Source organism: Eumetopias jubatus, unplaced genomic scaffold (assembly GCF_037043125.1).
Source record: "Eumetopias jubatus isolate StellerSeaLion01/CBP00866 unplaced genomic scaffold, mEumJub1_p1.0 scaffold_5, whole genome shotgun sequence".
Taxonomy (NCBI): Eukaryota; Metazoa; Chordata; class Mammalia; order Carnivora; family Otariidae; genus Eumetopias; species Eumetopias jubatus.
In genome coordinates this window covers 74484251-74628429 of record NW_028274811.1, presented here as the reverse complement: position 1 = coordinate 74628429, position 144179 = coordinate 74484251, and the positions used below count along the sequence as shown (strand labels likewise).

At 39.4% G+C, this 144179-nt stretch overlaps 1 protein-coding gene across 1 annotated transcript; it reads left to right on the top strand.

The window, feature by feature from the left end:
- Window positions 1-53899: 53899 nt before the first annotated feature.
- On the top strand, window positions 53900-93371 carry PCSK1 (proprotein convertase subtilisin/kexin type 1). The gene is made up of 14 exons (XM_028092040.2): window positions 53900-54079; window positions 56894-56998; window positions 60452-60562; window positions 62971-63117; window positions 64436-64512; window positions 69785-69873; window positions 72783-72955; window positions 74036-74248; window positions 76745-76845; window positions 84762-84995; window positions 87467-87624; window positions 89296-89429; window positions 91167-91328; window positions 92994-93371. Exons 1-14 carry the CDS (start codon window positions 53900-53902, stop codon window positions 93369-93371), a joined length of 2262 nt encoding a protein of 753 aa, XP_027947841.1.
- The last annotated feature ends 50808 nt before the right edge of the window (window positions 93372-144179 follow it).

Below are 144179 nucleotides of genomic sequence, written 5' to 3'. Positions count from 1 at the left end.
ATTTTGTATTTCAATCCTATAATTTGGCCAATATGCATTTTGTATCAAATAGGCTTCATTTCAACTGAGGTGTAATATTTAAGATAAACAAATTTAGTAAGGTAAAATGAGGCATAAAGTGTACTTTTTTTTATTCTAGTAGTTTTTCACAGCAAAGAATCAAATAAATATTTATACTATTGGTTCCTATTAGGATGTTTTTATGATGGATAATATACTCATTTATTCATGGATAAGAGGATGAGAGGGGAATTAATGACTTTTATTTTGATAAGGCAAATTGCAGTAAAAGTCATAAAAATGGTGAACTTTTAGAAAATACTAATGATTTAACTTTATTAAGAAAAAAGAAAGAGGGGCACCTGGGTGGCTCAGAGGGTTAAGCATTGGCCTTCGGCTCAGGTCATGATCCTGGAGTCCTGGGATCGAGTCCCACATGGGGCTCCCTGCTCAGCAGGGGGTCTGCTTCTCCCTCTGCCTCTGCTCCTTCCCCTGCTTGTGCTCTCTCTCTCTCTCAAATAAATAAATAAATAAATAATCTTTTTTTTTTTTTAAAGGAAAAAAGTGAGATATCTGACTGCCTAAAGTAATCAGTTATCTGGAAAATACACTTCTATCACTGCTTAAAAAGAAATGCTTAACAGAGCAGGGTGAATCAGGGGCATGGAAATAGGCATTTAAACATTTGGCTTGTGTCCCTGGGGAGCACGAGTTCTGGGGATCCTACTGCCTTCTAGCCTAGTTATTACCTCCAATTTCATGTCTAACAATGCCACCGTACGAGATTTGCTTGATGAGGAAAATCAACAAGACTTTCTCCCCTCCCACTATCTCATCTTCTCTGATGCCCTTCTCCTCATTTTAGAACCCTTGATTATATATTCCATTCTGGTACTTGCAACCCGGATAAGTGAATCAAACTGGTGAGAGAAAATGAATATCCTCTCCTACAAGAGAAACGATCGGATAATGTTGACTCGGATAAAAGGACATGCAGATTTTTGTGCGAACGTCTCTTAAAATAGCCCAGAAGTTGCACTGAGAGTATACACAGCCTGTACCACAGTCTAGGAACACGAAATACCATCACTGGATGTTTAAGCACTATGGATTAAAATATAATGGTGACTATTGTGGGAATAATTGCTGATAATAATGTCTGTGAAAGCAAATTGTGAAAGTGGTTGTTGAGTTATCCCAACAAGTAACTATATTATAAAAGAGGCACTACTTAATCTTGGTTGGTTAATCAATTAGGAAAGTAAAAAGAGGAAATGAACGGGCTACACACACACACAGAGCAGAGTCTAGAGGTCCTCAAATTGTGTCTCTGTGTGCCTACCTCTATCTTTATCCCTACCTCTACCTCTATCTCTATTACCTGATGTAAGCTAAAAAAAAATCTCATTAAACTGATAAAATAAGTATCCCACCTAGATTAAAGAAGTCTGCATATTACCATCAGACTTTGTGCATGTTTGCTTTTAAACATAAAAAGTAGTCTTTTGAGTTTGCTAAGACTGAAAACTTCTGGTCTTTTGACACATTGATCTTCCAGTTACTAGATCAACAGCTGTGAAGGAAATAGAAAACTGTAGTCTAGCTGAGCTCTTTGGACATAATTAAAAGGACCCTGAGAATAGACCTTTTTTAGCTGTCCACATCACGACTGCCATCAAAAATGTTCCTATCTACATTAAGACAAGTGCTGTCTAATTATTTTGAGACAACTGTGAAGCATATAGGCAGGAGGATGTGTTGTCAGAGTGTGTGCGTATGTGCTTGACAGAATAAGAAAGGAAAGAAAGGTATCAAATTGCATAATTATCTTCTTGTCTATTGGAAGTTGGACTAATTTGCTACGGATATGAAGACTGTCTCAAGGGATACCCATATGGGTAGTCTTTCAAACTAAGTATAGAAAAGGGGCGAGCCAAGGAAATGATATTTTTGAAATGTGTTTATAATTTTCCTTGGAGCTTCCATTTAAAACTGTTTCAAGTGTTTGGGAACAATGGTGAAGAATAAGAAATGAGGAGGCAAAGAGTGATACTGTCCTGTCTCTGGCTTTAGGAAATTCCTGACCATGGCTTTGGCTAAAATACCTTTCTGGATATTCGCTAGCATCACTTTAGAAACATTGCTAGGAGTGATGATAAATGGTCAGCTTGGCATCATATAACTGATACTTTCTCAAGTTAACATTGTTAAGAGACAAGTCACACAAATGAGCATAAACATGGGGAAAAATAAATTTGGTGCCATCTACAAATAAAACCCAAAAGCATTAGGCATGAAATAAATCAGCAAAAATAATTTTTAATGCAAAATTTATTTGCATCTTAAATTTACTCACTCTAAATGTGCACCAAAAAGCAGTCTCTTTATTTCCTATGGCTGAATTGATTTTCCTTATGAGGTCCCCACCACCTGGGAAAAGACTTGCTAGTCCTTAGTGTCTTAGTTTCTTTCAGTTTAAAAGGTCTCTTTTCTTAATGTTCAATAACAAAGAAAGAAAGTTTAAAAAATGGCCTCTTCTGGACGACCAGATTTTCGCACCTAAGATGAAGCAATGGAGTTCTGGTATCTGAAGGGAAACAGTGTCTCTATGGCAGGGGTAGCTGGAGTCTTAGATCCGCTGGCTCTCCACTGGATCCTCCCTTCTCTCTGCTGTGGCACCCGTTCTGCTTTTTCCCTGCAACCGTGACCCTTGGGCTGCAACTGGTTCAGCTTAGCCATTCAGGAAGGTGAGCTACCCCAGCCTACTCTTGGAGTCATAGTCCTAGGCCCATGCCTTCTGTTTCACAATCCCTTTTTTTTTTTTTTTTTTTTTGCAGCAACCTCTTATTTTAGCCCCAAACCTTTGCCAGTCCATCTGCCTCTCCCGGAAGGGGCAGGAACTTTCAGGCCTCCTGTGTGTCACACAGGGGCCACATGAATACACCAAGGCAATCTGTGTGGTCAAATGGGCAACCCCTTGAACTCTTCTGCAGGTGCTCCTCCACCTGGCAACCCTGGAGCACTGGACCCCTCTGACCTGCTTTGTAGCAATTGCTTACTGTTAAGCAGGAAAAGCTGTTGGGCCTGAAAGTTAATACCCGGGTCACTTGCTTGTGATTTGGTGGAAGATGGAAAGGAGAAGATCTAGAGATTTTCATTATTTATGTCTTCCTGCAACTAGAGCTGGGGCTAATCTTGGTGGGATTTAGAGACTTCAGTTCCTTAGGGGCAGAGGGAGGAACGTACCATGGTAATAAATCCTCATGAACTCATGTGAGATACAGATGCTGCTCTGAGAGAAAAGCTGGGGAGGTGTGATCTGGGTTATGTCCCAGCTACTCGTGCAGCCCTGCTGCTTCATTTCCCCACTGGCCAGTTGTATTTGTGACAACTCTGGAGACAAGGACAGAGATGGAGTACTGACCATTTGTCCTGCCACGGGGAGTAAAGGTCTGCTGCTTTTAGCCCAGCAGCACCAGCCAAAGGATGGAGAACAGGTGAAGAATTATTCCTGGTCTCTTCTTCTCACCAACAAAACAGGTTTTCTGCTTGTTGTTTGTTAATCAGGCACAGAAAGACGAAGTAGCATAGTCACTTGTCTCATTCCATGAGGCAGTCTGGCATCATCCAGAACACCCAGTTTCTGGTCTAGGAGATGGTAGTATTGACACCATCTCCTTGTCCAAAGGCATTCCCTGAGAACAAGACCCTAGCCATACCTCCGGACCGGTTTTGTTCCTCATCCTTAAATTCAAACGTCCCCCTTCTGGACCACAGTCTTCTTCCTTTCTCTCACACACTCCCTGCACTTTCTGTTACCTCATAGTCCCTTGGCCATTTTAGTTGCCCAGCATCAGAAGCTTCTTCCCACATTTGGGGAGTTTCTTGGTGAGAGAAAGAGGTACTTCTTGTGTCCAAGGTAAAACATGCCAAGCATTTAGCTTCCTTGCAAGCTATAATTTAGGCACATGACAGCCTCATCCATCAAGACCTCTTTCAAAGAGTTGGAGTTGAGAGGTGACACAGTTGTGGATAACAAGGAAGTTCCGGGAGGGGAGGATTCTCAGGCCCCAGAAGTAGGGGTTTTGTTGACAGTATCCTGAGTCCACTGGGGTCAATGCTTAGCAGTGGTGGCAGTGGCTGCATCAACGATCAGTTCTGCATCACAATTTGGACTTTCTCCCTGACAGTGCAGCACTCTATGGTCCTTTAGGTCTGGAAAATTCTGTGAGCTACCCAAAAACACTTTAATTCCTTCATTTTCTGCTGAAAACTTTTGCCAAAGTTGGTTTTTAATTGTATCCAGAGGCCCTACATGATACATATGGGTTACAAGACCTTTTATGATTTGACCACTACTTTCCTCCCTAGACTTACCTCTTAGTGTGACTTCCTACCTCACTTCCTGCAATTCAGACATATTTAAAGCCTTTCATCTTTTCTTTCTTGGCATTTCTCGCTTCCAGATCTGTATAAATACTCCCTGCCCACTGTCTGGAAAACCCTTCCCAGTCCTTGGCCCTGAGAGACCCTTATTTATCCTTTGAGTCTCAGTTTGGGATTTCTCTATCATCGGGACAGTTTCTTTGGCAGAACCTACTAGTTGCCCTCCTCACTTGTACATCGTTAATAGAACTCCAATTTTGCAAGGACCAGTGTAGACCCAGTTAGTAATACTCACTTCCTTAGTCTCTCTGAAAGTATGAATGGCTATGTGACTCAGTCCTGGCCAATAAGTTATAAGTAGAAGTCTACCAGGTGCTGCCTCTAGGATGTAAAGGGTCAGACTCAGCCCACCAGAGCTTCTTCCCCTTCTCCTTCCCTTTTTACTTCTCATGCAGATCTGATGTCTGGCATTGAAGCCAACATTATGAGGTTATGAGAACAAAAGCCACAATGGAAGGAAAGGAAACCAGAGGGAACCTGGGTTCTCAATGACTTCCTGAACAATGGCACTAGATGTGAATTGCCTATTTCCAATTTCTGGCTGTATAATATGAATCAGTTTCTATTTAGTTAAGCCACTGCTATCAGATTTCTGTTATATGCTATTGTGTGCAATTCGGAACCCCTTAGGCAATCTGGCCAGGCACTTCTTTTAGTTGCCCTCATAACGTCCTTTACTTCCTTTATAAAAACACATCACCTAGTTGTTATTTCCTGCCTACTTATCTGTAACTTTACTATCAATTGTGAGCTCCATGAACACAGTGACTGGAGTGGGTTGACCTGTGTTCCCCAAAAGTTATGTTCTACTCATAACCCCTGGTCCCCAAGAATGTGACCTTATTTGGAAATACAGTTTTTGTAGACACAATCAAGTTAAGATGAAGTCTTATTGGATTTGGGCAGGCCCTAAGTCCAATGACTGGTGTCTGTAGAAGAGAAAGAAAAGGGAGACTTGAACACAAAGACACAAGCAGGGAAGGAGGCTGTAATGACGGAAGCAGAGATTGGAGTTCTGCTGTCACAAGCCAAGGAATACCTGGTACCCCTAGAAGCTGAAAGAGGCGAGGCAGCATTCTCTCTTAGAGCCTTCACAGATAGAATGGTACTGCACACATCTTGATTTCAGATACCTAATCTCCAGATATGACAGTATACATTTCTATTTTTTTAAGCCATCTGCAGTTGGTGGAAACTTGTTATGGCAGTCCCAGGAATCTGACATAGTGACCACGCCTGCCTTGTTTGATTTGCAAAATGCTGTCTTATGTTAGAGTCACCAACCTTAGTATTTCCCTAGAGCTATAATATGGGATAGATTGGAGCCCCAAGAGGTACTAGAGATACCTGCTTTGTGAGCTAACAATTGCTGATTCCATATTTTGTTCCCGGCATATTCACAAGGAAATTGGTATAGCAAGAACCCAGGATTCAAGGATGGCAGGCAGATTTCATTTTGACTGTCTAGAGTACTGTGTTGCATAAGATTCTGAAGATGCATCTGAGCCACTCATGCCATTTATTCAACAATTATTTATAGAATGCATATTATGTGAACACATCAGGTAACATTCTGGGTCCTAGAAATCCACTACACACAAAAGAGCAAAATTAATCAATCCATCCCTGTCTCCATAGAGCTGGCAGTGGAAAGGGAGCTGTGATGCATTAAAGATGTCATCCATAAACACGGGAGGGAGGAATTGAGGCAGGCTCCCTTATATCTGCTATCCTTCCAGATTGGATCTGGTCATAGCATTGGGTTTTCTGGCAGTTGTACAATTGTATGTATCTCTTCTTTGGAACTCATATAAACAACTCATTCCACTCATGTCTATTGGCAGCTCTTTCTTATTACAATGTTGAAAGAACACAGTAGTGCCAGACCCATTTGATGAGGGGGGCTGAATAAGTTTCATTGGTTAGACCAAACAGTCTGCTAAAGCCCAGGGGAAGAGTTAAAGACATTCTGCTGCCTGAATCAGAGCCTCAAGAAATTCTGAGTGCACATCAGAAAGGAAAGAATTTTATTCTTCATTAGACAGTAAAGCTAGAGGTTAGGAGGTGTTACAGACAAGAAATATAATAGCTGAGGATATTTTGTCCAGAATAAAGCTGGTATAGGGTTGAAAGTATCTTTAGCTAAACTTCTGAGAGATAGTAGAAAAAAAAAGTAAGCCAAATTTAGAGACTTAAATACTCCAATATGCAAATACAAATTACACACACACACACACACACACTCAATTTGAAAGGTTAACTTAAAGTACTCCCTTGATCCCAATCAAGCCAGTTCTAAAATTTGGTGAGAGTCAGGAATGGGACTGGAAACAGATGCTGTGTAGCCAATCTGTTTTCCAGATTAATAAAATTCCATTGTCTATGACAATCCTAAATGCTCCAGGCTGTGTAGAGCTGGCATTTTTATATCGACATGCCAGACATCTCAGTTCATGTTACATCACCTCCTCTGGCCATACCTGACGTCTCTTTTCAGCTACTTAAAGCAAAATTATTTTCTTCATTGCAACTCAATTGCAAAAAGAGGAAATGGATCATAATTTTGGCTGGAGACTGAGGAAATCTGGGGGATATTATGGTAGTCTTAGCGGGACACTTAGGTTCAAGGTAAGGTATGGCTTCAGTGTGAATTTCCTGATAAATATTTTGGCAAACATTCTATTCTCTGTCAGCTGGTAATCTGAGGAATATGACTCTGGGAGTTACTGATTCGATATTTGGAAATTACAGGACTGTGCAAATAAATTTGACCTGTCTGGCTTGTGACATCAGTCAAGTCATTTAGAGCTACTGTAACCCCCAGGTCCTAAGACAATTACAATGACTCACAGATGTGTTTAATCCAGCTGCAGAGTTACTGGGAGGAAAGTTGCCCCTAGCTGACCTGAAAGCCCTTCTCAACTTCGTAATGTGTTTTTGTGTGAACAGGTCCTGAAGTCAGCCTAACCAGTGACACTGGGCACTGAATCTCATTAAGATCTTACAATGTGAAACTATCCAATCAAACAATTTGTGACATCTGAAATCACTAATTTATGGCTATTAAAAAAAAAAGTATGTACTTTCCCTTTGGCCATGAAACCAATGACTCTTAAAGGAAACTCCAAGGCCATAAGCAGGCCACCAACGTACTTCCCAACTCTCTCAAAATGCAAGTCCCTTCTTGGTTCTTATATGAAGGGAAATGCAAAGCCACAGATTCTTATTTTCACTTAGGACTTCAAGTTATTTATGAGTAAATTACTAGGTGAGCTATTAGAGGTACTTAAGTTTGGTATTTGCAGGATAAGTTAGTGTTAACTGGGCATACTGAGCGATTAAATTCAGTATCCTACTCTGAGGACCAGCTGACGTACTATGCTGTCAAATGTGGTAGATTTTGACTATTTCATTCATACACATAATTTGAAGGCCTGAGCTCAGGAATTGATATAATGCTGTGTTAAAATAGACTTCATTTTTAGATGTTGTTCATTTTGTCTTTCCATTCTAACTTATTATTATTTTAGCTACACTATTATCTGTCTATTTATTGTGGTAGTGTGGTAAATGCTATATATAGTACATGCGGATGCTTATGGGCATCAATAGTATTTTTGGCCTATGACCCACAATTTCTGTAATGACTAAACTGTATGTGCCTATGTTATGTGGTTTCAGTATGAAGCATTCATTCTACCATTTCTAAAATCAGAGTGTCCCCCTCTCTCTCTCCATGTGTCTGTGTTTTGTGCGTGTGTGTGTGTGTGTATCTGTGTACTTATTTATATAGTAGTACTTCCTTGTCTTCACCTAGTTCTTTTCTCCTTTGGGGAGTGGGAAATGGGTGGGATGCTGTGCATGGTATGGGATTTTGGGTCCGGCCAAAGAAGGACACACTGAAGAAGCCTGAGATATAATGATACGGACTTGGATATAATGAAAAAGAACAAGGTAGATAGAATGTAGATTCATAAAAAAATGATACTCATGTTTACATTTTAATTCACACCATCTTTATAATAATGTTAAAATCACTTAAACATTATCTTCCTTTGGAAAATTTCTGCAAACATAAAATACATATATTTGTTTACCCCCTTCTCCCCTTCTATTATGTGAGATATGCTCCTTTACAGAGAGATTTTTCAAGAGACCATGGTACGATTACCAAATGAGAAAACTGTACCTGATATAAATCATATGTATATACATAAATGTATTAGTTGTACAGAATCTTGAGTTATTTTCAATGCATCCTATTTGCTCCATTAGAATGAGACAAGGGGAATCCTCATCTCAAGTATATTTGACTCCTCAAAATCACCTACCTGAGAAATCATCCAAACTGGAAAAAAATGGCCAGGTTTCCTACATATGCAAAGTTGGTACCTAATCTTTAAAAATTCCTTGATAATAGAAAAAAGTCCCTTTGGCAGTTGAATCCTTATTGGGGGAAGGAGGCCACTTCATATTTTACTTTTCAGTCAAGAGACTCAGCTTGTCACACATCATCCCACCACACAAAACATAATCATGCACAATGTACTGTGACAGGTGTTTTTGAACACCTAGACTCTCAAATTAGAGTTGTACAGGCTACATGATGATATTGAGAACAAACACTTGTTCTTGTGGGAGTGTGTTTAATCATGCTGATGTACTTTACCATCTATTTAGAAATCTGAAATCACTCAGTGGTTGAGCTGCGAAAAAAATTACTTTTAGACACAATACTCGTAAATGAATCATAGCTCTGGTCTCCCTGTCACCTGCTACATATATCAGTAATGGAGTAAGAGACGCAGAGACAGCATTCTGCCGTAATGGGTTCTAAACAGTAAATGCACTTTTAGCATCAATCTATTTATTGAAGTAAGTAGCTGGGGAGAGATTTTTCTGGCATGAAATATAAGTTCATGCGTAAGACAAGCACACCTTATTTTTAGTTTAACTGGGACTAAAAAAAGATATCTGCTCTAGAGGAGATTCCCTTTATCTTTTATTTTCTCTAATTAGCTTTGAAACGCCAATACAAAAATACATCTTTCCATCTTTTTCCTCCATGTTGTCAGATTCTAAGGGAGGATGTTTCAATGCGGATAGCATACTAACATACCAAGAGTCACTAAACACACAATGCACCTGCTCCCTTTATATCTGCATTCCTAATTTTCTTAGTGATCTGTCTCAAAAAATTACCTATTTGTTTATTTATTTCTATTTTTAAAGATTTTATTTATTTATTTGACAGAGAGAGACGCAGGGGGAGTGGGAGAGGGAGAAGCAGGCTTCCCGCAGAGCAGGGAGCCCGATGCGGGGCTCGATCCCAGGACCCTGGGATCATGACCTGAGCCGAAGGCAGATGCTTAACGACTGAGCCACCAAAAATTACCTGTTTTAAATGAACTAAAATCAACTCTAATCACACTTTTACTTTTGAAATCTTCAGTATTTTTACCACACATTGCTCTGTAACTGATATAAAATGGTTTTACGAATATGGGGATTTATTACCCTGGCTGGTTTATAAATTTTGCATATTTGTAATCATTACCATGGGGTTGGATGAGATCAGCACATCCCTCAAGCTAATGATTCTCAGGGTTTGGTCTCAAAATCACACATGGGTCTGGTTATAATGCAGATTCCTGAGCCACACCAGACCCACTGAGTTAGAATATCTAAAGGACAGGGCCAGGTCCTGCGCATTTTAGCCAGCGTCCCAAATGCTTTTTATGACCATTACTCTTTGAGAACTGCTGCTCTAGAGAGATGCAGCTCCCATCCTGATACACTAAATCAACAGATAGTAAGTTGTGTAATAGGAAGGCAACCAGCACCTACTGTCGTCTTCCATAGAGTGTAGGTTATGTCACTTAAGTTGCACACCAGTATTTGCAAGAGATATTATCCACATTTTACCAAAGAAGACATGGAGCCTCAGACACTAATGCATTTAGAAAGATGGACTTATTAATAAATGGTGCTGAGAAAAATGAGCAGCCATTTGGAAAAATATAGAATTTGATCCACACACGAGTGAACTCTAAGAAAATTAAAGACCTAATGTAGAAAATGAAGCTACACAAATACAAGAAGAAAAACGTAAGTGAATTTCCCTTTAATCTTATCATAGAAGTCTTTCTAACTATGCCTTAAAATAACAAAGGAATAAAAGAAACAATTAATGAATTTGTCAACAACAACAAATACTTGTGCAGAGCAAAAAATACCACATCATAATCAGTCAAAAGACAACTGATACACAAAGAGAAAATATTTTCAACAAATATCACAGACCAAGGACTAATATCTGTAATGTACAAAGAACTCTTAAAAAGTGAAGGGCAAAAAAATGAAAAATCAGCAGGAAAATGGAAAAAAGATATAAAAGACAGTTTACAGGGGAAAAAAGGATATAAAATGGTCCTTAAGCATATCAAAAGATGTTCAAAATTACTAACAATTAGATAAATGAAAATTAAAATACTGAGAAACTATTTCTTACCTATCAGATCAGCAACTATTAGAACATACGACAATACACTCATTTGGCAAGGCCGGGGGGAAAAGCCTCATACACTGCTGATGCAAATGTAAACTGGTACAACTATTCTAGAAGAAATTGGCAATTTCTAACAAAGTTACACATGCATTTGCCTTTAACCAAGTGATCCTACATCTAGGAACTGACACCACTAACAACACAAAAATACACATGTACAAAGTGAGTCACTGTTGCATTGTTGCACTGCAACATGTTGGAGACATTATAAATCTCTACATAAAGGAGAGTGGTTAAATAAATCATTGGGTACCACGCAGCAGTAATAAAAAGGCTGAGAGAGTTATTTATGAACTGAAATGGAATCCTTTCTAGGATATAACATTAAATATAAAAAAGCGAAATGCAAGAGTATCTATGCTATACTACCTTGTATGAGAAATGGGGTATGAGATAAAATATATTTATCTGTTTATCTATGCAAAAAAAGATACAGGAAGGATAAAACAAAAACTAATGAGATAGGTTACCTACAAAGGGTGGGTGGGGACAGGGTGGAAAGAATGGGAGAAGTGAAAGAGGAAAGAGGAAAGAGGAATGATCGGAGTGACACGGCTCGGAGTGCACCCGTTCATAAAGTTCTGACTTTTAGAACTACGGTAATGTTTCCTAAACATTAATTTGTTTTAATTTAATTTCAAAATAAAAAAAATAAATTCATCTACATTGTAACAGCAACCCCAAGTGGAATATAAGCAGTAACAAATATACCCAACTGCAATACAAATCAGCAATATAATCACAGTGAAAGGGGTGGGGGAAAAGGGACCTAAGTAACTGTGAAACAATATTTTCACAGTAATTCTAAGGCTAAGGACAAAAGGAACTATACGAATACAGTACTCTAGTTAGGAATTTTTTTCCCACAGGATTATAGGTTAGAAATTCTAAAACTAGGGGCACCTGGGTGACTCAGTTTGTTAAACATCTGACTGTTGATTTTGGCTCAGACCATGACCTCAGGGTCGTGGGATCGAGCCCTGCATTGGGCTCTGTGCAGAGTGTGAAGCTTGCTTGGGATTCTCTCTCTCCCTCTCTTTCTGCCCCTACCTTTTTGCTCCCTCACGTACTCTCTCTCTCTGTTAAAAAAAAAAAAAAAAAAGACAAGAGGGAGAAGAAGACAAAGAAGAAGAAGGAGGAGGAGGTGGAGAAGAGAAGAAAAAAGAGGAAAGAAAGAAATTCTACAACTGTATGTATTCTAGGACTGAGAAAATACATAAATATATAAATATATTCTGGATAATGAAATCTGGGTTTCTCTCCATGGAGAAAGGAACTGCAAAGAAGGAAAGAAGGAAGGCTAGAATTAACCCTGTGGTGTTGGATTGGAGGAGGTATCATTTGTAAACTCATGGGTACACACACACACACACACACACACACACACACACACACACACACACACGGATATCAAGAAACAGATTCATGTATATATGTGATTGTATCCATGCTTATATTTACTAGCTCACTAAAAAGTTCTAGAAGCAATGAGATTCGTGACAATGAGTACCTAGATCTTGACAAAATTCAATATTCATCATGATTAAAAAACAAAATCCCATAGCAAACGGAGCTAAAAATAAGATGTCCTTAACTGGACAAAGATTATCTATAAACACCTGTAACATACATTATGCTTAATGGTTAAAATAATGAAAGTTTCCTTTTCAAGATAGAATGTCTGGCACCAAGACTTCTTTTTCACATTGTACTGGAAGTCCTAGATGGTGTTGTAAAGGTAAGAAAAGTATTATAAGGATTAAAAAGGAAGAGGAAAAATTATTATTTATAAATACATGGTTTTGTAAATTAAAAGATCTAAAGGAACCAACAGACATTAAGGGAGAAATTGATAGTTAATACAATAACAGTAGGGGACTTTGACACCTCACTTACAACAATGGATAAATCATCCAGACAGAAAATCAAGAAGGAAATAGCAGCTTTGAATGAAACATTAGACCAGATGGACCCAACAGATATATACAGAACATTCCATTCAAACCCAACAGAATACACATTCTTTTCAAGTGCACATGAAACATTCTCCAAGATAAATCACGTGTTAGACCACAAAACAAGTCTCAATAAATTTAAGAAGATTGAAATCATACTAAGCATCTTTCCTCACCACAAAGTTATGAAATTAGAAATCAATGAAAAAAAAATAAAACTAAAGAAATCTACAGTTACAGTCTTAGAATTAAAAAGACAGCTGGGCAAGTTTGCAGGATAGAAAGGCAATATATAAAAATTAATTTTCTTTCTAAATGACAAAATATAAAAAGAGTAAAATTTAAATAGAGAAAGCACTTACAATATTATAAATTCAAATACCCAGGGAAAAAATCCATCAGAGTATGTTCAAAACTTCTGCACATATAATTAGAAAATTTTATGAGCTAATCTTTATAAGATCAATACTTAGACATAAATCTGCCAAAGCATATGCCAGCCTTTCATAGAGATGATTATAAAACTTATTTAAAACTTATTTAAAACTTATTTAAAAAATGAGACCAAAATAAATCATTGCTAAATATACTTTGTTCTCCAGATTTATCTAGAAATCCAGTGCAATCCTCATGAAAATCCCAGCAGGATTTTTGTTAGAATGTGAAGATCTATTTCTAAAGTGTAAATGCAACAACAATAGGTGAAGAGCTAAGCCCTTCCTGAAGAACAAGCTGGGAAGACTTGGTCTATTGGATATCATCGTAGGCCCTTTGGGCTGCTGTAACAGAATACCACAGACAGAAGAGCTTCTAAAGAACAGAAATATATTTCTCACAATTCTGGAGACTGAAGTCTAAGAGGAATGTGCCAGCATGGTCGGGTGAGGGCCCTCTTCTTGGTTGCAGACTACTTGTTGTATCCTCATATAGAGCTACAAGGTACAGAGCTGGGGAGCTTTGTGGGATCTTCTATAAGAAGACTATGGACCCCGAGAAATAATCTGGGGGTTTCAGAGGGGAGGAGGGTGCGGGAAGGGGGTAACAGGGTGATGGGTGATGGGTATCGAGGAGGGCATGTGCTGTGATGAGCATTAGGTATTATATTTAACTAATGAATCATTGAACACTGCATCAGGGACTAATTATGTACTATACAGTGGCTAACTGAACATAAAAAAAAAAAAGAATACTGATCTGTTCATGAGGGCTCCATTCTCATGACCTAATCACCTCCCAAAGTCTCAACCTAGTAATACCATCACCTGTGGGGATTAGGATATGAATTTGTGAGTCGGGGGAAGGAGTAGAGAGGCGAGACAGAAACATTCAGACCATACCAAATGTCAAGATTCCTATAAATCTATGGCTCGTTGCATTTCTCGACCTATATAATGAGTACTACATGAGTACTTAAAATATACATTACCCTATTCATTTAGGTTTACTCACTTTATTTTGGAATAATGTCTATTGAGTTACTTTTCACAATAAAAGGGATATCTGAACATGGGGAAAAAAAAAAGGTTCCTACTTTCTGGCAATCTGTCATTCCAACCAAGATTTATTCATGGGTATTAAGTTTTTGGACTGCAAATGTCTCCAAGCCAAGTAATATGTGATTTGTTCAGTGGTATTTTGGCTAAATGCTCCTTGACCTGAGTAAAATTAGCTATAGAAATCTTAAGTATAGTGAAATTATCTTGTAAGAATAGACTATGTAAAAACTAGGACTTTTACTAAAATCTCTCTTTTATATACAGATTGGGCCTGGTCCTTGAATTCAATTAAATAACTACTCTTTATCAGAAAGCCTATTTAAACATGTCAGAGGTAGTAAATACTGTCATTTTTGGCTGAACAAAAGCGTTCCCAAGTAATAATGGGAGGGAAACTATCTAGAAAAATACTTTGTCTGTAACTGTCTATTTTAGAGAGGAAGTGGGTTTATTAAAAAGCCAAATAGCATGATCCTTTTACCAAAACATTTTCTGCAGTTTTTTTTTTCAATGTCAGTAAAAGTGTGTTAATATCTAGCATTGGTACTTTTTCTTTAAACATTTTAGCCCCCAGTCTTCCAGGAAAACATATGCCATATGTTTCTCAAAGTATTTTGGTAGCCTGTCCTCTTTTCATTTTACCTTCCTCCGTCTTAATGCTCTCTGCTTCGACGTTCTCCTCCAGATTTCTCTTTTCAAGACGTCTTCCATGGTTTGCTCCCTATTCTATTGCTTCTTGAGCCCTCAGAAGCCTCAGGGGGTTGGAAAAAGAGTAAGATGGAGGTGAAATAAAAATCAAGTGATAATAGAAAGTAAAACCAAGAAACATAAAAGAGAAGAGACATGGAAAGTTTAGTCTTGGGTAGGGAAGATGCAAGAAGCAAGGAGAAATACAGAGAGCTTGAGGGGAATGGAATTTACCCATGGGGCTTAACTGGGGTACAAATCATCTATACTCCATTCATCCACATAGGATTGACAATGTCAATTAGATAGTCCTTCAACATAAATCAATCTTGGTATAAATGGACTGAATCTGAGTAATAGCCATTTCCCTAACTGGAGGTTTGTTATTTTAAAGAAAATACTATCAGAGGGGCAGGAACTGATACTGTGTTTTCCTCCTGGATAAGATAAGGAATTCAAGGTGGAGTTTCAGAGCATAGTTAGAAAACCAGAAAGGACTAGTGTTTTCCCTATTATGAGGTTTCCCAGAGAAGCAGAGAGCGCCCTTAAAGTTACTTTGGAAGTTTGAAATGGTCCATGATGCTGACCTTTTCTAAATCGAAAAGCAACCAACCCACAGAATTTGATATCACTACAAAGGACACCTGACATTTTCTGAAACTTTTCTGAACCCACCCTAATATTTCCCTGTACATCATCATTGTACAAGAGAAAAATAAAACTGAGTTTCAAACCACAACTGCTTCACAGAAAAATAGCAGTTGTCAAATGTTATTTTGTCTCCATGAATGAAATCAGGAACTTCCATTGTTAACAAGCTCCTATATACACGTCAACACCATATCACCTACTCCAGAAATGGAATATTCATACACACCACGCGAATGGATCATCATGCTAACAAATGTATTACCAGAGTATTGGCAATGGGAGACATGTTAAGGAGATTCTCATTCAACCCGTTTTAAGTTTTGAGAAAATGATAGTGGGGGGTGAAAATCAAAATTATGATACTGATGCATATTTATTGATCGTTTACTGTGTGCCACCAATTTAAGTGTCTTAATTTATATTTAATTTGTTCCTCATAACAACACAATGAGGTAGGCACTACTAATACTCCCAGTTTATCTTTTACAAATAAGAAACTGTAGAGGGAGGTACTATTTAGGTACACAACACTCTATACTAATGTCAAGTTGAAGTTGTAGTTCATTGCGTGTAGAAGATCCTCACAATATTTAATATCCAGCTACTTTATGTCAGGCCCTGGGCTAAAGCACTGAAAATGAAACGGAAAACAAAACACAAGGGATTCCCTGACCTCGTAGAGCTTACAGTCGAGGGGCCGAAGGCAGTCAATAAGGGAAGTAATAACGTAAAAACTTTTGAGTGCACTCCGCAGAAGTACGGGGAGACTATAGTAAGCAAATAGCAGTCATATGTAACCTGGTAGGAAAGAGTCAGTGCTGGGGAGCAAGGTTGGGTACAGTTCATTCGCAGAACTGAAATCCAAATCCCTGATTGCTAGGCCAGGCCTCTTTTCAGTACCTTAGACTGTATGTACTGCCTCAATGTACATCCATTAGGAAAAGGCCTGATCAGCCATTGCTTAGGTTGTCTACCTGTGCTATTCTGTTTGGTTAGCAGGCAGTTACAGCCAACGTTGGGCACGTCCCAGCAAATAGTGCTTATCTACTTCAATGTGGGTAATAGCTTCATTGCTTGATGTACACCATCAGCACTTAACCCAAAACTTGACTTTGCAAATAAAAGCACGTGTATATTATGCCCATGATAATTACTAAAACATGACCCAAATTAAGTGATATCTACTGACAGAGCGTAAAATCAACCCCGAAATTAGTATAAAATGTACATTCTTAATTTAATTAATTTGGTTTACAGCTCCCAAATAATACGGATCAGATGGTAAAACCCAGTGAAAGACCCAGACCTATTTCCCCTGTGGTAGGGCATTTTGGAGGACTACCCAGAATCATTATAAATGACCAATTAGTAAAGAGGTTATACTCAAAAAGATGGATAATAGCAAGCATTGGAGAGGATGCAAAGAAATTGGAACCCTCATTCATTCCTGGAGGGAACAGAAAATCAGGCAGTCGCTTTGGATTTTATTTATTTCCTTGAGAGAGAGAGAGAGAGAGAGAGAAAGGGAGCACAAGAGGGGTTGGGTCAGAGGGAGAAGCAGACTCCCCACTGAGCAGGGAGCCCAAAGCAGGACTCGATCCTGGGACCCTGGGATCATGACCTGAGCTGAAGGCAGATGCTTAACTGACTGAACCACCCAGGCGCCCCTGGGTAGTTGCTTTGGAAAACAATTCTGGGTAGTTTGTCAAAAAGCGAAATATACAGTTATCATATGATCTAGCAATTCCACTCCTACGTACCCAAGATAATGGAAAATGTACATCCATACAAAAACTTGAACATGAGTATCCATGGTAGCATTATGCATAAGTGCCCCAAATGGAAACAATCCAAGTGTCTATCAACTGATGAATGGATAAACAAAACGTGAGATACCCACACAGTGGGATATTAGTTAGGGATAACAAGGAATTAAGTAATGTTGTATGCTACAACATGGATGCATCTTGAAAACATCCTATTGAGCAAAAGAAGCTACTCACAAAAGGCCACATATTGTATGGTTCCTTGTATATGAAATGTCCACCATAGGTAAAGCCATAGAGATGGAGGGCAGATTAGGAGTTGAAGGGGCTGGGGAGGGGAGGAATGGAGGGTGACTGCTAAGGGGCATAGACTTTTCGAGGAAGGCAGTGACGGAATATTCTAAAACTAGGGGCCCCACTCTGGCAATATGTGAAAAGAGCCCCACTAAATTGTACACTTAAAAGGGGTAAATTTTACAGTATATGAATTATACCTCAAGAAAACTACTATCTAAACAATTATGTCTAAAGACACAATTTATAGAGAAGTCATGACTATTAATATTTTCCTATATGTCTACCCACCCAAAACAAAGTATAAATTTGAGGAAAATGTGAGATAATTCAAGCCTAAAATACTCTTAGCATAAATAGGCATCGACTTTTTGCAAGCATGACTTTTTCCATTCCGCTGACCCTATTCTCCACCTCATTTCCATCATGTATATAAACAAAGCGACTGAATGCCACTTGTCATTCTGACCTGGTTCTTTGGACTTTGGAATCTCCTCTATCCATGTTCTCCTTGCAATTCTTCTCCCTGTCTCTATGTTCTCAAACAGCTCTTCCCATTCTTTTGTGACTCTCAGAACATCCTTCTTCTGGGTTTGGTCACGAGAACACTCATCAAAGCGCAGCTACTATGCACAATATTGAAACTCCAAACACTTGAAGCATATCCTCCCACTGAGCTGCTTCTACTTCTCTGACAACAGGGCTACTCGTCAGCACTTACCACTGTCTGGCTGTTGACCTGCATATTTTCCACTCTTTTTGGTTGGATGGGCCTGGAGTTGTTAACCAAACAAAAGAAACCTGGTTGCTAAGCCTGGAAAGACCAAAGCTGTTCACCAACTGCTTCCTGTTTGCCCTGCACAGTGTGGGCAGAGGGTAGGGCAGGGCCTCATTCTGCTTACGTCTGTTTGTACAGAAGATGAGGTGAGGAAGGCTTTTTGTGTCTTGTTTACCCAGACACACTCACTCAGAACTGCTTTCAGGATCCATCTGTGGTAAAATCTGAAAATGTGCTATGCACAATTACACAAGCAAACACAATGTCCCAAGACAAATATGCCCTATTAGTAAGCAGGCCAGAATTGAAGTAAAAACAGGTGTTTTCTATATTGGGTCTGATTGCCTACATGTGTGGCTACTATGGAATTATTTCTTAATTACTTTAAAGGGTTAGCTTTGGCAGAGAGGCAGAGAGGAAACTCCATAGGAGTCCTGAGGGCTCTTTGGTCCTATGCCGAATCAAAGCTTAAGCAGCTGAATCCTGTAATTACCTAATTTTTTTTTAAGAGCCATCATGGCCCATTTTTTTTGAAGCCAGAAAATTATATATTTCAACTACTATATTAAGTTCCCTCTTGATATTATCTCTAGATAGTCACAGGCTTTTAAACTCAGTTACCCATTTTGATAGGGACCCTACCTGACTTTGTGCCCCGGGGATAATATGCAAAATGCTCTTGAACTCGTGATCTATATCAGATTATATGACCATAAGAGAAACGAATTATATAAAAGAGATTATAAGGAAGCATTCTGCCATGTTTGTATTGCCAACCCTGGACCATCCTAATCAGCCCTCAAAAAGCAACCATTTATGTCTGATATGTAGAAAAGACTGATGATTTTATTTGTTTCTCCACTTCAGTATTTTCTATGGATAAAGCAGAAGAGACAATGTGGGACCCAGGAGAACTCTCCATCAGGGGGACTAATTCTATATATAGTACAGGAGCACTAACTATATTCTTGATATCACAGTAGATGCTAAAATGGTGAAAAACAATTACAAATTATAGTCTCTGCCTTCAAGGGTATTAAAAATAATTTGGTAATTGGGATGCATAAATAAAGGTGATGAATAATAAAAGCCAAAAAAAGTGAGATGCATTCCCATATAAGAGGCTTTCTTAGTAGGGTGAGATCCAGGAGTGTGGGCTGGGTAAAGAAAAAAAATGGGAAAATGGGATGATCTAGAAACTTGTTAGTTTATTAAAACAATGCCAAAAAAGGATTAATCTGAACATTTTCATGACAGATAAAAATGGATCCTGTACTCAAACTAGTTAAGGTTAACTCTAAGGCCCCACGCTCTTACATGTACATTTCCCCCTTTATTCTGAGAGTATGTCCATTCTTTTTTTTTTTTTTTAAAGATTTTATTTATTTGAGAGAGAGACACAGCGAGAGAGGGAACACAAGCAGGGGGAGTGGGAGAGGGAGAAGCAGGCTCCCCGCCGAGCAAGGAGCCTGATGTGGGGCTCGATCCCAGGACCCCGGGATCATGACCTGAGCCGAAGGCAGACGCTTAACGACTGAGCCACCCAGGCGCCCCAGTATGTCCATTCTTATTTCTTTGTGCTATAGTATACTTTCTTTTATTAAATTCTGGTGATGAAAACAACATTTATTTAAGTGTTTTTACTGGCAGTAAACTAAAAGTTGGCAGCTCAGTGTTTGTTTACTCTCCTCTCCACCTCTTTAATTTTACTGATCCATGAAATCCCAAAGTCTAGTAATTACTTCTCTAGATCTAAATTTCTGTAAAGGGACAACGATAAATATTTTAGGCTTTGTAGACCATATGGTATATTTTGCAACTACTCTACTCTGCTACTGCAGTGCAAAACAGCTAACGACAGCACATTAAAAATGAGTGTGACTGCATTCCAATACAATTTATAGACACTAAATTTTGATTTCATAAAATTTGTGTATGTCACAAAATATTATTATTCTTTCAATGCTCCAGCCACGTAAAAATGTAATGACCATTCTTAGCTCTCAGGCTGTACGGAAATAGGTGACTGAGAAGATTTGGCCTTTGGTGCACAGTTTACTGACAGCAGATTTGGACAAGCCATTAACCCTATGAAAATAAGGAATAAGACTTATTCTGACGTTTCCTTTCATGTAAATATGTTTATCATTTAAAATCAATTTTCCAGAGCAAAATCAGTAACATAAGGAGGACAAAATGCATTGTTTTCAAATACAACTGTAAGCTGCACAAATAAGGTATAAACCCAAAGAGGAAAATTATAGCCACCTGTCTAGGCACTCAACACTCTGATGACTGAGTTAGGTATATTAAAGAGATATTTTACAACCAAGATGAATTTGGAAGACAAAACTCAGGACAATGGTCTTGAATGTCTTGGAAAAGTTGGATTTTAAGCCACCTAGATTTCCAAGTGATGGGAGTGAGTTTTGGGGAGTTATCACATACCACTACATACTTTTAAGAGTTTTTCCCTTTAGGAAACCTATAAAGGGAATGAAAATCTTTGTGAGACTGGCAGTCTAGATAGGTGTGTTTGGCTCACTAGACACTGGCCCCCACAAAGTTTTAAGATTTCCACTTTAGTTACCAGCATTAAAATCAGCAGAATTCACATGAAATTTTACATTTCTAGCTTCTTTTGAAAAAATCAAGCTCTGACTTTATTGGCCTTTTATTCCTTCATGGCAGGTATTGAATGAGCTAAGTCCCATCCACCATCTTCAATGGGACTAAGTCATCTTTTCCCAAGTCATCAGTTGCCCCACTACTCCCTGGTGTCCTCCAAACACCGAGAATGAGGGGAACTTCCCTTCTGTCATCTCATTCCAGCCCTCTTCACCCATTTATACTTTCTGTTTTGGACCCAGAGGGAATTTGTTTTGTCAAGTGGGTCTTCAGAGTGAGCTCTTTCTGTCTATGCAGTGTTTTTTCCCCACAAAGTCTCCCTTTCCTCAGCCTTCAGGAGCCCAGTGGCCCATCCTTCCTTCCTTCCTTCCTTCCTTCCTTCCTTCCTTCCTTCCTTCCTTCCTTCTATGAATATTTGTTTAAGGCCTACTGTGCCAGATGATGGCCTTACGATGGTCTCTAAATAGTCAAAGGTTTTGCCATCACAGACCCTGAAGCACAAGGGAAGAGAGGGAAAAAATGAACAAATTGACAAATAAATAATTACAAGTATGGTAAAAGCTATGGAGCAAAAGAATTTTCAGTAAGAGGATAATATGGAGGGAAGATCTAATTTAAGTAAGACGTTCAAAGAAGGCTTCTTGGAAGAGGTGACAGCTTAGCTATGCGAAAAGGCAGGGAGCAGATGGTTGTGAGCTAAGGGAGCATCAAAACAGTTGTCCTGAGGTGCAAAGGAGTTTGGCGCTTTTGAGGTACTAGTAAAATGGGGCCAAGGGGGCCAGGAGATTCTGAATCAGAGGAAAGAGCATGGGAAGATGAAAAGAGAGACAGCAAGTCGAATCTCGCAGGATGTTGTAGGGTATGGGAAGAGTTTCTGTTTTATTTTCAGTGCCATGTGAAGGCCCCTCTGACATGTAATAGGTCCATAATAATCATCAAACCTTGGTTTTGGGAAAGGATCCAGAATGTTTCAGGTTAAACTGAACTCACCAATGGGAGTTACCATGTTACCTCTCTTGGTAGAGATGGATTTTTATGTTAATAGGAATCAAAACTTTTAATTGAAAGAACTAACATGGCAAAATGAAATAAATCAATAGAACTCATGGAAATTAGAACATGAAGACCCCATTATCTCTGCAATGATATAGTTGGGTAAAACAGATTCTACCTTAAAAAAATACCTTGACAGAGGATTAAATTCAAACTATGGAAAATGAATGATCTTTAAGATATTATTAGCTGGGGGCACTTGAGTGGCTCAGTCGGTTAAGCATCTGCCTTTGGCTCAGGTCATGATCTCAGGGTCCTGGGATCGAGCCCCACCTGGACTCCCTGCTCGGCAGGGAGTCTGCACCTGCCTCTCCCTCAGCTCATGCTCTCTCTCACTCTCTCTCTCTCTCAAATAAATAAATAAAATCTTTTTTAAAAGCTATTATTAGGCTGTATTTATTATTTACACCAGCACCCTATTTATTCAGAGATTATTTATCTGGAAACTTCGACTAGATTGATCTCTACTTGGAATAGAAAGGTAAACAAAATGGTTCTCAGCAGCTAAAACAGATATCACAAAGTCCCTGTATTGAGCTTATGTGTAGCATTCTACTAATCACACCATGGAAAAGCTTCCCTTTGCCTCTCTAGAACACTCAATTCCAACCAGAAACAATATCTTGATATATGTATATATTTCTTTATAAAATATATTTGTATACTTCTATATAAACATTTTTGCAAAATTTTATAAAATATTTGTTTATTTTATGAAATATATATTTTTATACATATATTTATAGATTTATTTATACATATATATCTTACATACACTTGTATATGTATATACATATCCCAGAATTCTAATAAGCCTGACGATCTAGAAGCAGCCATCCCAGAATTTTTATTTACTTTTTATTTTTATTTTTTTAAAGATTTTATTTATTTATTTGACAGAGATAGAGAGAAATAGCAAGAAAGAGAGCACAAGCAGGGGGAGCTGCAGGCAGAGGGAGAGGGAGAAGCAGGCTCCCCGCTGGGCAAGGAGCCCGATGCGATGCGGGACTCGATCCCAGGCCCCCGGGATCATGACTCGAGCCAAAGGCAGCCGCCTGACTGACTGAGCCACCCGGGCGCCCCATCCCAGAATTTTTAAAGGAAGCTGCAAAACTCAGGTACTTTGACAACGCACAGCAATGAAAGCCGACAGTCCTGCAACAATGGTAGGTAAGGAAAATGTAAAAAGCAGTGGCAAGAGTTTGGAAGTTTTGGAACACCTGAGGGGGTCAGGTGCTTTCTAACTATTCTGTTTTTATTTAATTTCCATACTGACAACACTGACACGCGGAGGTAATGTTGAATCACGCTATAGAGAGAGTGGGGGAAGAGTGAAAAACATTACAGAAGGATTTCTTTCTGGAATGATTATATAAAATCAGGAGCTGAAGTGGCAGTCTTCATGAATCCAATCAGCAAATATGCAGGACAGCTTACCACATGTCCCAGCAAAGAGACAAAAGTCCCAACCTCGGGGCGCCTGGGTGGCTCAGTTGGTTAAGCGACTGCCTTCGGCTCGGGTCATGATCCTGGAGTCCCGGGATCGAGTCCCGCATCGGGCTCCCTGCTCAGCAGGGAGTCTGCTTCTCCCTCTGACTCTCCTCCCTCTCATGCTCTCTCTCATTCGCTCTCTCTCAAATAAATAAATAAAATCTTTAAAAAAAAAAAAAAACTTGAATGTTTAAAAAAAAAAAAAAAAAGTCCCAACCTCGTAGAGCTCACATAGGAGTGTTAGCACATAGAGGGTGTTTAAAGCCAGATAATGGGACAAAATCACTAAGCTTTGCATCTGGGATGTTTGCTTTATGTGAGGTATATATTCTTGGCTGATGTTGGGCAGGAAGGCCCTCATTAGGTAGCCTGGATCTGCATCCTAAGGGGAAAGTTTGTACAGAAGGCAAGACACTCTTTAGTTGTTACAACCAAGTAGTAGATAAATTACATACTTATTTTGGTTATATTTCCTCAAATGAAGCTCTTTTAATTGCTAGAACCATGATGTCAAGGTTTATTATCTGTATCTTTTTATAAACAGCTTGATCTTATTTCCGGAGATTATTTCTACTTTGCCTACAATGAAAGTCACTTATTTAGGTCACTCTATTTAGGATAGCACCTAATTAATGAGAACAAGGCTTATATGAGTAATTGTTTAAATGTACAATTTCTTTTCTATAAAAAATAATTTCCTCCTCTGTTTATTCTTTACAGAAGAAGTTAGAGACAGCTTTTCCCTGAGCTGAGGCAGAGCCTCGTCCAAGGCATGCTGCAGGATGACCTGCCTAGGACCCTGCCTAGCCTCTTTTGATTTCCAGAGTTAGCTCTCTTGCCATATCCTTGTATTATTATTTAACATGTATTATTGACATATGCCTGTATTATTATATTTTTATTACCTTTATTTCAATGACTCAGTTTTTAGCCTCAGTTCATTAGAGAGGACAATTTATATCACTATGGTAAATGGAAGGTTAGCATCAATTGTCATAAATAGAGGATACCAATAAAAGAAATGCTCTCTTAGTTGCCAAAGTCTCTGAGCCAAATGCCTGCTTTCACTGTATTGGCAAAAGAGATTAGCAAGGGGGCGCCTGGGTGGCTCAGTCGTTGAGCGTTTGCCTTCGGCTCAGGTCATGATCCCAGGGTCCCGGGATGGAGCCCCGCGTCGGGCTCCCTGCTCCTTGGGAACCTGCTTCTCCCTCTCCGATTCCCCCTGCTTGTGTTCCCTCTCTTGCTGTCTCTCTCTGTCAAATAAATGAATAAAATCTTAAAAAAAAGAGAGAGAGAGAGAGATTAGCAGGAGTTTTAAAAGCATACTAGCACCAAACCGAGCCATTCTTCTTGATGGTCATTAAAGGATAGAAAAGGGAATACATCTCTCTTCGAGATTCTGTATTACCTAATTCAGGGGTTGGTGAACCACCTCAAATCATTTTAACTGCCACTGTTGAAATGCTTGCGAAGTAGGAAAAGATTTTCAAAGAAACAATGTCCGTTTGGTTTCTCAAAGAAGAGGACTAAATTTTCCAGGGTTTTGTGGGTCCCCTTAAGCTCAGCACAGAATGAGCGCAAGAGAGACAGCCCATAAGGGCCAGCTTGATTCGGCAACCACAACTGCTTCCCTGCTTTTGGCAGACATCTGCAAAACTGTTCTTTTGATTACAAAGATTCAGGCACAGGGAGATGGCTGAACTCCGAGACAATAAAATCATAGTGCTGGGACTACTGACAGTGAATCACCAACATCTCTTTTGTGTTATATATAACTACCTAAAAGTAGCAATATAGCATTTTTAAAGAGGAATTAACTTTAAACCTAGGTTCAAACCTAAGCTTAGGTAAACTTACTAGTTTTGGACCTTGGCTAGGTTGTTTCATCTGTCTGGCTCTGGTAACCGTGTCTGTTATATGGGTCTAATAACACCTTTCCCATAGGAATGTTGTCAGGAGTAATGAGGTAACATATATGTTACCAATATGGCCATCACATAGCAGGGTCTCAATAGTTTGGAGCTCTTTTTGAAGATAACGCAGATAGGCTACAAGAGTTCTATGGCCTTAGGTTATGTTACAGTTGAGAAATAAGAAATTGCACTTGGAGGATTAGCCAAAGTCAAAAAATCACTTCTATGGATACAGATTAGAGAAAAATATTGAGGAAATAATGCAGGAAATAATATTTAAATAATTTAATTTAAATATTTCCAGATGAATAATTATAATAATTTGTAATTTATAAATATTTATAATTATAAATAATAAATACTTATTTAAATATTTCCATATTTCCAGAATTTAAATAATTCCAGATTTAAAAACCTGCTCGTTAGAACTAACCAAGGCTGTTTGCATTGGCTTGTTTTTGTCTTGATCCATCTGAATAATTCTGAAATTCTTCTTTCTTTTGCAGCAGGGATATCGCACTGGTGTGGAGCAACAGACACACCACTTTGCCCACCCTAATTTCAAGGATATTTTTGCATATGGAAGAAGAATTTTTAGATTTAAGGTTTTTATTTGATGCCAAAGCATTTCTTCTGATTCTGTCAATATACCAAGACTTTTGATTGAGTTGTGTTACCTGAAAGGTCAATGAATCACACCTCATGTACACTCTGGAAACATTTACCCATGCTGACTTCAGCTAAAGCATTGCCCAGACTGCCATTGTTAATAGAAAAACCACATGTGGGTCTCTTCCAACAGTGCTTTATGGTGATGCTCAAAATATCTCCCGTAGCTCCCCTGGTACATTATTGTGATATACCCAGGATCTTTCCCTTTTTTCCATTGTTCCACTCTTGATTTCATAAAGAAATTGTATTCCCTCAAGCAGAATTACAATTCACAGTTTCCTTTACTTACAGTCCCCTTTAGAAGTATTCTGTTAAGCTTCATCACACATAGGTAGTGGCAAAATAAAGTTCGTCTGGAAAATAATTTTGTCAGCAATTGCTTATACATTTTCCTTAACTACAATAACTCTGCTTGAGTCAATGCCAATAGGATTCCAAATTGGATTTGTGTATACACATTTCAGCGAAAAGCAGAAAAGCAAGTATTCAGCTAGCTGTTTCTGCTGTGTTTTGAGATTCAGAAACAATGTCTTTGAGGACCTATTTTTCATCATAGCTTGTGGGCCTATTTTTCTGTATTCATTCTTCCTTAGCCGAAGAAAACAGGGTTTTTTGTTTTCTTTTTTCTTTTTTCTTCCCTTTTCTTTATAACTGTTGAGGGTCACGTTTGTTCATTGGCTGAAGTTGCTCCTTAGCTACTTGGAGTTTCTGTGACAGGATTTTTAAGAAGACTTCCATTTTCTTTACTTTCTTTCACTTATTCATTCAACAGACAGTTATTAAGAAGTAGGTAGTGGTAAGCACTGGGTTAGATTACTGGAGGTAATACGTGGGTGGTAAGTAGTACACAAAGATGTTTAAGACGAAGTCCCTACCTTCCAGGGGCTTACAATCTAAAATTAGGTAGAGGGGCACCTGTGTGGCTCAGTTGGTTAAAGCATCTGCCTTTGGCTCAGGTCATGGTCCTGGGGTCCTGGGATCCTGTGCAACTGGACTCCCTGCTCAGAGAGGAGCCTGCTTCTTCCTCTGTCTGCTGCTTCCCCTGTTCGTGCTCTCTCGCTCTCAAATAAATAAATAAAATCTTTAAAATAAAAATAAATTTACATAGAATTCATGTAAGCAATTAAATACATACTGAAGAGGTAAGTGATAGATGCACTAGAGCTGCAGGGAAAGACTCAAAGAATCGCGGGAGAGGGCAGAGGTCAGATTTTAGAGAATCGGCAGAATGTCAGTAAATGAACATGGTGCAGAAGGAGGGCATCCCAGTAGGAGACAATTTTCTTAATGTAAACTCACTCAATTTAGTCGGATTCAACATTATTGACTGAGCAACTGCTAAGGATAAGATATCTGGGATTCAGAGAGAGAAAAATGTGAATATGGGATGGGTAGGGGGATGGGTAAAATAGATAACGGAGATTAAGAGTGTACTTGTGATGAGCACTGAGTAATGTATAGAATTGTTGAGTCATATTGTGCCCCTGAAACTAACATAACACTGTCTATTAATTACACTTTAATAAAAAATAAACATTAAGAAATTTTAAAAGAACTGAATGTTAAGCAGTTCTAAGTTGGTATTTCTATATGATCTCCCACAGAAAAAAGATAGGAATATGAAGTAACCCCTGCCCATAAGAATAACCACGCACAGGAGGTCCAGATCTAAATAACAGAAGTCCCAGGAAAAGAGAACAAATAATATTAATGGCAAGGAAATGAGTTTCTTCTTTTTTTTTTTTTAAGATTTTATTTATTTGTCAGAAAGAGAGAGAGCACAAGCAGTGGGAGCGGCAGGCAGAGGGAGAAGCAGGCTCCTGAAGCAGGACTCGATCTCAGGACACTGGGATCATGACCTGAGCCAAAGGCAGGCACTTAACCGACTGAGCCACCCAGGCATCCCAAGAAATAAGTTTCTAGGCTGTCCTTCAGATTCCCTGGAAAAGAAACCATGGAAACACAAGTTTCCAGATTGAAAGATATACTGAATGTCCAGCACCATGGATGAAAGTAGACCTGCACCGAGGCACATCATCGTGAAATTTTAGAGCCCTGGGGATAATTTTAAAAAGGAAATTTAAGACCTCCAGAAAGAAAATAAAGAAAACAGGAATCATAATAACTTTGAACTTCTCAACAAGGCTTCTGACAGCAGCAAGACAATGGAACAATGTTTACAATATTCCAAGAAAAATTATTTTTCCAAAAGATAATTATAAATGGAACTAAATCCTCAGTCCAATATGAGGGTAGATTGAAGGCATTTGTAGATAGGTGCCCTTTTTCAGGACTTTATTAAAAGAAGTACTCTACATGGGGCACCTGGGTGGCTCAGTCGTTAAGCGTCTGCCTTTGGCTCAGGTCACTGTCCCAGGGTCCTGGGATCGAGCCCCGCATCGGGCTCCCTGCTCAACGGGGAGCCTGCTTCTCCCTCTCCACTCTCTCTGCTTGTGTTCCCTCTCTCGCTGTGTCTCTCCCTGTCAAATAAATAAATAAAATCTTAAGGAAACAAAAAAGAAGTGCTCTACAAAAACAAGAGGGCAAAAGATTCAGGGTCCAGAAAAGTGGTTCCAACTCAAGAGGGTGGTGAAGAGAGTCGCTGATAATGATGAAGGTACCCAAAGGTGCACCAGGCATGAAGGGCAGAATCCTGTCCAGATAGGCCAGGCCAGAAGGCTCTGAGAGGATGGACCCAGAAAGATAAGACCGATGGACTGGCTGGCGTATTTGGACACAACCAGGGGAGAATTTAGAGATGAAATGGTGATAAATATATAAAAAAATAAGCAAAGAACACACATGACAAAGTGCATAAGAAGGGAAAGGTTATCATGGTAGGCAACATCCCTCGGGGGTGAAGAGACTTGACTTAGTCCAATCATGTGAAGTAGTCATGGGTATAAGTTCAAGTAAGATCATGACGTAAATTGTACGAAGAGAAAGAAGTTACCGTGCATGGCTGGAGTAGAACGGTGGTGAGACAGCTAGGTGTTTTTAGGCCAGATGATACTTAAAACTGTAAAACATCAAGAAAAAAGAAATTATTATTTAGAGATATGGAAATAAAATGAAGGTAAAATACTGAAAGCTGAGAACGTAGGAAGGGTTGTCTTGGAGGAGATGGAAGTGGGACAGACTGAGGAGGACTGTTCAGGAAAGCGTGGCTGAAGTGGCTGATCTAACATGTACGTAACTTGCTATAGATAAGGCATCAGATATTTTTAAAGGTACTATTTTTCTTCACAATTTATCTAAAGAACCTAGGTCTAGGGAAAAGTTGCATTTTTTAAGTGGTAGATGATCCAATTCAGCAGCAAAGAGAAAGTCTGTGAAGGTCTCTGCTGGCTTACCTTTTCCGATCAGTGATATGACCTTTGTGTCCCTGTGTCTTAATATGAGTATTATAATATTCACATTAATGTGTCTTAATGTGAATATAATAACCGGGGCAGGCGCTAGATATTGAGAGTTTCTGAGCTGATCCTGCTGGAGGGGACCAAATCCATCAGAACTTCAAGAGTTTGGGCACTGACAGAAACACATACCGACATTCACAGCTTGTTCTGATCTGAGAAGGTATCAAGCAGCAGAAACCTCTATAGTTCCAAGAATTCATGTAAAAATGTAACAGTCAACACAGGACAGGGACACGGTTTGCATACCAGCTCATACAGTGTTGGTACTTGATTAAAGCATAAAAAACATAATAAACATAAACACAACAAAAGTTGAATGAATGAATGAAATATTGCCAGTTGCTTTTTGCACAGCTGACAGGTCTGCATAGGCCAGAGTAAAATATTTGGTTACTTGCTTGCACTTCTTTAAATCCACTAAGGCAAGGATTTAGACAGTCAAAAGCCCAAGGAGAATAATTAGAAACATTCTGTGCACAAATTCTCCTGTTCCATTTGGAGTTAAACCTAGGCCTTTAAGATTTATAGCCCACACCCCAGTTAAGACATTTTCTATAACACACCCAGTGTGGCAGGAAGTAGAGCAATGGTTTTCAGAATGGCTTTCTTTATAAAGGCACTCTGATTCCACGAAAATAGTCACGAGAGATGCTCTGGGCTGATTCTGGGCCCGGCATCTCTGCAGTCAGAATAGGCCTGGGTTGTTTGTTTGTTTTTTAAATCTTTTTTTAATATATGAGAGTTCCATCAAAAATAACATCTCTACCACTTAAAATGTTTGAAAACCACTGAAGTAGGAATGTGCTGCTCTAGTAGAGCAGGGTTCTGCCTCTTGTTGAATATTTTTTGGAGAGGTTGGAAAGGATATGGGATCTCACCACACGATGGCCAGCATTTGAGCCACTTTAATTAGAATCTAAAAGGACAAGGCCCCTCAACTGACATCTAGGTTTAATATACATGTGTGAGTTCACATACACAAACACACACACACACACACACACACACACCCCTGTGTAGGCACCCCATAAAGAAAACGCAGCTTTATTTAACAAAAAAAGAAAATGTAATTTCTATCATAAACCCACATGTCCTTTTAAAAGCAGAAATCCTGATCACGTTTTCCCAAGTAAACTCCGTAAAATTATTGCTCAGTTTTTTAAATTTCAAACTCAGGCAATGTTTAAGGTTCTGCCCTTCATTTTCTCCGCTAAATACCATTTAAATTTCAAAGAGGGCTTGTGCAGGTGTAGGGGTATGTGTGTGTGTGTGTGTGTGTGTGTGTGTGTGTGTGTGTGTGTGTGTGTGCTGAGAGTATATGGTCAAGATGCTATTTAAATGGTCTTGTCCCCCCTTGGGAAGCTGGTCCTTATGCCCACTACCTCTGCTACTGCCTGAGGTCCTAACAGGAGTTCAAGCTTCCTAGAGTCTCCAGCACTCTCAACTACTTCCAGCCCCCTGGGGCTGCACACTTTCAACCATCACCATATTAATGGAAGTCCAAGAGAAACTTAGAGGTATCTCATGTTTTCTTATGCCTTGGCTCGTTTTATTTTCTTCTTCCCCTGCCACTGTCCTTTGAAAGGCATGCACAAGGGTGCCATCACCCTGAATTCTCAAATGAGAATTAGGTATTTCTCCTGGTCATGTCCAGGTCTCCGTCCAGGTCTGTTATTCAGCCAACATGCACCAGAATGATCATTTGGATTGACTGAGCATCTCTTCTAATTGGCCAATACTTGTGCTCTTCTGGTTGTCAGATATTTAGAACGCTGACTCTACTCTCAGATCCCCCAAATGACAGAAACCTCAGTCACCCTTACTCTCTCCTGGATGTTAGTCCGATGGGGACAGGAGCTGAAGTCCCACATCCATATACTACTGTTGCTCTTTCTTCAGGGTGACATGTTCCCCCTAGGCTAGGCAAACTTCATCGAGTCTCCAGAGTAGAACACTGTGACTCTTCATCTATTCTCTTTCCATTCTACTGCTTACGTCACAAACTTTAGGCCTGGCTTCCTTTGGAGCTTGGCCTCTTGCAGCTCACTAGAAACTGAATCTTGAATACCAATACCCTTGACTTCATAGATTACCTTCTCTGCAGTGAGGTTTAAATTCTATTCTATTAATTATTTTTTTTATTTCTTAAGTAATCTCTATGCCCAATGTGGGGCTCAAACTCTGACCTCAAGATCAAGAGTCACACGCTCCACCAACTGAATCATCCAGGCCCCCCTAAACTTTATTTTTAAAGATTCAAAAGTTGAGCACTGACTGTTTATTTGTGTGTATTGTGTTCTTGGCATAAAACCTACATACTCTCTGAAGCAATGCTTGCTATTCACTAAATAGGAGAGGAAGTGAGGGAATTCTGGCTAATGTCTCAAAATTTTATCCTGCCACACCCATAAGAGTTATATGTCTGCCCAGTCCCTCATTTTTTTAAACACAGAAGCAAGCCCAGAAATTACAGAGAAGCAGCTGGCCATGGTACCCTTCAGAGTCCGATTAATGGTGGAGCAGTTTGTACTGTGACCCGTGGTCAATGAGCAAACAGTTCTCATACCATAATAAAATCAAGTTAACAAAGGAAGATGGGTTTCTTATGGAGACCCAATGAGAGATTTTGGCAGGAAGGTAATCCTAGCAGTTCTCTGATATTCTTTTGGATACTTAAAATTATTTTGCAATTCCAAATATAATCCCAACGACTCTTACCCCTACCCTAGTTTCACACACAGCAATGGGACCTGAGCTCATCTTTCCTAGAAGCCAGTATCAAAAGAGGCAGAGAAGAAATTGCCTGAGATCTGCAAAGAAGTCAGGAGCTTGAGGAAATTTATAAGACAAAGACTGAACTAGGAATGGGAGGATTCCAGAGTAAGAAGATGGAATGTTCCCAAAATAGAAGAGTGGAACTTTGGGTGAGGAGATGGAGTTTACAAGAGGAGTAGACTGTAAGGGTAGAGAGGAAAGGTGAGGTTGAAGAAATAGAAACAATTCAAAGCAAAAGCCTTTGGAAGCCTAGTGAGAATTCAAAAGAGAGCCATCTCATGTCTGGGCGAGGCGGCCGGTTCTCTTCTGGGAAAGGGTAGGGCAAGCAGGTAAGGCAGCTACCTGCAGCTACAGCCAGCCTATTTTTCAATCCTCCACCAGCCTCACTCTGCATGTTTTGAATTTACTACCAGAAATCCATATGTACGCTCAGTCTAGGGGCCAGTGGCCATGTGGCAGTTAAAAGTGGAAGGGAAGAATTTCCTTCCTCCGTGGACATTGGTAAATGTGTTCATTGTGGGGCTCAGGATTAGAGAGGACAATCCACAGGAATGGGGAAACTGGTAATACTGTGTCTAGTACCCCAAAGCAACCCTCAAGGAGAGCTAGTGACATGCCCCGTGGGATTTCAAAAAAAGAGAATTTCATATGGGTTATGAATGCACACTTTTTATTTTACAGAAATTAAATCATACACTATAAACTTTGCTTATTAATTCTATAAAAGAGACTGTGGCCAGCCCTGCTTATGGAGAGCCACTAAATGCACATACATGGAAGATTCCCATAATTCAGGTGTAGAATAAAGTAAATCGCGTAAGTGTTTCACAAAAAGCAGCTCTGTACCGAGAACCTGGACAAAGCCAGATGTCAGGATTATTAAATTACAGCATTTTTACCTTACGTGATAGAATGAAATGTTTCTGGGCAATGAAACAGACTGAAAAGCAGGAAAGAAAACAAGCCTGACTACTCTTTGCCCTGGCCCCTCGGTGTCAGATTTCTCACCTTCTCAAGCTGCTGACCACTGTCTTGTCCCTGGGGGAAGAAGAGGAACACCGGAACCTATGCTTGATCAGAGGCATCCTTGTCAATATTGTTCTCATACTGTTTCAATGTGTGATGTAGCTTGCGAATAAAATGTATTGGTGCCTGTGAGTTCTATTTCTGTCATTTTTGAAGCCAGTTCTAGTTTCCTCAAATCTGGACTAAAGACGTTGTGACCTTGAGCAAATTTCTTAATCTCTCTGAGCCTCAGTTTCCTCATCTATAAAATGGACAAAATGGTAGTAACTTTACAGAATTTTGTGTGTGTGAGAGAGAGAAATTACAGGAAAACTCCATTACAGTCCTTAGCAGAATGGTGAGGACAGAGGAAGTGCTTTGTTAGCTACCATAATTGTTATTAACTTGCCACTTTCCACATGGAAATCAGTATGTTTCCAGGTCAATAACAGTATTCATTGGCTTAATTTTTAATGACTGAAAAGTTTTCTATTATATGAGTGCCCTATTGTTTATTTAACCAATCAAATATTGGGGGTCATTTAGATTGCGCCTACTTGCTTGGCTATCATGCTTCCAAGCAAAGTTAGCGGATTAAATTTTTGTGCCTACACTTACTCCTTCCCAATATCTCTCAAAAACTACAGTGAAGGGATTTCCTAAAAGCATAAACTCAAATACAGGGAGAACAGAAGTGGAAGCAATAGCAAGAAAATTGTGGAAGCAGAAAAGCAAATAGTTTAGCAGACCTAAGAAAATGGAATTCATTTTAAAGAATAGCTCTAAAAGGAAGCTGGTTTCTGCTAAGGGAAGCAATGTGAATGAAGAGCCCAACAGAAGAGTCAGGTCGCAAAGAGAACAGGCGGCCAGCATGGGTGTGAAGTCACTTCAGACTCAGGGGACCGCAGGTTGACTGAGCCTTAATTGTTTCACTTGCCTTACCTCCAAATCCACCTGAGGCCCCTGAACAATTGTTATGACGACCTATACCTATTCCATGTGTATTGGACCACACTTGCTTGATACAGTCCCAAGAGCGGATGAGCCAGCTCTTTTCTCACTTGTTTTTTAAAGATTTTATTTATTTACTTGCGAGAGAGAGAGAGAGAGGGCAAGCACGAGTGAAGGGGAGAGACAGAGAGAGAGAGGGAGAAGCAGGCTCCCCACTGGGCAGGGAGCCCAATGCGGGGCTCGATCCCAGGACCCTGAGATCATGACCTGAGCTGAATGAAGTCAGATGCTTAACCCACTGAGCCACCCAGGCACCCCTCACTTTTTTTTTCAAGATGGATATGTATGTGTTCTTACACAACTGAAAATCTATTGCTTTTACACATGACAAACAACTTGAGTCAGTTAAGACTCTGTTTCATTTTTTGTTGTTGTTGATTAGTAATCAGCATATTTCCCAATTTTTCCTTTTTACCTTTTGACCCCTTTCACCCGTTTCATCCTCTGCCCCCACCTCTGCCAACCACCAAACTGTTCTATCTATGAGCTTGTCTTTTGTTGCTGTTTGTTTTGTTTTTAGATTCCACATATAAGAGAAATAATACAGTCTTGTCTTCCTCTGACTTATTTCACTTAGCACAATGCCCTCAAGGTCCATCCATGTTGTCACAAATGGCAAGATTTCAGTATTTCTTTATGGCTAAATAATATTCTACTGTATATATACCACAATTTCTTTACCCATTCATCCATTGACAGGCACTTAGACTATTGCGCCCATTATTACAAGGTTATGAACTGTAAATATTATAAATGATGCTATTGTAAATACTGTGACAACAAACATGGGGATGCATATATTTTTTCAAGTTAGTATTTTCATTTTCTTTGGGTAAATACCCAGAAGTGGAATTGCTAGGTCATATGGTTCTATATTTAATTTTTTGAGGTAATTTTCACAATTGTTGCATCAATTTAGATTCCAATGAACAGTGCATGAGGGTTCCCTTTTTTTCCACATTCTTGCCAACACTTGCTATTTCTTGTCTGCTTTATAATAGTCATCCTAACAGGTGTGAGGCAATCTCTCATTGTGGTTTTGATTTGCATTTCCTTGATGATTAATTATGTTGAGCAATTTTTCATACCTGTTGGCCATCTGTATGTCTTCTTTGGAAAAATGTCTCTTTAGATTCTCTGCCCATTTTTTAATCAGGTTAGTTTCTGTGGTTGTTGCTGTTGTTGTTTGGTTTTACTATTGAGTTGTATTAGTTCTTTATATATTTTGGATAGAACGCCTTTATCAGATATATGATTTACAAATATCTTCTCCCATTCTGCAGGTTGCCTTTTCACTTTAATGGTTTCCTTTGCCATGCAGAAGCTTTTTAGTATGATGTAGTCTCATTTATTTTTGTTTATATTGCTTTTGCTGTCAGATTCAAAAAATCTCACTAAGATTTATGTCGAGCTTATTGCCTATGTGTCTGTCTAGGAATTTTAAGGTTTCAGGTTTTACATTCAAGTCCTTAATACTTTATTTTTTAAAAGATGGTATTGGCTTTGTTCAATGTTTCGTGTATTGAGCAGCATCCCAACTAACAGATAGAAAAGAGTTCTGAGGAACTATACAAAATGAAAGAATTTTATAAGCACAAGAGAGAAGTCTTTAATCCATTTTGAGTTAATTTTTTGTGTATGGTATAAGATAGTGGTCAGGTTTCATTCTTTTGCATGTGGCTATTCAGTTTTTCCAAAACCATTTATTGAAGAGACTGTCCTTTCTCCATTGTATATTCTTGACCCCTGAGGTGTAAATTAATTGACCATATGTCGATGGGTTTATTCTTGTGCTCTCTATTCTGTTCCTTTAATCTTTGGTCTGTTTTTATTTCAATACTATACTGTTTTAACTACTGTAGTTTTGTAATATAGTTGAAGTCAGGACATGTGATGCCTCCAGGGCTGTCTTTCTTTCTCAAGATTGCTATGGCTATTTGGGGTTTTTTGATGGTATCATACAAATTTTAGGATTATTCAATTTCCTTGAGAAATTGCATTGGAAATTTGATATGGATTGCATTGAATCTGTAGATTGCTTTGGATAGTAGGGACATTTTAACAATATGTATTCTTTTAATCCATGAGCATGGAGTATCTTTCCATGTATTTAGGTCTTCTTCAATTTCTTTCATTAATGTCTTGTAGTTTTCAACAGACAAGTCTTTCATCCCCTTGGTTAAATCTATTCTTAAGTATTTTATTCTTTTTGATGCAATTGTAAATGGAATTGTTTTCTTGATTTCTCTTTCTGATAGTTCGTTATTGGTATATAGAAATGCAGCAGATTTTTGTGTATTGATTTTGTATCAACTTTACTGAATTCATTAATTAGTCCTAAGAGTTTTAATGGAGTCTTCAGGGTTTTCTATTATTATTATTATAATCAATTTATGCAAATAGTAATAATTGAACTCCTTCCTTTCCAATAGAATGCCTTTTCTCTCTCTCCCTTTCTTTCTTCCTTCCTCCCTTCCCCTTCCTTTCCCTTTCCTTCCTTCCCTTCCCTTCCTCTTCCCTTTCCCCTTCCCCTTTCTTTTTCTTTCTTTCTTTCTTTTCTTTCTTTTCTTTTTTCTTTTCTTTTCTTTTCTTTTCTTTTCTTTTCTTTTCTTTTCTTTTCTTTCTTTCTTTCTTTCTTTCTTTCTTTCTTTCTTTCTTTCTTTCTTTCTTTCTTTCTTTCTCTTTCTTTCTTTCTTTCTTCCTTCCTTCCTTCCTTCCTTTTCTTCTTTCTTTCTCTCTCTCTCTTTCTCTTCCTTCCTCCCTCCCTCCCTCTCTATCCTTTCTTCCTTCATCCCTTCCTTTTCTTCTTCCTTCCTTCTTTTCTTCTTTCCTTCCTTCCTTCCTCCCTCTCTTCCTCCCTTCCTTCCTTCCTCCCTCCCTTCCTCCCTTCCTTCCTTACTTCCTTCCTTCCTCCCTCCCTTTTCTTCCTTCCTTCCTAATTGCTCTGGCTAGAACTTCTAATACCATGTCGAAATAAGGTGGTGAGAGAAGGTATTCTTGTGTTGTTCCTGATCTTAGGAAAGGCTTTCAGCTTTTCATGATTGAGAATGATATTAGCTACGGGTTTGTCATATATGGCTTTTCTCTTATGTTGAGGTATCTTCCCTCTATACCAACTTTGTTTAGAGATTTTTATCATAAATGGATGCTGATTCTTGTCAAATGCTTTTTCGGCATTTATTGAGATGACCATATGAATTTATCCTTAAGGTTGTTAATATGGCATACCACATTGATTGATTTGCGAATGTTGCATCACTGGAATAAATCCCACTTGATCATGGTGTATAATCTTTTTAATGTGCTCTTAAATTTGGGTTGCTAATATTTTGTTGAGGATTTTTACATCTATGTTCAGCATGGATATTCACCTATAATTTTCTTTTCTTATGATGTCCTTATCTGGTATTGATATCAAGATCATGCTGGTCTCCTAAAATGAGTTTGAAAGAGTTCTCTTCTATTCCATTGTTTGAAAGAGTATAAGAAAGACTGGTATTGATTATTCTTTGAATGTTTTGTAGAATTTACCAGTGAAGTCATCTGGTCCTGGACTTTTTTTTTTTTTAAGATTTTATTTATTTATTTGAGAGAGAGAGAGAGAATGAGAGATAGAGAGCACGAGAGGGAAGAGGGTCAGAGGGAGAAGCAGACTCCCCGCTGAGCAGGGAGCCCGATGTGGGACTTGATCCCAGGACTCCAGGATCATGACCTGAGTCGAAGGCAGTCGCTTAACCAACTGAGCCACCCAGGCGCCCCGCTGGACTTTTTTTTTGTTAGGAGGTTTTTGATTACGGACTCAATCTCCTTACTAGTAATCAGTCTGTTCAGATTGTGTATTTCATTATGATTTAGTCTTAGAAGATTGTATGTTTCCAGGAATTTATCCATTTCTTCTAGGTTATTCAATTTGTTGGCATATAATTGTTCATAATAGCATTATGATCCTTTGTATTTTTGTGGGATCAATTGTAATGTCTCCCCTTTTATTTCTGATTTCATTTATCGTAGTCTTTTTTTTTTTTGAGGCATCTGACTAAAGGTTTGTGAATATTATTTATCTTTTCAAAGAGCCAGCTCTTAGTTTCATTGATCTTTTTTTTTAGTCTATTTCATTTATTTCCATTCTGATCCTTTTATTTCCTTCCTCTTACTAAAATTGAGCTTTGTTTTTTTTTTTTTCTTTTTCTAGTTCCTTTAGCTATAAAGTTGGGTTGTTTATTTGAGACTTTTGTTGTTTGTTCCAGAAGGCGTTTATTGCTACAAACTTCCCCCTTACAACTACCTTTCCCTGCATCCCACAAATTCTGGTATATTTCCATTTTTGTATTTCCATCAAGATATTTTTTATTTCTCTTTTGGTTTCTTCTTTGACCCACTGTTTTTTAAGTAACAGACTGTTTAATCTCCACATATTTGTGAATTTTCCAGTTTTGTTCATATAATTAATTTCTTTAAGGATTTTATTTATTTGCTTATTTTGAGAGAGAGACAGACAGCGAGAGAGAGAGAGTGCACAAGCTGGGGACAGGTAGAGGAAGAGAGAGAATCTCAAGCAGATTCCACACTGAGGGTGGAGACCAATGTGGGGCTCAATCCCATAATTCTGAGATCATGACCTGAGCTGAAATCAAGAATCAGTCTCCCAACCAGTTGAGCCACCCAGGTGCCTCCATATAATTACTTTCAAATTTCATACAATTGTGTTCAGAAAAGATGCTTGATATGATTTCAGTCCTCTTAAACTTATTAAGACTTATTTTGTGGCCTAACATGTGATCTACCCTGAAAAATGTTCCTTGTGCACTTGAGAAGAATGTGTTTTCTGTTGCTTTTGGATGTAATGTTCTGTATATATCCATTATGTCCATCTGGTCTAATATGTCATTTAAGGCTGATGTTTCCTTGTTGATTTTCTATCTGGATAATCTATCTATTAATGTAAGTGGGATATTAAAATCCTGTACTATTATTGTATTTCTGTTTATTTCTCCTTCTAAATCTGTTAATATTGTTTTATATATTTAGGTGTTCCTATGGTAGATGCATAAATATTTACAAATTTTACAGCCTCTTGTTGGACTGACCTCTTTATCATTATGTAACACCTGTCTTGGTCTCTTATTCCTGTCTTTGTTGTAAAGTCTTTCTTGTCTAAGTACAGCTACTCCAGCTTTCTTTTGGTTTCCATTTGCATGGAATATCTTTTTCCATCCCTTTGCTTTCAGTCTGTGTGTGTGTCCTTACACCTGAAGCAAGTCTCTTAGAGGCCAAATATAGATGGATCTTTTTAAATCCATTGAAGCACTCTATGCATTTTGATTGGATAATTTAGTCCTATTTACATTTAAAGTAATTAATGTAGATATGTACTTACTGCCATTTTGTTAATTGTTTACTGGCTGTTTTTTGTAGTTCCTCACTGTTCCTTTCCTTTTCTCTAGCTCTCTTCTTTTGTGCTTGATGACTTTTTTTAGTGGTATATTTATATTTCTTTCTCCTTATCTTTTGTGTATTTACTATAGGTTTTTGCTTTGTGATTGCATAGATTATACATAACTTATATTTATAACAGTCTAATTTACATTGGAAGCTGGAACAAAAAGAGATGTTAAAATAAAAAGGATTACTTGAAAGTCTGTTTTAGAAGCACCCAGACCCCTGGCTCCCCTCATCACTCTCCACTGCCAGGAAACCAGTCACTTGCGACCCTAGCCACAGAGAGAAGGTTTCTTCCCGAGAGAGTAAAACAGGGATTCACAGTCACAGTTAAAGCTGGAGGTTTCATACGGAACTAAGTGAGGTCTAACGAATCCTGAGTTCTCCAGGCTTCTCTTCCCTCTGGCAGCCAACCCCTCTGCCTCCATACTGAGGATTAGTAAGTCTTCTCTGTAGGACCTGACTGACCCAAGAGGAACAATTTAAAGACCCTGAGTTCCAAATTTTCTCCACTCAATTTGGCTAGCCCATTCAAAAGCAAAGCTTGCCATTGTCAGTCCTCATTGAAATGATCACGACTTCTAATTGGCCTTTCCTTACCTAATTCTTTTTTTTTTTAAAGATTTTATTTATATATTTGTCAGAGAAAGAGAGACACAGAGAGAGAGAGCACAAGTAGGGGGAGAGGCAGGCAGAGGGAGAAGCAGGGTCCCCACTGAGCAGGGAGCCAGATGCAGGACTCAATCCCAGGGTCCTGGGATCATGACCAGAGCCTAAGACAGGTGCCCAATCAACAAAGCCACCCAGGCATCCCCCTTACCTAATACTTAAACAAGGCCCAGCAACCAAGGATCACCAGAGATCAGAGGAATGACTTTGTTATGACAGAGGGAGCTGAAATCCAACAGGAAAAAATAACTTGGTGGGCTGCACAGGGGAAGGAAAACTTCAAACAAACAAACAAACAAACAAAAAAACCCAAAAAACCTGGTATGAATATTCTCAAAGACAGGGAAAAAATAGTGCAACCATGAGAAAAACAGGGACAAACAAAAAGGAATATTCCTAAGACAAACAAACAAAAAAGATTCCTTGGAAATAAACAGTATGATGGCAAAAATGAAAATGAAAAAGTCAGTGGAAAGAATGGAATATAAATTAAGAAAAATTTCCCAGAAATAACAGCAAAAGAAAAAGGATTGTAAATGAGAGAGAAAAGAAAATTTTTATGTATTATAGACAATGATTTGATGAAAATATTAGGAGAAAGATTTTTAAATATATAAACCAGCAGATTTTGTAGCATGAGATAAAATCAGAAAAGAATTTAACTTCTAAAAGGTATTTAAAAATACAGAAAAGCAGGTACTAGAACTCTATTAGCAATCTTTCTAAATTAAACAAATTTTATACCTGGCAACAACAAAATAAAAAAAAATCTGTTACATAAGGCTTATTGGCTAATCATGACCTCAATGCACCTATTTTTGATGAGAATGAAAAGGCCTAAACCAGAAATGCAGACAAGTATAAAGAATACCCTCTTTATGTAAATCTGCCCAGCTAGTCTTTACAAGCTCCAAAAAGTGTGTGTGTGTGTGTGTGTGTGTGTGTGTGTGTGTGTGTGAATAAACTCTCAACTCCCCTGGCTTCTCCTATGACTACTGTGATTCAGCCAAGAGAAATTATTAACCAACAGACTTAACTTTTTTACCTTCATTCTATATATTGTCAAGATTCATTTGGAATTCTGTGAGGTTCTATATGTTATTAGTTACTGAGAGTATTTTGACAAGATCAAGTATACTCTAGCAAAATAAAATGAAGAACTGAGACAATTAGGAAGAAATCCTAGACCTAATATTTCACTTTCCCTAAAATATGCAGGAATGGAGACTAAAATGTTCTTAAAATTCTCTGCTTTGTTTTCCTTCTATCCTTAATCAATGTCAATACCTTGCAGAGGGGTGCAGAGAGCAGGCAATTGTCAAGTAAATCTGATTCATGTATATTCACAGTTTTGAACTGATGCTCAGTGGAATCACCTAGAACACTCTATGCCATACCAATTCAATCTTAATCTCTGGGTGTGCCAGCAATGCTGCTTAAAAGCTCTTCAAATGATTCTAATGTGCAGTAAGAATTGACAACCACTGATAATCGAATCTATAATTGAGGCTAAAAAAAAACACTTGGAAGCCTGTGCTTGGCATTGGCTATTTTTATTTCTTTAAAAGCCAGTTATTGCCAAATACCTACTTTTTTTGGAAGTTGTAGATATAGTGCCCAAATAGGTGACCACATTTTGTTAGTTTAAGTGGTTTCATATTTGGCACTGGGCCCTCTAGTTTCCCAGCACTTAGGTGCAAGCAGGTGGGGGTTGGGGTGAGAAGTAGGGACTGACAACATCTTTCTTGGAGTGTCTGGCTGACTTGAAGCAAAAGATACGTAAGATTTCTGTTGGACTGCCAATAAAGTGACAATGAATAATGATTCTATGTCTAGTTATGCATCTTTATAGGAAAGAGTTTAAAACTTAATGTCAGGGCATTACATTTGGGTCTAACATTAGCAAGCTCTGGGCACAAACATGGGCTATTTTCCTCCTTGTGAGAGGGCTGGAGCCCCACAGTGAAGTGTGAGCAAATGATCACTTCAACCTAATGACTGTCTTTCTGGTTGGTTCAGGGACGTTATATATATATATATTTTCCTTTGAGTAATTACTCTGTACTTTTCCCCCAGGTTCCGTGGCATTTTCTCTAAAGAGATAATAATAGAGCTAGCCTAATACTGGAAAATAACCTCAGGCAGTCTATTTCAAATGCTTAAAAAAGAGAGAGAGAGAGAGAGAGAAAAGAAGAAAGGAAGGCAGGAAGCGAGAAGAGGAGGATGAAGGGATGAAGAGGTTGTGATGACATGACCACAACGGGGGGGGTGGGGGGCGAAGGAGTGGGGAGCTGGGCCGACTCCCGGTAAGGGCCTTTCACATGTTTCTCAGGATCTCTCAGGGTATTTGCTGAAGTCTGCAGATTCCTAGGCCCCACACTATCCCCAAATCATGATGGAAAGAGGGATGCTTAGGAATGTTCATTTTCAACAAGCTCCCCGGGTGAGTTTTATGCATTACAAGCTGAAAATTATTGGCTGACTATAGGCTGCCTACTAATGCCAGGGATGCTATCCAATATAACCCATTTATTTTTTTAAGCTTCCAGCCTTCCAAAACAACAAAGGGCAATCATATTTTGAGATAACATAAATCCAGGGACATAGTGCTTCTGGGATTAATCTCAGACCATGGGCAGTTCTCTTTGATGTGAAGCCAGTAAAGTGACAAGAGAAGACAGACCAGTAATCACAACGGTTAGCCTGAGCACGTGCCCTGTGCTGAACCCCGTCCTAAGTGACTGACAGGAGGTGGTCACCCTCAGGTCTCAGAAGCGGTTCTCGGTAATATCTTCCCAGCCGCACAGAGGAGGCGGCTGAAGCTTCAGGGTAAGTAAATTATGCTAATTACCAACGGGAGTAAGGGGCAGAAGCCTCGCCCTCCACTGCTTAAACTGTGGCACCGCCAACTATTCCGTGCAAATGGGCAGAGAAGCCCTGCAGACCTGCGTTGTTAGCTTTAGCTCTGTCCGATGAATTAGGCAAACTCTTGGCCTCCCTGTCTGCGACTTGGGGTATTTTTCTGTGAAATGAGAATGGGAATAATGATGGAGTGAGAAGGGGGTAGCTGTGAAATCTTTATGAAAAGTGTAAAGGACCATATAAATGTCGATTGTCGTTATATTCCTGTAACCACGGCTCGTGTGAGCCAGATCTAACCCTTCCCACACGAAGTTAGGAAGTAAAAATGAGGGAACTGTGTGACTACTCAATCACACAGAGAGAATCACAGGCTGGTTCTAATACCAGAAGGACAAGGTGAAGGGGTAAATTTTTTTTTAAAAAGGTGCCCCCTTTGTCTATTTTCTTTGTGTGCCTCGAGGTCTGACGGCCGCTCTTAATGGTGACCGTTGGACACACTGACTCATGCTTTCACACAATTCCTTTCCAGCGTACTTGACAACACTGAGTCAACATAGTATCCTATTTTGTTTAAGGTGCCATTTTTACAGAACGTGTTTAGAAGGAGCAACTCTCTAGGTCTTCCCATTACCTTGAATTCTGTCACTGTTTCTCTTCCCCCATGAAATCAAATGCCAAATGTTCAGAGGAAGGATCTGCTACCCACAGGTGGCTGTGTGAGCTGTGGGGAAATTACTTCCCTCTTCTGCATTTCAGTGAGCTGGAGCTCATCAAAGCTATCCTGCTTCTCTCAGCAGGCTTATGAGAAAAACCGAGACTATGCAAGACTATGATAGAAAGAAATAAAAGAGGAAGAGGAGCATGCTGGAAACTAGTGAGTAGGAAAAGAGGAGGGGGATATGAGAGGTGAGCTAGGCAGGCTTCAGCTCTGAAATCATCTCCCTATCCACTGTGCCAGCGCAACCCCACAAACTCCTCTCCATTTGAAAACCACTTTTATAACAAACAGGTGTTTTCAGCCTGCTATTTTCTCAGTAAAAATAACTTATTTATTTGCACTGGAAAATGTTGTAGGTATGTTATATATAATAACTGCATCAAGAAAGCTTCTATTGTAGCCCCATTTTATAAAGGAGGGAACTAAAGCAAAGAAGGGTCAAAAACACATCCAAACATCCCCAGCTGCTAAGTGGCAGAACTGGGATTCAAACCCAGGCAATCTGGCTCTGGGGTCTGCTCTCATTTCTGTGCTTACTGCTTTTTGAAATTGTGTCCATCGAGAGTTTGGGCCCAGTTTGTCAAATGATGCCAGTTTTCCAGTGAACTCTCAACTAACCTTGCAAATAAAATTAAGGCCACTGCTTCTGCTGTGTCCAGCAACAGGGCATAAGGAGAACAGAAAGTGGATCGCCAGCCACGATACCCCACAAAACATTTTCTCACACCCATTTTGCCCCCAGCTTTCCCACCGCCAAAACACCACATTCCCCCACGTGTAGGTGTGGCCCCTCCCTGGATCCCTGATAAATCTGGAGTGCAGAGTCAGAAGAATGTAAATAGCCTTAAATTGACCTCTTTGCCTTGCTAAAATCCTTCACACACCCCCACCCATAAGCTCATTTCTTTCCTAAATTCAGGGCCTGGGAATGAACTCTTGGCCCCCTGTTAGTTTCTCCCTGGGATGTAACAACCCAGACCCGGCTAACTCATGTTTGCTTAAGATATTCGACCCACTGATCTTTGCCTCTTTCCTGCTAGGATAAGGATACAGCAGGGCCAAGTCTGAGCAGTAAAGGAAAGAGTCTGCGGGTAGCTCTGGGGAAAGGGTTGCAGACACAAATATTCAGAGGAGACAGGCAGATACCATAACCGAATGGAGTAAGTCAGGCTTAAGAGAATCTTGTCTTCAAACACTTGGTTCCCCCTGCTGTGTTTTGTGTTCCCACTTTTGATAGAGTTAAGAATACCTGAACTCGACCATAAGAAAAAAAAAGTGGAGGGTAAACAGAACTGCAGAAATTGATACTTGGTCTCCTTGTGTGAGAGAAGGAGGGGGATTCCTGTTGTTGTAAGGGAATTCAAACTTCTATTTTCCAGGTTTTTATGAAACATCTCTTGAGTTTGTCAGAAACCAATTTAGAATTTTTAAAATAATGTGCTGTGGACTGATTCTGCTTTCATGGGTTTGTTTTCTCTTTCCAGTAGGTGGTGGTCAAAGAGGCCCAGGAGAGGAGACCAGAGATAAGCAGCTGAGAACTGAGTTGCCTGTGCTAGAGTAGGAAGCTGCTGAGTCCCCCCACCCCCATCAGACTGGTCTTCTTTAGGCTTTCTTTCTAGCAAGGCTGCTGAGGGACATGCAACAATGGACTGAACCTAACTTTCCCTTTGCCTCTCATCTCCCTCCTGTGAATGTGAATGTTGGAATTAATCTGCTTATCGTTTGATAAATGGCAATCCTTGAAGGATTGCACTGAAGCTATTGTAAACCCGCAAGGAAAAGCAGGCCTCAAACAATTGTCTCTAATTGTGGTTAAAAGGGTGGGTCAATCTGATCCCAGATATGACGAGCAAGAAATACAATCAGCAAGACCGAGAAGCAATCTCCTGACGTGCAGAATAATAACTAGTTAGGGTCATAAACACAAATATCTATGCAAGTGAAATTACTTTGATTTTATCTAAAAAATACAAATTTAGATATTACTAATATACTGTGGCTCTTCTCATCATCCGTTCAACAATTGTTTTTGCACCGAAATATTCTTTCTCAAATACTAATTTCACAGTGGAGAATAGCCTGGCCAATGCCACCTTGACCAAGCAATCAGAACCAGCCTCACGAGTAATTAGACATGTGGATAGCTATGCCTCCTGATGCAAGGCAGTGAGAATAACACTACTTCTTGCTAAAAAGTGTGTTGAACTCCAATCTAGTCATGAGGAAACTTGAAATGTGTTTAACACCGTACCACAGGTAAGATGTAAACCTTCGAGAAAACTGAATGAAGGATATGTAGGTGCTCTGGGTACTATTTTTGCAACTTTTTGTGAATCTAAAATTATTTCAACTTAAACGTAAGAAAAAGAAATTAGCTTTTTTTCATAACCCTACCCTTAAGTCCACTTTAAATAACTTTAAATTAGATATTATCTAAATTAATTCAACATTGATATTTACTTTTAAATTCTGAATGATGCTTAAGTGCATGAACTATAGGAGGAATAATATTCAGGATGGAAAAATGAGGATTGTCAATGCCTATTCTTTACATACTTTCTGCCTGCCGAAGGGCATGGTGATTGTTGTTTGTGTTCCAAAACACTCTTCCTTCCATTATTATAGGGACTTCCTTCCTTGGGGGAATTGCTCTTTTCTTACAGAAAACACACGATGTGGCTGTAAATCCTAGTGAAAGTAATACAGTCCTCCCACGTTCAAAAACAAGGTTGGCCTCATGGCCTACATCTGGCCAATCACAATAGTAACACTTCCTGGCTACAGTGATTGGTCCAGGGTGAACATATCGGTCAAGCCTAGCACCTTGAGTTTTTCTCGGGGACTTTCATATTGAGCATGGAAAAGAGGTCCTCTTTTTCTCCTTGTATTATCACCTGGAAAGCTCCTGACCCCAGAAGCGCCAACAGTCACGTATTCACCCTGTGGGAGAGACTGAGAAATGAGAGCTACAAAGATGTAGAACCTGAGAAGTGAGGGAGAGAGAGAGAATGGAAGAAGGAAAGAGAGAGAGACACTCGCTAATGCTATTTAAGTCTCTGGGTACACTGTCCTTGACCAACTCTTTTTTCATGCTTCAGTTACACAAACCAAGATATTTCTTTTTTCCTGCTGAAGCCAGTTTCAGTTAGGATACACCTCTTTGTCTTTTTAAACCAAAATGATTTTGATTCCTACAAGATGACTTTTGTTTTGATAGATGAAAATGTTATCTGTATCAGGTGATACTGTTATACTACTACCACTTGGGGCTGATTCAGGAGGAGGAGGCAGGTAATATGGGTAAATTTCAATTCAAGAATAAATTCATTCTAAAAGGGAAGCACCTGAACTCGGTGTCAGAGATCACTGACGAATATTAGAAAGCAGAACACGGATCAGTACTGAAAGACTAGATGTGGTCAAAAATTCTCAGTTTCAAGAATAAAAAGAAGGAAAATTCCATGAACTAGATCAGTGGGCTACCATTAATTTCAGAACGAATTATTAAAATTTTGGTTTCTATTACTCACAAAATAAATATTGATCACTGGCACCTAGCATGACATAGAGCAAGTCATACTAATGCCAGTGAGAATTAGTGCTATAGTCACTATGTATCTGGACTTCACCATGTCACGTGACAAGGTCTTTCTGCTATCCTTTTAATAAATTAATTAGGTAAATTAGTAACTGCTTCTAATGCCTAATAATTATTAAGTCGGTTAACTTGTAGGGAAGTTTCTGGTGGCTCTATCTTCTGTCCCAGCTTTGCAAATCTTTTTATTAATAGCCTGAATGAAGACACCAGTGGAAAACTGACTATATCTGTATATAGCATAAAGCCAGGAGAGAATAACTGGATGATGAAATCAAGATTCAAGATATCGTGAGAGGCTGAAATGAGTCTTACACTTAGACCCCTGCCTCCATACACACAGATAACAAAAACACAAAAAATGTACAAGTTTGGGTGAAAATGTGACTTAGCAGTACATGTGACCATGAATAAAGATCCTAGTCAAGTTCAATAAGAAAAAAATAAAGCTAACTCAATTTTAGGCTAGAGTGGCAGAAGGATAGTTCCCAAAAAGAGGTGAGATTCTTGCCCTAATTGGCATGGATTTAGCCAATAGTACTATATTACATTTCACACGCCATATTTCAAAAAGTATATACAAAGAGATCCTGTCCAGAAAAGACCAACCAGGATTCAAAAATCATTAAAAAGACTGAGGGTGTTTAACCTAGGGTAGGAAAATTTTAGGCAAGACATAATAATCTGTCTTCAAAGTCTGAAGAGCTGTCATATATAAAAGAGATTGAGACTTATCCGTGTGGTGCTACAGGGCAAAATTAGCATGCTTGACTGGAAGTAGGTAATGAGGGAAGATTTATGCCATTATAAGGAAGGACTCTGTAACCACTTGAGCCAATTCAAACTAAAGAAAGGACTGTTTTGGGAGACCATGAATTACCTCACTCTTGACAGGAATATTCCCAAGGAATGTCATATATTGGGGCGGGTGGGAGACTTAACTAGATCAATGCTTCTCAGACTTTAATTGCATATGAATCACCAGGGACTTATCAAAAATGCAAATTCTGATTCAGTAGTTCTGGGATGGGTGCTGAGAGACTGAATTTCTAACAAGCTCCAAAGTAATGCCTATCATGCTGGTATGTGGACCACACTCTGAGAACCAAGGAACTAGATACTTTTAAGATCACTTCTCACTACTGAGAGTCTACAATTCTCATCGAAAAATGCACTTCAGGAACCTAGAAAGCAGTTATATCTTGGACTTTCCTTATAAAAATGTCAGTGTTTGAGAGCATAAAGGAAGCAGGAGCATGCTTGGAAATGGAAGCAGGAGTACTCCAAAACTCAGTCAGTGAATGCATGTTTTAAAAGAACTGTTCTAGGGATGCCTGGGTGGCTCAGTCGGTTGAGCATCTGCCTTCGGCTCAGGTCGTGATCCTGGGATCGAGCCCCTCATCGGGCTCCTTGCTCAGCAGGGAGCCTGCTTCTCCTTCTCCCACTCCCTCTGCTTGTGTTCCCTCTCTCGCTGTGTCTCTCTCTGTCAAATAAATAAAATCTTAAAAAAAATAAAAAATAAAAAAATAACTGTTCTAAAGAAAGATTGTTGATAAATACTTGCACATGACTACATTTAATTATCTACTTTCACTAGAAACACCAATAATTTTTAATATTTGGAATTAATAGCATGTATTTCTTCAATTTTAATAATTCAATTCTATATTGAAGTCAAAACTCTGTCTAGTTTATTCAACCAAAGTCCTTCGTAATTATTCATCCACCTCAAAGTCTTTCCGTGTACACACTTTGCTTTATTTTTCTCTTACTTCCTTTTCTGTAGATCAGAGCTTTCCAAATGGAATTATAGACGTCCTTCAAGATATTTGTCTTCTCAACCATTGGGAAGGCCATGCAAATAGCTTTATCCTGGGCTCCTAAGAGAAAGACCCAACTAGATTGGCATTTAGGCAATCATGATTATTACTCATTGGTCTGGCCTCAGGGTAGTGAGCTCAACCTAGCTGAGTGTCTAGCACCTTGATACCTACTTCAGCAGCTTGCTGCAAGCATGTCCCTTTGCATCATGAGAAAGGGATCTGTGGATTTGCTGAAGGAATTCTTGTTCTACATGCTTAATTAGCATAGCATGCCTACCAAAATTTGGCCATAGAAGAACAGATAATGAGAAAGAAAGCCAGGAGCTCCTGGTAGGTGTATCTTCCCCTACATTAAATACTTTTACCCATTTGTGGCAATGTAGATGCATGATAACATCTCTAAAGGACATGTATTTTCTAATTTAGAATTTCAGTATTATTTTGTAATACTTGACATATAAAATCTAGGTAAATTTTAAATATATAGCATCCCCATGAAATTCTAATGGTAAATTTGGAAAGGAAATAAACAAAAGAATTGCTATATTTAAAATCAAATGTTGAAAAAATTTTAATGGTTGTAAAAGTTGTTTCAAAATTTTTATTCTCTACTTGTGCAAATATAATTTTTTTGTTGACAGCAGCTATAAATAAATTTGAAAACATCATTGTTAAAATGTTTTGATTAGAATGATATATAAGCTTTCAAACACAAAAACTGAGACAAAAAGTTATATTGATGGAAGTATATTCATATTTCTAAATTTAAGGTTATCTACATTTAATTTTATATCTTTCTTTAAAAAATCTATTTTATTTTCTTATGAAAATTCTATCATAGGGAAGATAATGTAATGAATCTCTCTACAGAATTCCGTACATATGGCCCCAAATTTCCCCTAGTTTACTCGTTTGCCATACAAATATTGCTATTTTCTATGTTGGGAAACACTGCAATAGGTAGATTTGCTTCTATAATATGTTCTTTTACCAAGCATCTTCTACTTAAATCACAGACTAATTAATTACAAGCTAGTGTTAATATATAGTTACTGTTACTCAAAGGAAAACAAGTACATATACATAACAACTAAAATTGTTAAGCCTAAGTTACTTCCTTACTCCTCCTATGCAACTTGAAAACATTGGGATATTGTTCTGAAGGGTTAGCAATGTTCTTTTCCTTGACCTGAATGGTTACACAGTGTTCACTTTGTGATAAATCATGGCACACATTGTTTTGTGCCCTTTAGTGTACGTATTTTATTTCATAGTAACAAAAGTTTTTAAAATTTTTGTTTTCTAATACTAAAAAGATATGGTGATTATAGATCTCTGAGTATATTCTTACTTCCTGCTTATACTAGCCTTGGTTTTATTTCTCTCCAAGAAAATGTAATAAATGATTAACTTTATCACTCGGCAGTTGGGGAGGTCATGAAAGGCATAACACTCACTAGATAATTCATAATAGAAACACAGTTTTCTTCAGTTTCTGAATTATCCTGTTTTTATATAAATTAATCAGATGAATCTAATGCTATTCAAACCAACTTAAAGGTGATAAATGGCTCTTTTAATTCATGGTATAAAATACAACACTGATGGGCCGGGAGGTTATTACTATGATGCACAAAGCAGAATAGGGCTAGCCCTTGGTACGACAAAGATGAATTCTATACCTATTTGCATCTTTAGCTTTGGCAAACATTCACTTCTTCTGCATCCCAGAAATTGTGGCAAATAAGGTCCATAAGATAAATTGAGGCAATTTCAAAACAAATTACTGAGAGTATTTATACAGTTTGGATGGGAATATTCTGCTTTTGCTGTGAGAATTTAGTTTACCCTATTAGGCATATCAATCAAATGTTTACTCTTCATTTGTACAGTGCTCAATTTAACACAAATGCCCCATTAATGTGACACTCATTGCCAATGCTCTGCCAAACTGATTTACTTGAACAATAGTAAGAAAGGGGTAAATATATTCCTGCTGTAGCCATACCTACCTTTATTAAATATGTGCCATGAGTTTCTTTTGCCTTGCTAGCACACAGTTAGCATCTGTCTGCTGTGAGAATGAAATACCCTAGAGAGCTTGAGGCCAAAACTTGGGCTGAGACATGAAAGGGAAAAAAAGAAAGCTCACCCAGCCATCAACACTCACACATGTGAATTTACAGAGCAGACAAAAGAGTTATTAATCTCAGCCCATTCAACACCATCTCATGTGAGAGTTACACAGTATTATTATACACTCAACTGGATCACTTGGCTTATTAACATTGACATTTGTTTTTGTTAAGCTTTATTTTTAAAGAAATTATCAATCTAGTCTACATTTCTGCAAAAATGAAAGCAGAGGAAGAATTATCACTACTCAGTCTCATCCTCCACCGAGTCTTATTTGCTTCCCGTAGAGAATATCTCTCACTTCCTTTCTCCTCAATCTCATATGCCTTCTTTCCAATCTTATCCTTCTTCTTTCTCTGTAATAGGCTGCGCCCCCCGGTGGTTGGAAGCTTTAAAAAAAAAAAAAAGGGAAGGAAGGAAGGAAGGAAGGAAGAAGGAAGGAAAAGGGAAAAAGAAGAAAGACCTTTCACAGACAAGACTTTTAAGCCTCCACAATTTCACTTTTGGGATGCGTCCAACATGCTCGATGCAAGTAGTCACGATCAGGAACCTAACCACAGTTCCCCCCTGCAGTCAATTTCCTATTTTTTTCTATTTAAAAGAGGGGAAAGACACAGATCAGATGAGAAACAGCTTGGTTCTGGCTAGTTGCAAAAAGACAGCAGTTTCTGAGGCTCAAACCGAAGGGCCACTCTGGCCACAGCCGCGTGTGGCGCTGTCCATTCTTTAGTGCTGAATAGTACGCACTGGGGCTTTTCCAACCTGGTTCAACCCCTGAGGATTGAGATAGGTTCAGTCAGCCAAGGTAGACTGAATCCATTTTCGGGGTCTGTGTGGGGGTGGGTGGGAGGTGCGGGGGGCCATTTAGACTTTTGCTAGTTCTCTTTCCACGAAAAAAATGTTCTTCCACAGAGTGACACTGTGCATTTTATGGAAAAGTAATGACACAGCTTCAGCTCAAAACGAAAGTGAGGAGCTCTACTGAAGAAAAAATCAAAAGTTCAGAGTTAATGAAACCCGCTCTTTCTCTCCCTGAGTTAACACAACAGGGTTTGTGTCCCTAGACACCCTTGTTGATGGTTAAAGAAAATAATTTTCTTTTAAAAATCATGTGATTAATCATTTTCAGATGAGCACAGTAAAGGGGGGGTGATACTAGGCTTTGCAATATCTAGAATAGAATTTTAGATATCGTTTTACTGAGTTGAGAAAGTGAGGAGAGGAGGAACTAAACTGGGTTTTTTTTTTTTTTAGGTGGTTCAATGTTAGTTAAAAATACATTTTTAAAAGTATTGCTTTAACAATGTCTTCCAGACGTGCTTATTTTCTTAGGCAATTTAGATCAGAATCTGGGCAATAGAAGCTTCCCTCCTCTCTGCTCTACCCGTCTCTGTCCAATTTCAGACTTAAGACCCCTGTTCTTCACAGCAGGGGCTGATATCCACAGGGCTATTATAAGAATTCACCCCCCTCCCTGCCCCCCAACCCATGAGATAATTAAGTAAATGTAAAGAAAACGGACAGGAGGAATCACAGTGTACTGTAACTTCCAGCCTTTGGTTCTTGGTAGTGATATTCAAATAGGGGCACTTCTCTTTGAGAAGTGAAGGTGTTTCTCATGGCTACAGAATTTACAGTCAGTCAGGGAGCCGACTTAACTGATCCCAGCAAACGGTTCCTTCCTTTCCTTAATCCTTCTCTGCTTATTTTAGCCGCTTCTCCACCCCGCCGGGAATACCATCCAGATCTTAGTCCAGGTAGATCTGACGTCAAGAGATGGCTTTCGTCGATTTGACGTGTAAACACTCATTTCCATTCCGGCTTGGAAGGGCTGGGGCTCCACTCAGCCAGGAGACCAAAGAGCGCTCGCCACCGCCCAGCCTCTCCTCGCGCGCCTCCTATCTCTTAGCAGAGCCACCGGGAGCGAGAAGTGGTCCAGAGTCCGAGGGTGAAAAGGGCTAGTGTTTCTGGCTTTTCTCCTTTCTTGCTTCTTTTCTTGCTTCTTTCCCCCATCTCCTTCCGACTTGTGTGCAAGCGAGTGTGTGAGCCATGGAGCGAAGAGCCTGGACTCTGCAGTGTACTGCTTTCGCTCTCTTTTGCGCTTGGTGTGCACTGAACAGTGTAAAAGCGAAGAGGCAGTTTGTAAATGAATGGGCGGCGGAGATCCCCGGGGGACCGGAGGCAGCTTCGGCCATAGCGAAGGAGCTGGGCTATGACCTTTTGGGTCAGGTAAGAGTTTGCACTTTCCAGAAACTTTCTGGGGCCCACGGGGACTGGCGGGACTGACGCGCGATCTCCCAAGTGGAAGCCCCAGGTCGCACTCTCCTGAGCCCCGTGGCAAAGAGCAGAAGCTTCTGCAGCTCTCGCCCCTGGCGCGCTTGGAGAAAGAAGGCTTGCATTATTTATTGTTTGGGCTGGAAGCAGCCAGGCAGAACGAAGCCGCTGCAGCTGGGTAAAGCTTATTCTTGCTGTCGTCCGCTTTGGCATTTAAATCCATTCCCGCGTGGTTTGGGAGACAAATCCCTCCACGCTTGTTCGCCGAACTTGAGATGCACGCAGGCTCTTACCAACCAAGCGCCCCCGGGAGAGGCATTGCGCTCTGTCCCCTGGGACTCAGCTGGTCTCTGCGTCAGGAGCCGGCTGTTTCCTTTTTTTTTTTTTTCAATATGGCAGCATCAGATCTCAATCCTGATGCAAGGGGTCAAATAGGCTTGGTGATGTCCGCCCGCGGCCTTTCGGGCACGCCCAGGGCATTGGAAGAGCGCCAGAGGCCCGGACTCACGACCCAGAGGCTGGGGGCCCGAGGAGTGGCCTGGGGAGAGGCCGGGAGAAGAGGTGGGTGAAAGACACGGGACCAACTCCCCTCGCCTCTACTGGGAGGTTCGGGTCTTCACCGGGAACTTGCAAAGTCTGAGCTTCACAACTTTGCTGGGTCAGTCCCCCTGAAGGGTCAAGCTGCCGAAATGACTGTGGGGAAAGGTTTTCTTTCCTTCTTGTTATTCAGCCAAATGCCTAATAGCTTCCCCGAGGGTTTCAGCTTGTGATAAAAACTTGCCTGTCCAAGGGAGAGCTGGTTTAATAGATAGCTGGGGGGAGGGTAAGGGCGTTAAGGCAATACTAGAGTGACAGGTTAGGTGTGCGATTCCCCGGGGCGGGGGGGGGGGGGACCCCAGGGGGTGTGATTTCTAATCTAAGCTTTCCTTTTCCTTGGCTCAGAATCAAGCCCTCGCCCCTTGCCTTGGAACTGTGCCTCAAAGCGGGGGAGGAGGGAGTTGTAAAACATTTTGGCGCGTTTTTTCTGGAGGTGGTTGTAGAGATGCCGCTGAAGTCACGGATGAGTAATCGCCGTGGGCGTTGGCGATTCCATAGATCGAATCCGCTGAGGAATACGCCTCTCCTTGCCAGAGGCTTCATTCCCCAACTTTACCAGCCAAATTGTCTTTAAAATGCCCAGCAGAAAAGACAATACGCAGATTGACTTCTCCGTGTCCCAGGAGCCGAACAAGACTTTTTGCTTTTGCCCAGATTTTGTTCTGTGCCAGGCTCCGTGTTAGGGGCTGAGGAATAATGGGAGGAAAAGCAACTTTCAAGGAATCAAGAATCTAGAGGAGACTGGTTTAGTAACAAACAATTGGAATTGCATGTAATTGCTGTAATAGAAATTGCACCTGGATTCTCAATATTTGTTGATTGAGGGATTGAAGAGGGACATGAATTGAGGAGTGAAAAAAAGACAGCCCAGGGGAGGAAACATTTGCCGAGGGTTTAGGAAGAAGAGTCAAGTTTGCCAGGAGAACATGGTGAGATTGTAGAAGGCACTCAAGGCATAGAAAACAGATGGTAGGAAACAAGGAAGATACAAAGAAAGCAGCTTAGAAGAAACTGCAAGGAATTGTTGGGATCTGAGGAGAGTGTGAGCAGTAGGTGGAATTGCAATGGTAGCTCCTGTGGGCATCATGGAAATCTTGTGTGTCCTAAGGAGGGAATAACTGGGGAATTAATCCTATATCCTTTGGGCAGCTAAATAGCACTGGTAACTGTGTGGAAAGAGATTGGATAAGAGAGCAAAAATATCCCTTTTTTCTTTTCTCACCTGTTAGTCCCAGACATATTTCCAAACCTGGACCATTCATTATGGGAATTGCTTTCAAAATCACAAATCCCAAACCAAAAAATAATAAATCAGTATTCTTGGTAGGATCTTCAAAGAAAGGAAGGAATGGTCACAAGAAACTTTAAGAAATAGTGGGGGGGAAATCTGTATTTACATATGATTTGCATGTGCTATATTTTCTCTAGCCATTTCCAGCTAAAATGGCATTACTAACAAACATTTTTAAAATAATTATTCTTTGTAAAAGATTGATAGTGCTTTGATTGTTTATTTTTCCCTTTGTTTGCAGTAATTTAGCTACCCTGAGCTCCTGAAGGCCTCAGGATAAAGACAGAATTAGAGAGGTGACCAGAAGCAAAACCAGTTGACAGAGGAAGAGCTAAACCTTGATGATCTTTTCTTAGGGCTACTTTTCCCTCTCCCCAGCTCCATGTATGGAGCGCCTTGAATTAGTGGAAAGTCAAATGTTCTCTACTAGTAGCTTATAACAATTATCACTATAGCTTCAATGGCTATATTTTATAACAATGACAAATCATTTTAGCTGAATGTAACCCTGACCATATAGAGTACCCAAAGGGTTTGCTAGCTTTCCACAAACTATTCTTCTCTGACAGGATAAAGTGGGATTTTTTTTTTAAAGAATTGTCTACCTACACAATATTGTCACACAGAAACAAATTTAGTTCCCCTGAAATCTGTGAAAAAGAGATATCACTAGCCCCCAAGTATACAGTGAGCCCAAGCGATAATAATGTAAGCTCAACTTACTTAACACAGTGACAAGAGAGCGAAGGCTTCTATCAGTGTCTTCCTCATAAAGAATGGGCTTAATAAAAATTGCCTGTCTCTAAGTTGCATGGGTTTCAATCTAACCCATATGTACTTATTTTGGATAAAGTGGATTTTTAATATTTTTTCCTTTATAGATTGGATCACTTGAAAATCACTACTTATTCAAACATAAAAACCATCCCCGAAGGTCTCGAAGGAGTGCCCTTCATATTACTAAGAGATTATCTGATGATGACCGTGTAAGTGTTGTGCATTTGTCTTCAAACTAATAACCCGACTTATCTGCTTTATGATTTCCAACAAGAGCAAAAAACACTTTGCAAATGTGATTATTTTTTATTGTGGTCACAATTATCTGTCTGTAGTGTTTCTTGTTATTTCTATAGGGTTATAATTCTATAGGAATATAACCACAAGGCACATAATAATAACTGGATTGGACTGGATAGACCAAGTTAAATAAATTTTATATATTATGTAAAAATATATGTTTAAAATATTAGCTCACAAATCGAGACAAAGAACATGAAAATGAATATTGAAAATTAAATTGCAGCTCTAATAAAAATATTTGCCAATACAATCAATTAACAACCTTTTATCATATACCTTTTATGAGCACTTTAATGTCCAATGTGAGGATGCCAAAGAAATTTAACATATGAACATTGATTTTAATAAATTTCAGCATAACTGAAAACACATTTTACCATTTCTGTGTGGTTTGGTTATATGGGGAACTAGTGCTAATGAGTGAGCTTTAATTCCATGTCTTTATGAGCCAAATGTTTCCATAAGTATTGTATTGTTTCACTGAAAGCATTAGATCTCTTTTTACCCTGGTTTGTATACATCTTCAATGATTAGGCAAGAGCAGGAAATGTCTAGAATGAATATAGGTAAATAGTGTGAGGACAATTTGAATGTATATCTAGTGTACCTATTGATTTTTGGAGTCTGTTTTCAAGATCAGCAAACATATCAATAGAAATGGTGACTATATTGGGAGTATTGAAATTTGCATACACAATGTTGCCTTTTCTCAAGAATGTGCCATACTGGTAGAAATTTATCCTGGCTGGCCTGTTTTCTGTTATCATGATTTCTGTTGCCTAGGACACTCCAGAGAATTATGGAAGCTTTGTGAGAGATAGGATACACCCTTTCAACTTGCTAGAAAGAAAATATAAGTGACAGAAAGGTGATAAAACTATTGAAAGTACATGGAATTTATAAACCCTGTGAAATAATTTGCTATTTGTTTTGTTCTTAAACTGATAGAATTTTAAAAGGAAGAATAAAAAGGCAAATTATCAGGGTAGAGAATGACTGGGCCTGGGTTATGAGGCACCACACCTAGGCAAAGAACGCTATATCAGGACCATGGACAGCGACCACGGCTCCTAGGCACCCATAGCTAGCTTTTCCTCAGGTTAGTGGCTAGATGTGTGAGACCAAATCAGAGGCTCAAGATTACTTGAAGAGTTTCTTGTCCAGTGAAATCTTCCTTTTGCCATCCCAAAGCAGATGACTCATTGTATGGGCTGTGAAAAGTAGGACAACTTCCAAGACTCTGGCTAAGCTTAGTCCTTGAGCAAAGCAAGAGATTTCCTTGTCTGCCTAAATGCATGCCTGACACTAATGCACAAGGAAGTCAAACTGACCTCCCTTCTCATCTTCACAGAAGAAAATTGGACAGAGTGGAGAAATTCCTGTTATTATTACTACAAGTATCTCACTAAAGTGAACTAATGACCCAGTTCTATTTTCAGATATTTCTTTAATAGATGATTTTGGAGCAAAAATCTCAAGTGATAATGAAGAAAGGCTAAGAATTTAATCTCCAACATAACTTCATAAAAAAAAGAATCCATATAATCTTATGAAAAGTTATCCCCAGATTCATTTATTTTAGAAAAAATCCTAGAACCCATAGAAGCTAGCAGTGGAAAGTTGGACTAGATGATCTTTAATGCTCTTCCCAAATCAAAAGGATTATTTACATTTAAGTACATGATACCTATTACATACACAAAAGAAAGATACCACTAATTTCCTCTATTCATTTGGTCTGGTCTTATAGAGCTTAATATGGGATTTGGAGTTAATGACATTAATCATAACAGTTTCCAACAATTGAATGTTTATCTGATCAGATGGCAGACTGCCTATTCTTATGTTCCCTTTTTTAAAAATTGCTTTTGATTTTCATTTTATTGCTCTTTTTTTTTGATGGGGGATAATATTCTTTCAAAATAGCCTTCTGAAATGCTGCAATAGGCTATCTTTACAAGTCTGTTAATAAAATCTCCAACTGTAAGTGACTCTCTCTATCAAAGATTAGTACTTGTTCCCTAGCAGCCAGCTTCCAAAGACCAACTCAGATGACAGGTTGTATATTACAAGCATTGAGGTATTTTAAGCCAAAACAATTAAGCTTGAACCTACAGGCTCTTTAAAAATAAATTATAGCGGGGCGCCTGGGTGGCTCAGATGGTTAAGCATCTGCCTTCGGCTCAGGTCATGATCCCAGGGTCCTGGGATCGAGTCCCGCATCGGGCTCCCTGCTCCTTGGGAGCCTGCTTCTCCCTCTGCCTCTCTCTCTCTCTCTCTCTCTCTCTGTCTCTCATGAATAAATAAATAAAATCTTTAAAAAAAAATAAATTATAGCAACTAATGTCTAGCTTTCAAGTCCCTCCCAATATTTATAATAGGTTTGCCATAGATTTTCTAATTGAAAATTCAGGACAGTCTTAGTGGATGGATTTATCCTTTAGCAACAAATTATTTTTTAGTTTTTATTTTTGGATCTGACTCATGAGTATTCTCACATTAACAACATCCCACCAGACACTGGACTGTCATCATGTGTACAACAGAGAGAATATGTTTTGGGTAAGAAACAGTCATGTTGCTCAGTGAAATAAGAGCATGGTATTATTACATAATGAATATTATGTAATATCACCCTCTCAGGGTCTCAAGTATAATAGGATTATGCCATAAATGTGGGAAAGGTAATTTTTGTATTGTCAGATCTCTTTGCATAATACATGAGACTAAATTAATGGTAAGTGTGCATGGTCAGTAATACTCATTCATCACCCTGGATCTGTTTCTCATATTAAATACTCTTAAGCAGGAGCTTGAAGCACAGGGGAGCCAGAGTTTCAGATTTGCAAAGACACAGCACCTTTCTTGTCTGGCAGAACATTTGCAATTTCTACCTTTTGCGTGTAAAGAAAGAGAAATTAAGCTGTAAGAGCACCACAACAGCAGTCTCTGGAATCTCTTAGCTTGTCGACTCATTACATGAAAATGGACAAATTTTCTGCTACAAAACCCTCAGACCGCGATAAAAAATCAGTATTATGGTCCATTTGCTGATTAAAGTAGGCTGAACTTTTACCTCCACTGGAATCATAGTGTAAATAATTTGAGGGAATCATCACTTCACTGATTCCTTCCCTTCCCCCTAAAGGTACAGTTTACTGTAATAGAGGAAATGTTCATTTCCCCAGTGGGCAATGCATTCTTCTCACTGAGCTGCCAGTTTGATCTGCAATCAAATGAAAACATTTTTGAACTGCCTCAACTCTGATGGGGAGGGTACTGGAGCTAGTTAGAGGGAAGATGGTTACACAGAGGTGACTATCTGACCGCTGATTTTCTTGCTATAAAACTCCTTGTAGGTAATATGGGCTGAACAACAGTATGAAAAAGAGAGAAGTAAACGTTCAGTTTTAAGAGACTCAGCACTAAATCTCTTCAATGATCCAATGTGGAATCAGCAGTGGTACTTGGTAAGTACTTACAGAAGGACTGTATAGGACCTGGGCTATTTACTTTGTTACATCTGCAAAATAGATTTTGTTTCTTAAATGATAGATAATTCAGTAGAGGGCTATGTTACCTGGAGATTAGGGCTGATGGTATCTTCCATGATCTGGATCTCCTGTTTTACTAGGTGAAAGTGTCTGAAACACAGATGTTTAGCCTCTATGAGAAGAAGGATTGTTACTTTCTTCTCTTAAGCTTATCTGGAGCAAATGCAGAAGAATCATGTCTTGCAAGTTAAGAGTTCCAAAACAGTAATCATGGCAAAAATCACATTTGGTCAGTTATTCTTGAGAACCTTTAAATCATCCAAAAGGCACAGTGAACATGATTCAGTATATACAGCCCTGAGTGGCAGTTCTTACATGCTAAAAGTGAGAATTTCTGAACCAAACTAAAGGAAGGAACACAAGGAGAGACAAAAGACATCTACAAGCAGATGTCTAGACTTGCAAACTGTTTTACTTTTAGGGATACCAAATCCTCATTGGTATGTGGGTGTTGCGTAGAGAAATTTTTTTAAAAGATTATTTATTTATTTATTTATTTATTTGAGAGAGAGAGAGCGAGAGCACAAGAGGGGAGGAGGGTCAGAGGGAGAGGGAGAAGCAGACTCCTTGCTGAGCAGGGAGCCTGAGACGGGGCTCGATCCCAGGACCCTGAGATCATGACTTGAACTTGAGCTGAAGGCAGATGCTTAACTGACTGAGCCACCCAGAGCCCCCTGAGTAGAGAAATTTTAAGTGCCCCTTCTTGCCTGCAGAGTGTTCTCCCTTCCATTCTAATATTAAGGCTCTATGGCAGTAATACATGTTGATAGAAGTGTTTTTTTGTTGAGAATACTATAAAAGATAAGTTTTCATGACAACCATAAGCTAAGGCTTAGACGTCTTTGTTGCATAAAGGATGGGAAAAGGGATCGATTCCTCCTGACATTCTCTTAACCTAGGCAATACTTGTTCATTGCAGTAGAAGAGACTCATTAACATTTGTGCATTGACTGTATGTCAAATACTATTCTAAGTGTTTGACATGAATGAACTCATTTAGTTTTCACATCATATTGTAGATACAATGATTATACCCATTTAGCAGATGAAGAGACAAAGACATGGGCAAGTTTAGTAACTTGCCAAAGTCATCTGGTTACCAGTGGTAGGGCCATAATTCATGGCTCCAGAGGTCATACTCTTAACCACCACACTGTGTGATTGTTCTTGCAACTGACATAGAGATCTTCTCTGGCTTTGGCCAAAAATCTATGTGTAGTTCCAACCTCCTGTGATTTAGCTTCATGTTGGCCTTGTAAGTTCTTTTAAGAGGTTTCCCCTACTGGGGCACTTTGGTGGCTCAGTTGGTTGAGTGTCCAACTTTTGGTTTCAGCTCAGGTCAAGATCTTACAGGTTGTGGGATCAGCCCTATTTAGGGCTCTGTGCCCAGCGGAGAGTCTGCTTGGAGATTCTCTCCCTCTGCACCTCCCCTCACTTGCATGGGCTTGCTCTCTCTAAAGTGGATGAAGACATTCTTAAAAAAAAAAGTTTTCTCCTACTTCTTTCTGAGAAGAATCAGCCAGGGGAAATTCATTCACTGATACTTTTGGCTGTTATTATTTATAAATTTCTTACTGTCCCTTTCACCAGAAACCTGGTACTTTTCTAAAGCATCTCCCTCAAATGCTTGGAAATGTGCTCATCTCTCTATTCCCTTGCTGTCCAGCTCTTCTCACTTATAGTCCCACACACTGTAACTATCAGAAAATCTATCTGAAAAGCAAAACTCCAAATCTCCTCTCATAGATACTTCCTCTCTAAATCACTGATACTTGAAAAAAAAAAATACATCACTCATACTTGGAAATAGGCAATTAAATTGCAAGTCTTGGTGAGATGGCAGCCTCCTAGACATTCCAGGTTCTGCTTTTTGAAAAGTTATTAAAACATTCATGAATGACTATGAACCAGACAATATAAAGTAGGTTCAGTGTGGCAAGGGCAGCTCAGGATTTGGGAGAGATGGGAATATGCAACACCAAATAAAACTCTGGTAGATAAAAAGCTTGAGTGTGTCATTATAAATGAATGAAACTTGGGGATAAACTTCTTCTTAGAAGCCGTGAAGCTCAGTGAGAAGGGCACAGAGCGATTCATTGTTTCAGGTGATTTTCCATCAGAACAACTGGGAAAAGAATAGCACTCCGATGAATTCACTTGGCTCTACCATCAACTTTGTTGTCTATTTCACCTCCTTCTAAAAAGTAGAGTGACCCTGGGGGGGTGGGAGATGGGGGGGAGATGGGTCTCCAGACTTGAGATTCAGTTCTCATTTTGCAGCTAGTAAATCATGAGTTTACCAATTCTTTGTTTTTCTTTACCAGCAAGATACTAGAATGACTGCAGTCCTGCCCAAGCTGGATCTCCATGTGATACCTGTTTGGCAAAAAGGCATCACAGGCAAAGGAGTTGTTATCACAGTACTGGACGATGGCTTGGAGTGGAATCACACAGACATCTATGAAAATTATGTGAGTCTGGGCCCTCCCATGACTACAACTTAGGGAGATGTCTACAAAGACACATTGTTAAGGCTTTCCTTTTCTCAAGTGGAAGACTGCTCTGATGTTGGCCCCAGGAATTATGGGCCACGGTTTTGCTCTTTCTCTTACCCTCCTGCCAGCACATAAGAACTTTTTTTGTATCAGTGGGCACTAAAAGAATTCAGTGGAGCCAAGGATTTTACAAAAGCATGTGTGTTGAGGAAGGGGGGAGGCACCTATACCAGCTAAATTATTAAAAGCCATTCAGACTCTACATCACTCAGTATTTGGCGGCATTAAAGCAATCAAATCAAGAATAATGCCTGAGCTCATTTTCATAGTCTTCTTCCTCACATCCTTTATAAGTGAATATCTCTGACATTGTGAAATTATATGAATGAGAGTCCTTCCATGCAAATTCAAATGTACACACATAGTGTAAAAAATGGCAAGCTGAGAAAAGAAATGTTTATTATGAATGGAAAAGAAGTAGATGAAAACTACTTAATTGTCTATTAAGTACTACGTGATATCTTAGGCCTTAAGATCAGTGTTTCATCTTTATGATCGTCCCTTGTCTTTCTGTCATCTTTTCCATTCCTTCAAAATTCTCCAGCTAAAGAGCAAAAGATAAGGGAAGAAAAAGGAGAGATAAAAAGATTAGTAGAAAGTAGGAGTTATTGAAAGATATGGAAAATGTAGAGAAGAGACCATACTGGTAACAAAACTCCTATGTGGGAGATGTGTAAGTATAACAATCTGTTTGGAAAAGGAGGTGGGACCTAGAAGCTTGTCTTCAATTTCAAGCACACTCTCTTTAATTAAATTACATGTTTATTTTGTGTAACTGGGGAAGGCTGAAGGAGATCACTGTGGACTTGAGCCCCACCCCACAGTCACTTATTTGCACCCATAATCGTGAGAGATGAGTGTCCAAGTGTAGCTAACTAGCTCTAGAGCTTAGTTAAGTCATTCAACCTCTCTGGGTCTCAGTTTTCTCATTTAAAAAATGAGGTGGTCGAACTAAGTAAACTCTGATTCCTTCTGGTTCCAATATCCTATGAGCTTCCAAGAGATATAGGTTTGGTAACATTTACTGAGAATTGGATGCTTGCTCACTTTCCTAGGTACATCATTTATGCCTGGTTTATGGGTATAATAAATGATCAGCCACTGGGCCAGGAACTCTGAAATGCAGACTTCTGAGCTATCAGCCAGGATGGAGGGGGTAGGGGCAGAAGGCTTGGGAAGTGCTACTTTTTTTTTTTTTAATGATGCTACAGGGTTATTTCTATTGTCTCTTTAGGATCCAGAGGCTAGTTATGATTTTAACGATAATGACCATGATCCATTTCCCCGTTATGATCCCACAAATGAGAACAAGTGAGTAAATGTGGATGGGGGGGATATGTACTTTAAAATGCTTTTATCTTATTTGAGAAAATTACACTATAAATATGATTCACATTTCAGCTCTCAGAAAAGTTTTCATGCACACCATCCACACCACAATATTTTGTTGCTTTTAAAGCAGAAACCAGTGCTTCTATTTCTGTATTTCTTTTGGCTTATGGGGTCATATTTTAATTAAGCTTTCTTTCTATGTTATGAAATGCTTCATTGGTACTTCAAATGGTACTGAATAGTTATAGCTTTAGAAAGAATATTTGGGTTATAAAGAGTAAAATCCTCCAGACCATCTTCTCCAACCCCAATTTGTCTATGAATCCTTTCCTATTAGCAACATATTTGATGTTTGTTGTGGAAATAAAAAGAGAGGACAAAGATAACAAATCCCCATGACTTCTTTTGGCGGCCACAACCATGCTCACCAGTTCCCTCAGCAAAGTATGGCCAGTTACCAGGCAACAGAGATGTACTCTGAGGCCTGGCCCTCAAATCCATCACATTTTCTGGGGGCATTGGATGAGTCCGTAGTCTCTCCCAGAGTTTCTGCTGGGTATTGTAAAGCTAAAGGGAAGAGAAAAAGAGTATCTTCTGACTCCTAAAATAATTCTCCCTAGCAACCACAATGTGATGAGGGAGGCCAAGAGCCAGAACTGACAAAGCAAGAGGCCAAATAAAGAGCCAGAGCCAAGAGACTTCTTAACCTTTTTTCCTAGCTGCAAAGAAACTTCACCCTCTAGCCACATGGCCTCAAGTGTCCATACCCATGTCAGAAGTCTTCTTTTGCAACATCTCTCATAACCTCAAGAAGACTTCTGTACTTTCTTCTTCATTTGCTCCACCCAGAAGAGACTTGCGCCAAAATAGATCAAAGCCAAGGCAAAATGAGGCCTTGTTGCTACGATTGGAATGGAAAGATTCTACATAAAGGGGTTAATTTTCTCTCTGTGTGGCTTTTTCTCTCTTGGACTATTACCCAACTTGGGTCAATTGAATTCTCCCTCTCTTGCTCTCTTTTTCCCTCTTTCCCTCTTCCTTTCTCTCTTATTCTCACTCAGAATTCCCATGTGGCTGGTGCAGTAATGCTGACCTAAAGTTGTTTCTTTGGACAGGTCCCCTCTCCAGAAGGCCAACAAACACCAGGAAGAGAGCTGAGGCTCATGCACTTAGCCTCAACCTCTGGGTGTATATTTCCTCCTTGGGGAGAAGGGGAGGCTTGGGGATGGTTCCAAGATACTGCCTCTTTCAGTACCATTTACTTCTAGGGCTTATTTCTTAAAGGGGTTAACTACAAACAATGCCTAGAAGTTAGAATATTCCAGTAACAGTACAACGAGAACCACCAGGGGGTACACTTGGAGGAAAGTTAGATATCTCAGGAACTTATGACAGGAGCCCCAGACAAATCTTCAGCCATATTTCTAAGTCAAGGCAGTGCAGGGCCAGGAGGACTATGTGCTCTTTTGGAGCATGACCTTGTAATGTTATCCTGGCTGGTAGTCATGGCTTTGCCAATTATCAGTATAGAAGGTGACCTTGAGGAAATCACTTACCTCTCTCTGCCTCTATTTTTCATTTTGTCTCCTAAAATGGATGATAATGCACTTGCTTTCTACCCTCCTAAACGGAACTTCCTAAGGAAATGGGCAATGAGTTCTTGGACAAAAGGGGCACTTTATTCTAAGAAGTTAGAATAAAGTAAAAATGACAACTCTTATTCCACCTCCTTGGTCAAGACCAAAAGAGAAATCTGCTCTCAGCCATATGGGTGCAGCTGAGGAGACTGTTAGCTGGAGGTGCTAGCCTTCTTCCTAGGCAGTGTCCTCTAGGTGGGGCCCCAGGATGCAGTGTGGATGATAAATTGTGTAGTGGCTGCTTGATAGCCAAATACTTGGTAAAATGATATTCTCTAGAGGTTCTCTACTCATGAGAAGAGGGGACTCAGATTTCCCTTTTTGTTCCCCCCAAAAGGAGGAGTCTTCTATCCAGCATTCATAAGACTGGATAGCCAATTCAGTAGCCACATTTTCCCCAATTCACAGAGCTCCAAAGCCTTCAAAGAAGTAGCCTATATAATGGTACTTATTTTGTGCCTGAAAACTCTGAGTTTCCAGAGCATAGCCTGCCATGGACCTCCCACATAGTGTAGAGTTAACGTGACACAGCCAAACAGCTAAGAGTATAAGCTTTGCAGCTAGATTTAGATTAAATATTAGCTCTGCCACTTAACAGCTGGGTGACCTTGAACAAATTATTTAACTGCTTTTTTGCCTCAGTTTTATCATCTATTAAAAAAGAATAATAACAGTAGCTACTTCGTTGGGTTATTATGGGGATTAAATGAGTTTATATATGTAATTGGCTTGTATAGTGTCTGCAATGTATTTGCTATGATGATGAGCATCATCATCATCAAGGCTTCACATTTAGCAACTAAGATAGGTCGACTTATGGTAAAAAATCAACATGACAAGAATAATACCATCTGAGAGGAGCAGAGACAGAGACAAGTCAATTTTCTGAGCCAATACAGAATCTGCTGTTTGAAAATTACACAATAAGTAACTACCTCTCAGGGTCCTCTTGACTGTCAACCAAAAAGGTAGCATCCCTATCATTTATCAAAAGGTATAATAAAAAATAGTGTTGCCCTTCTAGCATGTTGTCAGAAATAAATCCCTTAGGTTTAGAAAATGAATGGCTCCATTTTGTCTTGGACTTTATAGCAGTTAGAGACTATTATCTCCCAATTCCAAGGGCATTATCTCCCCAAACTATCTATGTTGCTTCTGTGTTGTTTGTTATTACCATGTAAATGAGATTAATAGGAGCTGCATTTGAATTCTCCTCTGCAAATCAAAAGAGGAATCACTAAATAATAAAATCTCAAAAGAGCAGGTAACTCTTACTATTAAGCTGGCATGAATCTATATTCAGAATTTCAATACCGATTACAGATTATCTTTCTATTAAATAACATGTGTGGCAGGGGTATTTTAACTAGGATAATAGTAGTCTTTAAACTATCTTGTGGAAAAATTTTTAAAAAATCAATTTGTTTAAACGCCAGTTACTACCATTGTTCTAAGATAATAAAGGGTTCTTTTATCTCAGAGATTAATTTAAGGAAAGAAAAAAAGCTGCAGGTCTACAAAGAATGACATAGTACCACTTTGATAAAGCCTTCCGTTTTTCTCAAGGTGTGGAGGTGGGAAGTGACGGTAAGAGGAGGGAAAAAATATCAATCTTTTTTGTACCATGATCCTACTGTACCTTTCAAGAAAATAATTTTCAACATGTAAAGAGAGAGAAATCATAGGCAGTGTCACATTGCATCATTCTTAGGACAGAGGTGCTGTGCTGGGAAAGTCTGCCAACAGTTTGATTCTATTGGCTCAAGCTGGAGATTCTGCTATCCTGGCCCTATCTCCTGTCCTGTGTACATGGAAATACAGGTGGTGGTGACTTCTGGGAACACAGTTTCCAGAGCGGGACAACTCAGTTTCTCCTTCTACAAAAGCAAAGAGAGTTAATCCATCAAGGAAGCATAAGATTCTCTTTACGTGTTCGATGTGCACACAATTCTCAGAGAATGGGTGTGTTGGTCAGGGCAGCTTCGGTTGCAAGTGAGAGAATCCTAATTCAAAGATGAAGTAAAATGGGGATTAAAAAAAAAATTACCCAAGGGATGGTCTAGCTTCAGGCATTCCAAGATCCAGGAGCTCAAATAATATACTCTTAGGATTAGGACCCCAATCACCGTCTCCATCTCTTAACTACTTGCCTCCAATTAGCTTCATTCTCAAAAAAAAAAAAAAAAAAAAAAAAACCTTGCCTGGCAGCAAGATCCACATGGCCCATGGAACTTAAAGCTGTAGATTCCAGAAAAAGAATAGAATTCTCTTCCCCAGAATATTGCAACAATCCTTGAAAGCTGTCTGGGAAGAAGAGGCTCATGATAGACTCACAAGGAATGAGGAAAAGCTACCTCCCTAGAGGAGAAAATGCTAGGAGGAAAAAAAGAAGCAGCAGATGTCTGCTGCATTAGGAAAGACTTTGAATTAAAGATAATTATATTGTTCTGACTTAGGATTCCTCTCCAGTATTAACATGAAAAAGCAGAAACATCCTTTAGTAAAAGGTGACCAAGAAATCATCTTTGGTACTTCAGGAAAAAAAAAAAAGAGAGAGAGAAGTGAAAAGGAATCATTTTGGATAGTCAATTTAGCATTTGTATATTCCCTGCTGGGCTAAATTAATAGATGTCTAGTGTAGTGATGTCTAAAACTAGGTGGCTGACAGTGTTGCTCAGAACTAACTCTTCCCCTCTTTCCTATGTCAGCTCCTCCAAAACACCAACAGCCTCTCCATGGCTCTCAGGGGCTTCCACAATGGAATGAAATCATGAAATAAATTCACATTAAAGTTCTCTTGACTTATTGACCCTCCTAAGGTTGGGGGGGTGAGGGTGGGAAAAGATTATTATCCTCAGATTTTCAGAATTGATGCTTGAATGGTGGACTCGGCTCTGTTTTAGAGATGGACTTTTCCCTCCAGATACTCTGAAATCATAAATTACCCTCTTTGCCTGATGGCAAAACCAGTCTTGTTCAGGCTTCTGGCCCCAGTCAGAGTTGCAGGACGGCCCTGGTTTCCCAATTAACCAGCTAAAATCTCAAACTCTCCTTGGTACCAGCAAACCCTCAGTTGCTTTAGTTTGGTGGAGGATGGTTAGAGGAGGGGAAGAGGGCTTGAGAGAATTCTGTTCTACTTATCCTGCTAGGATTGGTCTAGGATAACCTAATCCAAGGAAGTCACCAGACAGAGAGTGAGGAGCAACTTCACCAAAACATATATGGAGCAGACGTCATTTCTTTGAAACGGCTTCAGAAAGTGTCAGAGCTGCTCATGACAGTATCCACAGCTAACACTTCCCGAGTTCTATCATGATACCAGCCGCCACTCTAAGTGCCCTGCATGCAATATCTCATATGTTGCCACAAAACCGTTGAGGACAGATAACTTACCCAACGTCACACCACTAGTCAGTGGCAGAAGCTGGAAGGTGAATCACATACTTTGGCTCCAGTACCTGTATCATCTGACACCTACACTTCATCTAATACTGATGGGCAGGGAACTGGCAACAAGGCTGACAAAAAGTTGGTGTGGCCACGTACCAAGGATTCATGTGCAAATGACAGCTTGCCCTCATTTATGTTTTATAATTCCTATTTTTAATCTTCAGACATGGGACCAGATGTGCAGGAGAAATTGCCATGCAAGCAAATAATCACAAGTGTGGGGTCGGAGTTGCATACAATTCCAAAGTTGGAGGTAAAGCAGAGGGTTGCTCCTAGAGTTGTGAACTTTGAGTCTTGCATCACCTGGTGTAAATAAGGGGGGGAAGGGGGCTTTCAACAACCAGAGGAAGAAATGAATTCCATGTAAAATATGCTTCAGGATTTAAGTGTGATTTGCAAACAAATCAATAGGTCTGGATTCCTAAAAAATGATAGCTGAATATAGCCTACACATCTTTGTGGGGAGAAAAATGGAAATGTTGAAAAGCTTTTGAACCAAAGCTAATTTTCTCTGTGTGCTAATTTACAAGGGTTTGTTATCGAGTGCTTGCTAAGGGAACAGAAGGAGGAGGTAAATTTAGGCAAAGAATTTCCCTGCCTCTCAATTCTGTCATTCTTCATTTCATAGCAAATAAGTGTCTTAAGAAAATAAGAGAATACATACTGGTTACATGAAGAAGCCAAAGGTTATCTTTGACAGCACAGATTCAGAGTCTGTGTCTTTGTGGGGAAACATACTAAGTTCCATTGGGGCAATTTAATAGAGGAACTATTTACAAGACTTAAGGGAAATTATCACTATAGGGTACACCTGAAACTAATATGACACTGTATGTTAACTAACTGGAATTAAAATAAAAACTTTAAAAAAAAAGAGTAAAGGGAAACCAATAAGGAACAACAAGTGAAGACAGATGTTAATCACCTTTGGGCCTAAAGGACCAAGGGGAAGGAGAGGTCAGTGGCAACTGGAGAAAGTTGGGGCCATAGGAGAGAACCACTGGACAGGAGCTGTGGCCCTGAATGCAGCAACAGGGCTTCTTCTAGGCAAGGAGGAGCCCAGGGAATGAGTATCTTGCTCTCCCCTCATCCCCCAGCCTCCTGCTGCCATCTTCCTGCTGACTGATGCCAGTGGGAAGGCAAGAGAACCCAGTGATGCAGTCCACGTTCCTGTGAGGATGGGTGGACGGTGGACCGGCAGGGGCTCACAGAGAATATAATCATTGTCTCTCCGCTTTTCACTATCCCTACCTTGGGCTTTCACAGTTATGCTAACAACTCTGAGCTTAGTTTGTTTTCCAAGCTACAATAGAAAAGATCATCTGTGGAACATGCCAATGACAGTAAAGCTCCTTTAAACTCTGCATAAGTATACCTTGAATTTGATTATGACTTCCTTGTAAGAAATCAAATGAACACGCATTGTGGCACATATAATGAATCTCTCCCTAATTCAGCACACTATTACATTTTGTGACACTCCTGATCCCTCTGATACCAGCATTGTCAAAATTCTGTGTGTCCCCCCCCCCTTTTTTTAAGTGCTGTGTTAACTTTTAAAAAATGAAGGCAGAGCACAAATCAGGTAATCACCTAGAGAAATACTTCCCTTCTTAAGTCATGATGAACTATCTAGCTATAGTTTGTGAGACAATCTTCTGATCCCTTCACTTTATAGAGGAGCAATCAGAAGGAAGATTCTCAAGGCAATAGCTAGTTTGTGGCAGTGCAAAACTAAAACACAAGACTTCTGATTCCAAGTCTACTGAGATTTTTTTCATTATTCCACCCTTTGACGGTCTAGCCCCAAATGCATTTTTAAATAATACTTTTCACTTATTAGGCACCACTGACTCTACAACACATTATAGGTGGTGTACTCTGTAAGTTAACAGGTTGGATATGGGTGCCAAATTTCTGGGATTCAAGTCCTACCTCCCCAGTTTCAAGTTGTGTGACCCTGAGCAAGTCATTGTCCCTCTCTGGACTTATAGTCCACCTGTAAAAAGGGAAAAATCATGGCACCCATCTCAAATGGTTGTCCTAAAGATAGAGGAATCCATATGTTTAAGGCCTCAGCATGGTAGCTGCATATAGTATATCCTCAAGGCACATCAGCTGCTATTATCCCCATTTTAAAAATTGAAGAAACAGAGGCACAAGAGGTTAAGTGGCTTGCCCAAGATCACACAGCTAGTAAGTAGAGCTGGGATTTTTTCTTTTTTCCAAAATAAATTCTTAACCAGTTTTGTTTTAATCAATATGACTTCTGCTAATTACGTTAATTGCATGTTCTTTTACCTATGCTCCATAGTAAATAATAGCATGCAAATGTAAGGCTGTGCACTCTACTACATGATCAGCCTGAAGCCAGGAATAACCCGGTAGTTGCCTGTATCTGTCTAAATTGCTTTTGCCTTCCTGGCTCTTGAACACATGAGTCTGATGACAGGTGACAGCCTGTTAGAAAGGACAAAGAGCTACCACGTCTGCCTTCTCCTAATGAAAAATGATTCCCCCTCAGGAGCAAAATCCATGGCAATGATTTCATCCTTGAGATTATTTGGAAGAAAAGGAAGCATGTTCCTTGAAAATGTTTCTCAGCAAACACATAAAAGAATGGCCTCTGGGTTACTTTTAATCAGTGCTCAGAAACAAGCATTCTTTCCCTATTTGTTAGTTTCCTATTGTGGGTAGATCTTTTCAAGCTACACAGTGTCCCATACAGAATCCTTCGTAGGGCACAGGCTGGGCGACAGTCGTTTGTGGTACAGTCATGAACAGACAGGTCAAGGGAGGGCTGTTTGAATACCTCTTTCCAAAAGCTGTCCTGTCATTTTCAGGTTATTGGGGTAGCGAGGGGAGGGGGGACATTTTGTAATCAGTAAAGATCATGGTCCCTGCTTAGTGCATATAGTTATCTCTAGAGGGCAGATACCAAAGCTTATGGAGGCAGTGACTTGTATCTTCCTTCTGTGCTCATAGCAGCCTGATCACAGGCACTTGAGACCTCCAGTGGTTATCCTGTTTTTAACTCTTTCGAGTCTTCTATAAAATGACTATTAAAAAAATAAAAATAAAATGAATATTAAGAGCATAATACCATTCTGCATGTACACCCTGACATCCACTTACTTGCTTCTTGTGTGATTTACTGCTCAGGCATAAGAATGCTGGATGGCATTGTGACTGATGCTATTGAAGCCAGTTCAATTGGATTCAATCCCGGACATGTGGATATTTACAGTGCCAGCTGGGGCCCTAATGATGATGGGAAAACTGTGGAGGGGCCTGGCCGACTGGCCCAGAAGGCTTTTGAATATGGTGTCAAGCAGGTAAGATGCTTAACACAGACCCGCCTGAAATGAAACCTGACCATTTGGATATGAAGGAAAGGGAAGAGCACTCAGCTTATATGGGAAGAAATGGCTTTGAATTTCTTGTCGTTGCCTACACTTTGAAATGCGTTTAGAGAGCCAAATCATTCTTCGGAGGGACAGAAGTTAAGGGTTAAGAGAGTTTTCCCCATTTGGGTCTGACATTCAACAGAGATTCTTTATGCTCTTAGAATATTTACTTTAAAAAAATACTCTGGAAATAAAATTTTTAAAAATTAAAAAATAAACACAAGTAAGTAAATCAGAAAATAAATAAATAAAATTAAGAAATACTCTGGATATGTCCTTTCTCATTTTCCTGCTGCTTTTGGATGTTTACACTAGGGACACTACTACCCAGACTTCTTTCAACTCTCTGGAAACGCATCCTTAAGTATACCTATGTGCTACTACTCATTTTGTACGTGCCCGGTGCGGACTTGTGCCTTGCTGGTGTTGCTCTGTTTACTGCATTCTTAGCAGGATTCTAAGGCCTCGTTCTGCACAGGATCAAACAAAAGTAGAAACTTTGGAGAGCACAGATTGAGAAGTCATAGAAAGAGTAGCCTTGACGAGTTGCATTCAATTGAAGAGGCCCTTTTAATGCAGCTGCAAAACAGATCTGAATAATGCCTGATTTTGTCAATCAGTCAGCCAGAAGATGCAAGCAGGAAGAAAGAGAGGAAGTTCAAAGATTCAAACACGGCGACATAAGCCAAGGGAAGAGTGCAAAAATATGAGCGAGTGCTAAAGGCCAGAGTATGGACCTGCACAGTAAGGAAAAGAATGAAAAGCACTCACTCAGACCCATGCCAGGGAGGGCCCAGGGGAGGGAAGACTGGCAGAGTCACAGCCCAGGGACTTCTCATATGCAGTCTCCTGAGGCTTCCCATAGGGAGGCTGGAGGACCTAGAGTTGAAACGGACTCCAAATAACTCTCTCTGAGAACCTCATGCATGTATTTGTGGGGGGTTTCACCGGGGTGTTCCAGTGATCCCAACCAATGACAGATGTGATCTAGTCTGGCTTTTCCTTTAGGGGAGACAAGGAAAGGGCTCCATCTTCGTGTGGGCTTCTGGGAACGGGGGGCGTCAGGGCGATAACTGTGACTGCGACGGCTACACGGACAGCATCTACACCATCTCCATCAGCAGCGCCTCACAGCAAGGCCTGTCCCCCTGGTACGCTGAGAAGTGCTCCTCCACCCTGGCCACCTCGTACAGCAGCGGCGATTACACCGACCAGCGAATCGTACGTTGTTTTGTCTGGCTCCTCTGCTTAGGTAGGAGAGCGCGGCTTGCGTTCAACAAGACCCTTTGGGCGGTACCTCTGGTCAAATTGATTTGCTTAAGTTTGAGGACTCAGTTGGAGAGACTCGCACTGTACTCACCCGAAAGGCTGGCATCTAGTGGGAAGTTTTCTCTCTCAAGGATAATGACGCCTCTGCCAAGACGATGTTGCCTCTCTGTCATTTTTAAACTCAGCCCTGAGAAGCCACTAAGTTGTCATTACATACAGCCAAGAATCCAAATGATTTTTCTGCTTGTGTGACGCCTCCCTGAAAAGAGCCTTAAAGGAGATTTCAGGGTTGCAGTGGCTTTCCCACCCTTGTACTTGGTGATCCTTTAATAGCAGGGACATTGTCTGACTTGCCCTTTAGCGGATGATAAAAATACAGAGCACACACTACCCACATCTCCTAAGAATGGATGACCTGCAGGAAAATAACAGTCTAAATTTTCCCCAAGATGAACTTCTCAGCATCTGAATAAACAGCTCGGGAAGGTTATATGCTCAGAGAGCATCTCTAGCCCACACTTGGCTGTGCCTTCACTTCTGTGAGTCAGACTGCCAAGGGCAATTATTGGATTTCCCTTCAAGGGCACAGTGATGAAGGGCCATCCGGCGGCTCTGAGAACAAAGAGAGGGACTTCTAATTCTAAAATGTATGGCCCCAAACTTAACTCCTGATATAGAAAGAACAACCGGCTAAAGCCTGTAGATTGTAATCTCAGTGGAATAATAGGTCATGATTCAATGAGAGTGTGGGTGAACCCCATAATAATTAGACATCGGAATGTGTATAAAATTCCTCTGAATGGCATCTCAAAGAAAATTGTCAGTACTCTTTTTTCATACAGGATCACTATTCTGGAACTCTGCCCATTTCTGCAACTCACTCTAGTTTAGACAGTAAAACCCTAGGCTCAACTTAAAAGCACTGGCCCCCTTCTCATGCCCTTATATTCAATTACTCAAATAATAGATGGTGATGTTCTCTCCAGGAATTGTTTACGACAGGAGTAGTTGCTAGCCTTTGAAAGAGGTGTATCAGACATGTGTCCCCCTTGTTTTCAGAGCCCCTGGGGGTGTCTAAAGTTGCTTTGCTTTAGCCTGCTTTGCAGGCTAAAAATGGCCTGGTAGGCATTTCGGTCAGCATTGCACAGACTGGCCCTCAGCTGAGCTACTGCACTCTGAAGCCCGAGGAAGTTTCCATCTTCGTAAAGATCTCTTCTTAGGTACATCAGCCAGAGGAGCGACAGCTGGTGGATTCTATTTGAGACACTGGCAATAACATAGCCTTTGTCTTACGCAAACCCCATCCTCAGCTCAGTCAGCTCTGGGGGCTTACGTGCGTCAGTAGGGAAAAAGGGCAGCCTTGCTTCCTCAGCCCTCTAAGGAGCAGTGCCACCATAACTTGCGAAATTCAGCGACTCCAAGTGGGAAGCCAAAGGAGGTGATAATAGAACAAATTATTTTTTTACACCTCCCTCCCACACATTGAAATCTCTAGCTGAAAATGATAATGTGGGAGCCCAGGTGGGTGTCTTGTTAGTAATCCTTTGGCCTGGTGACTTGCTCAACCAGCACCACTGTGGTCCTTAAGGCAGCCTGATCGGAAGTCTTTTTGGTTTCTTCCCTTCAGTCTTGGCAACCTCTTCATTAAGCTAACATTAGCCCGGGTAATTCCTTACATGCAGTAATATTGTGTAAGAATGCTTTCACAGACAGGATCTCATTTCGACCTCAGAATAGGAGTCAGGAAATGTCAACCTCATTCTACAGATGGGGAAACCAAGTGACATGCCCATGGGACACATCTACTGAGTAGCAGTTTTACAATTTGAAAACAGATCAGAGTCTAGCACACTCTTTGGTTGAAAAACACCATTTTCACCAAAGTGCAAATATGCTAACTCAGGGCCATCAAATCATGTCAACAGTGAGCGCAAACTACACACTTTGTGCACATTTTGTGCAAGTAGCTCAAGTGGCCCAAATCAGATGGCTTTGCATCCTTGTGCCGAAGAGACAGTCAAATGTCAATTCTGAAGGCAAAAGGGAATTTTGCATGAGGCAGAATTTCTAAATATGCCAGACCACACACAATGGACCTGATGATTAATGGGCCAGCATGATTCACAGTGATTTTGAAACTGTCCCTTCTTCACAGACAGCGTTTCGTTTGGGAAACTCGGAAGAGAAAATATTCATAGTGGGAGTACTTCATCCCCAGAAAAGGCAGCCTGATGCCAGAATTATAGACAAGTTGCATATAGAGGAGCATGAACTAAAATATCAGCAGATGGCAAACATCCGCCTGTGGTTTAGAGGAGGAAGTAGGGAAGCAAATCAGCTGAGTTTCCTGATCATAGCATATGCGGCCATAGGTAGGGTTAACCCCCAGGGCCAGGGCACCCTCCTCACATGTTCTCCCACATTTCTTTCCCTCCGGATGCTACCCAGACAAGTGCTGACCTGCACAACGACTGCACAGAGACCCACACGGGCACCTCGGCCTCGGCACCCCTGGCTGCTGGCATCTTCGCTCTAGCGCTGGAAGCAAAGTAAGGTCCAGGAAACTTGTAATCACCTTTGCTGCCTCTCCTTCTTCTTATTAACAACATATCTTGTTTTCTGAATTATGGTTACAATAGAAAACTTAGGAAACTATAAAAAATAATCATAAAAATAAGCTCTCTTCCTGTTAACCTCTCAATGTAGATTTAACACACACACATCTTACAAAATTGGGACCTCCACATACACATAATTGTAATTTTTTTAAATCTACCCTATAATCTTTTAAGAGCACATTCTCATGGCTAAATCAATGTTCCTTGACCTTTACAAATTCATGCCTTCCTCCCAATTTCCCTCGCACTCAGCTGCAAGGTCTTTTCACTTCTGTTTCTTCCCACCAGGAAAGACTTTGTGCAGATAACTTCCTGTGGGTAGTGTTGGGAACAACAAGCTTATAGAACTTCCTTTTTTTTTTTTTTCAGATTATATAAGCCCAGTCCTAGAGCTGACCTAACATCTCAGAGGACATGAGAAGTAAAAACAGAATTTTTATCTTTTTGTAGTATCCCATTATATAAATGCAAATTACATTAAAGTCATTGAGTTATGTTTAGATACCCTCTTTCATCCATAAATATTGGTAATTTCCTCAGGACAAACACCCCTGATTAGAATTTCTGGGTCAAAGGGTGTGGCATGTTTTAATGATTTTGGTACACACTGACAAGTTACTGTTCAGAAAGATTGTATCATTTTATTTTCCCACCAACTCTGTATGTGTAAAAGCGCCAGTTCCCTTACCAACGTTACTTTTATCATCTTTTAAATGTTTGCTATTTTGATAGGGGAAAATGGTATTTCAACTTTATATGCTTTCATTTCACTAGCAATGAAGCTCAGTATCTTATATTCTTTGGCCATTTGTCATCTGTGATTGCTCGTTTATGACCTTGATTTTGTTTTATGGCCTTAGTTTCAAGAAGCTATTAATGCTTGGTTAGTTTGACATTTACGTTTTAATTTTATTTATAAGTAATTTTTATTGCAATGAAGTTAGTATGTATACAGATATATTTGTCCGTCCTTTTCTTTAAGCCATTTTCCTTTGCTTTCATGCTCAGAAAAATATTTACAACCCCAAATTCGATAAACATTTATTTATATGCCTTTTATTATGGTTCCTTTACCATATTTAAGCTTAAATTCCCCTGGAATTTTAGTGTGTGATGTTAAAAAGGGATTTAACAGTATATTTAACAGTATTTTGTTCCTCATATTGGTTACCCAGTAGTCCACCTCTTAATGCAGAGGAAAAAATATCTAACTGCTGCACACTGTGTACCCACAGCTTTTTATTTGTCCTTGTTTCTGCTTTCTGGTGGTGAGAACACTTTAAACATCAAGTCAGATGCTCTGGTTGCATGATAGAGGAATTGGTTAAATTTGTAAGTTACTATTATCCTTCCTAATAAGAAGGTTATCCTAGAAGAATATCTATATTCTCTAGAGAGAGAACAAAGCATTCTCCTCACGTCATATTCAGTAGACAAGGTTCATAATAGCTGAAAAGTAGAATACCTTAGCCGCTGCCATAGCTGGAAAAACCCCGAAGTTGCTAAGTCTTTGTTCTGGAGAGTCCAACGTAGATTCAAGAGCCCTGGGGCCACTTGTGGAGTTGTAGTTTTGTCCTGGTACCTCAGCTATGAGATGGCCACAGTGGCTAAGAAAGACAGGCCTAGCAAGGTTTGTACCAAGAATTCACCTACTTGGAGGGGCTGGGAAGATGTCTGGTAAGGGAAGAGCAAATCCAGGGGCTCAGTCGGAAACAGGGACACTGGAAGTTCTGGGGCCCAGCAGAAGAGCTAAATTCAGAACGTGAGTTTATTTGTAACAGGAAGGGAATGGACAGGGGGCAGAGTCTATGAACACAAGGGAAAATGGCGTCAGCAGATCCTTGAATTTGGATTCAAGGAAAAATAATCTAAGCACTCAAAAGTGCAAGGAACCCATAGCTTCAAGTTCTAGGCATATCACTAGCTATGTGACCTTAGGCAAGTTAATCTCCAATTGAGGGCTTAATTGACCATCTAGAAAATGGAGGAGTTGGATCATACCATTTTTTTCAAACCTCTTTCCTTTATAAGATTCTCTGATTTGAAATTGAAGGTATCAGCAAATAAAGATCATCCAATATGAATTGTTGAGTTTGATGGTGAAAAGTCCAGAGTAGAAGAAAAGAAGTTTCAATGAAGGCAAGCAGTTTCACACAGGTGGTAAAATAGTCTTAGGATATTTATGATTGGAGGATATAAGCTGTTAATTCCAAGGAGCTATTAAAAAAAAATCCTTAAAATTTCAAGTCTTCTCTACCCAACACCTATCAGATGCATGTAAATGTAACTGGCCAGGCCTAAGCCATCCTTGTCTAGTGACCAGTATAATAGAAACACCCATCGCACTGAACAGATATAATATTAATTTCATGTAAGAACCGAAAAATTTAAAATTGTAACCTCTGATTTCTAAAATTCAAACTTTTTTCTGTGCAAGGAGAACACGATCTAAGAATCATCTAGCCTCATTAACTTCAGTTAATTTTTAATAGGTTTGTTTTAAAGCAGGAGCTTCATGGATTGCTCTGAAATAACATGGATGAGTTTCCAGCAGTTCATGAACTTTGAAACTAGATGCAGGTTTGTGTGTATATGACATTTTTCTGAAGGAATGGTTTGTAGGGTCCATCAGATTCTCACACTGTTCATGATTTAAGAGAGATTAAGAATCCATGATCTCCCTGGCGCATATAATAAGAATTTAATTCCTTTCTTTTGTATTCAATCATTAGTAAGATAGACATAATCTAGCTTACATTTCATATACTTCATGCCAAAGTACAGGGAAATTCTTGAAGTGTCCGTTCTCAAATAGATGGTTTTCTGAACCCTATTCAATTGTCTATACAGAGATGATTATTTCAGAAATTCTGAATGCCAGTATTTCTAGAAGTGCCCCTAGATAAACAAGATTGGGAGAAAAAATTTAACCAAGTACTGCTCAAGGAACAACTATGGATACTGAAGAACAACGGTGGGCTAAATTTATCAAGAATAATAACATTAGGATTTGTCAGGTTCTTCCTATGGGCTGGACACTGCACTAACCTCTTTGTGTGCAATACTAATTCAAACCCTTACAACAGCCTTATGAAAAAGAAATTATTAGTTGCATTCTATAAAAGAAGAAACTGAGGCTTAAAGAGGTTGAGGAATGTAACCAAGAGCCCGCAAAGAGGTACAAGTTCAGGCCACCTCAAACCCGAGCCATGAACTACTGTCCCACACCGCCTCCCACAGCCCTGCAAGGGAGAGGAGATGCTCAATGGCAGTCTGCCATCCCCTCAAAGAAAGGGGCGTTAAGAAGACTGATGCTGATCAAGGACCGCCATAACTCACGTGCTCCTGAGTTTCTCATAAATGGTTCCTTGTCACAAGCAGATTACTTATTATGCTACATTAAAGAAGACATAGCTGGAATGCCGGGGAATGGGAAGAGGAGAAGGAAGGAGAAAGAATGGCTCCTGGCTCAAATATGTGTAGAGGAGTACTTTCCCTTCCTGGAGGAGTGTTTCTTGAACACCAGCATAATCAATCACCTTAGGAGTTTAATTAGTAGACAGACTCCTAAATCCTAATGCCAGCCACTCAGATTCCTAAGTATCGTGTGTGGCCTAGGAATGCCCATTTTTAACAAGTATCCCAGCCAGTTTTAATGTATCTTCACAAATTTCGAGAAACTGCTGTAAAGAAGTTTTCCTATAATCTCATCCAGCTGTGGTTGTAAAGATGCTCGATAAGGTACTGAATAGGTGTATTATATATATATTTATAGATATATACAATGAGAGACAGGAATTCCTTGGACTAATGCCTCTGACACCATTATTGTTAAGCAGTCAGTGTACCTAAGAAAGATAGCAGGCAATAACCCCAGTCTTCTGAAGAGAGAGCAAAGGAATCAGAATAATTTTTAATAGAGAACAAAAATTCTGAAGTAAAACACTGAGTCCCTTTATACCCATGGAGGTATTAAACATACAGATGAGCCAATCTTCTGTTTTCATGAAAAGCTAGAGGAAGGGAAATAGGATTTCAATGCTACATAAAACCTTTGGATAAAGCACATGAAAGAAATCCTTGACTCAGAATTGTGCAATGTTGGAAAGTCTCCAGGTTAGAAAATCTTTAATATCTAGGCGTACTTACATGTGTTTAGAGGCTGAACCACGTAGCAAGATTTTTCACATTAGAATTTTGTCTCCAGATTACTTTACCTACACTAATGAGAAGCAATGCTTAATTTCAATGTTTAATTCCATAACCCTTATTTTCTATAAACATATCCTTGATTAGCAACCTAATGCAGTTTTAAAAAATTTAATTATTGTGGATGCTGTTGAGAACTAATTAACAAAGGAAGGCTGTCAGGAATGAGATGCACTATTGTTAGCAGCTCCTTTTCATTTCTGAAATGCAATCACACAAATGAAGAATAACTCTGTTAGGAAAACAAGCTTAATTTTCCTAATTGCATGACAGCGAAGCTCCCTTGAATATTTTGCAAAGAATAGGTAAAAGAAAATAAAAATAATAAAACCTGCAACTAAATATACAGTAAATGTTCTGCTATAGAAAGTCTATGCTTTGTGTTTGATTATTATAACCCTGCCTTCCTTAATACCTCGCTAGTACACTTCCTCTTCCCAACTTCCATATACACACCTGCTCTCACTGATGGTCCAAATGGGAAATTGATGTGTTTCCCATTGACCACATTGATAAGAGGCTTTTACCTAAAACTTCCTTTAAAAAAACTGGAAGGAAGCAAGAATTTTAATAAGATGCTTCATAGAACAGAATTTGTTTCTGCATTGAGAAAATAGCCACTTCTGCTAAGCTAGTTAATTATTCCTTAATGTGGGTTGGCCAACATGGAAACACAATCTAAATGAAGTATTTATGATATTGGACAGATAGGAGGTCTGAATTGTAAAGAATTCTGAAGATGATCATGCTCAACCCTCTAGTCTTACAGAGGAGTCACCTCAGGCCCAGGGAAATGAAGTGACTTGCTGAAGATCACATAGGTCTTTGGCAGGAAATGGTTTGATGTGCTTTCTGTTACTCCCTATTCTGACCTCATGATTTGAAATAACTTCTAATTGTCTGAATTGGTTATATGCCTGTATGCTTTCTTCCTACTTCTATTATTTTAGCTTTGACATAGAATTGGCTGGACAGTTTTTTGACATATAAATATAAAAATCATGTCCCACCCATAGATATTTTGATATAATACATTTAGGGTGGGATTTAGGAATTTTCACTATTTACAAGTGTAACAGGTAATTATGATGCAAGTGGTCTGGGACCTATAAGAATCACTGACCTATAGTCTCTATGCACTCCATCAGTCATTCCCCAGAGTTAATTGTTATGTTTATCAGGAGCTGAGAGGAAAGAGAGAGAGAACTAAGCTGCCAGCTATCAGAATAGCCTATTAAAGCAATAAATCAGAAATCAAAGAGTTAAGCCTTTAATTGTTTACTACAATGTTTTAAGCAAGAGTCAAAAATCAGAGGAAATGCTGACTCCCCTGTTCCATTTTCCCCCCTGGAAGAGTGCACCAGTTGAGGAGGAGGTGAAGTAGCAGTAGACATGGGGGTCATGTCACTGTTGAGGGAACCCCAACCTAAGGCCCTGCTAGTCTTATTGACTCTAGGGTGGGGGTGGGGCAAGAGTGAAGCCTGAAAAGAAGGCACTGGGTACTGAGTCAGAGTGGGTAAAAGTGTCTTCAGGGTTTCCTCCTCCCTCCCCCATAAGGAGGCCTTGGGCAGAGGGAGACACGTAGAGAAGACCTCTACCCCCCACCTCAGATAAGGAGACCTAGGAATGAAGGCACAAAGGGTGGGCATATAAACATGGGAAGAGCTTGACTGGGTAAGGGGCCTAAGTCCTTGATGACAACTCCTTCCAGAGACCACAATGCATGGGCTGTGCATCCAGGCTGGTGTGGGGAGCGCAGTTTCCCCATAAAGCCTGCCAGGTAGAGACTTTGTCATGCCTCTAAAGAGATCTGAAAATCACATGTGGGATTTTAACCAAGAACCAGACTCCTCAATGTTTAAGGAGGTATGCTGCCTCTTTCTTGTCACCAGGGGATTGATTAACCAGTACATTTTGGGCTCTGGGGAAAGATAGCAAATTGAGCCAAATTCCCCTGATGGTTGTTACACAACTTAGTGCTAAGATGGAAAACCTAAAGACTACACACTTGGGTATTTATGTGTTAAATAACACTTGATTGGCTTGATAGAAACAACACAGGTCTCAAAGCTAAGGAAAAACTTGTGATCTTGGAAGAATCTAATGACTAATAGCAATAAGTTTTTAAAATTATTGGGGCCACCTAACACTTAGGCACACTCAATCATTCAACCAACCAATGTTTCATTCAGCATATACCCTAGGCCTGGCATTCTTCTGAATGGTACACATTAGAGAATTAGATAGATAAGAATCCCAGCCCTTCTTACAGCTGTTTCTAGCAAGGGAGACAGACATTAATAAAATACAAAACAGATGAGTTGCACAGTGTGTTAGAAGGTGATAAGTACCATAAAAGAAGAAAAGAACCAGGATAAGGGAGCTCAGTAGTTTGTGAGGAGAACTGAAATTTTAAATAGAGTGATCTGGGAAGGCTGCATCTTCATTTTAATGGACCCAACATTCCCAAATATGTCTGATGTATCTTACAATGCAGATAAATTAATCTTACCAAAACTTCTGATTATACCATGTCCTTGCTCAAAAATCCTTGATTCCCCATTGCCCAGGGAATAAAGTATAAGCTCCTTTTCCTGGCGTGCAAGGTCTTCACTATCGGGCTCAGTACTCTATCGACTCTTCCCTGCTCCCACCAACCAGACTACTCACTGTACTCTGGACACAGCCTGCACTTTCCGCCTTGTAGGTTTTGTTCTCTTGCCCCATCCCTTTTCCATCTCTCCACTCCCTGACATTCTACCCTATCTTCAAAATTCAGACAGAACACTTCCTTCCAGCAAAGCTTTCCCAGATCTTCCATCCCAGAGCTCTTCCTCCTCTAATTCCTGTAATACATGACTCCATGAATACTGCATTCAGTAGATACATTAGAGTTATACAAAGACTTAGTTCCTTTGCTGGATTGTAATCTTCCTAAAGACAGGAACCACCTCCTTTGATATCCTTAAAGTATTCAGCATAGTACCTTGCAAGAGTGATCTCAAGCAGCTAAGAGTTTCTTGACAATTTGTTTGTCTTAAATTTTAATTCCAGTATAGTTAACATACCATGTTATATGAGTTTCAGGTGTGAAATATAGTGATTCGACAGTTCTATGTACTACTCAGTGCTCATCAAGATAAGGATACTCTTAATTTTGATATATAAGGAAAAGAGGCAAAAGTATTTAAGGATAGGTAACCAGACTGTGTCTTTAAAATCTGACTCTCCCTAAGAAAAATTCAAGGCCTCATCAGGGTACATAATGTTGAAAGTGCCAAGGCTGTTAATAGACAGCAGAAGACTGAAGACATAAAGGAAGTGTTGTCATTTAAAATTTTTGTTCCACTTAAATTTAAGTAATTAAAATCAGGGACCAAATCTCACATTTCTACTCTATTGAAGACCAAATTTTACTCATAGTAGGAGCTTAACTTAGATGGGAGAAGTTTTCAGTACTGTATTTTAAATTCTGAATGAAAAGACATTCCAAAAGAAATACATACCAGAATTATGTAAGTATACTTGCAAAAGGCACTTCATTATCTACAAATAGAAGATGCTTGTTTTTAACACTTACTTGCACAAGGAAACATAATTTTGTCCCTGAAAAATATTCTGGGTCACTTCTCCTCCAGTCCAAATCTCACCTGGCGAGACATGCAACACTTGGTTGTCTGGACCTCTGAGTATGACCCACTGGCCAATAACCCTGGGTGGAAAAAGAATGGAGCAGGCTTGATGGTGAATAGTCGATTTGGATTTGGGTTGTTAAATGCCAAAGCTCTGGTGGATTTGGCTGATCCCAGGACCTGGACCAGTGTGCCTGAGAAGAAAGAGTGTGTGGTAAAGGACAATGACTTTGAGCCAAGGTAAGTGTCTTCAGGAATTTTAAAGAAATGTGTGCCCATGGCAATATTTGATTATAACGTTTGTCACTCTGCCTAATTTTTTTCTCACCTACTCTTCTGAAGTAGATGGAAATAGCATTTGCCATAGTTCCCTGTGGGTCCATGGGAATCAATGAGAGATGGGAAATCTGCAATTCATGTTGGCATATTTACATTTTCCATTTCCTGGCCTATCTATATTCAGTTCAAGATGTATCATTGTTTTATATATTACTAAGAAAAATCACTGTCAAACTATTACCAATGATCAGTTGTAAGATTAATCCCAAATTCAAAGATGTTATGGTAATTTTTTCAAAAAATGCATCTTAGAATTGATTAAAGGTAGTACTTGTCAACCAGTATTATCCAAAACCTATTTCCATAAGAGCCTCACTTCATGCCATAGTACTGTGTGATTCATGATTTCTCTTTTGTGAAGGATCCTCTATCATACTGCTTTTACAGAGACTATATCCAGCCTACCAGATCTGGCCAAAGAAGCAGAATCTGGAATAATTGTTTCGTTGATTCCATCAAGGCAACCATGATTTTACTAAAGACCCACTCACACAAAATATCTGAGGGTGGGAGCCCTGGGGAACATTCATTATGGAGATAGTATCATTTCTTAAGAGGGTCAATTGGAGTAATAATGGACTACTTTTTGATGGGCCCAAGGCAAACCTGGCTGAATTCAATTCCACAGCAAAAAGCATTGTATTCTTGTATCTGTGCTCCTTACCATTTTCTTTTCTATTTTATCTTATTGTGGTAAGAACACTTACCATGAGATCTACCCTCTTTAATTTTTAAGTGTACAACACATTATTGTTGATTCTAAGTACAGTTGTTGTATAGCTGATCTCTAGAACATATTCATCTTAACTGAAACTTCATGCCCATTGATTAGTAACTCTCCATTTTCCCCTTCCCCTACTCCCATGCAACCACAATTCCACTTTTTGAATCTATGAATTTGACTATATTAGATACCTCACGTAAGTGGAATTATGCAGTATTTCTCTCTCTGTGGCCTGTTTATTTCACCTAGCATAATGTCTTCAAGGTTTATCCATATTATTGTACATTGAAGAATATCCTTTTTTTAAAGCTAATATTCCATTGTGTGTATATACCACATTTTCTTTATCCTTTCATCTGTTGATAGACTTTTAGGTTACTTCCACATCTTGGCATTGTGAATAGTGCTGCAATGAACATGAGATCTCTTCAAGATCCTGTTTTTAATTATTTTGGATAAATATCCAGAGGTGGTATTGCTGAATCATATGGTAGTTCTCTTTTTAATTTTTTGAGAAGCCTCTATACTGTTTTCAATAGTGGCTATACTACTTTGCATTCCCACCAATTGTTCAAGGGTTCCAATTTCTCCACATCTTCTCCAACACTTGTTGTCTTTTGCTTTTTTTGGTGACAGCCATCCTGACAGGTGTTTGGATTTGCATTTTCCTGATGATTAGTGAAGTTGAAAATTTTTTCATATACCTATCGGCCATTGGTATGTCTTTTTTAGAGAAATGTCTCTTTAAGTACTTGGCTCATTTTTTAGTCAGGTTATTTTTTTATTTTATTTTATTTTTTTTTGCTATTGAGCTGAGGAGTTCCTTATATACTTTATAAATTAACCCTTTATCAGATACATCATTTGCAATATTTTCTCCTGTTTTGTAGGTTGCCTTTTCATTTGGTTGATGGTTTCCTTTGCTATGCAGAAGATTTTTACCTTGACGTGTTCCCACTTGTTTTCATTGCCTGTGCTTTTGGCGTCTTAACCATGAAATCACTGCCAAGACCAATGTCATGAAGCTTCTCCCCTATGTTTTCTTCTAGACTTACAATTTCAGGTCTTATGTTTAAGTCTTTACTCCATTTTGAGTTGATTTTTGTGTATGGCATTAGATATGCGTCTGATTTCATTATTTTGCATGTGGATATCCAGTTTTCCCAACACCCTTTGCTGAAGAGACTCTTCTTTCCCCATTGAGTATTCTTGGCATCCTTGAAGATTAGTTGACCATATATGCATGAGTATAATTCTAACTTTATAGAGATTCTGTTACATTGGTTTGTATGTCTGTCTTTATGCCAGTACCATACTGTTTTGATTACTGTAGTTTTGAAATATATTTTCAAATGAGGAAGTGTAATGCCTTCAGCTTTGTTCTTCTTTTTCAGGGTTGTTTTGGCTATTAGTAGTCTTCTGTGATCCATAAAAATTGTAGAATTTTTTTTGTATTTCTGTGAGAACCTTACATTTTTTTATACTTTAAAATTTATTTATAGCTACTTCTGAATTGGGTTCTACTCATTAACAGGGAGAGACAACAAGCTTAGTTGAGTATCTAGTCAAGACTAATGTGTACATATTTGCCTAAAATGCAAAGAAGAAAAGATGTACTTTATTCAGTGATTTTTAAAAATGTATTTAGAGCCCTGAAAGGTAATGGAGAAGTTATCATTGAAATTCCAACAAGAGCTTGTGAAGGACAAGACAATGCCCTCAAGTCCCTGGAACATGTGCAGTTTGAAGCAACGATTGAATATTCCCGAAGAGGAGACCTTCATGTTACACTCACTTCTGCTGCTGGTAAGCTTTTTAAAAACTTCTCAAGTTTAAATCATTTGTTTAAATTTTTAAGAGTATATTGAATGATTTTTATTTTATTTTATTTTATTATGTTAGTCACCATACAGTACATCATTAGTTTTTGATGTAGTGTTCCATGATTCATTGTTTTCGTATAACACCCAGTGCTCCATGCAATACATGCCCTCCTTAATACCCATCACTGGGCTAACCCATCCCCCCACCCCCCTCCCCTCTAAAACCCTTAATTTGTTTCTCGGAGTCCATAGTCTCTCATGGTTCATCTCTCCCTCCGATTGTCCCCCTTCATTTTTCCCTTCCTTCTCCTAATGTCCTCCACGCTATTCCTTATGTTCCACAAATAAGTGAAACTATATGATAATTGACTTTCTCTGCTTGACTTATATTGAATGATTTTTAAATCAATGATTTTCTTTTTATTTATACTACTGAGTTTCCCAGTAGATGTTTTTCAGGAGTTAAAAAAATATGCTTATTTTTCATTTTTCTTGGCATCAGAACTCTGCCCCCTCATTCCCACTGGTCCTTTGATAAGCAAAGAATGAGGTCTATTCAAATAATATCAATTAATAAACCTTTCTGGAGTTACACATTTTCAAAATGTTTTCATTTTCCCAGACCACTGATCTATCATTCATTTCTCTTAGGTAACACATTAGTGAAAGTTACTCTGATAGTTAATTAATAACACTGACAGATATATCAGATACATCCTAGGAATCAACTGAAAAATTAGGAATTCTGATCCATGAAAGAGGACTGAGAAAACTAACAAATATTCCATGATGACATCATAAAGGCCATATGATACTATATACAGGCAATTGCCCTTTCCTGAGAAAGTACTAACTCAGATTAGATCATGGATGGGGAAGAGCTTATGAACCATAAACTATAATCCAACCAGGAAATGCTTCCTAATCCTCTTTCATGTTTTAGTAGGGTTCACCTGACTAAATTTTATTGCTATAGGCTATGTATGAGGAAGGATGAGCTCTCTTTATCATCTCCTTCGAGGATATAAACTTCCTAGAGGTTTGGACTTGACTCTTAATTTTGGAGTTATGCTTTCTAGATATATTGGAGTTGGCCTGAAGTATGGGTGGAATGTCTTCTCATTGGTGGCCCTAGCGTTAACTTGACCATTTCACTTAGATATAGAGAGAGCCCCTTGAATTTGAAAATTGAGAGTTAACAACTACTACTAGTTTCTATATGACAAGAGATTACTAAATTGATATAGCTTTATTTTTTTAGGTCTACACTGAATTATAGGCTCAGGCACCAGTTAAATTTTCAAGACTTCCTCTTAAATTTAAAAATGCTAGTTCCACTAAAGGTCTTTGACTCTATAGTTTATAAATGTATTTCTATGAGCTCTTCTTATTCAGATAAACCTTAATCAATAAATTCATTCAATATTTTGCCAAAATATTTATTGAGAATTAACTATATGCCAGGCAATATGCTAATTGTTATGGATAAAAACATTTTTTTAATGAATGTCTCTATCTTGGTCTTATACAAAAAGGGAAAATTAGGAGGGCTAATCTCTCCCATTTTTCATTTTCAATTAGCAGATGCTAGAGTATATCCTATTCTCAGAGTCTTTAGGACATTCATTAACTGATGTTTGTTGCATGAAAATAGGGACCAGCACTGTACTGTTGGCTGAAAGAGAACGGGATACATCTCCTAATGGCTTTAAGAATTGGGACTTCATGTCTGTTCACACGTGGGGAGAGAATCCCATAGGCACCTGGACTTTGCGAATTACAGACATGGTAAGTATAAATGAAAAGATGGACAACCACAGGCTCACTTTTAAACAGTTTGAAGTACTTTAAGGTTGGTATCATCATTAATCAAGGCCCTAAGGAACTCTGGTCACCCCCTAGTAAAGTAAGGAAAAGGTGTAGTGTTTCAATCTCTGCCCACTTGGCTTTATAGATTGGTTGAATTGATTGATTAAATAAATAAATAAGCCATACTATAAGAAAGAAAAGAAGATACATTGGTTAATAATGTTACAGTGTAACAAATCCAAGTGTTCCAATGTCAGAATGCAGCCAGCCACAGGACCTGCTCAGCCACCAGAATCACCTGTACTCACAAAGATAGTTAAATGTTACAGCAGCTTTGCTACTACATTCTGCTGGGGTCACATGAAGAAACTCTTACGAATATTTACTGCGGTGGCTGTTTACTTGTTAGACAAGATGTGTTACTTAATATGACTTATTTGTCTTGTTTCGCTTGTTATGAAACAAACTGAAAAGCATTTCTCATTTCTCTTTCACTCTGTTTACTAATACTCTTTGGTATCTTTCTAAAATTGTAACTCACAGTGACAAAAATAGAGTAAGGATTGTCTGAACAAAAAGCCAAAAACATCTGAATTATCTACTTTTGATCATTTCTCCAGCATTTTCTACAGGCTAAGCACATAAATGAATAGGGCTCTGGGTCTTCCCAAGATAGAAGTGTTACAAGTATCAGCACCAGATTTCAAAGTCTATATAACTATTTAAAAAGAATTTATTTTAAATTCCTGAAAATTTCCATTAAATTAATACAAGTTCTATAGTCATTGTTCCCTTTTTAATTTGAGAATAGCTTTCTCCTAAAGACTGCTAAAATTGTGATTTAGAACCAGAATCTGTAAAATTCCTGCTTCCCTAAGGAGAGCAAGAAAATGTTCTTAGGAAGTGGTCCTATTCTTGAACTTGACCTCTGTTCTTTAACTCAACGTTTTTAAGGTTTATTTATTTATTTTAGACAGAATGAGCGAGCAGGAGTAGGGGGGTACAGAGGGAGAGGAAGACAGAATCTCAAGCAGACTCCTCACTGAGCACGGAGCCCATTGCGGGGCTCCATCTCACCATCCTGAGATCATGACCTAAGCCAAAACCAAGAGTCAGATGCCTAACTGACTGTGCCACCCAGGCACCCCAACTCAATTTTTAAGAAAACTAAGAAAATCTGTTTATCAAGATGAGACTACTTTATATCAAGTCTGTAAAATCTGACTCTACATTTCTGGATTTTTTTTTTAGATATTTTACATTTCAGCATATTATTTTTAGCATAATTGTTGAGTGTCTGAAAATTATTACTCTGCCCATAAATATACAGCTTTCAAGGGCTGGTTAATATTGAAGGCTATTCACAGGACTCTGTAGAGGCTTTTTTCCCCCCATTGGAATGTTTCTACAAGTTGATAATTATTAAATATCATTCTATTTATAGAAGGTACAGTCAACTTTCCAAGAACAGAATAGAACATTCATATAAAGAGTTTTGCTTTTTTAATCAAATGAAGCAAATAATCAGGCTTTAAATCCTTAAACCTGTAAACTGCCATTTTCATGGCAACAGTGAATCCAGTGACTTGCTTCTTTGTACATAGTGCTCTACCCATGCAATGTGCCGAATTTTTAAATTAGATTTTATAGTTATTCCTACAGAGTTTGATGTTTCTTAGAACACACCCTAAAATTATGTGTATGCTTATTCATTAGTCTGGAAGAATGCAAAATGAAGGAAGAATTGTCAACTGGAAGCTGATTTTGCATGGGACCTCTTCTCAGCCAGAACACATGAAACAGCCTCGTGTGTACACATCCTACAACACCGTTCAGAATGACAGAAGAGGGGTGGAGAAAATGGTGGATCCAGGGCAGGTCCGTGTGGCTCTGTTCTTGAGCGTTCTTGGCACACTCTTTCTTTGAACCATAGTCAAAATGTAGTGAGGGGAGCTAGATCTAACTTTCAAGCAGGGAGCGAGTCAAGTATGGGTGGGGAGGAAAGGGAAGGGAGTGCTAAACTATTTTCCGTAAAAGTCTAATATTTTTAAGTTCATTCTTTTGTCCAGCATTTAGAAACTTAAATTACTAAATTCAAAATTATGAAATTCTCTAACATGACTTTTCTCCATTTATGACATAACAAATTGTAAAGCCAGCTGTCTTTATGCACGATCACATATGCCCAACGTCTGTATTATACTTAGTTTTTAAGTATTTTTTTTTTACATTGTCTCATTTAATCAATGATCCCTGTAACCTAGAGAAGACAGGCATTAGTATGTTCATTTTCCAGAAAGAAAACCAAGGCTCAAGTGACCAAGTCCTGTAAGCTTCTGTTTACTAATTCCTTAACGGACCTTTCTTGGCAGCTCTGAGGGAAGCTACTGAATCACAATTTCTCCGAGAAAATTTCATAGGATATCTAGTCAGTCATTCCCATTCCTGTGTCTCAGCCCACTGAGATTATGGGCTTCTCCCTTATCAGACAGTGGGCAGGCACCCCATTTTCTTTATCTCTTAATTCCCCAGCATCTAACACAGTGCCTCAGATGTAAGAGGTAGGTTATCAGAATTCCCAGAATGAGCTTTCCTGACATCTGACTCAGTGACGGGTATTTTGGAAGACACAAAGGCATAAAATTTATTTAAGAAACTTCTAAACTAGCTGTGTGAAGTCCTCAGCTCAGATTCTGGATCCATTTATATTCTGCAAAGTAGCTTCCCCCTGACCGGGGGCCCCACCTAAGGGCCTCTCTTCACTATCCCAGAGGCAAGTTGACTTGATGAGTATTTCTCCCTCCAAGATTCCTTAAGGGCTATTAATAAGACCTGGTAGTTGTGAAAATGTTGAATACTTCCACGATGGTTGACAAAGAGCTGCTTCTCCACTATCTCCAGTTCTGCCCTACCCGGTTCATCACCCTCGTCTCTCCCAAGACCTCTTTTTAAAACTCAGAGGCTGAAAGGGTAGCTCCTGACAGAACAAGGGGCCTCCAGGAAACTTCTTGCACATGAAGCATGGTTAGTGCCTTCTGTGTAACTTATTAAATATTTTAATATCAGCTTCCTCCCAAAACATGGGCAGGGAGGAAAGGGAGTGGGAAAGGTCAGCTATTTACTTTTCATAAGATGAAGCTGTATTATTTTTAATTTTTTTTCTTTCATCCAAAATTTATCAACTTAAATTATAGAATTCAAATTTATTAAATTCCCTAAAATGAATTCTACTATAGCAGGTGGACAAGTGAAGGAGAGCAATACATACATCATCTCATTCAGTCTTCAAAACCACCAAACATGAAAGTATTCTTGTCCCCATTTTATAGGCGAAGTTCAGGGAGATAAAACAGGTGTCAGGGGTACATCAGTAAGTATAAAAATGAGGACCGAACCCCGAGTTAGGATGTTTCTTAGGCCTCACGCTCTCTCTGCTTCTCCAACAGTCTCCCAAGGAGTAGGCAGTGGGCATGGAATGCATCTGGCTTGCTTGGCTCTAAAGAGGAATCTTCTTTCTTTTGCCGGTGGCATTCTGTGTTTTAGGAGCAGCCCACACAAGAGAACCTGAAAAAGAGCCCCCTCACATCAAAAAGCCCCAGTGGCGGCAGTTCAGGGAGCAGAAGGGATGAGCTGGTGAAGGCAGCCCCATCCGAGGCCATGCTGAGACTCCTACAAAGTGCTTTCAGCAAAAACTCATCCCCAAAGCAATCACCAAAGAAGTCTCCAAGTGCAAAGCTCCATATCCCTTATGAAAATTTCTATGAAGCCCTGGAAAAGCTGAACAAGCCTTCCCAGCTTAAAGACTCTGAGGACAGTCTATATAATGACTATGTTGATGTTTTCTATAACACGAAACCTTACAAGCACAGAGATGACCGGCTGCTGCAGGCATTGGTGGACATTCTGAGGGAAGAAAATTGACATCAGTGTGTGGTCCTGAGTTGGAAATATTCATGCTTCCTCCTTCCCCTTAGATTTTTGCCTGTGTCTGAAGTGGTTGTTTTGGCCGTTGGTTCTTATGCTTATAATATCCTTTTGTGGTACTTTTGCTTTTGCTCCCCAAACTAGACATGTGAAAGGGATGAGCTCAGGTCGAAAATTCCACTTCCTGAATTGATCATGACTCCTTCAAAACACATCTTCCCTGCATGCACAAGTGAAATGTTTTGTTCTTTCTGGACCCACAGTTCATTTCGCTTGTGGTCCTCACGCCACACTAGAATACTTCCTTGAACCCTCCCATTTCATTTCTCAAAAGAAAAGGCATCCCCTGGGTCAGAGATTCATTTGAAGAAGTAATCTGCAAAGATTGAGAGCAAAGAAAACTGCTCCTATAACTTGTCTCCTGTCTTTGCCACGTGGTTCTTTGAGTTGTGAAGCCCAACAGCGTTGGAAAGTTTCTAATGAAAGAGTTTCAATTAGACCCATACCCTTGGCTTTTCTACCCCCTAGTACTGCTCATTCAGGGAGTGGCCATTTGGTCATTTTGGGGAGAAGCTGAGTCATTGAGATCCAGAAACAGTCCTCCAAATCTGTGTTACATGGTACGAGCAGTTTTAGACCATTTTTCTTGGCTTGGTGTGCTGTGTAGAGGCCTACTGTGACTCTGAAGGTGACCGGGACTTGTGTGTGCTTTGGTCTTCCTCCCTTTCCCCTTATGGAGGTTTTTTGTTACCTATTTCCTTTCTCAGCCACAAGCTAAATACTGAGAGAACTAATTCATATTACTTTCTTAGAATAAAACTTATACTTGGGACTTGGCAAATTCCTAGTCATATTTTTTCAACGATACTAACAGGAAACCACTCATGACACAGAGAACCAATGTAAACAGGAAAATATTTATGATGGAGAGAGCCAAGGGAAGATTTTGTTGTTTTAAATTGTATTCATTCGAATAGGTTTTTCTGGATCTTTAAAACTAAGCATTCATTCCTTACCACTAACAGCTCTTTCCCAATGTTACAACTGATAGCATTCAAATATTTACCCAATTGCTTCCAGGATTCAACTCAAGAGGACACAAACTGGCAGTCCACAGGCCCCATTTGTCCCTCAGGCAGATTTTGTTCGGCATGTCAAATGATTTAAAAATATGAGTGATTACTGAAAATATGAAATTTCACATCAAACTTGATTCTCAGACCCATTTTCCCTCCTGGCAACAGCTGGCTAATGTTGAATAGCATTGAAATCTGCCCAGCTAGATTTGAGTGCAAGGTCCCCAAGGTGTCCTGCTCCGTGTTGCTCACAGTGGCTACCTTACCGGTCACCCAACAAGAATTTCATTTTTTGCCACTGCTGCACGAAACAACACGAAGTGTAAATGCATTCAGGAAACAAACAAACAAACAAACAAACATCTACTTCTTTCAGGTAGGATATGTATAACCAATAACTATGAGAACTTGCCATGATCCAGTTAATTTATAGGTGGGGAAATATGGTATTTGAGACCCCGGAAAGTACCTCTGAAATCTAGCTTGATATATTTGTTTCATCTCGCCCCTCCTTGATGCCATTTATACTGAATTCATTAACTGCTAACCCCTAGCTTCCCAATTTCTAGGCGCTCGCAAAGGTTCCAGTCATCTACAATGTCGGCATTCTCCCATTGCGTTTGCTGTTTGTAATTCTTCCCTAAAGTTGGAACTTCAGAAAACCACACATGAACTAGACCAGAAAGAGAACACTAGAGTCTGTCAACTTGCTATGGCTTGAAGTGTGGTGGGTAAGACCAAGTTTCACCTCCTAGCCTACAATTTGTATTTGTGCACAAGTGAAGTATTTGCAGAGCAATCCCCAGGATGCTTCGAGGATGTTCTCCTAAAACAACTGTAGTGTCACTCTATCCTTAGAAGTTCCACATGTTGTTTGATACAGAGTGTTGGACAGAATTTTGAAAACTGCAGCACATCAAAAAACTATTAAAGCCAAAAAGGATCAGAGATTTATTAGATAAGTTGTCAACTAAAAAACAAAGCTAAGGCCCAGAGAGGCCAATGAATGGTAATAAACAAAAACTCATCGTTTCCCCTTTCCTACTCTCATGCTCACTGTATGAAGCTTTCTTTTTTAACCTTCTAACTATCTATTCCTGGTTGAAACCCCAACCAACTCATTGGACTGTAGCCAAAGGTTCACTCTAGAGAAGCTTTAATATTTAAATAAAGTCACGTTTGAATGTTTCCAACCTGGAGTATATTGTTCAGGCATAAAATATTTTTGTCAGTCTTTCTTAGTGCCTGTGTGGATTTTTGTGAAAATGTAAAAGAGGAAACATATAATATTTCCCTCAGAATTTTAAACTCTATTTTCTTTACAGGTATTTATAATGTACCGATGCTTTTATCAGAATTTTAAAAGGCATAATAAATTATATTAAAGAACCAAAAATTTCCTGAGAATAAGAAAGTTTCATCCAATAAAATATTTTTGAAAGGCATGTTCCTCTGTCAGTGAAAAAAAAAGTATAATATGTATATGTGTTGTGATATTAAAAGTGAAATTTGTCTAATAGCCTAATACAATGTGTATAGCTGAGTTCAACATGTGTGGTCTTAGCATCTTTAAGGGAACTCCCACATTATACACTTGATGTATTAACCAGAATATGTAAAAATATGCTTATACATCAGAAGAATAAATGGTTTCTCACTAAGTCAAAAAGGAAAAAAGTTCATGTTTCCAACAAAGATCTCCTCTTACTGTGTTTCCCAAATGAACTGTAAAAAAAGAAAAGTTGAAAGTTTATATTAAGATGTTAATTCCTTTTGAGAAAAATGGGCTTTCTCAAAGGCAATTTAAGAATTTATTTTAATAAGTATGTTTCATTTTCCTTCATAGCTCAGTCTTTTACTTTTTTCAGAACATTCAAACTTGTATGACTGAGCCTTCACTGAAGTGTTGAGGAAAAAACGAAAAACGAAAACTAAAGGGACTGACTATGTGTGAGAGAAAGGACTTGCAACAATTCCTCAAAAATGACTTATTTAAAGGCCAGATACAGTACCTCAACATTCAACTCTCCCTGGAGGTCACTTCATTAGAAATTTCCAACTTCCAACTTTGATCTCCCATCCTCAGGCCCACATTCCTCTCTTGCTTCAAATCTCCATCACTAGGATGTCCACCCTGCTACTTCAGAATCTGACCTCTTCCTCCCAGGGGGGTTGGTTTTTCCTCAGACTCCATTCCTTTCTCCCAAATCATAAATACTCAAACTAAATGATTTTTCAAGAATTCCAGAAGAATGGTTCTATCTGGCTTTTGTCCTTGAAATCCAGCCATCTTCAAAGTCTCCCCACTACGAGGGCTGAAGATAGCTATTTTCTTCTGAATGCCCATGAGGTAACTTTTACATTAGCCACGTGCAGGCTGCAAGTACAAATCCAAATATATACTAAGATAAATGTTAATTCTTAAATACAATTTCAAATCCATAAGGAAGAAGAGTAAGGTTTCCCTAACTGCCTCCTAATTTTTCAAGGCTATAGTACTAGTACATATGATGATGATAATGATTTACTCGACCCCACACAGCCCCCGCAGACAGAGTGTAGTTTCCTGGGCCATCTAGGTTGAGCTTGACCCTGTGATTTGTTTTGGCCAATGGACGTGATGCAAGCAAAGACCTTCGATGTGCTTGCACAGTTTGGCTTGGCTGTTGCTTTCCAGTGTTCTAGTGCTATGAGAGGAGTATATGCCCCAGGGAATTACTGCCCCGACAGCCTGTTTCCAGAACAAAAGTATATGGAGCAGACCCACATTATCAACCAAATCCAGCCAATTCACCGCACGCAACAGAGCGGTCCAGATGAGGGCTGCCTAAATAAGTTGAACTTGTCACTATGGCAACTTAGGAGAATGAAAATAAATACTTGAGTCTTGAGGTAGTTTGTCATGCAGCCTTACTGAGCCAACAAAACGGACTAATACAATAAAAGTTCCATTTGTTCATTCTATTACCAATACCATCCCTCTCTTTCAAATTGTGCCTTCCTGAGTCTAGAGCACACACACAAAAAAGAGCTAACATTAAATCATACACCTCTGAATGCTGATCCCATAACTAAACAAAGACCTTGCCCAAACTTTGAAATTTTCATTTTTAAAAGGTATGCCTTAGCTTAGTTCATCCTGAAATCAGAGCTAAGATAATGAATGACTTTTGTACAGGTAATTTATTTGGGAGATAATAGTAGAGAGAAGTGACTCACACATACCTGAGACTTGCATGAAGTGACACTTATCAGCCCAGGACCTCCCAAAGACTAGAACTGATGTTTCAACTGATAATGGCATTGGTAGAAGGTAATTCAGAACCAACACCTGTGCTCTCCTTACTCCCCCATTCCTACACCATCCAATGTCTTGATGCTTCCATTATTCTCTCTCAGAATTTAGATGCAACCTTAGGGCAAGGAAAAAAAACTTGATTGGCTCAGATCAAGTTTACACTACTTATTAGAAAGGTAATACTTAATAGAAACAAAGATCTCTTATAAAAAAATGAAGTTATTTTTCCTCACCTGGGTTTTGGCTTGCAGTCTGTGTATTTGTATAGTCTGCATTACCTGAATATTACTACATATAGATATTATGAAAGCGTTACTCTATCATCAATGTATGACAAGGAATTGACTATAGTTATTACTCATGGCATGTCTGAGGGAAGCAGAAATCACTTCCCTGTTTTCTTTTTTTAAAAAGATTTTATTTATTTATGAGACAGAGAGAGCACGAGCCAGGGGCCAGAGGGAGAGGGAGAAGCAGACTCCACCCTGAGCTGGGAGCCCGACGTAGGGCTCGATCCTGGGATGCTGGGATCATGACCTGAGCTGAAGGCAGACATTTAAGCAACTGAGCCACCCAGATGCCCCACATCATCACTTCTTTTCCAGACACCACCAGGGCCCAGCCCAAAACTCATTCTTGGAGAGGGTCTAGCACTCTCCCTACTTCATGCACAATTTTCAGTTTATAGCAGGTGTCACTTGGGTGTTCCACAGTAGTGTGCCAGTTTGTTTTGGAAGATGTAGCACTTTTTGGATAGTACAAATTTTGAACCAAAATTTTTAAGGGACTTGAAGTGAAAGAGAAATGTTGGACTATTTCAAGTTATCTTACCAGAGAGAACCAGAATGAAGAAAACCCACTGGTGAGATCTTATCTTTTCCAACAGAGTTCTAACAGGTAGATCAAGCCCACCTTGTTTATCTGAACATTCACTCTGTGGCTCTGATCATTCCTCACTAGCATCTACTAAACATGAATGAATGGTCCTGAATCTGCTGCCACTTGGCTAATGATGTTCTATTTACTTACAGAAACCAAAAGGCCATCAGCCTTAAGCTTATCAATTGATTGATGTAAATGATATTGTTCTAATCATTAAAGGCCCCCCCAAAAGTCTGAAAATGTAACACCAACACAAAGTGGCTAGAGGTGTGGGCTCTAGAGCCAGCCACAAGTGAATCTGAATCCTGGCTCTCTCATCTCCCAGTTGTGTGCCCTTGAACAGGTTACTTCATCTCACTGGGCCTTATTTCCTCATCTATAACAAAGAAGTCTACCACTTAGAGGTTTGCTATTAGGATTGAATAAGACAGTGCAGATAAATAATTTAGTGCAGCTCCTGGACCTAGTAAAAGTTCAATAAATGTTAGTTTTTATTATTAGTGAGACTGCTGCTCTTATTATTGTAGTGTCATGAAAAGAAAATGGACTTTGAGCCAAACAGATTCGAATTTGTAGCTCTTATTTACAAATTCAATACAAAAGAAAATATTGGCATCAGTGAAAAAGGCAGGAATACCATCACCGGTCAAGATGGTGTTGCTTGGGCAACTGTCATTCCAATGCGAAACTTCTCCTAAGGTCACACTGGAATCCATTTAATAGTAGCAATGTAGAGTGACTGCAATGACAAGAGAGTGCTCAGAGTGACAGTTGGCACTAAAAGAGCAGTTACCCTAGGCCAGGAAAAGCCAGAGCTGAAAAGTAAAGAGCAAGGAGGTATCAAGAAAAGGAAGTCATTTGTTTAATTTTGTCTTATTTTCAATCTTTTTCTTGTGTAATGAGTTGGAGTATCAGTTTTCAAATATAAACATTTTATCCAGCATTGAGAAGTATTGATATTAAAAACAATGAAAAGTAATGAGTTCTTAACTATATTCACAGCACAGTACCTTTTCTAACCGAATTCTCTTAAAGATTATAAAACAAATAGGAGATAAATAATGTTATTGTCCCTGAATTGTATAAAAGAAAGTTGAGGCAATGAGAGGTAATGTGGTTTGTTCAAGGTCACACAGATACTCAGTGGTAGAGACGAGATTTTAACTGGGCAGTTATTCCAGAATCCAGGTTGTATACCTTATGTTAGCAAGACAAAGGTGACATAACATTTTAAAAGATATTTATATTATGATAAATCAAATGAGCACTGTACATCTTACACTATCAACTCTTTTCTGCTATTTGAAATAATAGAAATAACTTTTATTACATCATTACTACAATATATTAAACATATATATTGTATATTTTCACAAGGATGAGTTAATTCATGAGAATAAGATCTACTATTTTTCCACAAACAATGAATCATGGAACACTATATCAAAAACTAATGATGTAATGTATGGTGATTAACATAACAATAAAAAATTTAAAAAAAGACCTACTATTTCTAATGTTTGCATTATTCTGCAAGTGAAGTGCTCTTACAGATATAGAAACTGAGATTGAGAGGTTAAGTCACCTGCCCAAAGTCACATGGATAAGCCAAGATTTTCAAACTAGTCTCTCTGACCCCATCTTTTCACTATGTTAATCTGTTTTTAACTTTATATCTAAATTGTTTGAACTGATGCCTTAATAGGCAATCTCATGCTTCCAGAAACAACTAGATTTTATATTGCTTCTTTACTTCCAATTTTAGAAACCCCAATAAATTTAAAAGTGATACAGGAGTTGTCCTTGTCAGTCATCACTCCTTGACCTATCTTGAAATAAACCAAAGTTCTTCTCTTAGGGGAGCAGCAGGTCAGCCCAACAGCTCAGGCATCGTTTGCATCAAAAATCAACCTCATATGAGTTTATGTGTAGTGCAGACCCAGAGCTGCCAAACCATATTGAGAATTAGGATATTACAGTCTAGGCACAAACTCCCAGAGTTTTCTACTATGTTAGGGCCTTTTATTTCCCTTCCCATTCCTTGGCCTTCCTACGTTGATGCTAATTTGCCCTTTGTTTCCCCAAACTGTGTTCTGTAGCATATTGATCAGTGGGGTCTGTGTGCATGTATGTGTGAGTGTGTGTGTGTGTGTAGAAAAAGGATTTCCTGGTCATGTACGTTTGTAAAGTCCTGAATTAAAAACGAAGATTTTCATATTTCTTCACTATTTTTCAGAAATCCTTTTAATATACTAGAGTCCATTGTAACTCTCCAAGATGTGGATGCATTTCTCCAGACAGAATCACTTTTTCCTGGATCTTCTTCCAGGACCACTGTTAGCTCACTTGGGTAGACATGATCTTCCGGCTTTCTCCAGTTAATAATTTCCCAGTTGGATTCTGGGTTCTATCAGAAGTAAGGCTTATGATCCCCACACGCCTGATCATTTCTGAGAGCTCACAGCTCATGCCTTCTCTTCCCCTCAGTGCAAAATGTTGCAGTGCCAGTCAGCTGACAGAAAACAGGTGCCAACTGTTGGCAAGAAATGAGTCAGAGCCCATCAACCGGTAACTGAGGGACAGCTGGAACTCATCTTCTTGAAGGAAGACTGTTGAAATGTGGGAGGAGAGAAGGGGGAAACTACCAGTCACTTGTGTCCATAATATATAGAGGGTCACTGTCCCAGTTTTGTTGAGGACAACTTAGTTTATCTCTGTGTCTGAGCATAAATTAGTATTTCAAAAGTATCTTGTTGGACAATAATTATATCCTGTTAGCAGTGCATAGGTATGGATGGCCTTCTTGACTTGCAGATAATGAACTTACCTAAATTGTTTTCTCCCCCCATAATCAGAGAGTCTCCAAATTAGAAAGCAGTTATCTATTTTTCTACTTGATCTCCTACACTTGGAGAGTGAATGCTGGGAAGGATTCTGGACAAAGTATTGCCCATTTGTAAAAAGGAATGTGGATGAGGAAGCCTCTCCTTCTTCATCTAGACCTCAGTGCATCTGCATATATTGTCCTGGATCTTGCCAGCTATCTAGAAACCTCCCCTTATATAGTAAATCTATTTCTAGAGGAGCTCCCTAATTCCACAAGCTTCGGGTCTCATAAACCTGGATCTGTCTCCTGCTCATCTTTCAGATCTAAGTCACCAAGTCCATAGACTCTATCTTTACCCACTTATCTCCATCTCTAAAGCCACTATCCTGGTCCACACTACCATCTTCTTTCAACAAAGTTCTCACTGGTCTCCTTTCATATTGTGATGTTTCTAAATTGTGTATCTTATCACATCATTCATCTCTAAAACCCACTGCACTTAGGAAAAGACCAACATTGACCTGGTTTGGAAGTCCTGGAAGTTGTAGCTGTAACCTCTCTCTATAGCTTCATGTCATCTTACTGTCTAACACACTCCTTGGGTATAGCACACTGGCCTTTTTTCTTTTATTGCAATGCCCCAAAGGAGTCTTGGAGACATGTTACTCTGCAAGAAATGCTCTTTCTCCACTTCCTTTCTAGTTAATTTTTTTTCTACTTGCCCTTCGGAGCTCAATTTAAAAATCCCTTCATTGGGGAAGCCTTCCTGCCCAATGTGCCAGATTAAGTCAGAACCTCTGACATATGCTTCTATAGAGGATTCATCACAAGGGTGATCGCATATCTCATTGTTCAGCATCTGTCCCTTTGGTTGGAATGTAAATTCCACTAACATCTCTCATGTTAACTTCTCTAACCTCAAAGTGTCTTAAGAAGGTGGATACTCAAGTACTTAGGGACTGTTTTATGAGCATTTGGTTTATCTGCAGGGCAATGGTATGCTTTGAAAATTAGGAACTAAGGAACCAAATCCATACTTCTCAAGCAGCATGGAAGCTAGTGTTAGCATTCACCTCCTAGAGATGCAGCATAGGTACTGGCTCCAAGGTGAATTGCACAGAGGTGGTTTCAGTTCTGATTCTGTGACTTACTGCCTGGTGACACTGGATGATTCTCCCTTTCCAAGTCTCAGCTTATTCATCCGTAAAATGGTGAGAGTAATTACACTTACTTCATAAGGTTGGTTGTTTGCTTATTGGCACATACTTGTTAAATATCTACCATATGTCAGGCACTCTGAGAAAGACTAGAAATAGAGTAATGTGCTACATGGACATAGCCTCCACCCTCGTGGACATGTTTTTATCCATCTTTATATCCTGAGCACTACTAGCACAATGCCTGGTACATAATAGTTTAACACGCAATTGTTGAATTATCTAATTGAGTTCTTTATTTTCCCATCCATTTAATGTACAGTTGAAATGAAATTGCCAGTGAGTAAAAGTAGAGAAGAATCATAGCTGATATTCACGGAGGACTCAATAAGTGGCAGGCAGAATACTGAGCATAGTTCATGCATTGTTTCGCTTAATCTTCATTCAGTGAAATAGATCCACTTATTATCCTCATTTTATAGAAAGGGAAATAGAGCACAAACAGCTAAAGTCACTTGATCAAGATCAAGTAAATGGTGAAGACACATTTAAGCACAGGTAACTTCACTATATTGATAGCACCCTTCAGTTATGTTAAACTCTAGCTGAGAATCCAGAGTCCTAGGGAGAAAGAAAATGAGAAGAGAAATTTAAAGCTCACAAAAACAAACACTGACATCATAAAATCAGCAGGAAGATACCTTTCTTTTCTTTCTCTATTTTCATCCAGATGCTTATCAAGATCTTGTACAACTTTTTATCTCTTTTGTTTTTATGTTCTACATTAGGTAATAATAGATGTAACTATGTTAGACTGTGTTTTATCTAACTTTACATGATAGGATTCAGTTCTTCAACTGATGACATAAGAATGCCACATAATTGCATGTATTTTGATAAGGAAATGCACTTAAAACCAAATTATAGTCTGCTGATCACTCTCCATACTGATTTCAAAGAATCCTGATGAAATCACATAATAAAAGATAGACAAAGACACAAGTCATATGTCAGATGCATTAATCACAAGGAAATCTGACAGACGATGAGTATCTGAAATCAAAAAAGTGTGTGAATGGCAAAGCAAACAGCCTCCCTAGGAGGCCAAGACCCATTCACTGTCACAAGTCAGTAACCAAATCCAGGAGTCATCTGTGCACATGAATGAAATATTAAACAGACTTTTAAAGCTTTGGTTTTCTTTTTGACTTCTCTTAATCAATTATTTATGTAATTGTTATTGGTCATTACACCCAATTTAACATTGAAATCAGGAGGTCATCCTAATCCACAGCTGAATATATTAACTTGCTTGGTATAGCCTCATGGTATTCACATGCAAAATTCCCCAGGAATAATTTATTAGGGTAGTGGTTCTTAAGGTTTTTTGAAATCAAGTCCCCTGTACATTCATTATTAAGCATTCCAAAGAGTTTTTGTTGATATGCATTATATCTATTGGTAAAATTAGAAAGTGAGAAAATCTATTAATTTTTAAGTTACAATAATAAACACATTACAAATTAATGTAAATAACATTTTTAGGAAAAATAACTATTTCCAAAACAAAAAGTTATAAGAATGGCATTATTTTATATTTTTGCAAATCTCTTTCATGTCTGGTTTAATAAAAGAAAATTAGACTTTGTTATCTACTTCAGCATTCAATCTGCTACAAAATGATGTTTTGATTGAAGTATGTGAAGAAAATGTAACCTTGCAAAGACATAACTGAAAAAGGAAGAAGTATAGTTGTAGATATTCCTTCTTGATACCACAGCAAGACTCAACAAGTAGTTTCTTAAAGAGTAGATATGATGAAGACTCTGAAATCATATCAATAAACCTTTTATACTCTCTTATACTAAAATCTAATGGTCTATCTTGAACATTGAATAGCATTTTTACCCATGCATAATTCAATAAACCATGCATTGTTATTTGGGAAACATTGAATCAATGAGTAATGCAGATATTCCACATGTTGACACATTTCATCACACTATGATACTTTTTTTAAAAGCACACTAGTTAATATCATCACCAATCTCAGACAAGTCTTCAAGTATAAAGAATTTGTCAAGCATGTACATTATGGTAGATACAAGTTTTCTAAAATTTTAATTTCCTCTGAAAGTTTAAATTTTATCGTTAGCAACAAATTCTGCCAACTGTTTTTTTTGAAAGGACAGGCTCCCTTTAACCATGTGCAAGAAAATTTCTGCCACATATCCAAGTCAGAGTAACCACATTTTGCCTGTTGGTCATTTTTTTCTAGTAAAAATAGTATGCTATGAGAATAAAACAAATCAAAACAAAAAACCCAGTAGTTCAACTTGCATCTCAAACAATTGCACAAATCTTGTCTTCATGACAACGTGATAATTTGGTATATAGCAAAGTGCTTTATATAGATTTACCATTTTGTCAACTGAATTATTAAAAAGGTACATATTCAAGGGTCAGTATTTTAGTGCTTCACCAGAGTATTCTTGAGTGCCATTGTTTTTCTTTTTGTTTTGTTTTTAAACTATGAATGTGTGATGGTGAAGCATACAACGACTATTAGTACAGTTTGGTGCCACTGCCTTGCATCTATTGTGTTAACCATCAGTGCAAATGTTAACAAAGTGAAAAAGGCAACTAATATAAGGATTATTATGAAAACAGTTGTGGCTCTGCAGACACCCTTAAAGTTTGTCAAGAGTTTTGGGACTGCCATGTATCTACAGACTAAACTTTGAGAGGACTCCTAGAATTTCCACCACTATGCTGAAAAGAAATAGTGAGAGTGGGCACCCTTGCCTTGTTCCTGATCCTAAAGGAAAAGCTTTCAACCTTTGACCATTGAGTATGCTGTTAGCTGTGGGCTTTTTACAGTTGGTCTTTCTTATGTTGAGGTACAGTCCCTCTATTTGTTGAATTTTTTTTTCATGAAAGGATGTTGAATTTTGGTAAAAGCTTTTTCTGCATCTATTGAGATCATATAATTTTGTTCTTTTGATCTTTCAGCCTATTAATGAGATATACCATATTTATTGATTTACATATATTTAACCATCCTTGCATCCCAGGGATAAATCTCACTTGATCATGGTGTGTGATCTTTTTAATGTACTACTGAGTTTGGTTTGCCAGTATTTTGTTGAAATATTGGCAGAAACAAAGCTAAACGCATCACACTTCCTGGTTTGAAACTATACTACAAAGCCATAGTAATCCAAACAGTATAGTACTAGCATAAAACAGGTACACAGACCAATAGAATAGAATTCAGAGCTCAGGAATAAACCCACAAATATACAGTCAACTTATACTGTTGGAGGCCAAGAATACTCAATGGGGACAACACAGTCTCTTCAATAAATGTTTTTGGGAAAACTGGGTATTCACATGCAAAAGGACAAAAGTGCACTCATACCACTCACAAAAATTAGTTTGAAATGAATTAAAGACTTAAATCTAAGCTCTGAAACCATAAAACCCCTGGGAAAAAAAAAACCTAAGTAAAAAGCTTTCTGACATTGGTCTTGACATGATTTTTAGGATAGGACACCAAAGGCACAAGCAGTAAGAGCATAAATCAACAAGTGGGACTACATTAAACTAAAAAGCTTTTGCACAGCAAAATAAATGATCAACAAAATGGAAAGACAACCTAAAGAATGGTAGAAGATATTTGCAAATCACATACCTGCTAAGGGTTTAATATCTAATATATATAAGAAAATCATACAACTCAATAGCGAAGAACCAAATATCTGAATGAAAAATGAAGAAACTGAATAGACATTTTTCCAAAGAAGACATATAAATTGCCAACAGGTATATGATAAGGTGCTCAATATCATTAATCATCTGTGAAATGCAAATCAAAACTACTATGATATATCACCTCACACCTGTTAGAATGGGTATTACCAAAAAGACAAGAAATGACAAGTGTTGGTGAAAATGTGGAGAAAAGAATCCTTGTACACTATTAGTGAGAATGTAAATTGGTGTAGCTACTATGGAAAATAGTATGGAGTTTCCATTAAAAAATTAAAAATAGAACTATCATATAATCCATCAATTCCACTTCTGGGTATATATTTGAACAAAATGAAATCACTGTCTTGAGGATGTACCCTCATGTTCCCTGCAGCATTATTTATAAAAACGAAGACAGGGAAACAACATAAATATCCACTGACAGATGAATGGATAAAGAAAAGATGATATACATATATTCAGCCAGGATTATTCAGCTAAAAAAGAAGGAAATTCTGTCATTTTTTTTTGATCTTGACATTTTAATAGATCCACTTGACAAATATAAAATCATGGAATATTTATAAATGTTCCCTCCTTAAAAACACAGAATGCAGAAAAATCTTTATCATTAAAATCACCTGCCCTCTTAATTATTCTTAGATTTCTAATGGTGTGGACTCATTCAAACACAGTTTGCATTTTACACAAATATATGGACTTAATCCATTATTTAACTTCTTTCAGATTAGGATACCTAGGAAGTCCAAGTAGCCAAATATTTTATGTCAACAAGATTTCTGGCATCCCTCTACTAAACTGTGATTCTTGATCATTCTTCAATTATCATGATATCTAAGTGATGTCACATCAACAATATAAACAAGCCATAACATTTGGAGTTATGGTTATCATCTGAATATTCTATTTCAATGATGGTACAATGGATTGAATGTTTCTGTGTCACCAAAATTCACATGCTGAAATCCTAAGCCCCAGTGTGATAGCATTAGAAGGCATGGGCTTTCAGAGGTGATTAGGTCATGAGAGTGGAGCCATCATGAATGGGATTAGTGCCCTTCTAAAAGAGACCCCAGATAGCTCCCTAACCCCTTTTCCACTATGTGAAGATACAAGGAGAATTCTGCAATCCAGAAGAGGGCTCTCACTGAACCCAACCATATTGACACCCTCATCTCAGACTTTCATTCTCAAGAATTGTCAGAAATAAATTTTCATTGTCATGAGCCACCCAATGGTTCTTTGCTGTAGCAACCCCAACTGACTAAGACAGGAATTGCTATAAGTGGGGGTGCTACTGTAACAAAGACCTAAAAATGGAGAAGTAGATGTGGAACTGGGTACTGGGTAGAAGCTGGAAGAGTTTTGAGGTGCATGTTTGAAATATGGCCATTGAGGGTGATTCTGGTGAGATATCAGAAAGAGAATACCTGAAAGAAAAGCTATCATCTTTCTAGATACATAAATAATCCTGTAGAGAATGTTGGTAGCAATATGGATGGCAAAGGTCATTTTCATGAAATTTTCAGTGAAAATGAGAAACATGTCAAGACAAGGAATAACAAGGAAATTCTGCCATTTGAGAGGATTTGGATGAACTTTGAGGCATTGTACTAAGTGAAGTCAGAGGCAGGGGGCCAGTGAGGGGGCACATTAAGGTGGTCTAGGGATACAAACTTCCAGTTATAAGACAATAAGTTCTGGGGATCTAATGTACAACATGATGACTACAGTAAATAATACTGTATTTCTATACTTAAAAACCGCTAAGAGTAGATATTAGAAGTTCTCAACACATGAGCATGTGCACATGCACACAGACAAATATAACTATGTGAGGTGATGGGGGTGTTAAATAACCCTATCATGGTAATCATTTCTCAATATGTACATCTATCAAACCATCACATTGTACACCTTAAACTTAAACAATTTTTTTAAGATTTTATTTATTTATTTGGCAGAGAGATACAGAGAGAGAGCAAGTAGGCAGAGAGGCAGGCACAGGGAGAGGGAGAAGCAGGCTCCCCGCCGAGCAGGGAGCCCGATGCGGGGCTTAATCCCAGGACCCTGGGATTATGACCTGAGCCAAAGGCAGCCACTTAACTGACTGAGCCACCCAGGTGCCCCAAACTCAAACAATTTTATATGTCGATTATATCTCAGTAAAACTGGGGGCGGAAGGAGCCAATAATAAGTTATCCCAGATGATGATATGGAAACAATTTTTATTTTCTTCATGCTATTTTACAAGTTCTTAAAGATACTCAAGAATTTTTCCCCATTGCCTTTCTTTTTACAACTGTGGAGAAAGTGAAGGGGGGAGAATTCCATACTTTATCAAAAAAAAAAAAAAAAAACCTTCCAAATTTGAAGACCTCTGAAATCTATCAGATTCTTTTATTCTATGGACACTGCAAATCTTCCATTTCCAATGCTCATCTATTGTAGCTGAAGTTAAACTACTTCTCTATTACCAGTTTTGTTTCCATTATTCTGGTCAGGAGTCTTTAGTTGCAAATCACAGGATAATTTCTAACTAATTTAAGCAAAAGAGGATATATCAATGCATATTAGGAACTTCATCAGAATCTCAAGGACCACCAGAGAGCTAGACTTAAACTGCTAAATAGCTAGTAATAAAATACACAAGAACCATGCCCATCCACTGTGGGGGAAATGTCCAAGTGAAAACAACAGGCACTGAGCACACCTGGTACTGGGTGCTAGACATGCCACCACTTAAACCCAGGAGACCTGGAAGCCCTCTGCCCTCTAGCAGGAAATGGATCTGTGTGTGACCATATCCTAACACTGCTGCCTTCCTCATCCATATCTTGTCTGGGTAGCATCCAAATGGGGTAATCCAGGTCATATGCTTTTGTACCTTAAGGGATTCTGATGCAATCTTTTGCATATCATGACAAAGCAAGACTCAAGATGTGGAAGCTATCAAGACCTAAGAGTGTTTTCAAAAGATGTTGAGCAGTCATAGGGGCCTATTGTACTCACTGACACAAGGATTACTCAGATTGAAGTAGATAATATGATAAGTCACAAAGAAGGCTTGGGACAGTGTTCTCATGGTATAGCATTCCCATTTCTCCTCACTTGGAAAGGGCAAATCAGAAATTCTTTCAGTCCAGGATGCTTCCCATTATACCTTGTCTATGTCGAAAGTTCCAGAATAGATTCAATATCCATATCCATAGGCATATAAAAGTTTTTCTAAGATACCCTTTTCTAAAGGACTGACTTGTTTTCTGGAAATAGATCTGGTCCTAAATATTTCCTACTGTTTTCTCACTTGTAATATCAGCAAAAATCAGATAAACATAGGGGGAGAACATTCTGAATCCAAAAAACCCTGCATTTGGATTGGAAAACATATGGTTCCAGCAGACATTGCTTTGGTACCATGGAAACTCATTTTTTTTTTTTTTTCCACCAAGTATATTTGAATAGCTGGCAAGCATCCAATTTTGAGCGGAGCATGATGGGTTCTCTACATGAGGTGTCCCATCTTAGTGTTTTTACTAAAGTTTTACTGAAGTTTTATATCAACTTCATTTGCTAAATTGAACAGCAAATCCTACTACCCGTACTCAGAATAGGCAAAATATCCATGCTTTTAAGCAAAAACAACCAGTTCAAGAAGATAGCAGGCAAGGCCAATGGTCTCTGGCATCCTGATAGATTGAAATTTCATATTCAGGCTTCTTCCCACCACCAAAATAGGAAAAGAATCTTTCGAGTACTTCCTCCACTGAGTCAAAGAATGACAAGACTCCAACAACCCAGATTCCACCAGTATGATATCACATGTGCCATGGCCAGTACCGCCAGCCTCAGAGATGACAAACCCACTCCTGTTATGCTTTTAAATATTACAATTCCTTTCTTAAATGTGAAGTTACTCACAAGTCTGTCTTCAAAAGGAGTAGCTGTTCTTATTCCCTTTGGAAATGTCCACAGGGCTACAAATCTTCCAGTGTATTAAACAATTTTCTAAAAGCCCTCTACCTTACTAAGAGAAAAATCTGCTGTTCCTGAAAAAGACAAATAGCTATACTCTCTGTGGAATATTTTTGGACAAAAAGAGAAGATTAAGTTAGAGAGTTCTATTGCATTTGTCTACCTGTTTTGGCAGAGAAAATCAACTCTTTGTTACAGAACCCGAGATATTTCCTGTCCTACACGGCGCCTTACTTAAAGAGCCTATTACCCATTATAAATAGTTCCTTGGTGTTCTCTGCCATCTCATTCCCAGCTCTCAAGTAGAAATGATCCCGAAGCCTTAATTGCTTTTCATAGGTCATCATCACTGTCATCCAGTGCTCTTTTAGGAGCAAAATTTTAAAAGGCATGTAACGTAATCAGCTGTCAGAGTGCTCAGTTTTCCTTGTAAGACAATCCTGCCTGTCAAATGCAAAGTATTACAGTGGAAAGATACGCATGCCTGAATTTAAGCAGATGTTAAGGGCTTTTTCAGGAGACAGAAAGCATAGAAAGTGGAAGATTAGCTCAAACCGAGGCGGGGCGGGGGAGATGGGGGTTCATGCACCAATTAGCAAATAATTTCCTTTCTAGCTAAGCCTGGACATTTCACTAAATAAATTCAAAATGAAATGCCAAAGCCAGTAAGCAAAAAACTGCTGCAGTTCAGCTTAGACTGATCAGAAAGAACAAAGAGAAGGATGGGCTGAAAGTGGGATTTCAGAGATGTGAGGAACTGAGCCTAACTGTGAGCTGACAGGAAGCATCACCTAGTGGCTCCATTCTTGTTTCCCAAAAGCTGGGTAGAGACATAGATTGTCAGGAAATCAGGGAAGTTCTATTTCATTGGGTTGAATATACATCTGTAAGACATCCAAGAGCTAATTTTCTAAGAGGATGATGCAGAAGGTATTTTCTTTAGTGTGCACTGAAACTAAAATTAAAAAAGACACTTAATCAAGGGCAATTTCTTGACAAAAAAATCAGAAAGTGAGAGGAATTTATATCAGTGATGACAAAGGCAGCCAAGTATAATGCCTTAGTATTAGCATATAAAGTACCTTTTACCTCTGTCTAAATTATATATCCTGTTGTGTTTAAGGATTTTGTTTCTGCTTGTCTTCGTTTTTATTGTATTTTTAACCTATATATCTAATGTGTTATTAAAAGACTAACATAAATGAGAGGGAGGCAAACCGTAAGAGATGCTGAACTCTAGGGAACAAACTGAAGGTTGCTGGAGGGGAGGTGGGGGGGGATGGGGTAATTGGGTGATGGGCATTAAGGAGGGCACTTGATGTAATGAACACTGGGTGTTATATACAACTGATGAATCACTAAATTCTACCTCTGAAACTTAAAAAAAAAAAAGGGACAATATAGATTGGCCATTTAGGCTTATGACCAAAATTCTTCACAATGCATATATATAATTTATTCATAATTTCAGCCAGAGGGTATTTATTGAGCACCTACCGTGTGATAGATAGATGGTATGCTAGGCAATGGAGACCGAATACTCAAAACAGTTCCTTCCTTCCTGAAAAGTATAGTTCAACAGATGAAAGAGACACAGAGCCTCCTTACCTCAAGATGAAGAGACATGCTATTTCACACCTTGAGAATCTGGTCACCTTATAAAATACTTCATCAGGATGTCACTGGCAAAAATGTTTCTGGAAGAAAAAAAGAAAGAGAGGAGGCAGTGTACCATGAGGAAGATAAAATAAACGTGAATATGCTAAGCCTCTGACCCATACCTCATTGACATTTGACAGCAATCTAAGTAGACCTACCCTCTCCCACAGGATTAGTCAAGTATCTACAGCCAGTGGGGATTTTATTGACTAGCCTTGTTAATGACGACCTTCCTGAAAACTTTGCCAGAATGTCTGAGGGTTTTCCCCTCCTCTACCTTTCGAGGCAATCATGCTTTATCAGCTTTTCTATATAACGACATATGGAAATGAGCCAACCATGGAAAATGACTCCATTTACTTAGCTCTGAACTACAGATGGCCTGGTGAACACTGTGAGCTAATGGAAAACTAACACATGCTGGTCCAGGTCAACAGCTGTTTCCATTGTAACTGCGGCCTGGGAGACACAGGTGCATTTCATGGGCCCTTATGTAGACTGCCATCTGCTCAATAAATGTTTTACATTTCCTTTAAATATGAAGATAAATACCAGAAATTGGAAGTGTAAGTCAGTGTATTATGGACATCAACTTTGTTTCTTTTAGGCCCGCATGGTTGGAGAGCCCTCCAATTGGATTTACATCATGAATAGGTAAATCTATAACTTGGCACTTCAAGCTTTCTCATTCTTCTATGGAAGAAGCAGGAATATATACTTCTTTTGGTCATTTTGCTTGAAGGTTTGTTATTTATGTACTTATAACTTCAGCACAACAAATCTCTCTGGAGTAACATTTGGACCATGTAGTAGAAGCAGCCTGGGTGGGCACTTATAATCCAAACTCTCTTCTGTACCCCAACACAAATATGGAGATGGCACAGACAAAGCAACAGTACTCTCCATTCCTGAGCCTACACCTTACTGTGAATCAGTGCCCCTCTCCCTGTGAATTTCAGTATTGTACATACATAGGCTAGAGGCAGTAGTAGGGGTGAGAGATGAAGAGCCAGTCTGGACCTGGAGGGGTGTTTGGCAGTTCCACATTGTTCTCTTTAGTTTATGGAGGTTCATATTGCCTATTGTCTCCAGTTTGGAGCCTTTAGCTAAAACTGTAAGATAATAAAAACAATTCCATTCAATGTCCTATTATCCTTGTTTGCTTGTTTGTTCTCTCTCTTGCTCCAGAAATACCCAGCAGAGACCAGGTCTATTTTAGTCACAGGTTTATCCTCAGAGCCTCGAATAGTGCCTGGTATCCATCCGTAAGATTCTGGTCCTGGTTCTATGACTGCCTGACATGGTCTGTTTTGGGGCAAGTCATTTAAGTTCTCTGGTCTTGAGTTTTCTCACTATTAGACTACTTTCATACAACAAACTATAAAAGATATTCAATACCTCCTATAATCACTTCCATATCATTAGGAAAATGTTGATAATCCCTAGCTGTTTGGCTCCTCTTTTACTTAGTTTGAACTATAGGAAGTCACCTTTTGAAGGTCAAAAAGCAGTTGAATAGCAGACATTTCCTATGATTTAACCTAACTTATCACATAATTTCTTACTGAGCATCTTCTATGTACAAAGCATTGTCAGACATTGGGGATATAGGAGTGAACAAAGAGATAAAGCCATGTTTTCATTGACCCTACATTCCAACTGGAGAAGACAAAGAATAAACACATTAACAGCTGAGAATATGACAGGCCATGCAGTGAAGAGGGCTAAGAAGGAAAACAAAGCAGGACAAAGAGAGAGAGTCACTTGAGGGAAGAAGTACCAAACTGAAAAAAAGGGAATTGAGTAAAATTTACCTACTGAGTGTTGAGTGGTTGAGACTCTCAGCTATCTTCCCTTACTCCCATATTTCTGGCAGTGGTGTAATTAGACATCAGAAAGGAGATTAAAAGGGGATTCTTCTATAAAGAATATGATTACCCCAAAAGAAAAGATCTAGAGATGCATGTTGTGTGTTCATTAACAAAATGGCTCAGCCAGCTTATATTAGAATGAGGCCCAGTCCCACAAGCTTCCAAAAGAGCTTTTTAGTGTCCAACACTTAAATATGAACAGGTATCTGGGACTGACAGATATTTGAGGAGACCCACTAATCTCAAGGTTAGAAGAGAAAACCAACCAGCAGAAACAATAACTTAGAGGAAACAAAGTCTTCACAAGGAGAAAAAAATGTCAACAAATTTCAAAGTCCTCAGAGATAAAAGAAATAGATACTTAACTGTTTTAAAACACATCTGGATAAGACAATTTTAAGAAATAAAATATATGCTATAAAAAAGAAAAAATCCAGCAAGAAGGTTACATGATAATCTTCCAGGAAATAAGTAACAGAGAAAATACAGAAAAGTAAGCAAAGATGAGAAATCAGAAATAGAAAAAATACATAAAATATATATGTAAAAAAGGACAATAATCTACAAGGTCCGTATTCCAAATAATAAAAATCTAAAGAGAGAGAAAAGAGAATATTGGGAGGAGGGAATGAAATCAGTTAAATAATTCAAGGAATTACTGACAAGTCACTGTGAAGTTTCAGAACCCTGGCCACAAAGAAAGGAGCGCTTTCAAAATAGGGAGAAAACAGAGTTCACCTAACAGCAATACTGGACTTTAGGAGAAAAAAATGGAGCAATATTTTTTAAATACTAGGAGAAATTCTTTTTAGCTTGAAATTTCATACCCAGGCAATTAAATGTAGGGGAGAATAAAATTATTTTTAGACATGCAAGCTTTCAAAACATTACTTTGAAACTTCCCGGAAAAGTAATACAATGAGCATTCTACACAAGGAAGCAAATCAAGAAAGAACATGTAGGATCCAAGGAACAGGGGTTGTTGAGAGAGTGATCAAGAGTCCCAGGAACATGGTGAAATATATATATGTATACCATATGTATATATACACACACACAAATATGAATTTACATGAGTATATTATTCAAAGAAATGAAATTACCGTATTTCTTCAATTCTGAGAGACATTATCTTTTCACATTTCAACATCCCCATATTTAGGATAAGTCTCAACCCACAGTGGTCACAGTGTAACTGGCAGCATTTTTTTGCCTTGTATAAACATAGCCATTGTTAATTTAATGAAATGTGGTCATTACTAAAAGAATCAGATCAAAGAGTTCAACGTGGCTGCCTCTGGAAGCAGTAAATGGTGGAGGGAGAGGTGGTGGCATTAAGAGGCTGTTTTAACAAGGAGAAATTATTTGACTCTTTAAATTATGTATACTTTATTTTTAAAAAAGATGTTAGAAAACATCCTGTTGGCTGCTTGGTGGAGAAGTGTCTCTAAAAGAACAAGATTAGAGGAAGGAGGTGAGTAGGGGCTCTTGCTTTGTCCAGAAAGGGACTGGTGACACTTCTCATGTAACACAGTTAATTAAACTTCACCAACCCCTGGAAACAGTTGACTGGTACATTGCTAGTCAATGACATTATGCCTAATTCCTTGGCGCTCCTCCACACACACACACACACACACACACCTGAAAGCAATTAAAGAAAAATACATTTGAGTTAGACGAAGCAACTTTTGCTTACTTTCTTCAGAGTAACCCTAAAATCAGACCTGGATTTTAACCTCTCATCAGACTTTTTTAAAAAGTGAGATAGAACTAAATTCTATACCTGAAACTAATAGTACACTGTATGTTAACTGACTGGAATTTAAATAAAAACTTGAAAAAAAAAGAAAGAAGGAATAATTTAAATATATATGTATATTTTTAAATATATATGTATATATATTTGCTTTTTTTGCAGAAAGAAATACAGAGGGGATAAATTATAAACCATTGACAATATTTATAGGTGGGACTGGTAGGAAGCAGGTGGGGTGTATGTATAGGAGGGAGAATTCTCTGAGTCTACCTACTTAAATGATTTTGACTTTTGAGTTGTATGTATTTTTACATATTCAAAAGAGAAAAATAAATGAAAGGATAAAAAATGAGATAATTGACATAACATTGTGTAAGCTTAAGGTATACAATGTGTTGACTTGATACAATTATATATCATTATAATGAACAGTACTGCATTATAAAATTCAAAATTGTTAAGAGAACTAGATCTTAACTGTTCTCACACCATACACAAAAATCAAATGATAATTATGTGACATGAGAGAAGTTAGCTAATGCTATGGTGGTGATCATATTGCAATATATACACATATCTTATCAGATTTTTTAATCCACGTTTACACAGTTCTCTTTGAAGAATACTCCAGAGACACAAAGGAAATCTTTTCTAACCAAGAAAACATAGATCAATCTACTAAAGTCTTAACCCCTTAGGGAAAAGCTCTTTGGGGACTTCTTTCTTGATTTCTAACCAGTCTTCAAGTATCACACTTTGCCCACCTCATGGGGGATGGGCAGGTCTGATAGACTCCGCCAGTATTCCAAGTGTAGAAATGATCCTCTAAGATCTGAGTGGCAGAGTGGAGAACACAGGAAAAGGCTAATCTCAGATGATGAGTCAGCAAAACACTCAACCAACAGTTGTTTCGGTCTCTGTGGTTAGAGGCATTTCTGTTCTCTCTGCTTTGATCCTTTTACAAAATCTGCAGAATTTTCCGTTTCTTTGTACATTTATTATTTTGAAGTTCCAATTCCTCCACTCCCTTCTCTATCCCTAAGCACTTAAAACAAAATATTTGATCATTTTTATAGCAGGATGTAGTTAAACATAAAAGAACAAGTGGGTTATTTTCACCTATTTCTAGTGACATTTTAAAGACTATTTTCTACCAATTTTTTCTTGTTACACCCACACTACCTCCCCCTCCAAGTGTTTCTTTCTTTTAAAAATGACTCCAGATCTATAATACAGATGTGCAGTAGAAATATATACCCTTTGAGGTGCCTGGGTGACTCAGTCGTTAAGCGTCTGCCTTCAGCTCAGGTCATGATCCCAGGGTCCTGGGATCAAGCCCCATATCAGGTTCCCTGCTCAGTGGGAAGCCTGCTTCTCCCTCTCCCACTCCCCCTGCTTGTGTTCCCTCTCTTGCTGTGTCTCTGTCAAATAAATAAAATCTTTAAATATATATATATATATATATATATATATATATATATATATACACACACACACACCATTTATCAGTCAAGATAGGTTCATTATGTTGTAGTAACAACTCCCAACCTCAGGGGCTTAAAGCAACAAGGGTTTATTATCTTGCCTGTAATATATTTCCCTCGCACAGCAGCTGAGGGCTCTGCTTCACATCCCTTTGTCCTCACCCAGAGACCCAGCACGAGAAAGCAGTCACTGGCTGCTTTGCCAGTTGCCAAAGGACAGGGTAAAGGCAGCACTGCAAAAATGCACAGGTTCTTAATCTTCCACTTGAAAAGGATAGGTCACTCACTGCCATACATGGCTTTGGCCAAAGCAAGTCCTATTGAACAAACCTAACTTGGCTCAGAGAACGATAATAGTTTGCAAGTGGGTCAGTGACTATCAGTAAACAGTCATACAGTCTATTGTACACACTCAACCAGAGTTACAGTACATCTATTATTACATGGAAATCCCTAGTAATGGAGGCAATTTCTGTCCATTCTAGCCAGATGCCGTTCAGAAAAACATCGCAATCCTGAGATTCAGAGTTTCAAGTCATTGTCTCAACTTCACTCTGTATGTTTGGTTAACAGCTAATGGAGTCACATTTTGGAGATACATAAAGGTCATCAGCTCATTAAATGAATGTGTTTCAGACCACAGGAAAACGTGTGACATGGTTACCAAGGTTCTTCACTTATCATGAAGGTCTGAAAATGTCACCCAGGGAAACCAAGAGCCAATGTCAGGCTGGAAGAATCAGTTCCCATCATGATTGTGCAACAGTAATTATGCAATTGTTTCCCATCCTTCCTCCCTAATGTTATGGATGTCAGAAAACATGTGGTTCCTTTTTCACACAAATTCTACATGGCTCAGAAAGCTATCTGGGGGCAGATGGGGAAGGATGAAGCTGGAATAGGAGTAGTGAAAAAAATATAAGGTCAGGAATCATGCCCTTTCCAGTATCATGTGGTCAGGCAGGCAATTTAGTCAGTTGCCAATCAAGTGTGGGTTGTATACCCACAGTTTATCCATCCCTATCAGTGAAACTGTGATATAATAAATATATATTTTGATCTCTGTCCCCAGTTTCTAGCACAAAGCTTCTAAAACTCTTGGAAATTCTTGAATAAGAAGGGTGAAAAATTTTATCCTCACCCCCTGAACTCCAGGGGGACAATCACCAATGGTCAATAATTTAATCAATCATGTCTATGAAATGAAGCCTCAATAAAAACCTAACCAAAGCGGTTTAGAGAGATTCTGGGTTGGTGAACACATAGAGGTTGTGGGAAGGATGGAAGCCCCACACTCCTTCTCGCGTACGTTGCTCTGGGGCGCCTGGGTGGCTCAGTTGGTTAAGCGACTGCCTTCGGCTCAGGTCATGATCCTGGAGTCCCGGGATCGAGTCCCGCATTGGGCTCCCTGCTCGGCGGGGAGTCTGCTTCTCCCTCTGACCCTTTTCCCTCTCATGCCCTCTCTCTCTCTCTCTCTCAAATAAACAAATAAATCTTTAAAAAAAAATACGTTGCCCTGTGCATCTCTTCCACCTAGCTGTCCCTGAGTTGTATCCTTTTATAATAAACTGATAATCTAAGTAAATAGTTTTCATGAGTCTATGACCTGTTCTTGCAAATTATCAAACCTGAGGCGGGGAGTTACAGGAATCTCTAATTACAGCTGGTCAGTCAGAAGCACAGGTGACAACCTGGACTTGTGATTGACATCTAAGGTTGAGCAAGGGACAGTCTTGTGGGACTGAGCTCTTAAACTGTGAGATCTGCGCTAACTCCAAGTTATTAGTGTCATAAGTGAATCGTGGGACATTTAACTGGTGTCCAGAGAATTGAAAAATTGGTTGGTGTGGGGAAAAAACCCCATATATTTGGTGTCATAAGTGTTGAAACTAGAGGAGAAAGAGAGGAGTTTTTTCTTTTACCATTTTTCTATTCCTGGTCACATGCGTAGATTAGACTCGTTATTGTTCACCTAGACTATTACAGCAGCTTCCTACTTTCCTTTTACCTCCAATCTGTCCCTTTCTGTTCCACCTTCCAGGCAGCAGTGGGAGTTATCTTACAAAAGCCCAGTTCTGACGGTGACAGTTACCATCTTCTTTCAGCAGCTTAAAGCTAACTTACTCTTCGGTCTTTATTGTTCAATCCACCCTTTCAGTTTTAATGAAGTATGCAATAAACAATGATGAAATTTCTCACCTGCAGACATGCCCTTATTTTGAAAGATAAAGGCATATCTACTCCTCTAAGATTCTGTGTCTCTCTTACCCAAGTGGTCTTTGAAAGACTCATGGTAGCAGTTAGGCCTTCTAATAGAAATGGAAGACAAAAATATCTTTGGCCAATTTTTGATCAACAGTTATATATGCTGCATTTACAAACAAATGTAGATCACTTAAAAATTACAGCAAAATATTCAACCATGTCAGGGTGAGGTCAAAGAAAGAGAAAGGAGATGATTATATTAAGTGAAAATCACAGCAAAATGGTGAACTATATTAATGCCCAAACATAAATGTATCTTTAAAAACAACACCTCAGTTTAGACTTGTGTAGCCAATAAATGTCAATTCTATTTGGGCTTTATTTTAATTCAATTTTGCAATCCAACCCAATTGGCTTGCCTTGGGTAAGGAACAGTTTGTAATAATGAAAAGAATGGTGTCTTTACTGGTTTAAAAAAAGAGAGGGAGAGAGAAGACCAGAAAAAGAACTCAGAACAGTGTATTTTTGCTTGAGTCATACTCTGGGTTTTCTCCTCTGACCTAATCCCTGTTTCAGAGCTTGCTCCCAAACCCCATCTCTTTGATAAATAATTCTACATTCTCAATTTTGTCTTTGCTCTACTTTCTGCTCATAACTAAACCTCAATTCCTTGATAGCCTTTTCTAATAGAATTTGCATATTTCCTAATTTGCCCAGTACCTTACGTGGGAAGCAGGTCCATGTTCCAAACAAATATTTTCTACCCCCTGCAAACCCTGGACCTGCTGAGCCTCATGTTTAATACCTAGCTTTACCACTCTCTATCCCTCTCATGGCTGTTGTCATTTGCCCACCTTCTGTGCACTGAGGTTTCTTCCAGACACTGTCCATCATCCTCAATCCTCTTACTTTCTCTAACCCATTAACTCTTATGAGATGACCTTCACTCCTTAGGGAAAATAAGCCACCATATTGGAACTACATAACCTCAACTTCCCACCACCAAATCCCTAAACCATCCCTTTCTCCTCCCTCCTATTTCAGTGTGGTGATTATCTCTTACCATCAAAAGCCATCCCTCCATCTAGGCTTAGATTCTTCTCTAGATTCTTCTTCTCAGAAATCATGCACAGTAGAGTTAATCCCTCTCCCTCTGTCTCTCTCACCCTCCCTCTTCTTCTCCACAACTTCTCCTCTTTCCTATAGCATTGAGCTATGTGCTCTCTCTATAAACTCAATCAATTAAAAAAATCCTCCCTAACTCCATAACCTTCCCATCCATCATCTTATTTCCTTCCTTTCACTGTTAATGTTTTTAGTTGGCTTTATTTCCCCCAACCCCCCACTATTCATTCTAAATCTGGCTCTTGGGCCCACTGTCCCACTTGACATTTCTGCTCTTGCCAAGGTCATCATTGTCCTCCAGGATACTACATCTTGCCAATACAATGCAATAATCCTTTTTTCCTAAAACCCTGTCTGCCCATCATCTCTTTTACAACTTTCTTCCTATCTCATTTGTTGGCAATTCCCTCTCATGAACCATTAAATGCTGGGGTCTTAAAGGGAGGACTATGTCTGAAGTCCTCGCCCCGCTCACTTTACCCTCTCTTCACATCATCCCCTCCTATGGCTTTGTAGTATACACCACTGGTAGTCTGTAGCTCCCCTCACCCACCTGTACCAGTCTGTGGGCCTTTCCCCTGGTTTAGGTCTGCTTTTACTTTCAATGACCTCTGGGACTTTCTTTGGGGCTTTGGAGCTGGTCTTAACACATTTCTGGGATGACTCCTAGAACCTTGGGGGGAAAATGTGGTTCACATTAAATGAGGTGGAGATGTCCGAACAATGTCCACAGAGTTCTGAGGAAATGATCTCAGGGCCCAGAGATGTGGGCATCCTACAATGGTTCTGTTGTAGAATACCAGAGAATCCATCCAATAATGGAGGAGAGAAAAACGCAGACCTGGTTGTTGGTAGACCAGCTTGGTATGTTGGTACTAACTAAAAATCGGGGGTGCCTGGGTGGCTCAGTTGTTAAGTGTCTGCCTTCAGCTCAGGTCATGATCCCAGAGTCCTGGGATCAAGCCCCGCATTGGGCTCCCTACTCCGCGGGAAGCCTGCTTCTCCCTCTCCCCCTCCCCTTGCTTGTGTTCCCTCTCTCTCTGTGTCTCTCTCTGTCAAATAAATAAAATCTTTAAAAACAAAAAAAACCAAAAACCTAAAAATCGATTGCTGCTTGTGTCACACATACTGTATAACCCAGACATTGTTGTCCTGAAAGAGAATGGAAGAGCCCCTTGAAGGAACTTCTAAGGTGCCAGCTTGGAGATGATACACTATGAGGTTGGGGTGTTGGTTCCTGAGGTAGCATATACTTTATGCCAATGCTCATTATGTGAGCATTCTCTGACGGGTAGAATATATGAATCTGGAAGCCAAGGAGTGCAATTAGAAAGAATTCAGTCATCTCATTCCCAGGGACCCACTGGTCACTTGGGAAATTTGTGGTTCTGGAAAACCAAACCAAAGCACGCTTTAATTAACATCTCTATGGTGACCCACATCGGACCTCTAACTTTCTTAGGAGCTCCAAAGCTGAATATATAACCACCTATCTGATTTTTAAGTTAGATACCTCACAGGCATCTGAAACCTCATGGGTCCAAAATTGCACTTCCCAGCTCCCCTGTCCTGTAGTGTAGCACTATAAGTGAGAAGTACTGCCATCAACTCAGGAACCCCAGCCTGAAATCTGGAGTCGTCTTTTAACTCAGTTTTTTATCCACCAGATCAAATCAACTAGCACATATTTTTTTTTCAATTCTATCTTCTAAATATCACTCCTGTTCTCCAAGAGGAAGAACACTTATTATTAGCACTTCTCTCCCGTCCAACTGATACCATCCAAGTTCAAACTTTGTCATTTCTCAGTGAGACCACTGCAACACCCTACAGGGCAGCAGCCTCCAAAATCATCCCCGATGATCCTCACTTTCTGGTATTCACACCATTACATAATCCTTTCTCTTTTCACTTCTAATAAAAATAGAATACATAGGACAATGATGGGAGGTCCCTTCTGAAATGGTTACAAAGGACTCTGTCTTTCATCTTGCTCTTCATCTCTCACTCTCTCCTTTGCTCTGAAAGAAGCCAGCTGCCATGTTGTCAGCTGCCCTATGGAGAGATCCAAAAGACAAGGAACTGAGGGAAGCCACCAGCAAGGAACTGAAATCATCAGTCCAGTAGTCCATGAGGAAATGAAGCCTACCAACAGCCACATGAGTGACCATAGGGGTGTCAACTCCCACAATTGAGCTTCAGATGTGACAGCAGCCCTGGCTGACACCTTGAGATCTGCCTTGTGAGGCCTTGAGCCAGGGGCACCCAAATAAGCTGGGCATGGACTCCTAACCTACACGAACTATGAGACAGTAAGTGTTTGTTGGAAGATAAGTCTTGGAGAAATTTGTGATGCAGTAATAAATTCTGCATCCAGCCTCCCAGCTGGTCTCCACTTGTGCATTCCTTACCTCTTCCAATCAATCTTTTCACAGAAGCCAAAGTTTTATTTTAAAAGTAAAAATGTAATTGTGTCAGGCTAACCCATTCCCTCACCCCCTCCCCTCCAGAACCCTCAGTTTGTTTCTCAGAGTCCACAGTCTCTCATGGTATTAAAGAGGGCACATACTGCATGGAGCACTGGGTGTTATAAACAAACAATGAATCATGGAATGTTACATCAAAAACTAATGATGTAATGTATGGTGATTAACATAATAAAAAATATATATATATAATTGTGTCATTTTCCTATTTAAACCCTTAACTTGCATCCTATCGCTATTGGAATTAAGCCCAAATCCTTACCCTGGCCTTTGAAGCCCCCATAATCTGGCCCCCGTCTGCTTTTTTGGGCTCATATCACATTTTTATTCCCCTTACTCACCCTGAACCAACCCCACAGACCTTTGTCTAAGTTTTTTTGTGTTTTTTTTTGGTTGTTTGTTTTTAGTGCACCACATTCCTTCCTACCTCACATACACTGTTCCCTCTGCCTGGACTGTGCATCCCCTTACTCTTGCTCTGCTCATTGCTATCCTTCCCTTAGATCTTCACCAGATGCGATCTCCCTCAGTAGGCTTCATTGATTCCATCCCAGACTAAGTTGAGCCCCCTGCTACATATTCTCCTTACATATCACACCAACATGACAAGGGACATTTGTTGCTGTTCTGTCAGACTATCTCGCCAAACTATAAACTCCCTGAGGGCAGAGAAGATAACTCTCTTGTTCAGATCTTTAACCCCAGTGTTAGCACAGTGTCTGGCGTGTGATAAGAACTTTGTAAATAGTTCCTGAAGAAAAGGAATAAATGATAAAATGAATGATAAAAATACAGTAAAGAAATAGGTAAAAGCAATTAAGAAGTACAAACTTCTAGTTACAAGATAAATAAGTCACAGAGATGAGAAGTAGAAAATAGGGAATCTAGTCCATAAGTATATAATGGTGATATATGGTAATAATGTTTAGTGACAGTGACTACACTTAACATGGTGAGCAATGAGTAATATATAGAATGGTTGAATCATTATATTGCACACCTGAAACTAATAACACTGTATGTTAATTATACATCAATTAACAGAAATATCACACTCATGGCAAAAAAATCTTATTGTTTGGTATGTGTTCCTTATAAAAAGTAATTCTATGTTAAAACATCTCAAAACAATATGGAGGTTCCACAAAAAGTTGAAAATAGAGCTACCCTATGACTGAGCAGTTGCACTACTGGGTATTTACCCCAAAGACACAAACGTAGTGACCCGAAAGGGCATGTGCATCCCAATATTTATAGCAGCAATGTCCACAATAGCCAAACTATGGAAAGAGCCTAGATGTCCATCAACATATGAATGGATAAAGAAGATGTGGTATATATTTACAATGGAATATTATGCAGCCATCAAAAAATGAAATCTTGCCATTTGCAATGACATGGATGGAACTAGAGGGTATTATGCTAAGTGAAATAAGTCAATCAGAGAAAGATAAGTATCATATGATCTCACTGATATGAAGAATTTGAGAAACAAGACAAAGGATTATAGGGGAAGGGAGGAAAAAATGAAACAAGATGAAACCAGAGAGGGAGACAAACCATAAGAGACTCTTAATCTCAGGAAACAAACCGAGGGTTGCTGGAGTGGAGGGGGGTGGGAGGGACGGGGTGGCTGGTGATAGACACTGGGGAGAGTATCTACTATGGTAAGCGCTGTGAATTGTGTAAGACTGATGAATCACAGACCTGTAGCCCTGAAACAAATAATACATTATATGTTAATAAAAAATTTTAAAAAAAACATCTTTTCTCAAACTGTTACTTAAAAGGTAGAGAGTTACGAATGGCAAGTGAAAGGTTGGATCAAAGAAACAGCAATATCATGGAACCCAATGCTAAGTCAGAAGCCCTATTAAATAAGCCCAGAATCAATATATAATCTCACTGGCCCAGGGCCCCTTTTCCTGGAAAACTGGCATCAATAAATTAGTACAGCTCAGGAATAAATGAATACTTATTAAGCAAGCATAGATTAAGGTTTCTTTGGGTTAAGAACCTCTTTGGGGGAGAGGAAAATTTATGTCCATCAGTAATTCATTGAAGTTTGCTAACACCATAGAGACCACTGAGGCTGGGAAGATTCACTGTTAGATATCATTTCCACAGCTATAGCAAATTGATTGCATCTACAAGAGACGTGTCAACATTCGCCACTGGAAAAGAAACCGATGTGCAAAATACAAATTGAGTTTCATTTCCCTATTCACCCTCACACACATAAACACATCAAGCCTACTGAAGAGCCACAGAACTCAACAAGAAAGGCAAGGTGTCGACAGAATCATCTGTGTTGAAATGCTGACCCCTTGTGTCTAGAAGACATTAAAACCTGTGATTCTGTGCTTAAACACTCCATCCGGTTTTTTAGCTTTGTTTGTATAATAACGAAGGAACCAAGACAAACAAATTTCAAATATAATTCAGCCTGGGAAATCCCGCTTGGCAGAGAAAACATACACTGGCTGCCCTCCAGTCACGTCAGCCTATCTGTTGTCCGCAGAGAGGTAAAGCTAGGTACTAGTCACTCATTCCCTTTCACCCAGGAAGGATACAGTCATCAGAGGCAAATTAATCTAGCATATCCCCACAAAACCAAAACAAGTGAGGACATAAAGGAAAAGTAGAATATGAGGCATTTCTCAGTAAGTCACAGTCCAGTTAGAATACTTACCCTGCCCGCTACCTGTTTTTTGCTCATTCAAATCAGAATTCTTTTCGTGACATATGGGCCACTGCTTGCTTTCACGGGTAATACACGATTTACTTCTCACACTGTTTGATTGATACCTTATTTAGCCTTGGAGGAGTGAGGAGATTAATATTAAAAAAAATAAGTAACTACCCGTTCGTGAGAAAACAATTCATCATGGGGAAAAATGTTCAAACGTTTCATTTGCTTATCCAGTCATCAAAACAGTTACGTACTGACTATATGCCAGGCTCTACAAGAATATCCCTTATTCCTTCCTCATCCTAACACGCGCTGCCCTCCTGTGTAACTGCCTCCCATCAGGAACCGTTGGTGTAAATCCTCCTCATTAGAACTCGTGGTACTGTTCTTTAATATTGTCCCTTGCCCCATCTCCCAATCCCCCTAAAATGTGGGTCTGCCTTAAAGTTATCCCCCTGACCACGCTGGGCTATTTGTTCCATCAAGGCCACAAAGGTAAATGTAAAATCATAGATGAGTAGGAGTTTTAGCCCAAGGCTTTTTAGCACGGATGTATTGAGCATTGGTTTATCTAGGTGCTCAGATGAATGTTTGATCATACCTAAAGCAACATCATTTGTACATCACACTACTGTTTTCTGAACCACTAAGAAAAAAATAATGCTGATTAAACTACTGCAATGCCTAAAATGATAGTCCTGTGGCTTTGAAATTTATTTTGTATATTCACAGAGATTTAGGAATTTCTTCTGCTTTCAACTGACTGCTTAACAAGTTATATTTCATATGTATCTCAGTAACAAGATGAAACTCGGCTTCATCTACTTAGGGGCAGCTTCCTCATGTAGATGCTATAAAGCATGCAATTGTTGCTTTAAAAGGAAATGTGGAAAAGAAAAAAAAAAAGCCTCTTAAGTATTAACACCATAATTTTGAAACTAAAGGATATTTTAACTTCCTCCTCTCCAAAAATGAAGAAAGGAATTTATTTCAGAATACAAGCCAGAACTTTAAACTGGAAACATACAGCTTCATTTTAAAAAATGAATAAGTTGTCCTTATTTCTCATTTTTCCATGGACAGTTAAGTAATTTATTTTGGGGACGGCTGGGTGGCTCAGATGGTTAAGCGTCTGCCTTCGGCTCAGGTCATGATCCGCGGGTCCTGGGATTGAGTCCCACATCGGGCTCCTGGCTCAGCAGGAGCCTGCTTCTCCCTCTCCCTCTGCCTCTCTCCCTGCTCATGCTCTCTCTATCTCTGTGTCTCAGATGAATAAATAAAATCTTTAAAAAAATAAATAAATAAAAATAAAATTCTAAAAATAAATAAATTATTTATTTTGGCCAGGTGCCAGTACTGTGAGGGTCATTTGGAAAACTGCAATCTAGAGCTGAGGTCTTCACGGTTTTTTGCTCATGCATCCCTAACAGAATTTTTAAAATCTATACATGCCGTATTTTTAAGGTGAGATTAATGTTTTTCGCCATCACAGCATTTATGTAACTATAAACTATGTATGGGTGTATTGTAAATGTTGCTATTTAAAAATAAAACTTTTATCATAGCTTGTTTTAAAAATACGGAATTGCAATCATTCTAAGGAGAAAATATTTGCTTCAATACCAAACGTAAGCCCCATTGCCCTACTCCCACGCCTTCCTTCATCCACAATTACTTTTTGTTTCAATGCTAAGCACAATATTATAATTTTGAAGATATTTTAGATGACACTGAAGTCCATTCATGCAGTACCAAAAACGCACCTCACTCACGCAGCAACAATAACTTGAATCACCAAAACCAGGTTCCGGCGCTCTCGGAACGTGACTAACAATGACCATGGAACGTATGCCAGTTGCAGCGATGTGAAATTCCTCTGAATTGAGGAAATGTGGTTGGGTGACTTCAGTGAGAGGGAGACGCGTGGGTAGTACGAGCAAAGAGCTGGTCTCCGCCTACTTGAGAGTGAATTCAACTCTTATTTATGAGACCCACTGACTTTCCGTTTTAGAATGAGGATCCGGCCCTTAAAGAGTCTCTCCACATACCTCAGATATGGGCCTGCTTAAAAGGAGGGAGGCAGGGGACGCCAGGCAGCGACAGGTCTCGGGACAATGGTTCTCCCAGTGTGATTTCCAGACTAGCAGCGCCAGCCTCTTCTGGGCTTGAAACGTACATTCTCAGCCGCAACCCAGGCCTGTTGAATTTGGGGCGGGGTCCAGCACGCGGTGTTTCAATAAGCCTTCCAGGTGATTTCCATGCAAGCTAAAGTCTGAGAACCACTGCCTCTGGGAAACTCCAAACCGATGATAGAAAGGAAGATTAAGGCATTCTCTGTATTTCCGTTTTGTTAGTCCATTTGTTTATAAAGTTTTATTTAAATACCCAGTCTCTTCTCAGGTGTCCTCAGAAGAAATAGGGAGGGAAGGGGTGCCTGGGTGGCTCAGTCGTTAAGCGTCTGCCTTCGGCTCAGGTCATGATCTCAGGGTCCTGGAATCGAGCCCCGCATCCGTGTCCTGCTCCCCCGGAAGCCTGCTTCCCCCTCTCCCACTCCCCCTGCTTGTGTTCCCTCTCTTGCTGTGTCTCTCTCTGTCAAATAAATAAATAGATAATCTTACAAAAAAAAAAAAGAAAGAAGGAGGGAAGCCTGTGTTCATGCTTAAGGCAGAATGTCCCGGAGGGCTCCCCTGAGGCATGGGGTTGGGGGGCAGCAGCAGCAGTCTGAGAATGCCCAAGAGGAAGAAGAATCTGGGAGAAAAAGAGCCCTGGGTCCAACTTGGCTTCACTTGGAGAGTCATACATTATCACTCCCAACTGTTAAACTTAGGAGATGTGAGGTGGTTTTCCTGAGGCACCTGTTGCCTTTTTTCTAAGGCGAAGGTAATGTGGAGTTCGGAGGTTTTAGTCTCACTATATCATATTGTGAGAAAGTTCTTCTGCTTTTCAATTTCCCTATGCTCCTCAGTATGTCTAGAAAAGGGCTCCATTTGGTGTCTTCAATACATCTTTAACACTTTACCAAAAAAGGAGAGAGAGAGAGAAAATGAAAACAAAAGAGAGAAAGCCTGAGGCTCAGAGCCTTGGCAAGCTCCAGCTTTTAGCTAGAATTCAATAATGCTTTCCTGTTTTCACCATTAATTCTTTTTGTGGTTATTACCTCTTGTGGCAGGGGATACTGGTTTCCCATCTGAAGTCATCATCTAAAAGTTTCATTTAAAGAAAGTTTATTTCAGTGAAAGGTGGTCCATTAAAAAAAATTAAGAAAATTATAGTAGAGATGGTTTGAGGATATAGGGTGTAAAAAGGAACCACTATATTAAGGATGGCTGTGGGTTGTTACTCTGGCACTTAAACTAATGAGACTTCAGATTCAGCTCCTCTCTTCAAAGAGACGATTGCTGTTCCTAATTGAGCCTTCTGGTTGGCTTTCAGTGAACCACAGACATACACCTTCTGCCCTACGCAGTCGGTTTTAACAGTTGATTTAAAACGACAAAAACAAAACAGAGAGAATATCAAACAATAGGAAACTGTCATTTTTAAGATAAAAACTTGAATTAAGTTTATGGTAGACTTCTCTAATGATAAGAGGACAAGTAAAAAGACACAACTCTTTCCATTACTAGTAGCAATTAAAATGCAAATATTTCCCACTGAGAATCACGATTATTTACATGCTGTGCACAAATTATCCAACTGTATATAATCTTGTAAGTATTTGAGTTGAAAATACGGCTTTATTAATCCTACAGTCAGGATTTCTCTAGTGCACTATTTCTGGTTTTGTTTTGTTTTTTCATCTTTTAAATAGATTTTATTTGTTTATTTTGGGGGGAGTACACGCACAAGTGCTGAGTTGGGGGAGGGGCAGAGGGGGAGGGAGAATGAGGAGGAAAAGAATCTCAAGCAGACGCCCCGCTGAGCACAGAGCAGGCAGGGGGCTCGATCTCATGACCCTGAGATCACAACCTGAGTGGAAACCAAGAGTCCAATGTTTGACTGACTGAGCCACCCAGGCGCCCCTTGTTTTTCATTTAAATGCATCTTAAATATACTCATCGATACTTCCCTTGGTATATGTGACGATGGTAGCTTTTGGGTACAAATTACTGACTACTCAGTTAAATTCCATTTTCATTCTGCATAATGTTCAGCATCCACAGTTACAGCTATGATGTAAGTTAATTTCTTTTTTTTTAAGAGTTTATTCATTTATTTTGACAGAGAGAGAGAGAGAGAGAGACAGGGAGAGAGAGGACACAAGCAGGGGGAGTGGGAGAGGGAGAAGCAGGCTTCTCACTGAGGAGAGCCCAACATGGGGCTCGATCCCAGGACTCTGGGATCATGACCTGAGCCGAAGGCAGACGCTTAATGACTGAGCCACCCAGGCGCCCCAGCTAATTTCTAATTAAGCGATCGTCATAGCAGATATTTCATAAAGTTTGAAGCAAGTCTTACATGCTTACTGGTTTGGAGATGTGAAAGTTCTCATAAAGCCAGGTAAGTAATAATAGAAGGGGGTAGTAACATCCTCCTTGGAAGGGTGATGCTGCAGTGAGGGCAGAGGTTATACCACTAGAGCTCTCTGGGCAACCAGAGAGGCTTTGACTGGATTCATCTCTTCAGCTCTTCCTCCTACTGGGATCCGATAACCACCCAAGTAAATAAACACACCATGAATGTTTCTGGATTTCAGAGCCTATTATGAGCCAACAAGCTGATTCAATCCTTACTAACAATCCACGCTTCCAGAGATTCAGAGCCAGGATCATTGAGTTACTAATTCATTAAAAATTAACAGAAATAAAAATTGAACCAGACTTAAAAAAAAAAAAAAAAAAAAATTGAACCAGACTAGTGCAACCTCAGGACAAAGATGAAAAACGTGTTAACCACCAGAGTGGGTGGAGGGCAGGAGCCCCCTGCTTTTAGCATTAAGCTCCTTCTACAAAAAGCCCTGAGCTGAAATGGAACTGTTTGCCAGAGGCTCCTAGAGATAAAGATGGGCTCCTGCAGAAAACGTTCCACATCCTGGGAAGTAAAGAGCACAGATTAGATAATATTGTGTCCTCATTTAATTGTTGCCATTATGTGTTGCAAAATAAAATCCTGAGGCAAATAGCAAAGACTACCTTGCCTGAATTTCCTTCTTTCCCTTCACACTGCTTACAAAGTCTTGTCCAGTCATCTTTTAGTTCCATAACCAATGGCCATAAAGTCTTTCTGTGATGCTTTCCCAGTTAAAGGCCATGAGTTTGGGCAACACTGTTAGTGGTTGGGGGTTGAAGATAGGATCCCACTGCACAGAACTGGAAGTGTTTTGTCCCTTTCTACCTATGGCCTCCTTACCTGTCTTCATCAGGAACCTGGGGAGACTTCCCAGAGGGTCACCTGCTCACTGCACCTGCATGTCAATCACAGGACCCACCTCAGCTCTCCTCCAAAGACAGAGTAGTGTGACTCCACCTGCACTGTTTAACAAGTGTAGCTGTATAATTTGTCTATGTGCCTGTGACTTCAGGTTCTATTTCAAGTGCTCTCATTACTTAAACTCCGGGGCTTTGCCCAAACATGGCTATGTTTCTTGAAATCTGGATTTCTCTCTACTTTGGGATTTTCCCCAGGTCACTGTGTGATTTTATCTTGTCATTCCACTCTTCCCTTTCCCATCTGTAGTATGCAATGTTACGACCAATAATTAGGAGCCATAAAATACTTCATGTGGACTAGCTGGTATCCTTCACAAAACCCCAGTGAGGAAGGTTTTGTTATACTGTTTTTACATTTTGGTTCCATTTTATAGACACAGATACCAAGGCACCAAGATGTTCGAAGGATTTCCCTAGGATAATGTGTTACCATATTCACTTGGCACTCTGTGTTCAAAAGCTTCTGATTGTGCTCTTCTCAGATATACTATTCCAACCAAGATGTATAACTAAAAGTATTTAGCAGTGGCATCTGGCAGTAGTCAAAAACTTTAGCAATCACCATGAAAGCCAGAGACCTGGCCCTCATTGTTTTGGCAAGAATTGGGAAAGATGTTTTGTAATTCTTGCTCAAGTCATAGTTTTTATTTCCAAGTTAAGTGCATATTCTGTTGCTGCTTATGACATTTAGTAGAGTGTCCATGGGCAAGTGCATGGCCAGGCAGCCCAAGCAGCCTGCACTGCCGCAACACACACAAAATGAAACCTCCTAAAGAACCAGAATAGCACATGGATGAAGACAGAAACAAAGAATTGGCCTTGCCAAAGTCCAAAGGTCTGGGCGAGGATGCCAGGAGCCAAATCTCTAGGGCACAAACAACCAGGCAGAAGGTCTCCCAGGAACAGGATGTTCTGCTTCATTTCCAATTACCCTGGCCTCTGGGCAGGGCATCTGCTGCTCATAAAGCACCCTCCTCTCCAGGGCTCACCTCTAGGAAGAGCAACAGGATATACCTCAGAAAGAGAAGGAAGACAATCCACCAAATCACATTTCTACATATTGAGAATTCAGTCTCTTTTGACTGAATCTCAGAGCAGTTTTCTTTGAGGGAGAAGTGATATGAACAACTTATTCCCTTCCAGACTCAGTGTTCAATACTTTTCATTATCTAAGTATACTGTTAAGTCTCATGAGTTACTTACATTGTGACAACACGCAGTGGAATTTAAAGTTCTATTAATATATAGTAAACCAAGATTATAAAGGAAAGGGGAAAGGGGATAAAGAATAGTAAGTGAAGCAAACCCTAGAGAGGGCAAAGTAGCATGAGGCGGCATATGGCATTAAGTCAAAAGTCAGAGAATCCCGTAGCAGTAAGCAAAGAGTCTTACCTTACCAATATTTGAAACCACAATTTGAAATGCATTTGAGATATGAGAGCAGGATAAAACCAGGTCCTTGTTTTTAATTGATATTTATTTATTTTTTTTTTTTTTACTTTTTTGGTATTTTCAGCCTAACACTTGAAAGATGATACTGAGAATTTCTTTTTTTTTTTTTTTAAAGATTTATTTATTTATTTGGGGGGGTTGGGTAAAGGGAGAGGCAGAGAGAGCGAATCTTCAAGCAGACACCCTGCTGAGTGCAGAGTCCATCTTGGGGCTTGATCCCTAAGGACCCTGAGATCATGACCTGAGCTGAAATCAAGAGTTGGTCACTCAATCAACTGAGCTACCCAGGTGCCCTGATGAGAATTTCTTAATGATTGTGGTCTAGCACCTGTTGGGCCACAATTCCCAGGAATAAAAATATGGACACTGTTAGTAAAGTCTGTTCACTCCCTTCATTCCTCATTTTAAGACTCTGCCTCCAGCAAGGAATTATGAGAAGACTAGGCTGAGACCAACCCCCCCAAAACACATTTTTAAAGCGTTCCTTAGCTATGAAATCATAAGAAATAATGAGATGCCTTTCAACAGATGAATGGCTAAAGAAGATGTGGTCCATATATACAATGGAATATTACTCAGCCATCAGAAAGGATGAATACCCACCATTTGCATCAACATGGATGGAACTGGAGAGGATTATGCTAAGTGAAGTAAGTCAAGCAGAAAAAGACAATTATCATATGGTTTCACTCATATGTGGGACATAAGGATTAGTGCAGAGGACCACAGGGGAAGGGAGGGAAAACTGAAGGGGGCGAAATCAGAGAGGGAGACAAACCATGAGAGACTCTGGACTCCGGGAAACAAACTGAGGGTTTCAAAGGGGAGAGGATGGGGGGAGGGGGTAACAGGGTGATGGGTACTGAGGAGGGCACGTGTTGTGATGAGCATTGGGTGTTATATGTAACTAATGAATCATTGAACACTACATCAGAAACTAATGATGTATTATACAGTGGCTAATTGAACATAATAAAAAAATAAATAAAGTGATTTTAATCCTAAAAAAAAAAGAAAGAATTTCAGGTAATAATGTCTTGTACGTGTTCAAAATGTTTGGGATAGTCTCTTAGGTACATCCCTCTGATAACGCCCACAGGACTTTGTAAAGTTATAGACAGTAACCTGATGAAGAGAGAGGTAAAGTGATTGGCTTGATGTCAGAAATCAGGTCCAAGACACTTAGATCTGTAACCGAAAAAGATTCTGTCTATTCAGGTTGCTGGCTTCCTAACACAGCAGGACAGCTCTGAACTTGGCAGTATCTTTCATCTAAGGAGATGGATGCCAAAGAAGGCATTAACATTCCACTGCATGAAAGCGGCACTATAAGCGTAGGATACAGATGTGGTTCCCTGCATGACAGGAGATTTGCCTGATGTCCCCAGATTCCTCCAAGCATGGATAGAGTCACAGGAATGTAGACCTCTTGTCTCCCAACTAGTGTGTTTCAGGCTTTGTGGCATCTTCCCCCCAGTGTTACTATGAACATAAACCATGTCCTAATTTCCTAATTATTTTTCCCCTTCTCTAACGTACTAAGAAATTCTTAGGAACCAACTGCCATTGTAAGATAATAAATATAATTTTACCTATCATCAATCATTATTTTAGAGATATATAGAGATCATAGTTGGTTGTTATCATTAAATGAAAGACTCTTTTTCTTCTCTTTGTTGAAAATAAGGGAGGGGAAATCAAGATAAAGGGGGGTTTATACTAGAGCGTTATGAAAAATTAAAGTGTATCTGTGTGTGTGTGTGTGTGTGTGTGTGTGTGTGTGATTCATTTCTGCTTTTATACTGGAATAGACTCTTAGAAACCCCAGAATAAGTTTTACTTTTAGCTCGGTTTCATTTTCAGGTTTTCATGGTATTAGTGCTAATCTCTTCCATTTAAATTGAAACCCCAAATGTTTTCCAAATTTCTCTTCAAATACTTTTCATTTAACTTTCTAAAGATCAAATGGAAACATAGAACTTCCACAAAACAGCTCTGAGCCTAGTGCCTTGCATAGACTTAATAGTGTATGGTTAATACTTCCTGATACTTCTGTTCCAATATATTCCTAAAATATACTTTCTGATAATTCAGTTTTGTGGATGCGATCCTGCACAGCTTGATTAACAGATGAGAGATCTGAGTTTGCACACATCAATGGGGGAACCAGGACTAAAACTTGAGTCCCTTAACTCCAAATCAAGTGCTCTTTGAGAGGCATCGTGTATTTTTTCCCCAAACACTATTACTGAAGTTGACTGAAAATGTGTGAATCAGAATTAGTCATCTGGAAAAGTACATTTTTGACAAATGGCAGTAATAGTAAAGGTCTTATAAAATTTGCTTTACATGAGAAACTGCAGAATGCTTTCATATTTTGGATTTGTTAGGTTCCTTCCCTGGAAGCCACCTCTAGAGGGCAGTGCACTCTTCATAACAGAGAGATTCTCTGGGGTTTAGAAGCACTCCCTGGAGTGAAAACCTAAAATGTTTGACATACTTATTAAGAGCTTTAAATCAAACAGGGCACACAAATATCTCAGGTCCGGTACCCTTTCTGGCCTTGTAGGAGAGAAAGACATTGAAATAGGTATGTAGCTTTGGCCTTTTCTCTTCTTTCCTCCTTCCCCAAGTTCAAAGGCTCTAATATTTAATATAAAATAAACTTGAAGCTTCCTTTATAAGGCCAACCTAACAACTCTGAAGTAAAACATTTAATTTTGAAAAGCAGAAGCAAAAAAAACAAAAAAAGAGGGAGAATGGGATGTGTGCAGAGAACCACTGCTAGTTGAGTATTGCTGGAGTCTGAATGGTAGGAGCCAAGGCCTGAGAAGTAGGCGAGAGAAGGCCACAGAGGGCCGTGCATGCCAGGAAAGGAAGTTGTACTTCCTCATATAGAATCCAGAAAACCATGGCATGGCTTGTCAGGAAGGGGCAGGGTCCGATTTTGTGTTTTAAATGGATCATTTGGGTAGCTCTGGAAAGAGCAGAGGGGAACAAGGCTAGAAACCAGGAGACCAGTTCGGAGGCTATGGTATTGTCCATGCAAGAGAAAGTACATTTGACATAGGATAGCAGTGTTAATAAGAGTGGCATGTAGAGGATGGATGTGAGAAACCCAAAGGAGAAGAAACCATGAGCTTGTAATGCTTAGTTGGATGAAGAGGGTGAGGAAGAGAGAAAAGTCAAGGCTCACATTTTTTAAAAAATTTATTTATTTGAGAGAGAGAAAGTGTGTGTACATGAGCAGGGAGCGGGTTGCAGAGGGACTAGCAGCTTCCTTGCTGAATGGGGAGCCTGACAGGCGGCTGGATCCCGGGACCCTGAGATCATGACCTGAGCCGAAGTCAGATGCTTACCTGACTGAGCCACCCAGGCGCCCCAAGGCTCACATTTTAAAGAGGATAAAGAGAGGCGAAACAGTAAATAAAGACTGAGGTTAGAGGGAAGTGCTACTTAGTTTTTGTGAAATGAAATCTGAAATATCTAAGGAGTACCCAAGTGAAGGTGCCTGAAAGGTAATGGAGTTGGTGAGTCTGAAGCTCGGGGGAAGAAATCTGAGTTGGAGATTAAATTAGAGAGTCATTAGCATACAGGTGGTAGTTGAACTCCTGAGAGTGGGTAAATTCACCCAACAAGAGAGTCAATAGTGAGAAGAGCTGTGAGCTGAAAACAGACACCTGGGAACGCTAGCGGGGAAGGTGTGGATAGAAGAGCCCATGGTTGAGAAGGAACAGAAAGAAATGAGACAAACTGGGAAAGTATATTACTTTCGGGGACAGCAGTGCCCATAATCAACATTGCCAAATGCCCCCCCCCAAATGTATAGAAACACAAAGAAAAAAATGGCCATTGGATTTTGTAATTACAAAAATACTGGTGGCCTTAACAGGAAAAGCAGCAGGAGGGGCAGAGTGAATGCGTGGCCCATAAAGTGGTCACACTGAGTACAGGTTACTCCTTTAAGAAGTTTGGATAACAGGAAATAAGATAGGGGACATTTGCCAGGGGACATGAGGCCAGAGGTAGATTTCTTTTCCAATGAACAGGAGGGAGCCAAATAAGCTTATATTCTGAAGGGAACACACTCCTGCAAGAGGAAAGAATGAAGTTTCAAGAGGGAGGATGGCTGCGGAGCCTGATCTTGGCAAGTAAAACTGGGTGGGCCCAGAACCAAAGAGGGGGGCACCACATCTTCTCAAACTGGAGAAAGATAATGAGGGGTGTGGGTGCAGTTCAATTCGTAAGTGTGGAGGAGGCAAGGAATTGAAGGAGCTCATGTTCAATTACCCCTGTAGCAGGATAATTTACTGAGTTTTTTTATATATTACTCCTATTACTTTAGTAGTCTCCAATGAATGAACAAGTCAGCCTTTGTGTTGTGTTTTCCTGGTCTTGCCTGGAAGGGCTAGGATGCCTTGTCCTTCTGGGGCAGAAAGCAAGTTTCTGGGATACCAGGACGGCAGCTCCTATATAGGCTTTCCTTTGAACCTGTTATTTAATTGGGATTCTACAAAGGGCCATTAAACTTCCATGTGACTATGTTCATCCCCAAAGAAGTGGAGGTAGAGCTGGTATTGAGGTTGAAGAGGGTGAGTGACAAGACCGTGGAGATGACTTTTTTGGAATAGAAAAAGGGGCCAGGGCAGCAAGTTGTGCAAGTGGCTGAAGGCCCTTCCTTGAAGCACGGCAGGATCTCTGAAGAGGTGGCATATGGTTGTAAGGACTCCTGAGTTCCCCAGTCATGAGACCCGGGCCACCAGAGCTGAGTTGGGTCACGGGTGGGGTGGGGTGGGTGAGCTTGGGGATTAGAGACTCCCGTCATAGAATGGCCCATTATGGCCCAGATAATAAACAACTCAGCAGTGACCATTATAGGCTGGAGAAGGAATGTCTATCCTCAAATTTTTTGGACTGAGCAATCCTCCTGGGATGCCTGACAGCCCCTGGAGAGAATGGGCTCCAATAATGAATGCTACTGAGCACTGCCACGCTTGAGAGAGAATTTTGAACTTAACTTTTTTTTTTTTTTCTTTAAGTGCAGTATGACATTTCTTGCACCAGAGGATTATGGAGAACTTTCCTTCCAATATATGTCTATTTTCTTGATAAGACAGAGAGTTTGCTAATAGTAGGGAGACTATGGAATGAATGTTGAATTGAGGGTTTGAGACACATAAAATCATTTTTTAAATGCAGAGTCTGTAGACTCACAGAAGCAAAGAATGTTGATATTGGAAGAGACCTACTGAACTCTCTAGTCTAGACTTTGCTCTGTCTCTTCCACACATAGATTTTGTAGATGAGAAAGCTCAGAGAAGCTAAGGGTTGTATCTAAGGCCACCCAGCATAGCAGAACTTCAGCCTGTTTCCCCTCATTCTATCCTCAGTTAAAGCAGTCGCCCTTTCCAGCATACATGTGGGGTGATCCCTGGGCTGTACACACCCCCTTACTCACGCCTTGCACTCCAGAGGCTGCCCTGACTTCAGGTCTCACCACCAGAGGTAAGATCAGCTCTGGGGCAGTCCAGCTTCCTTCTCACAGCTGACCTCTGGCAGCAGCACAAAAGCTTTGGACCTGGTCCAGGCCCCACCTGACACCAGGCGGCCTCCCTTGCCAGAACCAGGCAGATGCAGGTCCCAGCTGTGTACCAGGCAGAGAGGAAGGAGGGGACTGAAGAATTGGAGAGCGGAGAAGGCCTCCAGGTTTCCCATGCTTCTCCCCCATTTCACTTACAGGAAGGGAACTGAGGCTTATGAGAAACCCAGAAACTTACGCACAGACCTAGGGAGTCTGAATCCATAGGCAAAGGATGATCATTCTGGATTTTCTTTCTCAAGCTCCTTTTCCAAACGTACAGTTCCTCATCTGACTGCAGAAAACAGCAAACGCCTCTCGGTATTAGAATCCTCACCAAGAACACCCTGTACAGGTCAGTCTAACCCGGGCCCACACTGAGTCCTGGAAGTGCTGACAGAGGCAAAGGAACCCTGCATTCCTGCTTCCTGTGAACTGGCCTCGCCCTGCTTCATGCTGAGGAAGCAGGAGGGAAAAGGAGCGCTCTGCACTTAGCCGATGGGACGTTAATGGAGTCAAGGCATGGCAAGGCGAGAAGCTATAAAAAGATGAGGGATTCCCCTATAAAACTGGCAACCCAAGCCCCTGGTCTTTCAGGAGAGGAAGGGCAAACAACAGGGACCAAAGCAGAAATCCACACTGTGAGTGCTAGTGGCCAAAAGGAAACCATGTGGCTGAGGCCGAAGGCACAGATGGGGTCCAAGCCAGGAGACCAAGTGAGGTGGGGAAGGAGAGAACAGGCTGGGTGGAGCCAGAGAAGGCCCACATCAGTTTGCTGTGTGAGCTGGCTAAGTTTATTGACCATCTTCTCCCTGATTTGCACCGGGAAATAAAACCACTCCATCCCTTTGAATTCTTAGTTTTGTGTCCTTACGCCATCCCCAAGCCAGGACCTATAAGCTGGAATTCAGTTTCTAAGATCTCCAAGAGCAGGGCATCACAAAGAAGGGTAAACATATTCTGAATGCAAAATGATTTTAAAGGCACACAATAATTTTTATTTTCATAGTTATGTGTTTATTTTTACAGTCACTTAAGAGTTATAATAAGCAATACTAGTTTTCCCTTTATTTTTTTAAAAGATTTTATTTGAGAGAGAGAGAGAAAGCACGAGGCAGGGGGTGGAAGGGAAAAGAGGCAGAGGGAGAAGCAGACTCCCTGCTGAGCAGAGAGCCCAACTGGGGTGATCCCAGGACCCTGAGATCATGACCTAAAGCAAAGGCACACACTTAGCTGATTGAACCACCCAGGCGCCCCCTAATTTTCCCTTTATGACAAAAAAAAATTTACTCAAGTAAAAAAAAAAAGTCTGAGTCAATTTAGAGAGAATTATTCTGACAAAAATAATGAAGGTGACATATAACAGCCTGGAATCTGGGAAATGCTGCCCAGGATCTTCCCAAACAAGGAGCAATGCCAGCTGCACTCAGCTGCATCTCACCGTAACCATGAAGCAAAAAGGCAAGGTTTGAAGCATCATGTTATCATAAACAGTGTGAATCCGCCTACCCTAGGTGGGTATCCTGGAAGTTTGTTTTTCTTTTGTTTTGTCTTTGGGGGGCTCTTTGGTGATCTCAAACTCCTCAGACAAGAGTACTTTTCCCCCCATTTTACAGCTGGGGGGACTCTGAGGCCTCCTTTATCCCAGGTCACTTAGAGAGAAAGTGGTTAGGAGAGCCATGAAGGTCTTCTAGTTCCTAACAAAGGACTCCTACAAAAAAATAGCAAAGTATAAGAAGGGACTGTTGCACCTTCTTCCAAAGACATGTTGAATGCCAAAGAGGAAGGCCACATTAATTTGCATGTGTGATATAAGACAAACTTTGACCCACAAATGGTTATACTTGCATCTTTTCTCTTTGTTTCTTTATCATTCATGACTGGAAAAGCAAAACCAGTTAGAGGAGGATTTAATGCATAGCGATCTGTGCATTGAAAAGCATTCCAAATCTGTGACATTTCTGTCTACAAACCTAACCAGGCAGAGCTGGCAACTTGGTTCAGTGCTGGGATAAAGTTGACATTCAGAAAATGACATTGTCAATGCAATAATTTCCTTAAAGTACAGCCTTTGTTTTAGGTCATTTCTTTCAGAAGAAAATTAATAAAAGCAAGAAGAATTAGACTATTTCAGGGCTGGTGAATATGCAGAAATAAAGAGAATAAGCTACAGTAGGGCATGAGCTGATCTAACCGAAAAGTAAAAACATGAAGGATTTGGTATTTTGTCTAAAAAAATTGAATTTTTTTTCAACAAATTGACCAAGTTTAATAATGCTTTATGGATGGTCTCTGCCCACCTTTCCTGGTTGCATGGTTTAGAAGTGGGGATCCCACAAAACTCCCCTCTGTCAATTTTTCCTACCCCCTCCTACAGCCTGGTGTTATGGGGTTCCACATGTAAGAAAATGAATGACAATGAGGCAAATAACCTCAAAGAAAGAGAAGAGAACTAGAAGTGGAACTACTAGAACTGAGTTTTAGTCACTCTCCAATTTGTGACTGAAAGTTTTATTCTGGGGCAAGTCACTATAACATCCCGGTCCTCAGTTTCCCTACGTATAAAAAAGATGGTAGGACTCCCAAGTCATGGAATCTTCAGCAGACTCCCCGTGTTCTGTAAGAGCTGCCTAAAACTGCTAAGATACAACTCAAAATATAGTGATTCTGTAATTTCAGTTTTCTGGGTAGACAATCCATTATTTTCATGTGATTTGCCAGAGTCAACAACCATGGTCTTAGGTGACTTTTAAGGTCCCTTCCTGATCTCATATTTTATTACTGCAAGAGGCAGAGAATCACAGGAAGCAATAAGCAGGCATGGATCAGAGTGACAGAAGACAGGCATTTCTGTCCCTATTCCTCTACCAATGCTGAGCACCTCTGGGTTTTTCACCTATCTGCCAAGTCCCTCCAGAATCCACACACCCATAAATAGTGGGCTACTTCCCCAGGAGAAGGGAACCCTGTATGCAGAATACAAGGTGTACCACATTTGTTGTTATTAAATAATAAAAGAGTTTTTGGACATTCACAAACCAGATTTGCACAACTCCTGGCACATATTATTTCCATTAGCTTTGTCTGAAAGGACAATCCTTCATGACTATCAAGTGAAGCTTTGGAATGACTGAAGCCACATGCTGATTGTTAGAAGCTTCTTCTTTTTTTTTTTTTTTTTTAAAGATTTTATTTATTTATTCATGAGAGGGAGAGAGAGAGAGAGAGAAGCAGGCTTCCCAAGGAGCAGGGAGCCCGATGCGGAACTTGATCCCAGGACCCGGGGATCATGACCTGAGCCGAAGGCAGATGCTTAGCCATCTGAGCCAGCCAGGCACCCTGTCAGAAGCTTCTTAAAAGCATGGTTTTGATTGCCTTCTCAAAGTACAGAGGCCAATAAACTGAAAGGGAACTAACTGGCAAGGATAGGGGTGAGAAGGAACAATAATAAAATGATGAGCTATTGAAAAGATATGACAATTAAAAATCCCAAATTGGCACATTTGCCCATAAACTAAAGCCCCCTGGAGACACTACCACATTCACTCTGTATATACTAAGCTAAGTGAGAGAGACAAACTGTCACTAACCCTTTCCACTTCCTTGTTGGCACAGTAATGGGGAGAAGCCAGAGGAAGAGCTGCTCTTCTGTCCACATCTGAAAGCCCAGATAATGCTTACCGGACATGGGGAGAAAAGATGTCTTAGTGTGAACCATATAAAACTACCATCTGTGAAAGTAAAAAATAGTCAAATATTGGCAATGTCATATGGTGCAGCCTAGTATACAGAATACCTCCAAAGCCAGGACATTCTAGCCATTTTGGCATTAACAAGGTGTTCCTGGCTCATATCTTTGACAGAAATGATTAAGACTCTAGAGAAAAAGACAAGAGATGGGTAATTCACTATGAAATCAAGTTGGCTCGTTCTTAATGATTATAATAATGTTTTAAAAAGAAAGAAATGTTAAAATTCCAAGATACATCTTAAACTAACTCAGGAAATAGAGTTATGCTTTTTACAGAATTTGATTTAACAAATCTCTGTCTAGAGCCTATTTTGCACAAAGCACAGGTTGCTGACTATAGGGACATTTGCAAGGTTTCTTGAGATTCATCTTAAAGGAAAAGAGAAATTCTTCAATAAACAGGGAATAGCTAATGCCTCTGAATCATTTGTTAACAAAGAAAGATTTCTGGATCATCAGCATCATCTCTGAAATTGTTAGATTTTTTTTTTTAATCTGGATATACCATAACTAATTCCCAATTTTCCCAATTGTTGGGTATGTAGGTTATTTCTAATCCTCTTATATTATCAATTTTTCTATAATTAATAATATTCAATACTAAAAACAGTAGGGCATAAGATTATTCTATGCAAAGGAAGTTTGACACCTATTAAAGTTTAGAAGTTAGTTTAAAATTTCCTGTAAGTTTAGGAATGGATGAAAGAAGCATTTGGCCAGGCTGCTCAGGCTCTCCCAAGCATGGGGTTTCTTGGTTCCTCTCTAATAAGTATCACCCAAGAGGTGAGACCAGGGAAGGTCTTCACCTCCTACAAACCCATGGGAAAATGTGAATCAATTAGCTTTATCAACTTTTTATTCATATTATTTTTTTAAATTTAAATTATTTTGTAACCCAAAGTTCCTACGTTTTCCTTAGAGAATGTATCAATTAAAAAGATCATTTTTCAAATAGCAAAATTTAAAGCACTGGGTAGCTTCCCCTGCAGATATAACTAACATAGAACATTGTACTAGTCCAATGATCTGATATGCATATATACTATAAAATGACTACCACAGTAAGTTCAGTTAACATCCATCACCTTATGGAGTTTCAATGCTTTTCTTTTGTGATGAGAACTTTTAAGATTTACTCTCTTAACAACTTGCAAACGTACAATGCAATATTCTTAACTATGGTCAGCATGCTGTACATTATATCCCCAGGACTTATTTATCTTATAACTAGAAGTTTGTACCTTTTGACCTCCTTCACCCATTCTTCCCCTATCCTCTGCTGCCTCTGGCAATAACTAATCTTTTCTATGTATGATTTTGGTTTTTTTAGACTCCACATATAAATGAGAGCATACAGTATTTGTCTTTTCCTGACTTAGTTCACTTAGCATAATGCCCTCAAGATCCATCCTTGTTTTTGCAAATGGCAGGATTCCCTTTTTTAAATAACTGAATAATATACCATTATATATATGTGTGTGTACGTGTATATATATATATATATATGTATCTTATTTGTACATTTATCTGTTGATGGACACTTAGGTTATTTCCATGTCTTGGCTATTATAAATAATGCTGCAACAAACATTGGGTACCTATATCTCCTTGAGACGGTGATTTCATTTCCTTTGGGTAAATACCCAGAAGTGGGGTTGCTGGATCTTATAGTAGTTCTATTTTTAATTTTTTGAGGAACCTCCATCCTGTTTTCCAGAATGGTTACACCAATGTATATTCCCGGCAACAGTGCACAAGTTCCCTTTGCTCCATACCCTTCCCAGCAGTTGTTATCTCTTGTCTTTTTGATGATAGCCACTCTAACAGGTGTGAGGTGATATTTCATTTTGGTTTTGATTTGCATTTTCTGGATGATTAGTGACGTTGAGCACCTTATCATAACACCTGTTGGTCACTTACATGTCTTCTTTGAAAGAATGTCTATTCAGTTCTTCTGCCAATTTTTAGCTGTTTGTTTGGTATTGAGTCACATGAGTTCTATGAGTTCTTTATATATTTATATATAAGGGATGCGAGTCCCTTCTCAAATACATGATTTGCAAATATTTTCTCCCATTCTGGAGGTTGCCTTTTCATTTTGTGATAGTTTCCTTTGCTGTGCAGAAGCTTTTTAGTTTGATGTAGTTGAAATTGTTAAATATTGACAGTAACCACTGCAGCTGTGTTGGGAGCAGAAAATTTTAGGGGCATGAAGAATAGACCTCAACTTCTAGTGTTAGCCTGGCTAGTTATTGGGCCTCTTAAAGAAAGGCACCAGTGCAATAAAGATAGGCTCTGGCTTTGTTATTTTTAGCTGCAGCTCCC

Bases quoted from the DNA above. Each gene is read 5' to 3' on its own strand.
- PCSK1 (XM_028092040.2), top strand. From the start codon at position 53,900: ATGGAGCGAAGAGCCTGGACTCTGCAGTGTACTGCTTTCGCTCTCTTT. The intron at 54,080-56,893 runs GTAAGAGTTTGC...TTTCCTTTATAG, and splicing joins GCTATGACCTTTTGGGTCAG to ATTGGATCACTTGAAAATCA. The intron at 84,996-87,466 runs GTAAGTGTCTTC...AAATGTATTTAG, and splicing joins GACAATGACTTTGAGCCAAG to AGCCCTGAAAGGTAATGGAG.